This window comes from Mixophyes fleayi, chromosome 2, assembly GCF_038048845.1.
Source record: "Mixophyes fleayi isolate aMixFle1 chromosome 2, aMixFle1.hap1, whole genome shotgun sequence".
In the NCBI taxonomy this organism is placed as follows: Eukaryota; Metazoa; Chordata; class Amphibia; order Anura; family Limnodynastidae; genus Mixophyes; species Mixophyes fleayi.
Genome location: NC_134403.1, coordinates 9,860,414 through 9,984,592, shown reverse-complemented (window position 1 = coordinate 9,984,592; position 124,179 = coordinate 9,860,414). Strand labels below are relative to the sequence as shown.

Genomic DNA, 124,179 nt, shown 5'->3' with positions numbered 1-124,179 from the left:
ATCCACTTTCAAATGTTTTTCTTATTGTATGAACATGTTGTAGGGGGTATTAACCGTTATGTATAAGATATACATTGTGTACAATGACATTTACTTGAGAAAGTGGATTGTGTAATCAGATAGCAGAGTAAGGTTTACTGATCTCTCGTTTTGTTGCAGAAGTGATTGCAAATTTAGTTCTGTGTAATTGTTTCTCCCCCCCCCCCCCCCTCATATTGTTGATAGTTCCCTTATGCCAAGAACTGACAGTTAGATTAATGTACTAAGGTAAAGCTAAATATCAGTCTAGTGATGGTGCTGTTGGGATCAGAGTGTATATGTATATGGTAATCTATAGGCACAAGGAGAGTGGTGAAGGAAACCAACTTAATACATTCTTGAGTGGTTAATCTTAGCATGCAGTGCTGTATAAATTAATTGAATACATTGTTTTACGTGTCTACAAAGACTTAAGAGGTTGTCCACTTTCTGACCATTTTCATTCATTGGTTTGTACATGATGTCACTTTTACTAGATACATTAATTTATCTCTTTTGCCTCCATCGATGTTTTATATAAAAGCTCTTCTATGATCTTGTCAGAGTTGTTTATAATTGTTGTCATTCAATAGGACACATATAAGCCCTGCTCTGTGTATGTCATTCAGTGGTGTCCACAGATCTGTATTGTACCCAAGCACAGCAGTATTAAATGAAGCCTGAATGATATTAAGACATTGGTATTTAGTAGAAGTTTCTGTTCAACATGTAGAAAACAGTATATTAGTCATGAAGGTGAGAAAACTACAACAATCATTTCCGTTCACCACAAATAGTTAATAGTGGGCCGCAAGCTTTACAGCAGTACAATGAAGCAGCCACTATGGGCTGAAGGACATGACAATTATTACGTAGATGTTGGCTACTGTATTTTCTTTTTGTGAAGCTTCAGTTTCTAATTTTGAAAAGTAACCTCCATTGGGGACCCCTGAAGAAATATAACCTCCACATAGGAGGACGTGAAGTGCAGACCAGGCTGCGGTTGTATCATTCAGCCACCAATGTAATTACGTTTCAAGGTCCTAGAGCCAGTGGTTGCAGCTGTGCTAGGCTGACGTTACTTAATTAAACATGAGACTGGCCAGGAGAGGTGAGGGAAATTACTGTAACATTTTGTACAAAATGAGTTTTGCAGAGGTGTGATGTTCCCGCGATACAATCTTATAATTTAGCTTTTTGCTTCACACTTCTCTGCTTTATTCTAATCTGACTAGAGCTGGGATGATAATTGTGCTGCTTGGTTAGGATGGAGCTGGGTGCAGATAAGGCCACATTCCATCTTTATAATGTGCTACATCTTGCAGCTAAATACAGAATAATGCAAATATTTCTCAGACCAGTCTAGGAAATTAAGCCTGTGTCCACTGGACATACATCTGTCACCAGCACTTAGTGCTCACTGTAACTGTCTGGTGTGGATAAGAAATGCATATATTGGATGAATCAAATCTTGTTAAATTACTTACATACAGTGTAAACATTAAAAAAATCAGATAAAACACAAAAGAATCAACACTGTCTAAAAATTATTTCTGAATTAATATATCATAACAGTAGATAAATAGAAATCTGTGAACCAATAAAATACATAGGGGCATATTCAATTGTCCGTGATACTTGCAAAAGTAACACAGCGTTATAATTATTACCGTTATTATGGTAATTCTAAGCCGGCTCCCTGAGCTACAAGCTTAAAGGTACCGTTATAACGCTAATTCCGCGCACTATTACTGTAATAGCGGTAATAGGGCGCACGCCGCGTTACTTATCCGAGTAACGCGGACCATTGAATTGCCCCATATAGTTTAAATACATATCTTAAAAATCATATCATTACATATAGAAAAAAGTGAGATTTGTTGTGGTTCCACAATTCTTCAGAGGAGGAAGATGATGCTTGAGGAGAAGTTTGAGAAATTCTGCATATTCTCCATGTTTGGTTACGGGTTGAAGCAGTCATCATGGGGGATATAGAAGATTCTGGGGTGCTATTTGTACTGCTATAATGTAGTTCCTTGCATTACGGTAGTACTGGACAAATCTTTATACCTCTAGATACAACAAGATGCTGTATAGCAAAACGGTCACTACTAGACCTTCAGAGAGACCGGACCATTATACACTTGTTCAAATTATCTTCCACAACCTGTCTCGGTTCAATACATCGATATTTATTTGCGGTAATTTTACCAAAAATGATGTTTTCTTTGCCTTCCTATTTCATATTCAAAATATTTTAAAAGTCAAATTCACAAACGTTGCTAAAATAATTTTCCGAGCGCCAATTGTACTGGAAAAAAAATATCATTCATTAATGTAGTTTAAGGACTTATCTACTGAACATGGTACTGACAGGTGTTGGAGCTAAATCTGAAGGTAAATTAATCACATGTATTGTTTATGATGATTTTAAGATTGGCTCTAATGTAGACTTGTATAAAGCCTGAAAATGTTTCTTTAAGAAATGACGTTATTAGATAAAAATAAAAAATGCTTTTAACAGCCATACTTGTGATCTTGGACGTTGATGGGTTCTAATGTCGCATTTGTGTAAAGAAACTATAATTTCAGTCCTCTCCACAAGGCTACAATGTCTGCGGCCATTGTTTCTGGTATGACTGCTGACGCCATCTCTTCGCTCTGTATAGAATGAGGCTGAAAGATGAATAAATGAAGAAAACACGAATTGTATAACAGATGTAGGTATAACGTGGATCATTAGTGTGTGTGCGGCTGTTGTATACTATTATATACCAATTCAGAGTACAGAAACACCAACACAATACATATTTAAAACACATCTCTATAGCAACCCAGGTAGTTCTGGTATTATCATATGGTGACAGGTATAACAGTATTATGTCAGAGTCAGAATACATTATGCTTTATTAGTTGAGATGTAATCTTAATATGTTTTATACTCCGGGAAATAATGTATTGTGTATAAATTACTATGTAAATAATAGTTTCCTATTCTTCAGGCTTTCAAAGTCAGTATCTATTAGGAAATACTGAAGATTCAAACAAATACTATAACTTAATTCCAAAAATATGATGTGTATTGTAGTGATTTGTGTGTGATGAACTTTCATGTACCATCCTAGCCATATGACTGATTGGGAGGGGAGTGGGGGGGGGGGGGGGGGGGTCCAGTCTGGCTTTTGAGGAAGCTTTCCTATGTCTGCTGATTTATGAGTTATGTCTGAAAGGAGGACACTGTGTTCTGGGATGCTTCAAAAGTTTTCTGAGAGGCCAGTAGGTGGAGACAAAGAGCTAAGAAACACTTATGGTAGAGTGACTGGAACAGGATGATATTCTAGCTGCTGGTTTCTATAACTAGAACATATTTCTCACAGCTGTACAAACAGGGAGAATAATTTAAACATATAGCAGTACTGTAACAGTAAAAGTCTGCGAGAGAACCCTGTGCGTTATAGTTTACTATCTAATCCAAGAAGATTGCAGTAAAAGGAATTTTAGTCTATAATGTTAAGTGTTGAAGAGAGATTCTCGGCAGTGTATTTAGTTCCTCATCGGGTCCCAGGGGTTATTGATCACCTGTGTTTACTGACCATCCCTCAGGATCTAACCTTCAGCAAGATAAAGGTGGTGTACCTGCATCCATTGGCTTTAACACTTTATCACTCACATTGGGGGAATTATCACACGTTTTAGCATTCCTGCTCTGCAACCACACAGCCTGGGGTTTGGGTGTATCATAAGCCTGGTCATTCTATCATTGTTAAATTGTCTAATAGTGTCTGTCAAGCTTTAATTCTGCAACAGATTATTTAACCAAATCAGTATAGTAACATTTTATGGTAACGTAGGAATCACGTTGGATAATAATGGAGAAACTGAAGCAGCTCTCACCAAGCCGCTATTAAATATGATTTGTTTAGCTTCACCGGATGCAAAGGATCGGAGAAGTCCTAATAGTTCAATAAAATGATCACACTCTATCAGTACTTATCAGTGTAACCTATTATATTGTAATTGGTTAAATAAACATAGCATTTTTCACAGGAATTCTGCTTGTCATTTGTAAATTGCAAGAAGTAAATTAACAGAATAGCATTTTAAAGAGAGAGAAGAAAGCTCACAATAAATAACATATGATATGACAACTGTTATTTTTTAACTCGTCAAGTAAATGAGACAAAAGTAGATAGCCGCTCTTTAATACAAACATAAATATACATTATTCACTACTGATCAAAATTAAAAGGGGGATAGAGGGGGTACAATAATTTTCTCTGCGCGGTGGGAATTCCCCCTCTTCTCAATAAGGGGCCCCCATAGTAGTTATTGCCTGATGGGCACTGGACAATAATACCCTACACTACAGGAACTGTTAAGTCCGGAGGGGGACAGGTTGGTTATAATGTCCACATCTACTCTATACTGGATTCAATAAACTCAGGTGTACCCCAATTTGAGGTTAGGTTGTCCAGTTTTCAAAATGGTATGCCTTGTTTTTCTACCTAAATTGTTCCTACACTTTTCATGTGTTTGGCTCAACACAATGCAAACTATGTTCCTACGCATATTCAGTCACAAGTGGCTCGAATCGCTGATGGAATACTGAGGAATTCGCTTTATCCTGTGGAGCGCTTCTCTACTTCTGCTGTTATAATCTATAGGTGGGACCGATTAAGGTGTTACTTCCTCTACACTGCTAATTCAGCCTCTAGTCAACCTGGGCTGTCTACCGTCATTTGAAGAGATTCCTAACATTACGTCCCCAATCACAGTGGCCAACTCTCAGGTTACTCCAGGTTGGGTTTGCTATAGGGGGTGGGGTTAAACTAAAGAGATTAGTCCATACTATTAAATACAACAAGCGCTGGAAGATGCAGGGGCTCTTTCTAATCATGCTGCTGTGGATGTAGGGAAACAAGCATGCCACCTCTCCTAGTGACCTTGTGTATTGGGCTTGGGGTTCATAAGATTCGTGCCCAATACACAACTAAGCGCAAAATAAAAATTCATGACCAGCTCCCTAATTGCAAAACATCTTTTTTTTTTTTTTTTTAATATTCTAGTATTCTTTTGCTTCTTACCATCTTCTGCCTACATGAGAAGCGGTGATGAAAGTATTTAAATTTTTCCCACCACTGATTGGTTGAAGCTTACAAAAAATCAGAGGTGAATGCACCAATATAGATCAAATATCCACACAGAACAGAAACACAAAAATCTAGTTTGAAAGAAATACTGATATAAGAATACACTCTGTATTTTATCCAAGTCTTGTGGGTGGCAGCCTAGAATAAATTAATGCCATACACAACAGAAAAAGTAAAACCGTACAGTCATGGGCAAAAGTTTTGAGAATGACACAAATATTATTTTTCACAAAGTCTGCAGCTTCACTTTTTATGCTGGTAATTTGCATATACTCCAGAAGGTCATGAAGAAGGATCAGATGAATTGCAATTAATTTAAAAGTCCCTCTTTGCCATGACAATGAACTTTATCCCAAAAAAAAGATTTCCACTGCATTTCAGTCATGTCACAAAAGGACCAGCTGACATCAGGTCAGTGATTCTCTCGTTAACACAGGTGAGAGTGTTAACGAGGACAAGGTTGGAGAGCACTTTGTCATGCTGATTGTGTTAGAATAACAGACTGGAAGCTTTAAAAGGAGGTGGTGCTTGAAATCATTGTTTTTCCTCTGTTAACCATGGTTACCTGCAAGGAAACACGAGCAGTCATCATTGCTTTGCACAAAAAAGGTCTTCACAGGCAAGGATATTGCTGCTAGTAAGATTGCACCTAAATCAACCATTTATCGGATCATCAAGAAGTTCAAGGAGAGTGGTTCAATAGTTGTGAAGAAGGCTTCAGGGCGCCTAAGAACGTCCAGCAAGCGCCAGGACCGTCTCCTAAAGTTGGTTCCGCTGCCAGATTGGGCACCACCAGTACAGAGCTTGCTCAGGAATGGCAGCAGGCAGGTGTAAGTGCATCTGCACGCACAGTAAGGTGAAGACTTTTGGAGGATGACCTGGTGTCAAGAAGGCCAGCAAAGAATCCACTTCTCTCCAGGACAAACATCAGGGACAGACTGATATTCTGCAAAAGGTACAGGGATTGGACTACTGAGGACTGGGGTAAAGTCATTTTCTCTGATGAATCTCATTGCAGATTGGCACATCTGGAAAAATGCTTTTCCGGAAAAGAAAAGGTGAGAGTTACCATCAGTCCTGTGTCATGCCAATAGTAAAGCATCCTGAGACCATTCATGTGTGGGGTTGCTTCTCGGCCAAGGGAGTGGGCTCACTCACAATTTTGCCTAAGAACACAGCCATGAATAAAGAATGGTACCAAAACATCCTCCAAGAGCAACTTCTCCCAACCATCCAAGAACAGTTTGGTGACAAACAATGCCTCTTCCAGCATGATGGAGCAACTTGCCATAAGGCAAAAGTGATAACTAAGTGGCTCAGGGATCAAAATATCGAAATTTTGTGTCCATGGCCAGGAAACTCCCAAGACCTTAATCCCAATGAGAACTTGTGGACAATCAAAAACCCACAAATTCTGACAAACTCAAGCATTGATTAGGCAAGAATGGGCGGCCATCAGTCAGTATGAGGCCCAGAAGTTGATTGACAGCATGCCAGGGCAAATTGCAGAGGTCTTCAAAAAGAAGGGACATTGCAAATATTTACTCTTTGCCTTAACTTAATGTAATTCTCAATAAAAGCCTTTGACACTTATGAAATGCTTGTAATTTTACTTCATTATACCATAGCAACATCTGACAAAAAGGTCTAAAAACACTGAAGCAGCAAACTTTGTGAAAACCAATACTTGTCTTTCTCAAAACGTTTGACCATGACTGTACGAACTTCTCTTATGAAGTACAGATTAAATCCTTTCTATAGCTCTGTATTTGTACTATGTATGGTGTTTTATTTTTCATAAAGCGAGTTCTCTTCTGCACATTTGACATGAAATTATTGAATTTACAATCCAGTCTTTTATCAATCCCCTAATAACATGAACGATCGCCTTAATGTTCTCAATAGTTCACATTTTATGGCATATTGATTAGTAGTATTATTTCCGTATGGTTAACTGTTTATTCACAGCAAATCCACTAAACTGAACTTTTATTGTTTAACTCTTCGGTCTTTTGTTATGTAGCGCCTCTCTACCCAATAGGACTCGCACTTTACATTGCTGCTAAGGTGGAGGCAGCCAGCTTGAGCGCGCTTCAGCTGCTATTCTATCAAATCATTCATGCAGTCCTTGCCCCATGGAGCTTACAGTTTAAATTCCCTACCACACGCGCATATATGGGCACATTATTGTCAGCCAATCAACCTGCCAGTATGTTTTTGGACTGTGTAAGAGGAATCCCCCCCACACACACAGGAAGAACATACAAATTCCAAACAGATAGCGCTCTGGTAGGAGTCAAACCCATGACCCAGGAGCCGTGAGGAGACAATGCTAACTACTCAGAGCCATTTGATCTGCCATCGAGTATGATTCATTCAAAAGGGTCAACGTTCCCAGCTTCCTTCCCTTTGCAGACCACACACTTTTCAGATGGGTCATTATCGGCTCTGCATGTACTTTGTATTCACCTCTGCTAGAACCTGACATACTCAAAGCCCACATATGTGTGACTATATGAAGACCTGGAAATCATAGAAATTTATATTTCATTATCTGATCTCTCCCCATGTGCATCCATTTTATCATGTCATGTCTGAAACTTACATCTACAAGACTACTTTAGCTTAAGGTAAACATTTTGCATGGTCCATTGATGTCAATGACAGTCAATAGATGTGAACAGAATACTGTGTCTTCACAATGAAAAGGGGCTTTAATTAGACGGGGTGGAGAGGCTGACTAGTATTTAATACAGCAAAAAAAAGCAGGGCATTATAATTCCCCTGGTTGAGATTGCACTGAATTACCTATGTACTTTCACACCTGTATTCCTACATCTAGATAACAGCGTTAATGACAGTGATTGAATAATCATGTCTTTGCTCCTGTAAGTGGAGGTACAAAGTGGCTAATATGCAGTGCAAATTCAGCTTTGGCTCCACTATGCGCTTCAAATTGGCCAAACGCCCCTCTATAGATGTATGGAGCAAAATGGCGGAGTTGGGCAAGAAGCAGCTCAATAAGCTCCTGCACCTCAGCAGAAATCAGTACATAATATATTTAGCTGGCATTCCTAAGGTAAGTTTGTACGAGTGCTTGGGCTACTCTGAACAATGTGAATTAAGAACCAGCACACCGCTGCAAGTTTGTTTAACCTGATGTTTCGGGAGCCTATGGGGGGAATTCAGTTGTCCTTGGAATACCTACGAAAGGGTCGTGGGAGCACTTCGCAGTGACGTAACACCTGAGATGTTGGGTCACCATAGTACCCGGAAATGTGCGGGTTCCCCACTTAGTGGGTTATACAGGGTGGGTGTTATACCAGTTTATGTAGCGTAACTTGCATGAAAACGCTCTGCTCGTGCCCACGGGTGCCTACACAGACTTGCGGGATTCTGGCAGTTATGGCCACCTGTTCCTGGATATGTGTCCTAACCCATGGCTGAGTACAGTAAAGACGTATTTACACTAATACCGCTAATGCAGGCCTGCCGAAACACGTATGGGGACAGGTGCAAATACATGCTGATGGCTTATCGTAAACCAGGTACAGATGCTGCTGAAGCAGATGCGGACCATGCTTTTATTTTTTATTTTTTAAAGATTAATTTACACCCAATTTGCCATCAGCCCCTTAATCAACTTATAACAAGTTTAAGAGGCTTCTATAAATAAACCTAGTGATTAGACAATTGTGCCCACATTTGCTAAAATGACACGTGACTTTTTTTTTTAAGTCCACCTCTAATTGCCAGGGTGATAATTAATAAACAATTGTAATAATTAAAACCATGTTGTTTCCATTTAGACATTCAAACCCACCAAGGAAGCCTGTGACCAGTGGCAGAACCTGTACACAGCACAACCACTTCTACATTTACCTATTTATTTTTACTTCTTTATTTTCATCAATTTGTTTTATATTATTGTGACTGGATCATTTAGAAATAATGTATAAGATTATATCTAATAGTGGCGCAGTGCACCTACTGTATTGATTTAATAGTAGTATGCCATTTTGGAGGAACGTTGGTACTATAACTTTTCTAAAGATTGGGAATCCCATGCAATTAAGCCTTTTCATCTGAGAGTGACCAATACACCTGTTTAGCCTGAATGCACAACAGGGGTTCTTCATCCTTTGTATCCTGTGTGTTAAAGATATCTGGAAACTATCTGAATAATTGAACAGCAAGTAATTTAGGAGTTCACAGATTGATGTAAATTTTGTTAAAATAAAATTGCGTTAAATCCAATTTTATCGAATATATTGCATCCAGATGCTAAACATTGAGGGTCTGATTTATTAAGAATGTAAATTCTGGTGTGCCATATTTCACGTAAAATCCCATGGCCAGAACCGGTCCATACTCAAGTGAATGCAGCAACATCCAATTAATCTTCAAGTGCAAAGGACCCTTACAACAGCATACGATTTCATGGGAGGAATGAGGAGGGGACTGGGCTTATGCACGTAGTCAATATACAGTAAGGTCATGCCAAGCTGGAGCGCATGCAGCAGTGTTCGATTCAAGCTTTGGACACCTCTAAAGTTCGTATTTTTCAGCCGTATTACTTACACCAGTTACAGGGCAGGTGTAAGTGCCGATTGCTAGGGATGATAGCTGTGTATGCGTGCTAGAACATATGTTTGTAAGGAGGAGCAACTGTAAAAATGTATTTTATGTATAGTATACATTAATAACATCCTAATAAACATATTTCATGGAGGGGAACTATATTATTAACAAAAAATTAATTGATGTTAATTAAATAATTTTTTTTTCTGTGCGTTGCATGTGTTGGGCGTATCCTCCAGAGTATTATGTCTGTCAGAGCACAGTCCGCCTAGACCCGTATTCACAGATGTATCTTCAGATCTGCCGGATGTGTGAATGCCCAATGTACGTCCGTCTTTAAAAAAAACTCACAATGCGTTTGTTTTGCGCGCCTTAATGACTCAGGCCCTGAATGTGATGTCTCAGACTTGGTGGTGCCAGATAAACTGTACTTAGACTTATAATGAGGCTGGTTGGAAGAGTAAGCTCACCTGGTCAGTTTATAACTGGTGGTACTAATTAGAATAAAGGACAGGGTGTCCTGTAACAATTATATCTATTTCTTATTCACAAAATTCCATCTAATCGCTATGTAACTAATTAGCACATTTGGTTATTTCCTTTTATTATTCAGTTGTATCTTTCTCTTTTCTCTGATACTATGTTCAATTATTCCTTTCTCATTGTTATATTCTTCTATTCATTATCTACACTGTGGAATAACTACCATATCGAAGATTACTATATTTAACACGTTTCTTTATTTCCCTTTTAATTATTCTCATTACCTCTTTCTCTTTCATTACTTTATTTTTAACCAGTTATTATTATACGCTTGTATTCACTATCCAGCTGCTAAATAACTATTTGTTACCGCAAGTCTATTTGTCCCACCTAACCCATTTAAATTCACTATATTTACTGATATAACTTCTTGCATTATCATTCATCACCTTTTACGTTATTTCCATGTATTACTATACTATTACATTTATATAGTTATATTATTAGTTATTACATTAACCATCCAGATCCTGTCTGCATCTATCTCTACTGGGGTTGCGGATATCAGTATTGTCATAAACTTGTGGAACAAGATGGAGAGGTCTTCACCTATAGCAGCCGCCTTTCCCGTAGAGCTTGACGCGCTCACAGGTCTTACACTCAGAGTAGTACAAGTTTATGAAACGTACCATAGCACTGAGTAGTGGGAGATGGAAGAAGCGTAGTCAGGAAACAGGCCGAGGTCTCAGGTCCAAAGCAGATACCGTGGTTAGGAACAGGCTGGCAGCAAACAAGGAGAGTCCAGAAACATCAGAGGTCAGGGCAACAAGCAAATAATCAAAGTCCAGAAAGAGCCAAGGGTCAAACACGGGTAATGCAATAGCAGTAGATACAGAGCACAGGAGCTGGTCAGGAACCAGGAACTGCAAACTATAACCGGCAGGGAGGCTAAGCCCTCCCTGCTTTTTATAGACAGATGACCCAATCAAAACAAAGCCCCCACACATACACAAATCAGCCCAGCAGGCTATTAATGAATTGGCCCCCATTGCACACGCACCCGGCTGTCAGATTAGCCGCGCCACGGCGGTGAAAGATAGAAGCGTCCCGACTGTTGCCCTGGTGATATTCGGGACGTGTGGGGGCGTAAGTGACGTACCGGTCATCATGGTGACAGCCGGGACGACAAAGGCAGACAGGAGCGAGCCACAGCGGGCAGTAGTGGAGCCGCGGCTCGTGACAACTGGAAGTGTTTGTCACACCAGTCTGGCATCCAAATCTAGGAGCTCTTATGGAACAATTTGGTGGAGGACTCAAAGCATGTACCACACGCTACAGCTGAGGCCATAGGTGAATATTTTACATGTGTTATTTCCATTCCCATAATAGTTCATGAATAGAAAGACCCAAATATGAGAAAATACACAAAAACACTGACACAAAGAACCAGGAAGTGCTGGGGAAATAATAATCATGATAATAAATAAAACACTTCACCATAAAAATAGATACAAGTCCGGACCCTATATCGTGAACAAAAGCAAAATGTGTAAGTGACAAAACATATCTATAAAAGCTACCTCAAAAATAAGAAAAAAACTAATCTGGGTTACCATAGAAGTAAATGGTCACATATATAATTAGAGGCTTGTAATGTCATTGAGATCAATATAAAATAAACCAGATAGTAGCAATTGTAATGTGGTAATAAACAAATATCACATTTATATTGATTACAATCAACAAATGTCATAAAACAGCAACTCGGTCATCTCTCTGCAAACCGGGAATCAACAATTTCCGCTTCATTTCATCAGTTGAGATCATAATGAATTGTTTATATAGCCCCGATCGTATTACACAGAGCTATACAGATAATGCGTAATGATTCTCATCAGTCCCTGTCACATTGGAGCTTACAGTCACACACACACACACACACACACACACACACACACACACACAGGTCCATTTTAGTAAGCAGACAGCCTACCCAATGTTTTTTGGAGTGTGTATGTAAGCTGGAGCACCCAGAGGGAACCCACGCGAACAAGGGGAGAACATATGAACACACAGATATTATTATTATTATCTTTGACTTATAAGGCACCACAAAGGGTCCGCAGTGCCGTACATTATATATACAGAAAACAGAACCAAGACACAACATGATACAGAAAGAACAAAATATATACAAACACAGGTGATAGGGTAACGCAAATCAGATTATATCTGGGACAGATAGTGAAAGGGATGGTAGAAATCAGCGAGTAGTAGGCCGAAGCTTAAGAAAACAGGGCTAGGGAAGCAGGCCAATAGGTACATGGGGGGATGGAATAGTAGAAGGAACACACAAGGAAAGAGGGCCCTGCTCCTGAGAGCTTACATCCTAAAGGGAAGGGGGAGACACAAATAGGGTGGTACTAACTTGGGGAGAGAGCCAGGACAAGGAAGTTAGGAGGAGGACTGATAGACTTGAATAAAGAAATAAGTCTTAAGGGCGCGCTTGAAGCCTTTGAGAGTAGATGCTAACCTGATGGAACGTGAAAGGTCGTTCCACAGCTGGGGAGCAGCCCGGGCAAAGTCCTGAAGACGAGAGTGAGAGGAGGTGATCAGTGAAGTAGTGAGGCGGCGGTCACAGGCAGAGCGCAGGGTAGAGCGGGTAGGAGTGTATCTGTACACCTAGGTTACCAATGACACTAATGATAAAATACAGAAAGTAATTGTGTTTATTGTGGTGGTTATTGTGGTGGTAGTGGGGGTGTAAAATAAAGAAAAAATATAAATTAGCACTTGTTTGAAAGATATGTAGAAACTCCATCGCGGACACAAGTGTACAGAAGACTAATTCTAATAGTCACAGGGAACATATTACTATAGAGCTACCCAGGAAGAATTAGTGTCAGATGAATTTACACATTATTTAGGGTTTCACTTAACCTACCGTTACTGACCACTCCAACTGGTGCCGCTTGGTCGCCAGACACTCAACACCTGTAAGCGCCAACTACCACTGTGGCTCTCCCAGTTGTAGCAGAGGAGTCGCTGCCACCACAAGGCTTTCACTGACAGCTGGAGCTGCAGCTCCTCTTTGCCGGCAATTCTGGCTGGATTTCAAGTTTAAATGATGCTTCACAGCAATTGCGTTCATAACATAAAGTAAAATATTTTTGTATATATCTGCTACTCATTCAGACCTGGACACACTTTCAAATCTGAATACGGCATACATACTCTTGCATTCAACTTTTTCAATCGCAAGTTACGCTTATGCTTGCGTTCCACTCTGAATCAAACGCCCAGAGCATTCATCTTGAGTAATTTCAACACAGTGATCATCATCATCATCATTTATTTATATAGCACCAGCAAATTCCGTAGCGCTTTGCAATTGGGAACAAACATTAATAAAACAATTGTGGGTAATACATACAGACAGAGATGTAAGAGAACCCTGCTACAAGCTTACAATCTATACAGTGATAAAACATATTATGCATAAGATGAAGTCCGAGAAAAAAAGGGAGTATTATATAAATACAATAGTATTTAATAACCTTTTATAGTATTCTCTGATTCCATCATTGAGATAATAAACCCCATTAACCCTGACACAAACACACAGGACACATCTTGTGGCATTTGGCCAGTTAAGAGAATGAAGTTGTCAAGATAATGGCCATCACTTGTCATATCCTACGGGAAGTACGTCAAAAGCTATGCTGAACACAGGTGTAAACCACAAGCATGGCAGGGGCTACAAGTCTGAGCACCCAAAGCCTTTCCTTTGTTGTTCACTTTAAAGTTTGGTTGTCTGGACACAGGGTGTGGCTTCTGTGTGGCGGGGCTGCTCTTTCTCAAATTGAAGACGACTGCGCTGAGTGAAGCACTGCTTTGTTTTTATAGCCCCCCCTATCTTGTGGGGTACACCCAGTCCCAGTTGGGAATCCTCTGTCTCCAGAGTAGAAGCGTTGCTCCTACGGAAGCCGACATTTTGCTGTGCAGCAGAGATTATCTTCCGGGCAAACACTGAGCAGCCGCATATTGAGTTCCACCCAATGAGCTCAGGAACAAGAGCTTTGCAGTGGTAAGTTCTGACCTATCTGATAGTTGTAGCTACCTGTCATTGTGCCCAAAATAGTTACAGAGGGAAAGAACCTACTTGTCATTATACTTGTATAATAGTTATAAGGGAAAAGCACTCAACTTTTATTATACCTTGTTGATTGCTATAGTGGATAGTACCTACCTGTCATTTTACCTGATGCACAGTTAAAGAGGAAATTGCCAAAATGCCATTGTACCTGAAAACATCTAACATTAAATTCACATTATCAAAATCCCTAACACTTCTGGGTGTGTAGGTTGCCCCCCGCCATTCACTTAATTATCCATACTAGCACTTCTACTTTCCCACTTTGGGCACTGGTTCCATGCACTGTGATTGGCCTGATTCTTCAGAGGGCATTAATCCATAAGCTGAATGTTTGGCAATTTAAATTAGGTCTAACTTCAGAATCTGCCAACTCGATTTCATCATGTCTAGTATGTCCCTTAGCCAGATGGTGACTACGTGGTTAAGGGGCTCCTGGTGTAAATAATAGGATTTTGCTACATGACTAACTTAACAAATTTCAATGATGCCTCATTGTTGAGTATAAGGCTGAAATAATCAAATGGGGATTACTGTACAATAAATCCTTTTGTGTCCCCCAGGGCTACTATCAGCTGGTAGTATAATGGGGGGAGAAAGGAAACTAAAGTGTATTAGAACACGTCAAACCCAAACTGTACCCTGAAGGGCCCCTTGTGCCCTGTATGGTAGCCTGATATATGGGCAGGTGGAAGAGCCGGCGCGCCCCAATCGATAAAAACTTGTTAGATTAATAACATGGATTTCAGACACTATTCTGTAGTCATAATACCAAAGCAAATTAGCAGTCCAGGACCTCCAATGTTGTGGACAGAAAGATGGCCGTGGACATATAACTCCCCTACAAGAGACACCCACAAGCACACACCAATCACAGCACAGGCCCTACCTATACACAAAGCCTATAAATATACACATGCACCAAATACTGAACTCACAGCAATCTAATTCCCCTCTTATCCACTGCCCACCGTCTCATGTTACTTTATGTAGCTCTTTCCCATCCGCATCCCATTCTTCTCACTTGCCAGGGAGTCCTGTGGATTTTCCTAATCAGTCTGGGATCTCTCGAGGTTCACCAATCACAACCATTAGTGGCTAATCGGCAACTCTGAACAGCCTGTAGTGCTCAGATACAGCTCATATTGTGTGTTTGAAGACCACTGTGAGATTGTCTGGATAGGTGGTCTGTGCAAATAGTGCGTGCGGAAATAGAAGTGTGTATGGGCTCTGTGCAGAAGGATCTTTCATTGTGTAAATGGTGCTGACAATAGGCTGCAATATTCCATCACTCAAACATAAAAGAACATTCAAGGACTGGGACACTTTTGCTATTATTTGTATGAAACGTTTAAATATAAGCTCTGACAAAGACAAGACATCTTTCACTGTATCAACATTTAATTATCTGATATAAATTTACCATCTTACACAATGTTTAGTTTTAAAAGTAGCTTAAAATGAAGTTAAAGATATTCTATTGGTATTAAGAGGATGATAGCTGTATTCAGAGACATCTAGTTCTCTCCCAGCACATGAGCACAATGTAGGTTAGGACATGAGGAACGGCCTGTAGATCAACCTCTCAATGTTAGATGGAGATACTATTCTCAATGGTCCTCGGGTCCAAGTATGGATATGGGAAACTCATGCTTTCATTCCGTTTTGTTATGAACCTTGAAATCTCAGCCAACTCGTCTTTAAAATCCTTAATAAATTTCTGTGGGTCCTTCTCTGTAAAACGTACATCCGGGTAATACCCTAAATACCTCTGTAAAGGAATGGGGGGAAATAGTAACTGACATATTTGATATAAGAGTAAGAACCAGCCTTATTCACCATCGTACTACACTGTGTTTCATGTTCAAGGGTTGATGGGTTTAGTTGTATCTATAAACCATGGGCAATTCAGTGATCACATGGTTTAGATATACCACACAAAGAACATGGCTCCATATATTACCGCAGTACACATACTGGCACCCAGTACTCACTGTGTCCTTAGTCTCCTTGCTAAGTATCCACAATATGATCATAGTCGTAGTGGTAGTGTTCACGTCTGGTAATGCATCTAGGATACTCTGAAATGTGGTCCCCCCTTTAGTTGTGGGGGGAGGCCTCTTCATTGATGTTGGACCATTGGGCATCCAGTAGTAGAAGTCAAACTGCAGTGGAAACAGATTACTCCAAATTAATTCTGGAAAAACAGAATTTATATTCAAATGTAAAGGTCAGTGTCAGATCGGTGAAATAGGGGAGCACCAAACCGCATGTCAATTAATACCTCCAGGGCTGACATTTGGGCAGGAGTTGAAGATTACCCTAGATGCCTCATTTACTGCAACATTTTTTTCAGTTTCCCAAACAACAATACAAATCAAACACTGCAGTGATTGTTCCGCAGAAGTTTCACTCAGTAATTTCCCTCTACACTTCTATTCAGCCAAAACAATCAAAAACGGATCAGATGAAATGGAGAGTAGTTGTGTGCACCCCCTTTCCTGGGGGTCACCTTTCATTCTCTTTTTAAAAGCCTCCTCCGTTATCAGAAGTACCTGATAATCAGAAGGATATAGGGCCCCATGTAGTGTTCCTATTGACACAAATTCAGTAGTACCAACAATAGCAGCATTTGGTCAAAAAAGAAGAAATGTATTTACTCCTGTCACTAGTGTAGACAAACTGCATTTGAGGACTCACACTACAGATATACCCTATGAAGGCCAACGGTGAGTCCCACTTGTCCTCAGTATTGCATGAGGGAAAAAATACATTCTGTGCCCCATTGGGAGAAGCAGCATAGATGTCATCACGTACATGCGCAATGACATCACAGGGTTTTTAGCCCACCCCACCCCACTACACTACAGAAATTAAAAAAATTCCAAGGATGGGACGAGGCTCTTAAAGGCTCTTGGTGCTCTTGATTTCTCCCGTTCTGGCTCCTACAGGAACACAGATATCCTCATTTAAAAGAGGATAGTCCTCTCTTTCAAACAATAGTCTCCCTCAAAGGTTTATTGTCTGTGATCACTTATGATCAGACCATATATCCACTCCACTACAGAAAATATCAAATAGCCGAGGGTTGCGGTGAGGCTCTAAAATAGCCTTAATTTTCCCCATCCTGGTTCCTATAACAGCAGGGGTGCAGTTGTTTTCTGTGATTAAACTAGAGAAGAGCCAATACTTACAAAAGTACGTATAGAAAAAAAAATAGTGGTACTGTTGTCTCCTGTAGATCTTCAGCTATTTATCAAGGTATTAACACCTCTGTTATGTACACATTTCTAAACTTTATTTGTCAGATGTATGTAAAACATGATCTTTTCCGCTACTGCGCTACCTTCTGGAAACATAAATCACCCCTAAATTATTGCTGTTGGATGTCTGGTTTCTTTAATAGTGTGTCTTGTTGGCCTAACCATATAATAACGACACGTCCTGGGCCTCATTTACAGTTGGGAGTACGTTCATTTTTGTGTCGTAAAAATATCCGCATTTCCATACTACGCTTGCATGTTAAAATGTGTCTCTATCTAAATTTCTATCTTGAATTGTGGCCTCTGGCAGCACAGACTATAGGAAACATCCCATCCTGCTGGCATCCCTCGTCTTATTTGGATAATGTGGATATAACTGTGTTTCCTTTAGGTTTACAGATGTTTGTTATTGTTTGGGATTGTGGCTATTCAAGAACTGTATCCAAATGGGATTTATCTGGACTTGTACCACCTCGGTTCTTAAGTGGAGCCAGGTGGATTATATCGCAATGCTGTGGAATTACAAAATCGTGACTCTGCACACTCTCTATAGAGACAGATGCGATGTGCTTTGGTGTGATTAATCATCATGGTGGGAGCATACACACTCTTGCAATATCTGAACAAACGGTCGTGAATTGTGTGATCTGCACGATAATTGCATAGAGGTGTATCCACAATAACGCCTTCAACAACCAATGTATCACTTGGCACAGAAGACAAAGACAACAGCCGTAACCTGGAAAACAAACCTTACGTTCCTGTCCCAGCAACAGGCACTAATTTGTCAAATCACGTTATTGAATTATGTGCAACTAATGGCAGCACAGTAAACTCACCTATCACACTAAAAATTTGCTTCATCCTGTGTTGTCATTTCATGGAAAACTTCGCTACTTCCAGATACAACAACTACTGTGAGTTGAGATGAAGGAGGGAAAACTGATACCAAACTGAAGCCAGAAACAGGCTCAAAACTTAGATCTGCAACTGGCAACTCGGAGGCCGTGGTGTTACATCAACTACCCGTTAAAACAACTGTTAGGACTGTTATGGATTCTCTTGCTGGTGATATCTCTGCGAATGCAAAAGTCCCTTCTCAATCTAAACTTTCTGCCAGAACTGGACACTTTGGGGGAGTTTAAACATTTATTTTTGTTTGGTTTATTGGTCATCTCCTTCCTTCTCTTTTCCTATTTCTATCCTTCTCCTCTTTTTCTATCTCCTTTATCTTTATCTCTCTTCCATTCAGTCTCACCTCTTCCTTTAATTCTCTCCTTTTCCAGAGAGGTAGGAGGGGTTATGTCAATAAGGGAGGGGCTTTATTTGGGATGTACCTACGTTTCATTTTTATGTTTTCTAAAAATATATGATATCCTTTCAATGGAACGTATATATATATATATATATATATATATATATATATATATATATATATATATATATATATATATTTGTATATATACATAAATATATATATATATATATTTGTATATATGTAACATAGCACATCATGCTTAACAATGAGCACATTTCCTTAGCCAGCAATTGTTTGTCATTGTCCTATCTAGCAAATGTCTGCCATTCTCCAACCTGGAAAATGTCCACTATTCTCCTACCTTTCATATCTAATTTATTTTTCCAGTACAGCAAACCTCTGTTTTTCTCCTACCCAGCAAATGTCTGTTATTGTTCTACGCAACAAGTGATCATCATGCTCCTGCTCAGGAAATATCCGCCATTCTCCAACACAGCAAGTGTCCGTCATCCTCCTACCTGGCAAATGTCCGTCACTGTCATACCAGACAAATGTCAGTCATTGTCCTACGGAACAAGGAATCATCATTCTACAACATATCAAATGTGTGTCTTTCTCCTGTACATTAAAGGCCTGAGTCATTAAGGAACAGATCTCGGTATTTTGTGCGTATCGTACACAAATCCCTTCTGCGCATGCTCACAACAAGGACTCTCGGCCACCAGCCAACCAAGATCCTCTATTTTTCTAAGCACTACGGGCACTTACTACGGGCTACAATTTTGGGGTGGGAACATGAAGGTAAAGGGGTGCCGTGCCGTAGTCAATTCACAATGAGGGCGTTCCTGCGCAGTGATGTCCAAGTCAGGGTCAGATGAACCTAGGTAACAGCGTGGTTCTCTGCATATAGTCTGCACCTGCTCTGGGTCTAATTTATCTCCCTGCGGACAACCGCCAACATACACAACAGTACACCGGCTCGGCATGTGATCTTGATGCATGCTCCCCGATCACCTGCATACTCTCTGCTAATTAAACACAGCTATAATAAGTCCAATTAGCGCATGCACTGTATGCTGCCATTTCATATGCATTTGATATTATCTGCATTCTTTTGTGTACAACGCTCCGAGAGCTACAAGCAGTTAACAAGGTTTGTTTGGTTTGTAAATGTGTCTCATGCTGATACCACTAGGACTCTTCCCACAGCCCTGAATGGTGGGTGAGGGGGGGTAACATTGATTTTATTATGTCCAGCAGTGGGTTAAAAGATGATGGGGGAACAGACAGGGGCGAACCGACTATTAGTGCCAGGCCTAGTGGCAAAGCTAGCCAATTATAGTAACAAGAAGGACCTATTCAGTGCCAGGGCAATGGGCATGCTGACACTTTGGGATTCACCAGTGTCAGCATTTTCTGATACACAAAGACCAGTGGTGCCTTATAGGTGAACAAAGTAGCATAAAAAAGGGGGACAGATATTTTAATGTACATTACAACCAACACTGTATTGTTTGGTAAATAACAAACAAGGGTAGTCAGTAGGAAAGGTAGTTGAAGGAACGCTTGAGAGCTGCACTACGATGTTCCTGTGGCATTCAAATGCATAGCGTTCGCTGCCATAAGAAAAGCATTAAAGTACCTTGCGGATGAATCTTGTAGTCATATAGGTGTATGTGCACCGCATGGCAATGTGCACGTGCCGTAATGTTACTCCCGTAGTCATTAGACAGCGTATGTGACATTCTGTGTCTTGTTGAGTGTGCAGTGGGCAGATCCTTGCGGTTTAGAATGCGCTGCGCTTAGTATGAGTATTAATGGCTTAAATGTGCGGCATCCTCCTAACCAGCCAATGTCCATCATTGTTCTACTCCACAAATAATTATCATTCTATTCTTCAGGAAATGCCCTTTAATTCCTCACACAGCAATTGTCCATCATTCTCCTACGCAGCAAATATCTGCCATTCTATTACACGGCAAATGTCTTTCATTCTCTTACTGAGAAAATGACTGCTATTCTCCCACTAGTGTTGTTATTATAATTATCCCTTATATAGTGCCACCATATTTCCAAAAACATACTAGTAGGTTAATTGTGTGCTATCATATTGACTCTAGTCAGTCTCTGTCTGTCTGTGTGTGTATGTTAGGGGATTTAGACTGTAAGCTCCAATGGGGCAGGGACTGTTGTGAATGAGTTCTCTGTACAGCGCTGCGGAATCAGTGGTGCTATATAAATAGCTGATGATGATATTTTGAAGCGTTATATATTGGGGGATCAATAGAAATAAATAAGGCCAGGATAATCCAAACCAAGGGTTAAGATTAGGGTTAGTATTAGAGTTAGGGTTAAGATTACGGTTAGTGTTAACATTAGGATAAGGCGCCCAATCCTGCCATTGCGGCTTTAAAACCAGAAAACTCAGCGTCGCCATTGTATGTGACGTACATTTCAACTGCCGGCATTTTGTGTAGTGACAATTGATAGGACCCGTGTCGGAAATGTTTTGTGTCTGTTTGATGGTAAATCTATATTTTTTTTTAATGTCGGCCTCATAGTCTTCGTTATATATATGTCGCAATAGTCAGTGTCAGAATAATCTCAATTGGAAAAACGTACCCAACTCGTAATTTCCCTACACAACAAATATCCGCCTTTGTCCTATCTCATCATTACTGCAGGGATATCACCAATCATTTCCAGCCATATATTAAAGATAAATACTATACTAATACTGTTCTCTGATACAGTAATATGTTACATATAAAGGATAATAATAATGTCGGAAACACTGAATAGTGATAAATGTGTAAGGTAAACGCAGGTTCTCTTTGTTTCCCGTGATGCTGGTCTCACCTGACCGCTATTGACGGCTGCGTGCTGCGCGGAACACGTGAAGATCACCATAGTCAGGTACTTGATCAGAGAAGCGATTGTCTCCAGGGAGGAAGGGATTCCTGGCACAAGGAAAAGGACCGTGTTAAATCTCCATCAACACCCTCATTGGATCTTTGGTGACTATGTGAAAACTTACAGGGGAACTACTGCTTTATGAAAGAGCACCACAAGTACCAGGCCAGAATTTAACACTAGGCATGTATCTATACGTACAAATGTCTGAAAGGCGGCACCTCTCTCTCAGTCTGTTGTTCCATGCAAGCCCTCCTCAGCAACGCAAACGCGGATAATACAGAGCATTCACCTGTCGCTCACTAAGGGCTAGATTTACTAAGCTGCGGGTTTGAAAAAGTGGAGATGTTGCCTTTAGCAACCAATCAGATTCTAGCTGTCATTTTGTAGAAGGTACTAAATAAATGAAAGCTAGAATCTGATTGGTTGCTATAGGCAACATCCCTACTTTTTCAAACCCGCAGCTTAGTAAATCTAGCCCCTAGTCTCATTTACTAACATTAGATACAACAGTACAGTTGCACTGAGCCACAGCAATTAGCTTCTAAAGTTATACAATGGAAACAAGGGTCTGGTTGGCTGCTGTGTTATATCACCATTCCAGCAGGTTGTGTGCTGTAGATCTTCATGTTTAAAAAACCACTTTATTCTCACATCACTGGGTGTATTGTGCCACATACTGTCATTTACTTACAATATTACACTTTTGTGTTTCATTTCTGTGTCTTTTTCTGTGTACTTGTAGCACGAATTTGGAGAAGAAGAACCGCACACCATCATTTTGGACATCTAATGGATTCTTTATATATTTTAGATCAAAAAGAGAATTTCTGACGATTAAACTTTGGACTTTGTAATTATCTATGTATGTATCTGTCTGCATATACATTGGTTATTTTGACACTTTTGGTCAATGGTCTTGGATGTATAAATAGTAGAAGCGGCATTATTTAAACAATTTTTGTTTATTACAGTCTTGTCATTTGTATTCCCCATTGATCAGTCAGTGCAGAGCGACCAATCCAACAGGAGCTTTTACGGGACATGTCACGTGAAGAGCAACCCCTGATTTCCGCCAGATTGAATATAACTAGATGAAGATAACTGAACACTGGTAATCTGCCCTTTCAGGAGCCTTTTTGTCATAGCAGCTGTCCACCAAGCCTATTTAAGGCACATTCGGGTGTGGCTCACAAGCCAGCCCTTGCTAGATGTAAACCCCTATACCTGGAAGGTGAGTGCATCTGATTTTAACTGCATTTTAATGGTGTTTAAAGCATATAGGTCAGTGTAGGATCTGCAGATATTGAGGTTCCCTTGACGTTGGGATGCAGGCTTAAATGTTTAGATCAAAATATCAACTAATACCTCATATTTTCATTTTGCTAGACACACACAGATATGCAGTGTAAGGGATAAGCACTGACAACTGTCTTTTTGTTTTGTATACATACATGGGCATTTATATTGCCACGCAGCTGGTACCACATGCAATATAGAATATACTGAGCGCAAGGTTATTGCCAAGCAGCTGGTACCATATATAATGTGGGAAATACCGAGCGCAGGCTTGTTTTTTTTTGGGGGTTTTTTCAGGAGCTGTACACCTTTAGATAAATTTAGCTTATTTATTTTACTTGCATTGTAATTATCTTTCCAGAATCCTTTGATGATTTTAAGCAAGGCCTTTATGCCATCCAGACAGACATGTGTCCTCTCATTGTTCTTGTATGTGACACATATCTGCTCTGCAAGATAGATACAACTGTCTCTCTGTCAGAAGACAACAACAACTCTACCTATGTTGCTGCATATCGGGAATTTGAGTGTTGTTGCTTTTATGCTCGAGATTAGATGATACCTGAGGATTTATGCTCCAGGAATCCTTCTTTAAAGATTTCGGCCACCCAGGCCTGAAGTTCCCGGTCCGTACAAACCATTTCATCATTATCATAATAGTAGTGAACAATGCTGGACACAAAGCTGGATGTAGAAGAAAATCAGAGTTAGAGGTATAGTACTGAAGAGTAAATCTAGATGCTTAGTTTGGTAATTCCATTCATGCTGTCATCTAAAATTTTGGGAAGGGTCTTATATCTGAAAATAACTTCATTAAGTATTCTTCTGATATGTTGTGCCTTATGCATTGCTTATTTGTTGGTTTTATTCTAGGCATTTGTAGAGGGATTGTGCAACATAGGGTATTAATTGAGTAGTTAGATTTATACAGGAGCTGAACAACTGTGCTACAAGAGGACAAAGTCCAACAGTGAGTTCCTGTTATCTTCCATCTCTCTAACATGCTTCATAACACTGACAATGTTTTAATGTTATTTTTTTTATCTCATGTTCAACCCATTATTGCTCTTTGCCTCACACCCTCTCAGTTATTCACTTTTGCACACTTTAGTGAATGTTATGTATCAACAATTTTTCCTTCTGTCATCCCATAATAACAATTTACAAATGCTCCTGTACTGCCTCTATCTTATCATTCTACTCTCTTCCCTCTCATACTGCATATATTCTTCTCTAACTAGCCCTCCATTCACACATTACTCTTCCCTCTACTTACCTCCACCTCCTCTCTATCTCCATCAGCTCAACTCTACCTGTCCATTCATTACTTACCCACACTACTCCCTTTCTTCCCTGCCTACAACTCTGAAACGCTCTGTCCCTGCACCCTCCTTACTCACCAGCCTACACAAGTTGAAATATCCCTTACACCTACATATCACCGTCCCTGGTCCTCTTTCTCACCCATCTCCTACACCTGGCTGTTGAAGACATCTCCCTCAACCCAAGCCCCACACAGTGCCTACTATCCACTCACACTCATTCCTCCACTTCAGAATGTCCCACCTTGAATGTACCTCCAGTCCTTCCAACCTCATTCACATTCTTTTGCTTCCTTCCCTCTCCTTTTCCTGTGCACTGTCAACAACAAGCTCACATCCATCTATAACCTATTCCTTACTTATTCCCTCAGCCTCTTTGCCATTTCCGAAACATTTCTCTCTCCCTCTGACAATGTATTCTCTACAGCTCTCTCCTATGGGGTTCTCTTACACTAATTGACCCAATAGTCATCAAGGTGGTGGAGCAGGCTTCCTACTCTCCCCTGGCTGCACCTTAAAAGTCATTCTCCTAGATCCCTCCCTCTTCTTCTCCTCCTTTAAATTTCAGATCATCCATCTCTTCTTACCAATCCAACTTCCTGTCACAGTCATCTATCTCACCACCCCCCACAGGTCCAGTGTCCCTATTCTTTAAAAACTTTACAGGCTGGCTTTTTCACTTCCAATCCACTTACCTACCAACTCTCATTCTTGGGGACCTCAATAGCCTTATCGACACTGCCGCCTGCAAACTCCTCTTACTTAATTTCTTTATTCGGGTGCATTTGTTGGGCTTGAGTCATCAAGGTACGTAAATGCCGATCTTGTGCGTATAAGACGCAAATTTCATCTGCGCAGGCCCAGAACTGGACCATACGCAACTAAACACAGCAACGTTCAATTCATCTTCATACGCAAAGGACTCTTACTACAGCCTAAGATTTCTAGGAAGGAACAGAGTGGGGACTGGGCGTTTGCCCGTAGTCAATGTACAGTAAGGGCATGCCAAGCTCGAGCGCATGCAGCCACATCTGAATCAAGCTTTGGACATCTCAAAGGTACTTGTTTTACTGCCGTATCTCTTGCTCTAGCTACAAGGCTAGTCTAAGGGGTGTATTTACTAAGCGGCAGTTCCGTCGAACCACCCCTTCTTGGCGCTTTGCTTTTTCTGTGCTTTCTTTTGCGAATTTGTATTACACATTTGCATTGGACTTATCCTGCGGTGTCCTGTGTAGCAGAGCAGAGCAGACCTACATTCATCAGCGCACGTATCTACAGATGCATTGCTTGTTGAATTCAGGAGTACACAAAACCAATTTACTTGCGTTTTAAAAATAAACGCACTTTGCGCTCAGTAGGCGTGCCTTGATGAAGCAGGTACGTTGTGTTTAGAACAGGTTTGTGACATTCCATTGTTATTACATTTAAATTGTTAAGTTCTAAAATATAACTAAATATGTCAACCAAATCTGCATATTGTCTCAGTGCTAACAGCCCTCAACTCAAAGGGGCTGATGCAGAGTTGGTGGCAAAATGGGCGTAACTTACTCCAAAAAAGCGTATGCAAAAATTGCAACTGGTTTATGACAAGTCATCAGCATCAGTTAGTATTTGCACCAGTGTTGTAGCAGGTGCAAAAGATCCACCTCCTAACAGCTGTATACACTTGTTTCTGCAGGTCTGCATGAGCCGCATTAGCGTGAACACACCAATACTGTACTTGGGCTGTGTTTGCACACCCATTTCCTTCACTGTTTCGTCTCTCCACTAGTTGGAACATGTAAGTGCCAGAGTTTGTGCAAAGTTTGTATTGGCGCATATGCACGTGTTCTCTTTGTGAGCATGCACAGTGCTATTGTGCACCTTTTAGGCTATGCAAACTGGAGTAAATTAGATCAAATGCACAAAATGGTCCAGAAGCAATGAAAATTTGGGGAAATGCTATATTTTCCACCAGTGGTGGAAGTGGAAGTTTAGAATTGGCGGTATTAAAAATGTATTGGAAATGTAGGTAAATGGAATGTGATAGTGTTACAATGACGGCAGAAGTGGCAGTATAACATTCCATCGTATACACCAACACTTCCACCACTGCTTTCCACTATTAAAAAATGAAAAAGAAAAAACAAATTGAATAAAATCTGTAATTCTCACAAACGGGGAGTAAAATGTACTAGATCTTCTGTTATAGAATCCCCTTTACTTTTTACACTAAATGGCCGACCATCGGTGTACTTACATTTTCTCTATGGCAAATACATACATTCTATAGAACATCATATATTTTGAATTGCCCCAAAATGAGATTTTTTTAACCCCTATTGTAACATTACACCCTCTTCTGCCCAGAATACCCTATCACCTTTGAATATCTCTCCGATTAGAATTGTCAATTATAGCCATCAACTTTAGTGTCATACCAGGACCTTCCTTCCATCACTGATACCATCATACGCACCTCTCGACAGCTGTCCATATCTTCATCCCATCATCCCTGTACAAGTAATTGGGAATAGTCTCCATTCCGCGAGTCTTGATATCATCAGGGAGACAGAGGTTGTTGTAAGTCATCTCCTCCATTGCTTTTTTCATCAATGCAATAATTCCTTCACTTCCAGTGGCAAAAATCTGGTCAAAACATAGTGAATGTATTTAAGATGTGGAAACTTACGGCTTCATAGACTGGGCTTCATTTATGACATACAATATAACACAAGTGCAGCCCAAAATGCCCTTTTGTGGTGCACCCGGATTTGTGTAAGTTCATCTAGATTTCCACCAGCGCTTATGGGTTTGCGATCAAGACGGTGGCTTAGTGGTTAACACTTCTGCCTGACAGCACTGGGGTCATGGGTTTGATTCATGACCATGGCCTTATCTGTGTGGAGGTTGTATGTTCTCCCCATGTTTGCGTTGGTTTCTTCCAGGCGTTCTGGTTTCCTCCCACAATCTAAAAACATACAGGTTAATTCATCATCATCATCATCATTATCATCAACATTTATTTATATAGTACCAGCAAATTCCGTAGCGCTTTACAATTGGGAACAAACATTAATAAAACAATACTGGGTAATACATACAGACAGAGAGGTAAGAGATCCCTGCTCGCAAGCTTACAATCTATGGGACAATGGGAGTTTGAAACACAAGGGCATGTGCTACATCATATTGCACATTGGACCAGCTAGAATGCAAAGGTAAGAAGTATTGAGTGGGCTGTGTTATTAGTCATACAGCAATGTTGGTCAGAGGGTTGTTGTCTTGTGTTAGCTGTGTAGAGAGTTGTTGTCTTGTGTTAGCTGTGTAGAGGATGGTAATAGGGTAACCTAGGGAGATTAAGATGGTGGTTGAGGAATATCATAAGCTTGCCTGAAGAGGTGGGTTTTCAGAGAATGCTTGAAGGTTTGAAGACTAGAGGAAAGTCTTACTGTGCGAGGGAGGGAATCCTAGAAAGTGGGTGAAGCCCGAAAAAAGTCCTGTAACCGGTAATGGGAGGATGTGATTAGAGTGGTAGAGAGATGCAGTTCTTGTGCAGAATGGAGCTGTCGAGTTGGGAGATATTTTGAGACAAGTGAGGAGATGTATGTTAGTGCAATTTTGTTGACGGCCTTGTATGGTAGAAGAATTTTATTTTGGATTTGTTGAAATACAGGCAACCAATGTAGAGACTGACAGAGTGGCTCAGCAGAGGAAGAACATTTTGCAAGGAAAATCAATCTAGCCACTGTGTGCAAAATAGATTGTAGGGGTTCAAGTCTGACTTTGGGAAGACCAGTAAGGAGGGAATTGCAATAGTCGATGCGGGAGATGATGAGTGCATGAATTAAGGTTTTTGCAGTGTCTTGTGTGAGATGTGCATATTCTGGAAATGTTCATTAAATGTATGTAACATGATTTAGATATAGAGTTGATGTGGGGAGTAAACTATAGTTGTGAGTCAAGGATTACACCTAGGCAGTGAGCTTGCGGGTTGGGATTTATGGTCATGTTTTCAACAGAAATAGAAATGTCAGGCAGAAAGCTTCTGTTTTTGGGTGGCAATATTATTAATTCAGTTTTTGAAAGATTGAGATAGAGTTGGCGAGAAGACATCCAAGATGAAATGGCAGAAAGACAGTCAGTAACGAGAGACAACACAGATGGTGAAAGATCAGGAGAGGATAGATAGATTTGTATATCATCCGCATAGAGATGATACATAAATCCAAGGGAGCTTATTAGTTTTCCAAAATAAGTGGTGTAGATAGAGAATAGCAGAGTACCTAGGACTGAGCCTTGTGGTACTCCAACTGCTAGAGGAAGCGGAGCAGAGGTGGATCCAGAGAAATTAACACTGAAAGAGCAATTAGATAAGTAGGATGAGAACCAGGATAGGACAGTGCCTTCAAGACCTAGGGATTGTAGCGTTTGTATGAGGAAAGAGTGGTCAACAGTGTCAACATTGTCAAATGCAGCAGAGAGATCCAGGAGAATTAGAAGAGAGTAATGGCCTTCATGTTTTGCTGTGATCAAATCATTGACAACCTTGGTCAGCGCAGTCTCTGTGGAGTGTTGAGAGCGAAAGCCTGACTGAAGAGAATCCAGGTTGTTTCCTGTAAGAAAGTGTGTGAGGCGAGTGTAGGCAATTCTCTCGAGAAGCTTGGAGGGGCATGGGAGCTGAGAGATGGGGCGGTAATTTGAGAGAGTTTGGATCAGTCTTTTGGTTTTTTTTTAAAATGGGAGTAATCACTGCATGCTTGAATAGTGATGGAAAAATACCAGTAGAAAGAGATAGATTACAGATTTTAGTTAGAGGGGGAATGAGCACAGGAGACAGGACCTACTAATTTGTGAGGAAATGGGATCAAAAGGACAGAAGGTAGAGTATGAATATGAGAAGAGAGAAGACATTTCCTCTTCATTTGTGGGATCAAATGAAGAGAGAGTGTGAGAGGGTGCTACAAAGGAATTGAGCTGGTTGCTTGTCGAGGGAGATGATACCATTTCAAGTCTGTCCTTGAAATAGGAAGCAAGATCCTGGGCACTGATGGTAGTCTGAGGATTTGGGGTGGGAGGATTGAGAAGAGATTTAAATGTTATTAAAGACGTTTGGGGTTTGAAGCCTGATCATAGATGAGAGATTGGAAGTATGTTTGTTTTGCAGTGTCCAGACTATTGCTATAGGAGTGGTAGATACCAGTGTATGTGATGAAATCATTAGAGGTACAAGATTTATGCCAGTGATGTTCTGCTTTACGAGAAAGTTTTTGTAGAGTTTGTGTTACTTTAGTGTGCCATGGTTGGCAACGAAGTCTACGCGGAGTATGTAGTGTCGCTGGAGCCACTTGATCAAGGGCAGTTGCTAGGGTTTGGTGAAAATGGGGTACTGCCCGATCAGGGGAGGAGAATGTAGAAATTGGGGAGAGAAGGTGTTGAAGAGAGGTGGAAACTGTTGAAGATCAATAGAGTTGATATTCCTGTGGTTGTGAGGAGGTTTGGAAGAGTTTGACACTGGGAAGGGTAAAGAACTGGGGGTGAGCGAGTAGCTAATAAGGTGATGATCCGAGAGGAGAAAAGGAGTGTTAAGGAAATCAGAAAGAGAGCATAGTCTAGAGAAAACAAGATCAAGACAGTGGTCATCCTGATGAGTGTCTGCTATCAAATTGACCCTAGTCTATGTGTGTGTTAGGGAATTTAAACTGTAAGCTCTATTGGGGCAGGGACTGATGTGAGTGCGTTTTCTGTACAGCGCTGTGGAATTAGTGGCGCTATATAAATAAATGATGATGAAGAAGATGGCAGCATTTGAAGAAGGAGTATTTGGGTGTGAAAGGACATTCCGTCCTGATTATGGTGCACTTAGTTTTGAGGAGCAGTGCAAAAATAAGATTTCATTTTGCAGGGTGATGCTATTGAAAATGATATCAAGGGCTGGAGAGAGCGCACTTTGTTGGTTGAGATCAGCTCCTGACTTTTAATGAGAAACATTTTCCTCTACACAAGATAACATAAAATGACATTCTAAGGTTTAAATAGAGCCAGAGGACCATCAAGTCCAACCTTTCATAAATCCTAATTGCAGTGACCCAGAAGGCAAAACAAAAGCTCCAATGTGACAAATTTAGCCTGATTGGGTTAAAAAAAATATTTCTTAACCCCAAAGATGGCAATTGGAAAAATCCCCTGGATCAATGACCCACATTATATCCTATACTAATTGTAGCTACAGATAATATTTTTACATTTTATGAAGTTGCCATCAGCATCACAAGTGATCAGAAATTCATCAACTTAATCACTCTTCCTATGCTCATAGTGAAACCATCTTTCTTCCATTCACAATTTATGACCCCTTGTTCCTGTATGGTTTTTAGCACAGCCAAGCTACAATAGAGAAGGGTGGGCTCCATTTATAAGGCCTATTTCAGGTATTCCAACCAGCTAGAAAGTTGCTGATAATAAGGAGATGCACCTGCAAGGTGCTAATAAAAAGCTGCAAGGCAGCTCAATCAGTCTCTCATTACCTGGGGAGGCGGTCAGATGCTTTCTGAGACACACTACAATGTATGACCAGTAGGTGCTGTTATTTTGTGTGTATGTGGGACACAAGGTCCTTCAATTGAGAGAGGGTGTTCCTGTTGTTAAATATGATTTTTTTGTTAAGGCCTCATAAGGCCTTTGTTCAGTCATTTTATTGTAACTTGCATAGAAATATTATTTGCTAAAAGAGATTATTCATTTTTCTGCTGATTTGCAGTCTTACAAAATGTGTAATAAATGTATCAAGATATGAAACAATAAGTAGCTTCAAATCCAGCTGGTAGTATGGGAGCTGTGCCCTTGATGTTGCACATAGCACACCTCCAGCTCCCCTTGAGATAAAAACAATAGGCTCATCTGTCCTTAGAAGGGGAAAAAAAAAAAAACACCTCAAGAATATGTGAGAAAGTTAATCAGTAGCTCTTCTCATAAACTAATGGTATAAACTATTGTATGCATATGACGTAGGATTCATTTATTCAGTAGGCTATAAAAACTTGTATCTTTGTATCAATAAATTAGAGAATATTCCTTGTATACAGAACTTGGTCTGTTTCAATTCTCTCCAGCTGATTGAAGCGCTTCCAGATATACTTGACACCACAGGCAAACTTGGGTCAGAATTTTAGATCTAACACTGTGTACTAGTTAGAAGCCAGACAGGCTAGGATTTTGTTTTATGTTTTGTTTATTTTCGATGCTAGTAAATGAATCTAGCTGAGGCTAGTAAAACCAAGACACTGGACTAAGATTTATCTGGATGGAGCGTGTGAAGTGTAGCCATCCAACCCCAGGAGATGGTACTCTGCCTTATATATATATATATATATATATATATCTGTATCATATAGGATAACCTAGCATTTACTATGATGAAGTAGTTTCATTATGTAATAAGTCCCAAGCTGCTACTCCAATGTTAAACCCTTAACTAGCAGAGGACACAACTGTAGGGTTAGACCAAACACAAACATGTTGTATACTTTGTTGACTGCCCAGTCGTGTGTCTCATCCATCCTTCTATACCCACTGCATCATAATTCCATCATCATTCTAGTCCACCCTTTTACTATACATTTCATTTATCTACTGATACTTATCACTTTCCTATCTTTCATGTGTTGCACATGGCACAGTTAGCATTTGATAAAATACTATCTTGAAGGATTTTGCTTTAAGTTTGCAGCTTAATTCTGAGACATCATTTTTGAGGACTACCTCTACCTTTATCATTGGTACCGATATGTACCATGGCCACTATATCTTCTCAATCCCCTAGCAACAGTCTATCAATCCGATCAAGGGTATGCTGAACTAGACACCCGGGAGTCAGGAAAATGTTCGGCATTCAGAGTTGCGTTGAGTTCGTAATATGATCTGTCCCCCTAATATGATCTATCCTTCTAATATTATCTGTCCTCCTAATTGTATCCGTCCTTCTAATATCATCTGTCCTCCTAATATGATCTACCTCCTACAATTGTCTGTCCTAATAACTGATTCCCCTATCACCAGCTCCCTTCTGCCGTTCACTCCTGTTCCCATCACCATAGCGCTTGGCATTAAGTATTTGCTTATAGGTATACATTTTTGCTTGTAAGAAAGGTTTTGACATCATCTTAGGAATGGAATTTAGTTATGCTCTTGGTTAGGTTAAATTCCATTTAAACTGATGTAATGAGTTCCCAGTAAGGACATTTAGGTTAATATTTACATACAGTAGTATTACGTTACTTCCACAAGTAGCATAAACAGGTAAGACAGCAAGGGTAGCAATGGCTTCCAGTTAAGTTTCCAGCATTGTGAGATCTAGATTTTCATATAAAATATATAATTTAGTTATATTATCCTATTATTTCATTGTATCCTCTTCATGTTTCTATGTGTCTACAAACTTTCAAGCGTTCTTTGAAAACCCACTTCTTCAGACAGGCTTATAACATTCCTCAACCATCCTCTTAACCTCACTACATTACCCTATTACCACCCGTTACACAATTTCACACAAGAAAACTACGCCCTGACCAACATCGTTGTGTGACTGGATCATTTAGCTTATGAGTCACTTTTACCTTTGCAGCCTGGCTGGGCCGAAATGCAAAATGTAGACTTAGCCTCATGTGTCAAACTCCCATTATCCCATAGATTGTAAGCTTGCGAGCAGGGCCTTCTCACCTCTCTGTCTGTTTTACCCAGTTTGTTTATTAGTTTACTGTGTTTGTCCCCAATTGTAAAGCGCTAAGGAATATGTTGGCACTATATAAATAAATAATGATGATGATGTGCACATTGGCAATATTAAACAGACACCTGGGGGTAAATGTATCAATGTCCGGATTCTTCAACTCCGGCGAGATCGGCGTCTTCAGCGCTTAAATTTAAAGTGGCGCTGCCTTGTAAAAGGAAGTTTCCCTTTACAAGGCAGCGCCGCTTTAAATTTAAGCGCTGAAGACGCCGATCTCGCCGGAGTTGAAGAATCCGGACATTGATTCATTTACCCCCTGATTAGAGTTATGATCTGTTTTATATAGCGGAAGCTACTCCTCTACTGGAATAGAGATTGTTCAGTAATTGTCTCACTTGATTAAAGATGCCTTTAGGACCAAGAAGTTCAGATCTGCTGATGGTATTGATCTGCAGCGTGAAGCGAAGATGTGGGACAAGCATCTGTATAAATAAAAGATAGATAACTCTTCTTCCACTGAAGGTTTCCTTTAGAGATACAGTATATGGCACATTGAAAGCAATACAACGCTTAACATTCCCTAACGATAAAACCAAGTGATTGGGTACAAACTGTACTTTAAGGTTCAATGTTCTGAGGAAGGATATCAGTTTAAAGCAGAAGCCTAGTCAATAGAAAAGAGGCTCTATTTGCACACAGTCTAGGAGACTTCCAGTTTTACGGTACACACTTTGTTACACAAACACTTCTGAAGATGACAGTTTACCTTGTTGCATGGAACAGACATAACATTATGGACATGGATAGTTTGCTATAGAAATTCCCCAGTCGAAGCAATCAGCTGCAGGGCCGTCTTTCCCACTGGGCACAATGGGCATGTGCCCAGGGGCCCCACTGGCAAGGGGGCCCCATAGACAGGGCTCTTTCTTGGTATTAAGGAGTGCTTTGCTCCGTCTCCTATCGTGTTTCCATGGCAACCGCTAGTTTGCTGGTGGTCTACGAGGAAACAGGAAGTGGGGCAGAACTCCAATGTTCGATTTGCGCTACTGCGCATGCCCAGACCCCCGAAACTGGAAGTTCGGCTTTGCGCCGTTACTTCCATCAAAACAGTAGGGGCTCCAGTGGACTGCTTGACCCGGGGGCCCATAATGTTGGTAAGATGGCCCTGATCACCTGCAGTATTTGTGGAAGCGTCAATATGCAGAGAGATAACCATATGTAAGGCAAGAATCGCTCATACTTATAGACAACAAGTTGCTCTATGGAAATAATTTCTTACATCTTACCTTGTAAACCGGGGTGACACATGGGCAGTTGTCTGGTGGTTGCAATGTTAAATACCTCAGCAATGAAATGGGTTTGAAGAAGGTGATAGATTGCCTGGTGAACAAGGAATTCAGAATTGCGTACCCAGATCTTAGCCAGGGTCCAGTCCCACTCAGAGTCACTGGGAAGGAAAATGGGAGTCTGTTCCCCTGGCGTTTGGTCCAGCTGCAACATGAGGAGAAACATCATATTAGTAGTAGCTAATAAGAAAGATTAAGAAATGAGAATGATTTTAAAGCCTCTCCAAACTATGGATAACATCAACTTAATGCATCTTCTGAATTACAAACAAATCAATGGACAGACAACTTGGCAACAATTGGATGGCCACAAGGGGTACTGTGGTTTGCCAGAGACTGGAGAAATCCACTTCAGCCGCTCATCACCAGTGACTTAATGTCAGGCGCCGTCCTGCTGTCTCTTCAGGACGGCCGTCTGCATCTCCTCCTTACGCGTCTGGTTGCCTGGCAAGAGTGGGAAGAATAGGAGGAGGGGTAGCAATGTATGTAAACAAAAGCATAAAGACTACTTTGATGCAAAGTAATAAAGAAAAAATTGAGGCCCTTTAGGTGACCATAGAAACGGAGGACAAGGCTATTCTTCGTACTGGGGTGATCTATAGACCACCCAGTCAGGAAGAAGAGCTGGACAGGAACTTATTGCAGGACATCAATAAAATGACATTAAAAGGAGAGGTAATAATCATGGGAGACTTTAATCTACCGGATGTGAACTGGGAGGAGTCTTTTGCAAGTTCCACTAGAAGTAGGGAGGGACATTTGGAATTCTTTGCAGAGAGCATTCCTCAAACAAATGGTGAGGGAGCCCATTCGCAAAGACGCTATATTAGACTTAAATGGTAACAGAATATCCGATGTAAATATGGGTGCGAACCTAAGATCCAGTGGTCATCATGCAGTATGGTTTAGTATGAAGACAGAGACCGAATCATACTACACAAAAAGAAAGGTGTTTTTAGGAAGGCTGACTTTTTAGAGATTGGAAAATGTATAAGTGGCGCTTTGGCTGAGTAGAAGAACTTGAAAGCAGTGCAGGAGAGGTGGGAAAAATTAAAAAGTGCAATATTTAAAGCAACAGACCTTTGTATCAAAAGGGTTCAGAAAAGTACAAGGAAAAGTGTGGTTTACAAAAGAAGTAGCAAGTGAAAGACAAAAAATAGCCTATAGGAAATATAAGCAAACTCAGAATAATGAAGACAATGAGGTGTATCATGTTATACAGAAGGAGGCTAAGAAGGTAATCAGATGTGCAGAGGCACAAGCTGAAGAGAAGATGGCCCAGTCAGTAGGTAAAGAGGGCAAAACTTTTTTTAGTTATATAAGTGAAAGGAGAAAAACAAAAGGTGGAATAATAAGACTAAAGACAGAGAGTGAGGGTCTTGTTGAGGGAGACAACGTAATAGCAGATCATCTTAATAATTATTTTTGCTCAGTGTTCACTAGAGAAAGAGAGGAGAAGGGACCACAGTTAAGTTGCAAATATACTCATAAAAATCGAGGTAGATACAAGTACATTTACAGAGGAGAAGGTCCTAACAGATCTCTCAAAACTGAAAGTGGATAAATCAATGGGGCCAGATGGGATACATCCAAGGATACTAAAAGAGCTTAAAGGGGGGTGCTGGTAACACCATTAACATAATTATTTAATCAGTCACTAGATATAGGAGTGAGTGGAAAAGGGCAAATGTAGTCACACTGCACAAAAGTGGAAGGAAGGAAGAGGCAACTACAGACCAGTGAGCCTTACTCAGTAGTTGGGAAGATGATGGAAACACTCTTAAAAGAAAGAGTTGTACATTATCTCAAATCCAGTAACTTACAGGATTCCAAACAGCAGGATTTACTGGGGGGAGATCATGTCAAACAAATCTTATTGACTTTTATACTGGGTGACTAAAGTAATAGATCAAGGGGGGCCGTAGATGTAGCTTACCGAGATCTTAGTAAGGCTCTGACACTGTCTCACATTTCAGATAAATAAACTTGAAAAGTTGGGATTGGATTCCCAGATGGTTGAGTTCATAAGACCTTGATTGCAGGAGAGAAAGCAGAGAGTTATAGTAAATGGAGACATTCACAGGAGGGAAAGATTACCAGTAAAGTACCCCAAGGATCTGTACTTGAGCTGGTGCTTTTTAATTTCTTTATTGGAGACATTGCAAATGGTATTGAAGGCAAAGTATGCCTTTTTGCAGGTGACACAAAGATATTGTCATGGTTGGCCTATGGGAAATTGATCCCTATGCTCTGCTGGACATGGCTTAGCCCACCCACAGGCGCGGAGTCTAACAGGCAGGTGGTTTTCACCAGGAACCCCCGCAAGGAGGTATGGATTTAGCGGCACCAAACCTGCAGGTCGCGGTCCTGTGAGTGGGTGAATTGGATCCACCATATGGACCAAAGTAGTTGCTAATCTAGCGATGAGAGAACTGGAGCTGTCGCGATGAAGTACACTGGAGATGGTAGTAGCAGTGCTGGAGCAGCAATAGTTCAACACAGCAGGAGACTGAGGGCAAACTGGAACACAGGCAAACCACAAGGAGAACAGGAACCAGAACCACAGGCTACAGGAAGTGAGCTTGAATAACAGGCATCAGACAGGTGAATCCAGGAGGTTTAAATAGTGCTCCAGAAGTGCTTAGCCAATGAAAAAGAGGGAGGAGGTCCTGAAGTGCAATAGGCTGCACCTGCACAGATCTGAATATAGCTGAATGAATGAATGAAGTTAGTCTGATGCTGGAACATGGCAGTTTCCAGATAAATGAAATGCGGGTAACGGGACAGGAACTACTTGCGGGACCGAAGCATTACAGATATGCAACAGGGTAGACACATCTTGAGGGTAAAACAAATGATGATCTAGGTAGACTAGAGGAATGGTCAAGAGAGTGGCAACTACAGTTTGATGCCAAAAAAATGCAAAATCATACACTTGGGGCTCAAAAACCCAAAGGCTAATGTTAGACTGACGGTCTGTTCACAAACTTACAGAACTAGTTGGCGAAGGTCTTCACCTTTAGCAGCCGCCTTTCCCATAGAGCTTTATATGCTCACCGATACTCAGATGCCCCAAGAACTTATCTCCAGACATAGTGTAAGTTTGTAATACAGAAATGTAGCTGCAGGCCAGGAGACTGATTAGATGGCAGCGGATGGTCAGACGTAAGCCGAGGTCAGAGGTCATTAGCAAAGCAGAATGGTCAGATAACACGCCAAAGGTCAGGGTCACAGGCAACATAGCGGCATCCAAGGTACAGGCCAAAGGATCAGGGTCACAGGCAAGCAGGCAGAGTCCAAGATTCAAGCAGGGGTCACAACAGTAGGTCCAAATGCAAACGGACAGAGTATCCACAGGGCAAAAAGAACCAGGACACAAGCAGGTTAGCAACAGGATAATCCACGCTATAACCGGCAGAGAGGCTAAGCGTTCCCTGCCTTATATACTGATACTAGCCAATCAGGGCTTAGCCCTGTAATCATCATCAGGCACTAGGTAATTAAACAGGTACCTTAATTAATCAGCCCACAGGATGTGAAAGTTTTAGCACATGCACCCGGCTGCACTACTTGCCGGGGCGTGGCGTTTAGAACACTCGGCGTCCGGGCCGAGAAACAGGAAGTGACGTTCCGGTCGTCATGTAGACGGCCGGGACGCCACCAGTTGGAGGAAGCGAGTCGAGGCGGTGCCCGCGGCCACTGTGGCTCCTGACAGTACCCCCCAAGGGATTAAAGGACCCCAACATTCTGGCTTCCTAGGAAACTGATTAAAAAATTTCTGGAGGCATCTTCGGGGTACCCAGGACCGTTCTTCCAAACCACGATTCTTCCATTGAGCCAGAAAATGGACCTGACCTTGAACTCTCTTAGAGTCAAGAATTTTCTAAACAACAAATTTCCGGTCACCATCCAGATCCGGTGCCCGAGTACCTGAAGGCCGAAGATGCTGAGACTGGCTTGGGTATAACACTGGCTTGAGAAGAGAGCAGTGAAAGGTGTTAGGAATCCGTAAGGAGCCAGGGATTTTTAACCTGAGGGCTACAGGTTTGACTTGTTTAATGATCGTGAACGGTCCAATGACCTTAGGCTCAAGTTTCCTGCAGGGCTGTCTGAGCTTGATGTTGCGTGTTAAAAGCCAAACTCTCTGCCCTACTTTGAAAGAACAGGTTGTACAGTGGCGATCAGAATTTTTTTTAGAGAAAAATGAGGCCCGTCTTAAAGAGGACTGAACTTTCCTCCAGATAACTTTGAGATCTGTAGCTGTAGAACGTATCTCCGGAATACCCGCGGACCTAAGTGAATATAAAGAATTGGAACTGGGGTGGAACCCAAAATTACAGTAGAATGGAGAAGTATGAGTAGACGAATGACATGAATTATTGTAAGCAAATTCTGCCCAGGGTTACAGAGAGGACCAGTTGTTGTGGAATTCTGTGGTGTATAACCGTAGGAACTGCTCCAGGGATTGGTTAACCCTCTCAGTTTGACCATTAGATTGTGGGTGGTATGCGGATGAAAGGCTGATTTTGATTCCAAGAAGGGTACAGAAAGATTTCCAGAACCGCGCAACAAAGTGAGAGCCAAAAACAGAGACAATATCAACCGGAAGCCCATGGAGTCGAAATATATGTTGGACAAAGAGAATAGCCAGATCTCTTGCCCTGGGAAATCTGGTTAACGGTATGAAATGGGACATTTTGCTGAACCGGTCTACAACCACCCATATGGTGTTATGTCCTGCAGAGGATGGGAGATCCATGATGAAGTCCATAGATAAGTGTGTCCAAGGTTTCTAAGGAATGGATAATGGAACAAGCTAGCCTGAAGGACAGTTCCTGGGGACCTTATTCCTTGCACAACTTTCACAGGAGAGGACAAAGTCCCTGACATCTGCAGATAATGAGGGCCACCACAAGGCATGGCAAGGAATTTCCAATGTTTTATAGATTCCAGGATGCCCGGGAGTCTTGCTGTCATGTGCCTCAGAAAAGGTTGCTTTCCTTAAGTGGACCAGAACGAACAGACGATTCTCCGGAGTGTTAGCAGGAGCTATCCTTTGGAACCTATGGAGAGTCATTACCAAGTCCTGAGGTAGTCCAGCATGGATAATAGACAAAGGAATGATAGGTAGAGGTTCAGCAACTGGAACGTGATGTGACATGAAGTTCCTAGATAGGGCATCCGCCTGGATGTTTTTAGAACCGGTCTGTAGGAAATTATGAAGTTGAACCGGGTAAAGAAGAGTGCCCAGCGGGCCTGTCTGGGATTCAACCTTTTGGCTGACTGGATATACTATAGGTTCTTGTGATTACATGCATGGCTCCTTCTAGCCAGTGACGCCATTCTTCAAAGGCCCACTTAATGGCCAACAGCTCCTTGTTACCTACATCGTAGTTAGCTTCTGCAGTAGAGAATTTACGAGAGAAATATGCACATAGATGAAAACAGTGAGTATGAGGGTCCGTCTGAGAAAGGATGGCACCAGCTCCAAAGTCAGAGGCTTCAACCTCTAGTACAATGGGTTTATTTGAAATGGGGTATTTTTGGTGAAGATGGTGGCAGTTTTTAGTTGGTCAAATAGCACAGAGATGAGGGGAAGAGGATAGGTAATCTTAACCGTGATTTGATTGAGACCTCGGTAGTCGATGCAGGGCCGCAATCCACCATCTTTTTTCAAAACAAAGAAGTATCCGGCTCCCACTACGGATTTAGATGGCCTGATAAACCCTTTTCCCAGATTTTCCTCTATGTATTCCGGCATGGCCTTGGTCTCGGGACCAGAGAGAGAATACAACCGTTCTTTGGGTGGTTTAGAACCAGGAATCAGGTCAATGGCACAATCGAAGTCACGATGTGGAAGTAGAGAGTCAGCTGCTATTTTGCAGAACACATCCTGGAACTCATGATATTGCGGAGGGAGCTGCTCAGGTACCAGTTGCAAGATCCGGAGGGGCAAGGTCAGGCAGGACCGTGAACAGTAAGGGCTCCATTGAATAATTTCTCCTTTAGCCCTATCTACTACAGGGTTGTGGAGAGAGAGCCAGGGATGCCCCAAAATTAAACGGACAAACAGGCAAACAATTAGGAAGAATAACAGGGCTTCCAAGTGGAGATCACCCACGGTTAGCTGCAGTGTAGGGGTCTCACAAAGAATTTTTCCACCAGGCAATAGACTCAATAGACTACCATCCTGACCACAAACAGTAATAGTGGAATTAAGCTTAATAGAAGGAATTTCAGCAGTGGGAGCAAACCCGATGTCCAGGAAGTTGCCGGCAGCATCAGTGTCAATAAAGGCCAAGATGGCCACAGAACAGACCTTGTGAGAGATCTGTGCAGGAATCAAGACAGCATTTTTTAGGGATATGATTTGCAGACCCAGGTGAACTTCCCCCTCGTTCCCTAGGCATGTACTTTTCCCGATTTGTTGGGACAAGAACGGGAGAAGTGGCCCTTGATGCCACAGTAGAGGCCGAGGCCTTGAGACCGTCTTCTGTCCTTTTCTTCAGAAGAGAGACGGTATGACCCTAATTGCATGGGCTCTCCCATGTCTGTAGGTGCAGAAACAAAAGCAGAAGAGAAAGATGGTGCCTCTTTTTCCATCTTCCTCTCCTTGTGTCTCCTGTCGATCTTGATGATGAGCTGCATGAGGGTCTCCAGGGATTTTGGAGAAGGATACTGTACCAGAGCGTCCTTGATCTGTTCTGACAGCCCTAAGTGAAACTGACTTCGTAATGCCAGATCGTTCCATTCGATGTCAGACCACCATCTTCTGAATTCGGCACAGTATTCCTCAGCAGAGTGCCGGCCTTGTTTCAAAACCCTCAGCCGAGGCCACCTGATCCGAGTCATCGTAGAGCAGACCCAATGCATCGAAGAAAGCATCTACAGACTGCATGATAGGACTAGTTTGAGCCAGACTAAAGGTCCAAGACTGGGGGTCCCCCTGGAGAAGGGGGATGATGATCCCGACCCTCTGTTGTTCCATGCCGGAAGACCAAGGTCTCAGACGGAAATAGAGCTTACAGCTCTCCTTGAACTTCCGGAACAAGGCTCTATTCCCAGAAAACCAGTCCAGCAAATTTAACTTGGGTTCTCCCACAGGAGCCAAGGTGGCTTGTGAAGTCCTAGAAGCTGTTAGGAACCCCTCCAGTCAGCACGTCAAAACCCGGAGTCTGCTCTGAAGTCCGGTGTTCACTGGAGCCTCTAGTGGTGGGGACAGACTTGGCCGCAGACAACAGAGGGTCGAGAGATGAGTGCTAACTGGGGAGAACCCAGTGATGGAGGGTAGAAGCAATGGCAGAGTGAAATCCAGGCAGGGGTCGAGGGCCGGGAGCAGACAAAGAAATTCCAAGCACAATCCGAGGTCAGGGGTAACAGGCAATACAACAGGGTCCAAAAACAAGCCAAGGGTCATACACGGGAGATCAGGTCAGAGCAAAACAATCAAGGAGCAGAAACAGGAACAGGGAGCCTAGCTACACTGGGAGCTATAACTGGCAGTGAGGTCCTGTCCTCACTGCCTTAAATAGTGAGGAACACCAATAGCAGCAGAGTGCCAGCGAGACTCCTCCCTGACTCCTATAACCCCTATGTAAGGCCATAATGTCCTGTACAAAGGACATAAGGATGCACACTATAAGTGCAGCTAAATACAACAGGTGCCATACAAAAATGTACAAAAGAGTTACTTACCTCTGTGCACATGCGCCCGTAGTAGGAGCGCTGGCCGGGCGCTGCAGCAGAGGAGACAGAGCGTCCCGGTTGTTGCCCAGGCAACCGGGCCACAGAGACCGGAAGTGATGTCCCGGTCGTCATTGAGATGGCCGGGACGCCCGGGAGACCGGAAGTGAGCCGCGGCGGCCCGTCGGGGAGCCGCAGCTCGTAACAGAAGCTTCCTCTTAAACAGACAGATGATGTGAAAATCCCTGAACCATCTACGACAGAGTCTGAATTTGGCCAGACAGAACCTGGGCTGGAGACGGGTTGGTTCTGGTGTCATCCATCCCGAGGATTTCCTCCTGGAAATTTATTTAGGCCGGTTATAATGTTAGGCTGACAGTCTGTTCACAAACTTACAGAACTAGTTGGCGGAGGTCTTCACCTTTAGCAGCCGCCTTTCCCATAGAGCTTTATACCCTCACTGATTCTCAGATGCCCCCAGGACTTAACTCCAGACGTAGTGTAAGTTTGTAATACAGAACCGTAGCTGCAGGCCAGGAGATTGAATAGATGGCAGCGGATGGTCAGACGTAAGCCGAGGTCAGAGGCCACTAGCAAAGCAGAATGGTCAGATAATATGCAAAAGGTCAGGGTCACAGGCAACACAGCGGGGTCCAAGGTACAGGCCAAAGGATAAGGGTCACAGGCAAGCAGTCCAAGATTCAAGCAGGGGTCACAACAGTAGTTCCAAAGGCAAACGGACAGAGTATCCACAGGGCAAACAGAACCAGGACAAAAGCAGGTCAGCAACAGGATAATCCACGCTTTAACTGGCAGGGAGGCTAAGCCCTCCCTGCCTTATATACTGATACTAGCCAATCAAGGCTTAGCCTTGTAATCATCATCAGGCACCAGGTAATTAAACAGGTACCTTAATTAATCAGCCCACAGGCTGTGGAAGTTTTAGCGCATGCGCCCGGGCTGAGAACAGGAAGTGACATCATGGAGACGGCCGGGACGCCAGCAGTGGGAGGAAGTGAGTCGCGGCGGTGCCCGTGGCCGCCGGGGCTCCTGACAGCTAAATATAGTATTAATGGCACTATAATGGAATCTACTGAGGAGGAAAGGGATCTAGGAGTTACTATTTCAGGTGACGTAAAGGCAGGTAAGCAATGTAACAAAGCAATGAGGAAGGCAAGTCAGATGCTTGGTTGCACAGGGAGAGGATTCAGTAGCAGAAAGAAAGAAGTAATAATGCCACTGTATAGGTCTTTGGTACGGCCTCATCTAGAATACTGTGTTCAGTTCTGGAGGCCGTATCTCCAGAAGGATATAAATACATTAGAGACTGTACAAAGAAGGGCAACTACAAAGTGGTGCATGGCCTACAGCACAAAACTTAACTGGTAAGCCTAAAAGATCTTAATATGTATAGTTTGGGACAGAGATGGGAAAGGGGGGACATGATTGAAACTTTCAAATATATAAAGGGTTTGAACAAGGTACAGGAGGAAAACATTCAAAGGAAGTATTAGAACACGAGGACATGCACTGACACTGGGGGGAAGTAGGTTTAAAAATACTTCACAGAAAGGGTAGTGGATAAGTGGAATAGCTTCCCATCAGAGGTGGAAGAGGTTAGTACAGTAGAGCAGTTTAAACATGCTTTGGATAGACACGAAGGAGAATGCAAAGTCAAGTCCGAGTACACTAAGGAGAAAACAAACTCAAGTCTGGGTACATTAATGATAAACCAAAGTGATGTCCGAACATAGCAAGGAGAAACCAAAGTCATGGCTGGGTACATTAAGGAGAAACCGAAGTCAAGTCCGGGTACACTAAGGAGGAACCAAAGTCATGGCTGAGTACATTAAGGAGAAACCAAAGTGATGTCCGAGTACATTAATGATAAACCAAAGTCATGGCCGGGTATATTAAGGAGAAACCAAAGTCATGTCCAAGTACAGTAAGGAGAAACCAAAGTTATGGCCGGGTACATTAAGGAGAAACTAAAGTCATGTCCGAGTACAGTAAGGAGAAACCAAAGTCATGGCCGGGTACATTAAGCAGAAACCAATGTGATGTCCGAGTACATTAATGATAAACCAAAGTGATGTCCTAGTACAGTAAGGAGAAATCAAAATCATGTCCGAGTACAGTAAGAAGGAACCAAAGTCATGTCTGAGTACAGTAAGGCGAAGCCAAAATGATGTCTGAGTACAGCAAGGAGGAACCAAAGTCATGGCCGGGGACTTTAAGGAGAAACCAAAGTCATGTTCAAGTACAGTAAGGAGGAACCAAAGTCATGTCCGAGTACATTAAATGATAAACCAAAGTAATGTCCGAGTACAGTTAAGAGAAACCAAAGCCATGGCTGGGTACATTAAGGAGAAACCAAAGTCCTGTCCGAGTACAGTAAGGAGGAACCAAAGTCATGTCAGAGTACATTAAGAAGAAACCAAAGTCATGGCCGGGTACATTAAAAAGAATTTGGAATGACCAACTTTCTTCTCCTGCCACTTATAATTTTTTCATTTTTATGACTATTTTGATGACATACACCCCCTAGTCTTTGGAGGTACCTCTGCAAATTAGGAAAGGCTCATTGTGGAAAAATTAAAATCCAACATTAAAGTCCAAATTGCTACAACTTTAGAATTTCATCTACATTTTTTCCTACAATAATGCTTGGATTGGCCTAAATTTTGTTACACTGGGCAAAGTGCACGTTCTAATAATATTACCTGAAATGTGTCATTAAAAGACCTGATCGCCATCACCTCAAAGCTGGTGCAAAATTCAAGTGTTTTTGCAGAGAGAAAATAATGGTGCACTATTCCACATAGCAAGGAATTAAATCTTGTTTATACACTACTCCTTAATACTAGGCACATCAATGTGCCTGCTCCAACCTCAGGCACGTATTCCATCGGGGAACCTGTACTATCATTGGTCACTGTCCACCTCCGTCTGTGTCCTATTGTCTCTAGGTCAATGCACTGTCAGCTACTTCCTAGTGGGGTAACCTGTGGGTGTCTGCCATGAAAACCCATTACTGCTTGTGGGGGTCCCTGGAGAAAACTGGATTTTTATTTGATACATTGGGCCTGAATCATCAAGGAACGTAAATGCCGATACCTGACGTATTTTGTGCAAGATCGCACCGTGCATGCCCAGAATCGATACATACACCAGTGAACACAGCAATGTCCACTTCATCTTCATTCACAAAGTTCCCTTGCTACAGCCAATGATTTCAAGGTGAGATTGTGGAGGGGACCGGGGCATATGCACGTAGTCAATGTAAGTAAGGGGGTGCCCAGGGGTAGGCTGGCAAATTTTAGCCTGGAGGGCGAGACTTGACTCAACAGCCTATTAGGAACATGCAGGTAGCCCAGTCACCCAGCCCAATGTAGCCCACTATAGGACCGGCCTGGGGGGCACATCGGGTACGTGTTTTTCTGTCGGGTCACTTGCCCCAGTAACAGGTCTAGTGCTGAGTACTAGTGATGACGGCTGTGTATGCAGCTAGAACATGTGTTTGAAATCAGGAGCAAGTGTTAAAATGCATATTATGTACAGTAGACATTCATAACATCATAATAAATTAATTTTATGGGGGGATGATTTTTTTTAAAAAAAAAACACTTTTTTTTATTTTTTATGTTTTGTCTTTAATAACTATATTATTAACAGGTGACATTCATTTAATTTTTTTTCTGTGCATTCTTTTGTGACTTGATATTCCACATATGTATTGGACATATCCTGCAGTGTCCTGTCTGTTAGAGAAGAGCGGACCTAGATCCATACTCATCGACAGATGTATGCCTGATGCACGTGCATTTTTTTAAAAAACACACATTACATTCATTTTGCGCTCCTTGATGAATGAGGCTCATGGTGTTTGCAGTTTTTGTTTTTACAAGTACAGTTTTTATCACAAAATATTCAGCAATATAATTTTTATTCCAAAAAATGTAAAATGTATTTAATCTTCTCTATGTTGTGTAGTTTTATTTTCACATAATATATTGGTCAGGGGGTCTCAAAGGGACTGTTTTATGATTCTGTTATTCGGTTTCTTTGGCGATGGACATTTCTGTGTACATGTTGTATGTTAGCTGGTTATCTATGTTATATATGTTAGGTGTCCTAGTTATCGTACTTTTGAAATGTACCCAAGTTTTAACTACTTGATCTATTTTTTCACTTGAGTTAAAAATACAAAGCTGTCCTGAAAAATATATATATACATTTGGGGCCACATTTAGCGTTACAGGCAAATCCAGCTAAATGGTGCAAATTTGCTCCTGTAAAAACCATGTAAGGGGTACAAATGCATTTTTTTGCATGCAAGGAGAACACTGGCTGATTTTGCATGTAGCTCACACATGCTAAACAGCTGTATTTTTATTTTTTACACTGTGATTTACATTTCACCTTGGATGAGCCCCCTCTTAAGTCTGAATCTTTTAAATTTGTCTAGCCCCCTCTGGTTTTGCCAATATGTGTAATTACACCCTCTTGCTGGATTGTCTCCCAATTCTTAATCAGGCCCTCAGTGAGTAAACAGAACCATGTTGACATGATTAAGCTCTAAACAGTGGCCACTTCATGGGGTCTGGAGGTAAAGGGGGCCCTGTAGTACCCGGTCCCTCTCCTGAGGTCTCCAGGAGGAGCAAAGCAGGGGCCTCTCTTGATTTTGACTTTCCTGTGCATACACCAGATCCTTGCATGCTCAGCAAAGTGAGGGCCCCTTCTGGTTTGGACCAGTGCGTGTTCAGAATAATCCCCCACTCTGCTTTTCTAAGAGCATTGGAAAGGCCTCAGAGTCTGGAGCTGAATCGATGGGTCTTCTGCCCATTTTGTTATGGGGCAGACAATGCAGTGCCCCCCTTCCCCCCGGGTCCAAACTAATTTATATCAAAATCTTGAAAAATGGCCAGGCCACCTGAGGTACAGTGAACGTAAAATGGACTATGCCTTATTGTCTGTTTGTTGTTTCCTTTCCTCTGTACCATCCAGGGCTCCTGAGGGTGATGAGCAGAACATGCTGAAAAGCATGAAACTATGTCAGTAATCACTACTTTTCTTTCATGGAATCAACAATAAATACAGGTTGTTGTATACATTTGCAGTACAGAATTTACTGTTACCTGGATAGCGATGGGGACTAGAGTGTCCTGAAGATTTTTCCACAGAAGACACATAGGGGCAACAATGTATTGTTGCTTCTGATTGATAGAGTTGTTTGAAGGGATCCCCTGTAGAATTTTGTAATCTACCAGGAAGATGTTGCCATTCTGTAAGGTCCAAGAATCAGTTTATGGAATACAAGTATTTGGATACCAAAGTCTTAATTTCAGAACTATCTATTACTAAAGTCATACTAACTATTACTATACTATACTAACTATTCATTAAAGCGCAGCACAAGTTTCATTTTTATACTTACTCCAGTAAGTCATTCCTTTCCCAAAACATAGAGACACTTTTAATACTAATTTTCCCTGTCCTACACAATTACGCTATCTCTGGATCAGACCATGCCCCCACCTGCAGTTCTTTCTGGAGATCAGTGGACGACCCCAGAGAGGAAACCACCATCTTATCACAAACTGGGAAGTTGTCAGGGATTTTGTAGCATTTCCTGATCATCATCGGATTTATTCCATTCAGATGCTGGTAACCAAAGAAACTGTCCTCCTTCCATATCTTGGCCACTTTGTCTAAGAAAACAAGAACATACAGAATGTTATTTAAATATAAGTCACAATGGGGGATCTACAGATATTACAGGTATGGGGGCATATTGACTAAACTGCAAGTTTGAAAAAGTGGAGATATTGCCTATAGCAACCAAACATTTATTTAGTACATTCTACAAAATGACAGATAGAATCTGATTGGTTCTTGTAGGCAACATCTTTCAAAACTGCAGTTTAGTAAATATACCCCATGGTGTTATACGTCTACAGAAGGACATGAGGTGAATTATGACATAAATACAGGACTTAAACTAGCTTGCAAGACATGATCACAGCTTTCTGGGCAGAGAATACAGATGTGTGGAGTATACATTAGTCAATTCAGTGTCACTCGCCTCTATGATTAGACACTTTCTAGATCATAACATAGTGTCAGAATATTTATGGATATATGGATTTATATCTTGGGAAACAGAGAATCCAACACACCTGCAATATCTGTCCTTCTGAAACAAAACACCGTCTTGATATCTTCTAGATTGGTCCAGGATTTGGTGCATAACTTGAGTCCTTTAAGATGTACTTCAAGTGATCTATAAAAAGTAGACATTTATGGTTTCATGGGATTGCCCACATTGAGTTTCAACAGACATCTTGAAAATGGTTGATGTCACAGGTACATTTAATTCCAAAAACAGATGCTGGAAACATGAAGGAAAGAGACCCTCAAAATGCCCAGCTGATCCTAAGAGCGAGGGACCCACAAGAGGAAGTCAACTAATGTCAAGTCGTAACCGCTGGAAACTAAATGTAGACTCTCAGACTAGAAACAGGTTAGTAGATACATACGTAGAGACAAGGTTGAAGCCAATGTTGGTCTTTTTTTGGGCGGAGTATTGATCATTGTAATGCAAATCCTCAACTTTTTCTACATCAATGCAGTGAGGGATTCCATCAGCGTAAGTTTTCCATCTGCAGAACATAAACATAAATTGTTATAGACTTAGATGCAAAGCAAGTAGAAGGTGTAAATTTGCATTACAGGGGTCTAATGCAGTTTTTGTCAGTTATACACATCAGTCAGTTACACACATCAGTCAGTTATACACATCAGTCAGTTACATACATCAGTCAGTAATACACATCAGTCAGTTACACACATCAGTCAGTAATACACATCAGTCAGTTACACACATCAGTCACATACACACATCAGTCAGTTACACACATCAGTCAGTTACACACATCAGTCAGTTACACACATCAGTCAGTTACACACATCAGTCAGTTACATACATCAGTCAGCTATACACATCAGTCAGCTATACACATCAGTCAGTTACACACATCAGTCAGGTATACACATCAATACAAAAGTGGAAGCTGCTCAAATCAATTTATAGGCCATAACAGGTGCTTGAAAGGGTGAGGTTATCCTGCAAGGAACATACACACAACATTTTTTCCCCCAGCACACTGCTATAGCCAGCAACAGATCTGCCATTTCTACTGTAGATAAAAATGCAAAAGTCTTTGTTGCACACATTTGCAAATGTATGTTTAAGCCATCCGCCACGCCAAGGTATACACATCAGTCAGTTACACACATCAGTCAGGTACACACATCAGTCAGTTATACACATCAGTCAGTTACACACATCAGTCAGTTACACACATCAGTCAGTTACATACATCAGTTAGTTACATACATCAGTCAGTTACACACATCAGTCAGTTACACACATCAGTCAGTTACATACATCAGACAGTTACACACATCAGTCAGTTACATACATCAGTCAGTTACACACATCAGTCAGTTACATACATCAGTCAGTTACACACATCAGTCAGTTATATACATCAGTCAGTTACATACATCAGTCAGTTACATATATCAGGCAGTTACACACATCAGTCAGTTACACACATCAGACAGTTATACACATCAGTCAGTTACACACATCAGACAGTTACACACATCAGTCAGTTACACACATCAGTCAGGTATACACATCAGTCAGTTATACACATCAGTCAGTTACATATATCAGGCAGTTACATACATCAGTCAGTTACACACATCAGTCAGTTACATACATCAGTCAGTTACACACATCAGTCAGTTATATACATCAGTCAGTTACATACATCAGTCAGTTACATATATCAGGCAGTTACATACATCAGTCAGTTACACACATCAGACAGTTACATACATCAGTCAGTTACATACATCAGACAGTTACACACATCAGTCAGTTATACACATCAGTCAGTTACATACATCAGTCAGTTACATACATCAGTCAGTTACATATATCAGGCAGTTATACACATCAGTCGGTTACACCGAATAAGGTCCTTTATACCTAAAGAAATGTCGTAATCTGGGCTGGGCAATAAACACATGGGTGACTGGCTGTCTAGGATACCCAGGTGTCTCTGAATAAGCAATAAAAAGCAAAGTGACAAATGCAGGTCTCTGAAGCATACATCAACATACATTAACCTCTTTACTTTAACACAATGATATGCAAGAAAACATTTTTGGAAATGATCATTGTGACGATACCAGGTTTAATGTAACCCTCTGTGCCATACAGCTGGCCTACCCGGTACCTATCCAAGATTCAAAATCACCCAGGCAAATATCCAAAATATAATAAACAGGTTTATTTAACAAAATAGTAGCACTAAACAGAAATAACCATATTTAAATAGTAGCCTGCAACAAATATTACTACAGTCTGCTACAGACAACTTACAGGGTATAATGAAAACACTTCACCAGTTTTCTAGTCATTTAGGGAGTACCATCTATCCAAACTTCTCCAGGCTACCAGCAAGGTCCTTAGTCACTGTCACTCTGCTTTTGGCAGACACACAGCTCGCCAAAACTCAGAGAGGTCGATCAGGACAAAGTCAGTACTCCAAGGATCGATTGTCTCTTTTCTGTCAGGGGCAGAGACTGAGGCCTCAACGCCAACCTGACATCAGCTATCACTTGGCAGTGAATGTCATTTTGCTGTCCTGTGGAGCTTCTTTTTAAAGCCATAAATGACCTTCTCAGGAGGTTCAGGACCTGCCTGATTGGTCCTTTTCTGTAACAAAACCAGAGAAAAATAAGCCCGCGCTCGGTATGTCCCACATTATATATGGTACCAGCTGCGTGGCAATATAAATGCCCATATATGTATACAAAACGGAAAGAAAGTTGTCAGCGCTTATCCTTTAAACTGCATATCTGTGTGTGTCTAGCAAAATGAAAACATGAGGTATTAGTTCATATTTTGATCAAAAGACTTAAGCCTGCATCCCACGTCAAGGGTACCTCATTATATGCAGGTCCTACACTGACCTATATGCTTTAAACACTATTAAAATGCAGTTAAAATCAGATGCACTCACCTCCCAGGTATAGGGGTTTAACTTTCTTTCTGTTTTGTATACATATATGGGCATTTATATTGCCACGCAGCTGGTACCACATACAATATGGGATATACCGAGCGCGGGCTTGTTGCCAAGCAGCTGGTACCATATATAATGTGGGACATACCGAGCGCGGGCTTATTTTTCTCTGATTTTGTTCAAAATATTGCCTTTTTGTCATAGCAACTGTCCATCAAGCCTATTTAAGGCACATTTGGGTGTGGCTCACGAGCCAGCCTTTGCTAGATGTAAACCCCTATACCTGGGAGGTGAGTGCATCTGATTTTTAACTGCATTTTAATAGTGTTTAAAGCATATAGGTCAGTGTAGGACCTGCATATAATGAGGTACCCTTGACGTGGGATGCAGGCTTAAGTCTTTTGATCAAAATATGAACTAATACCTCATGCTTTCATTTTGCTAGATACACACAGATATGCAGTTTAAAGAATAAGCGCTGACAACTTTCTTTCTGTTTTGTATACATATATGGGCATTTATATTGCCATGCAGCTGGTACCACATACAATATGGGATATACCGAGCGCGGGCTTGTTGCCAAGCAGCTGGTACCATATATAATGTGGGACATACCGAGCGCGGGCTTATTTTTCTTTGGTTTTGTTTCAAAATATTGCCTTTTTGTCATAGCAGCTGTCCATCAAGCCTATTTAAGGCACATTTTGGTGTGGCTCACAAGCCAGCCCTTGCTAGATGCAAACCCCTATACCTGGGAGGTGAGTGCATCTGATTTTAACTGCATTTTAATAGTGTTTAAAGCATATAGGTCAGTGTAGGACCTGCATATAATGAGGTACCCTTGACGTGGGATGCAGGCTTAAGTCTTTTGATCAAAATATGAACTAATACCTCATGCTTTCATTTTGCTAGATACACACAGATATGCAGTTTAAAGAATAAGCGCTGACAACTTTCTTTCTGTTTTGGTCCTTTTCTGTATTTACCTTTTCACAGGTAAACAAACAGACAAAGAGATACCAGATGAGCCACTCTTAATATGATTAAGGACAGGTATTGTTCTGTAGCTATACAGCAGAGGTTTTTTTAAACAGGAGAGCTCACAATCCAGACAGATTCCATTTAGTCATGCTCAGGCTCACTTCCCCGAGAACAGAACACACCCAAACTTACCAAATCCGAGTACCGAGCCGGCTCGGTACTTCTGCGCGACCTCGGAATTGAAAACAAGGTAAAACATCATTATTACGTCGTCGGATCTCGTGAGTTTTGGCTTCTATAAGTACCACCCTCTATTGTGATCCAGCGCCATTTCACAGAGGGACACAGAAGGGGTAGCACAGTTCTTGGCAGTCTCTAGTGCAGTTGGGCAGCGTCATAGGTAGAAAAGAAAGAGGAGGGGTAGCAGTGTTCTTCAAAGTCTCCAGTGACATTCAGGAGAGCTCCATTGCTCCATTTCTAATTGTCATTGCTGAAATAGAAATAATAGGGCTGGCAGGCTTGGGGATATATTTACTAAACTGCGGGTTTGATAAAGTGGAGATGTTGCCTATAGCAACCAATCAGATTCTAGGGCCTGATTCATTAAGGACCTTAACTTGAGAAACTTCTTATTTCAGTCTCCTGGACAAAACCATGTTACAATGCAAGGGGTGCAAATGAGTGTTCTGTTTTGCACATAAGTTAAATACTGACTGTTTTTTCATGTAGCACACAAATACTTGATAGCTTATTTGTACACTGTAATTTAAAGTGGATATTTGTGTGCTATATGATAAAACAGTCAGTATTTAACTTATGTGCAAAACAGAATACTAATTTGCACCCCTTGCACTGTAACATGGTTTTGTCCAGGAGACTGAAATAAGAAGTTTCTCAAGTTAAGATCCTTAATGAATCAGGCCCCTAGTTATCATTTATTTAGTACATTCTACAGAATGATAGCTAGAATTTGTTTGGTTGCTATAGCCAACATCTCCACTTTTTCAGACCCGCAGTTTAGTAAATATACCCTTTGGTCTTCTAAATCTGCAGTCACATTTTACTATGTTATATAGGTAACACACAAAGAGGAGAGCTCCATTGCTCTATTGCTAATTGTCATTGCTGAAATAGAAATAATATGGTTGGCAGTGTTCTTCAAAACCTGCAGTTTTGCCATATGTCATACAGAACAGGGGGGTGGCAGTGTCTTTGTCACTCTCCAGTCTTCAGTCACATTGTTCTTGTCACCCTCCAGTCTCAGTCATGATGATACTAATCCCTCTACCTCATATGCTAAAGCCTATGTTCAAGTGCATAGTGGTTTTAAGTCAGGGAAACAAAAATGTAAATAAAAAGCTTGTACATTTTTAAAGAAAAAAAACACCTCTCTAATAAAGGTGAAAGTTTACTGTAGAAAAACATAAAATTGTCAACATGCCATTACCAAGCATATCAGCATCAGCTTGCTCCCTTCACACAGCTAGATCTCAGAACCTGCAATCTACACTGTCATCATATTCACCCTCATCAGTGTGTACATCATCCTCAAACAATACTAAGTCATCCCTGCTGGAATCCACCATCACAGAAGTCTGTGTACTTTGATGTAACTGCTGGTAATGGCTTTCATCATGGAATTTGTAGTTTATTTTATGGAAGAGCTGTCATGATTTTTGGGCAACTCTTTTAGACCAGACCAAATGTCAAAATGTTCTGCACACTCATCTGCATCACCACTAGGTGTCTTGGGAAAGCTAAGTTTTTTCCTAGCAGCAATTTTCAGAGAAAGTGACATCATTGTGTCATCTACCACTTGAGCTGTCAGCTTGCTGACCAGGAGCTCATTGCATCTCTTGAGATCTGGGTCAGTTGGAAAGAAAGAGAAGACATAGCTCTTAAACCTAGGATCAAGCACAGTTGCCAAAATGTAATGATCCGATTTCAAGATGTTGATAACTCTTGGATCCTGGTGAAGAAAATAAAGTATTTAATCTACAAATCCAACATAATTAGCGGAATTGCTTTGTTTAATTTCCTCCTTCAATTTCTCTTGCTGCTTTTCAAAAAGTCTATTTAGGGGAATCACTTGACTCAAGCTAACAGTGTCTGCACTCTCTTCACAGGTGACTACTTCGAGTGGTTTAAGCAACTTGCACAACATGGAAAGTATTCTCATATTGTATTCTTCTTGCAGCTGCTGCATTCTCCTACATGCTGTTGCAGAATCCTGAAAATTACCCTAAATATTTCGGCACACAGACAGCATCTCATGCATGTCATTGTCATTTTTAAAAAGTTCTGTCCCACCAAGTTGATTGTGTGAGCAAAACAGGGAATGTGATGGAATTTCTCCATCTGTAATGCTCTAACAATATTGGTGGCGTTATCGGAAATCACATATCCTCAGGAGAGTCCAAGCAGGATAAGCTATGTTGCAATGACATTCCTTAGTTTTTCAAACAGGTTGTCAGCGGTATTACCTCTGACCTGTACCTTGTCTCGTCTCTGATAACCACCTCTCATTCCCGCCTTCAAGATTTCTCCCGTGCTGCTCCCCACTTATGGAATTCCCTACCACGCTCAATCAGACTTTCCCACAGCCTTCAAATCTTTAGATGCTCTTTGAAAACCCATCTCTTTTTTAGAGGGGACCTTATCCTCGATAACACTATTCACATTAATGCACCCTCACAACTATCCCAATCTCCACTCTGAGCCACACTCGCTCCTCTTGTTTCAGCTGTGCCCTCTTCCCTTTAGAATGTAAGCTCTCTAATGAGCAGGGTCCTCCATACCCTCTGTTTTCATGTCTCTGTTAATTTTGTCTGCCCTGTCTGTTCTTGTTTTACGTATGTCCATTATTATGTATGTCTTTGTCTTCCCTACTGTACGGCGCTGTGGAGCACTGTGGTGCCTTACAAATCTACAATAATAATAATAATATGCCTCTTAGTGAAGCAGATGATACACAGAGTAGCCTGCCTCAGAAAAATGTGACATTCTTGGGTACATGCTGCTGCTGTCCCTGCTGGTGACGGCGAATCACCAACCCAGTGGGCTGTCATAATCATCTAATTTTTAGTTTGCCCAGTTCCATTTGTCCACATATCTGTGGTTAAGTGTACAGTGGGCAGAATGGCATTTTGTAGCCCAATAATTACGTTTTTACGAACCCTCTGGTAGAGGTGAGGAATAGCTTTTCTAGTAAAATGGTGTCATGATGGAATTTGGTAACGGGGACAGAAGACCTCAAGTAACTGTCTAAAACCAGCTGCATTAATAGTGGATATTGGACGCAGATTTAATACTAGCATAGTCGCCATGGCGTCTGTGATTCGCTTTGCGACTGGGTGACAGCTTTCATACTTGCTTCCTCTTGCAAAGAAATGTTTAACTACTAGTAGTTGTAAACTACTAGTAGTCTGCTTCTGAGTTGAAGATCCACCCCCAGCAGCAGCAGCAGCAGTGGGCCTAACACTCAAGGATTCTTATAAGGAGTCCTGGATAGAGGAGGAGTCATCTTGCCTTAGAAACTTGGATGCAGGACTAACTCCGATCACTTTTGAGGATATTGATGATGAAAGTGTTGGGGATGTAGATTGTAGATGCTGGGATCTAGCTGAGCGAAGGGGGATAGCTGACACTGGACTGCTTGTTATTATTTTTTACCATTAGTTTCTGATTATCACAAAAGCTTGCCATGAACTCGCTTCAAATGGCGTAAAATGGATGAGGTTCATAAATGGTTAAGGTACCTACCTCTACTGACTGTGCCTTTACAGTGCTACAAATGGCTAGACAACTGTTGTCAGGATTGTGTAAAAATAATTCCACACATAAGCGGTGGATTTTTTGGTCTTATGCCCAGGCATGACAATGGCCTTCTTCTTATCACTTGCAATAACTGCTTCCACTGGTGCCTTAAGCCCACTGTTAGCTTGTTTTGTGGGGGCCCAAACAAACCAAGCACTTCAGCTACAAAAGTGGCACTGCTTGTCGCTGGAGTGCTTGCTTTGTTAAACTGTACATCTCCTTTTCAATATCTTACATAATGGTGGGTGGGAGGGCTCAAGGTCAATTCCATATTGCACCACTTTTCTTTTCTGCCACTGCTTTGTGGCAATGTTTCCTAGATGTGCTATGAACTGCCGTGTGTTTGTGTCATTGCTCTGTCTCCTAGCATTCAGCCAGGTCGCTGCAGTCTTTGTTTAAAAGTGTATGAATATAATATTGTGACCTGTGCGGTGGTCAAAATTGACTGCAAATGACTTGAAATTAGTGTTACTAGTAATGTAAGAAAAAAGCTAGGGATTTTAGAAAAAATAGGGATCCAAAACCAAAACATGTAAGAGCATTTTTGCCAAAACCAATACATGAAGTTAATCTAGATCCAAATTCAAAACCAGAACACGGGGGTCAGTGAACACCTCTAATTACATTTGAATACACAATGCAGTCCTCTGTAATTAAACATAGAGCTCTGTTTGCGGACCTTTTCGCTAGCTTAATACATGAGACCTGCTGGTGTGATGTACATTCATACAGGACTGGTGGACAATAATCCTTTTTGCCTAGGCTGAAACAATGGTTTAGTCTGCAAGATAAGAAAAACATGCTGGCAGACATTTTAACTGCTATCAAATAGAATATATACAAGTTTAAATATGACTGACAAATATGGGGAACCAGAGGGCTAGATAAAGTATATGTTTTTATAGTTCACAGTTTGTGAGAAACGAGGGGCAGATGGTTGAGGTGATATTAATACCTTGTTTCACCACAATCATGACCACATCTTATATATAAAAATCGTTGGTCTATTTGTTTGTTTGTCCCGTTATGCATTCGACACCCCTGCACTGATTGGGATGAAACCAATGTGAGGTGGTCCAGTTCGATCCTGGCCAGCTTTTAGGGGGGTTATGGTCCTGGTTGGAACCTCCTGTTGCTTTTAGTTGGGAAGAGCGTTGACCCAGGGAGCCTGTTCTGGCCTTTCCACTGGATGGATTTTGATGAAAACTTCACAGAGGGGTGGCAATTGGTCTGGGATGCCTAATGGAGTGGTTGGGGTCCCGGTTGGACCTCCTGTTGGTGGACACTGGTCGGAACTTTGACACAGGGAGCCTGTTCTAGGCCTTCCACTGGATGGATTTGGATGACATCTTAGCTGCTATTTATTTTTAAAATGTTGCCAGTTACATCCAACTCCTTGATTACTTAATAACTTGAAGAGTTAAACCCCGCCGCTAGTTAATACAATATTTTCCTGATTATACTGATTAGGCTATAATTATGACAGCAAAACATATGCAGTAATATAGTCCACACAATAATAGACTACATTTTATAGTCACTACTACAACCACTATGTAGCCATTAATGCATCTATTGCATGGTATTTATGAACAGGGGCTGGATGGCAGACTTTTGTCCTGGGGGAAGCACACAGTACTGGCCCATATGTACCGAACCATCTTTAAAGGGTGGTTTTCGGTACAGTACATATTTATAAATATAAAAAAGTGGCTATTTTAATGTTGCCTAACACAACGATACTTTATTATTATATTATAAAATCACATGTAAAAAGAGCAACACATAACAGATATGTCTGTCCCATCATCACACTACTGCCCCTTTCATCACACTGTGCTCCTCCATCACACTACTGCCCCTTCATTACACTGTGCCCCTTCATCACACTGCTGGCCCTTTCATCACACTGTGCCCCTTCATCACACTGCTGCCCCTTCATCACACTGTTTCCCTTTATCACACTGCTGCCCCTTCATCACACTGTTTCCCTTTATCACACTGCTGCCCCTTCATCACACTGTTTCCCTTCATCACACTGCTGCCCCTTCATCACACTAATCTGAACATCCCCTAATCTGTCCTATTTCAAACAAACAGTAAAAACCCACCTTTTCCTAAAAGCCTTCCAGTCACCTGCCTAACCACCCACCTGTCGGCTACCTCTCCCTCTCTTCCCTTCTCCCCCCCCCCCTCCTCGACTCTGTCTCCGTTTCAACCGTTTCTCCGTCTCACCCTTGTGTCTCTGTCTGTCTTCCCCTCCCTTTAGATTGTACGCTCCTTTGAGCAGGGCTTTCTTGCCTCCTGTTTCCACCACTTTTAACTTCGCTCTCCAGCTACTTAGCTCACCTCCTCTCGGACCTTCTGCCCTCCGACTCCTCTCGCTTCTCCCTGTTCCTCTCTGTGGCTCTTAACCTGTCATCCGCGTCCACCCTTTTGGGCTCCAGTTATCAGCCTGTACTGATTATCCCTCGCCATTTCTCTCTAGCTGAGCTTTGAGCTCCCAGAGTAATAGTGCTTACTGTTACTTGCACTGTGCTGTTTCCCCTTGTACTGAGCCATTGTTTGTCCTTGTACTGCGCTACGGATACTTTGTGGCGTCCTATAAATAAAAATTAATAATAATAATAATCACACTGTGCCCCTCATCACACTGCTGCCCCTTCATCACACTGTGCCCCTCATCACACTGAGCCCCTCATCACACTGTGCCCCTCATCACACTGTGCTCCTCATCACACTGTGCTCCTCATCACACTGTGCCCCTCATCACACTGTGCTCCTCATCACACTGTAATTGTGCTGATTTACTGGAAGGCAAAACAAAACCACCAGTGTGACCGTTCCCAATTTAGCCTGAAAGGGTGGGAAATTGCTTTCTGGTCCCAAATCTGACAGTCAAATACATTCCTTGGATGAGTGACTTTTCTCATTTCTTATAATTGCTAGAGATACCATTTCTTGTAAGTAAGGTTCCAATCCATTTTCACATTCTGTGAATTTTTCATCACCGTCTAATGTGGTAGGAATTCTACAATTTAACCACTTTTACAGTAAGCAGATGAGCTTAACCCCAATAACCCCAGTATTGTGCACAAAATTCTTCTTTGTGTATATGCTGATTTTTATATATTGTTTGTTTCTGAGCACCGGACAATATTTTTCTTTTATTTGCACTTGCACATTGGTCTTATTTGTCCTTGGCTGCCATCTCAAATTATTTCATTCACTTGTACACATTTCATTAATTTAAAGAAGCGCCTTTTTCTCTTTCACTATTTTTTAGTTTGTTTTTCTGGGAGTTGACCGCTCCCTCCAGGTGCTGCAGGCTTTATACGATGGAGATTCAGGGGAGGCTTTAAATGGCACACTTTGAATATAAATTTGTATCTCTAGCTTAGGGACTCACCTACCAGAGATGCCTTGACGCTGGAAACTGAGCTTAACCCCAATATAGCTGTATTGTGCATAAAATTGTCCTTTATGTATATGCTGACACAGTGATTTTTATATCTTGTTTGTTTCTGAGCGCCTGACAACATTTTTCTTTTATTTTCACTTACAGTAAGAAACTCTTCCTACACTTATCTTTCTACCATTCCCAAGTGATGGCCCTTTGCCGTCTGTACAAGTACAAGTTTGTCCTCTTTATGGTCCTTGGTAATTAGGGCACCTCTAAGGTGCATTTTTTCCCAAACTAAAATAAAAACTTGATTGTCTAATCTCTCGAACCCTCCATTCCCTTTATGAGTGAAGTTTTACCACCTTTATATGCCCTTCTTACAGGGTGGTGCCAAAATCTATAGCCCATACTGTAAGGAGAGGCAAGTTTCAGCAATGTAAATACATAAATAATATGTTTATTTTTGCATGTGCATTGACTATTTTGCCAAGTGCCTACTGCACCCTATATAATGGCCAGCACTGAAGATGTGCAAAGTCCAACTTAAAATTTATACTCCCAACCCATAAGGTGGACACATACCTATAAGTCAGAGGGGCTGGCCGGGGAGCAGGGGGGCACCTGCCGGCTGGGCTGGTCCCATACTGGGCTACCTTGGGCTGGGCCACTGGTCTACCTGCATTTTATGTCTTTCCTACTAGGCTGCGGAGCCAAATCTTGGCCCTTCGGACTAAACTTTGCCAACCAGCCCTTGGTTGGGGACTTTCATACATGAACATTAGTCACTCACTTCCGAGTTTCCCTCTTGTTCTCCAATTCTGTTTTCTGTTGCTGGTTTATGGCGGGGTGAATACTCCTGTTTGATATGATCCCTGAAAGAAGAAACAGGTTATACTACAACTTTCGACAGATTGCACTGAGATTCTGGATTGCACCAACATGGGAACCTGGCAAATTATCTGCAACATGAATTAACCAAGGAATGTATTTTTTATATTTACCCACAACCTTCAGGCAATATAGATGTGTGTGTCACCAAGTAAGAGAGTAGGATTCTTACTTTAGAAGGAATTACTTGTGAAATACAATGTTCACTAGTAAAATCATCCAACATACAGGATAAGGTTATTAGAAAGGCACAAAATGTTTAAATTATTTTCTATGGGCTGTCTGTTATCTGTGTATCATATTATATATCAAAAAGACAGACATATTGACCCTCTCACATTCCGTATAGAGGAATATGAACAATGCCATTGGTTAGCCAGCTCTCAGTTCTATTGTGTGCAGTACTTGGGCCAACCTCCAGGGGGAGACTGCTACTCCTGTACACTGCAAAAGGAGGCTGAGGTGAGAGGGGAAAAGAATATTGGGGTGTTTATGGAGAAATGAGGTTACATATTAGGAGAAGAGTTCCTGCCTACACCTTGGACCTACAATAAAACCCACAATACCCACTTAAGTATTATTATTCAAATGAGCAGTGATGTATTTATATTATTAGAGTCTGTAGGTGCACAGCCTTTGCTACCATAGGTTCTGCTTCACAGAGAATAAAATTTAGCTTTAAAAAATTATATTACAGAGGAGTTTGAACTTCTGGGGGTAAATGTTTCAAGCTGAGAGTTTTCTGGCGGGTTTGAAAAGTGGAGATGTTGCCTATAGCAATCAATCAGATTCTAGCTTTCATTTTGTAGAATGTACTAAATAAATGATAGCTAGAATCTGATTGGTTTTTTAAACCCGCCGGAAAACTCTCAGCTTTATAAATTTCCCCCTGATGTCCTTTGGCGCAGGTCTACTGAGCCGAACGTTAAACACTCCCCTGCTCTGGAGGCATAATGTACCACCCACGTAGGATATTTCATGGGATGAGGTAACAGACTTGCATGAGTAGAATATCATTATACAGCATCTCACCTTTCCCCTCCGGGACTTCCACAGTCATTAGGCCAGACAACCACTGATAGAATGGGAACTGGTAGAAGTGACCACTGGGGCAGATCACATTGATGTACTCACAGTACCAGGCCTCTTCCCTGATAATAAACTTAGGTTCTTTGTACAGTCGAACAAATAGGAGCTCCCCAAGATCCTCTGCGGTGCTTATTTCAAGGTATTTTACCTGGAAAAACGGTGAAACGAGCCTAAGACACTGTTATGCAACAACAATGGACTTCTACTAAGAGCAGACACTTCACGTTATCATTATGAGTTATCTAAAAGACCCTGGTGAAGATGGTTACTCAGTCAGGGTCATGTGCTCAGAGATTGGGCTTCTACAATAAGACATTCAAGTGAGGATGGGGTTTTTTTCCTGTTTGATTTTTAGAACCGAAACTACCAAAAGGAAACTGCTCTAGGACTTCTAAAGAATAAAGGACGCACGTGCTAAAGTGATAAAGAATAATTCCAAACTGTTGAATAAAATCTTTTCACATTAGCGGCAAACCCAGTGTGCTGGAGATTCCAATACAATAGTAACTGTCAGAGTGGCACATCATAGTGAATTAGAAACCAAATGATTCCCAACACTTGTTCCGCAACAATTTAGGATATACAGTATATAGTATATAGTCATTTCTATTTTCATTTACCCTACTTTACTCATTCATTCTGCTTATTTGTGCTTGCTCTGCCTACTGTGACAGGCTCCATCTGCCATTGCGTGTTGCATTGGCCAGATCTACCACTGATGTGGCTCCGGCGATCAGTGTGCTAACCCCATCATGTTGTGTGTTGGCTCCACCTACCATCAATTTTGTCCTTCCTGCTTGAGTCTACTTGAAGGATATTTTCCAGGGCAACTTCAAGTTCCCAGTCTGCCCTGATGATTGTGTGACAATGGGAGGGTTTGGACAATGCACAATGTCTGTCAAGAGTTCCTGCTCTCTCTTGTATGGCTGTCAAAAGCATGCTCTCTGTACTTTATGGAGATAATTAGGATGCTTTCTGTATTGCATATCAGTTACTAGCATGTTGTCCGTCTAGTATAGCGCTTGCTAGGATGCTCTCTGTATTGTATGGCAGTCTCTAGGACGTTCTCTATATTGTATGGCTGTCATTAGAATGCTGTCTCTATGGTATATTGGTCACTAGGTGGCACTCAGTATTGTATGGTGATTACTAGAATAATCTATGTATTGTATAATGACTGCTAATGTTCTCTCTATTGTATATTGGTCAATAGGATGTTCTCTGTACTGTATGGTGGTCACTAAAATGCTCTCTGTATTGTATGGTTATTACAAGGATGCTCTCTATATTGTATAGTGGTTTCTAAGATGCTGTTTGTATTGTAATTGTATGTCAGTCACTAGAATGTTCTTTAGAGCCTAATAAGTACATGTTTAAAGGATCACTAGAAGACATGTATCTGATACTCATTCCTGAAATAAGATATCCAATCATATTACAGAGGAGAGATGTACTACTGACCACTGATCATTCTCTTCACCAAGATAGCAGGGCTTCTTCATCTCATATTGACCAAGTCTCCTAAATATCCATAAGTCTATGCCAAGTAAGGATCTCTGTTGTATTGTGATCACTTTGATGTTCTCTGTATTGTATGGCAGTCACTAGGATGCTATCTGGATTTTACGGCAGTCACTGGAATGCTCTCTGTATTGTATGGTAGTCCCAAGGATGTTCTCTATATTGTACGGCGGTCACTAGAATGTTGTCTAGTATATTACTGGGCTCTCTGGAGCTAGCATCATTTTGCTGTGTATGCTCCTTGGGGGCGGTCCATTCGGTACATGAGGTTTTTTGCTAATATTTTTTTCATGTAAACTTTTAGATTACAATAATCCTAAAGATGAAGAGATAAAGAAGATTTTAGCTAAGTATTTATTGGTTGACATTTTTATTTTATTGGGGACCACTTTTACCGGACACTATTGTGTAGTTATACAACTGCTAGCATGCGATAACAGTCATGGAGTCAGAGTACCAGGACTGTCCCAGTGCTTTTGAACGTTGGGTCGGTAATAGTGATGGGTCACAATCATTATTTTGGGCCCCCAGAAGACTGAACCCGTTGCTGAACAGGCTGTAAGGTGAGGGGGAACTTTTTAAAACATTCTGTGGCCGGGTCCCTGCACTTACCAGCCGCTGCACATGTGCGAGGGCCATCTTTAAATGTACTCCAGCACCGGGAGGCTTAACACCCGTCGCCGGATGGGTTAAAGCACCGGCGCTAGGCGCTGCATGAATAAAGTACTGGTTTCAATCATTTATTTAAATTAAAATGTATTTTAAAAGTGTGCACTGCAGCACTGGAAAGGGAATACCCAGCACTGCAGCATGGAATGGATTAAAGGTTTTTTCAATAAATAAATAAAAAAATGTAAATGTGTAGGCGTTGCAGCGCCAGTAATGAACTGGCGTACAGTGCTGAAAGGGTTAACTCCCGGTGCTAGGAAGTTTGCTGTGTTAATGTTTAAATGTAAAATGTATATAAACTGAATGTGTATGTGTGTAAAGTAATAAAACGGCACTTACCTGTCCTTGGTGGTCCAGAGGGGGCTGCAGGAGTAACCCTGGATCCTTCACCGCCCGGTAGCCAGCTTCAGTGGCTAAGCCGCATGCTGGAGCTCAAAGAGCTCAGCTAGCGGCAGGGCAGGCGCTGCTTCCCTGGGGCCTGACCTCTCTTCCTCTGGTACTATTTCTGGCCAGGGGGAGAGCCAGACTCCGATACAGGGTCCCTGGAGATAGGTTTAGCTGGGAGATTTAAAAGATAAATCTCTCGCCCCCAGACAGACAGACACCAGGGGAGGAGAGTGGGCTGAGCCCCCCTCTCCCTGGCAGCTCGTGGATAGGGGGTAACTACACTCCTCCCTGCCACTAGCTTCAATGTTAAAAGGTATTTTAACATTGAAAAAACATTGAAGGGCTGATTCACGTGCAGGCTGCATGAATCAGTCCAGATTGGTTAAAGGGGCAGGAGGCTGGATTACCTCCTGCCAAGCTAGTGTGCAAATCTGTATAAAAAGAGCCCTGTGTTACACTGAAATATATTATTCCATCTGTACCTTTCTGGATGCAACTAGTTCCTTCAACTAGTGAATGTAACTGTCCTTTTCAGGACTTCCTGAGCTAATAAACATCAACTGCTTAAGGAACCTGCTTTGATGCCTACTTACCTGCTATAATTCCTGTGACCTACAGATTAGACAAATCTAATCCGTTATCCGGCTGTTCTGAAGTTGGGACCCAGTGTCCAGTGCCAACGCTCTGCCCGCTACCTTGCAGCTCTGACCAGTGTGATAGGCCAGAGGGAACCATCCACAGCACCCTGATCTGTAGGCAAGAGGTCAGGGGTACCAGTCCAGGTGCCCAGCAAGGGGGTACACTAGCAGCGAGAGTTACCCAGAAGGATGCGGTTGTAGGTGCCGCAAAGGAGTCTAGTGGTGGCAGCAGCATAAACCCCTCCTACTGTGGATACAGGGCACATTTGGGATAGAGAAAAGGGGACGGTGGCAAGGCAAACCCAACTGGTTCCCAGCAGCTCAACAGACAGGGTGGCATAGGCGGTCCATCATGTCACACACTCAATTATTATTTATGTAAAAACACTTTAATTTGACAAGTAACTCACGTGCTTTAGGGGCCACAGCTCAGATACAATTTGAGATTTCAGCCCCCAAACCACAATTTGAAATATCCTGCCCTAAATCTCCCAGGCTTAGTGGAGCCAGAGCAGAGAGGGAGCCGAACTCCACCTCACCCTGAGAGGGCGTGAACAGGGGCAAGAAAGCCCCCGGCCACCAAAATCAGTGTAAAAAGTAAATTGCTTGAGCCCAACTGATCAACTGATCAATGATAAATTAGAGCCGAGTAAAGGGAGGGGTTTATCCACGACCAGCATGTTGTATATCTTTAATAACCATAAAAGAAGGGCTAGTAGCCCAAAAAGTGTATAACATTTGCACTACTCTTAAGAGTTAGTGGGCCTGATGCATGAAGGAAAGTAAAACAAAAAAATAAGTAACTTTGCACCTTGGTAAAAACAATGTTGCATTGGAGTGGAGGCAAATTTAAAATGTAATGGCAGATTTATAGTTGGGGAAGAGCATCTTCTAGATCAACTTTAAATTTGAGTGTACAAATTAAGCTATCAAGTATTTGTGTGATACATGAAAAAAGCAGCCAGTATTTATGTCATGTGCAAAATAATAAACTAATTTGCACCCCTTGCATTGTAACATGGTTTTGTCCAGGAAAAAACTGGATTGTGCCCAATGTGCGTTTGTTTCAGAACGCACCTAATTCCGGTCTGCGCACAACCGAATTCAACAAGGGCCTAATCTGGAGATACGTCTGGTGATGAATACGGGTCTAGGTCCGCTCTGCTCTACTAGAGATGACACTGTAGGATGCATCCAATACATATGGGGAATATGAAGTCCCAGCAGAACGCACAGAAAAAAAAGTCAATTAATGTCACCTGTTAATAATAAAGGTATTAACGACAGAACAGTTAAAAAAATATATATTTTTTATTAGCTTTTTTTCCCCATGAAATACATTTATTAGAAATGTTCTTAATGTCTACTGAACATAAAATACATTTTTACAGTTTCTCCTGTTTGCAGACACATGTTATAGCATGGTAACGAGACTGTTATCACTAGTACCCAGGACTTAGACTAGCCCAGTAGCTGGAGCAAAAGATACTTCTGAAAACAAGTATGTGAGAGACACCCAAAGCTTGCTTCGGTTGTGGCTGCATGCGCTCACTATTGATACTCCCTTACTGTAAATTGACTACAGCCGGCCAAACCGTAGTGACTGTAAGTTTATCAGAGTCTGTCAATTGGTCGTTTACAGAATTCTTGGCAGTATCCTGTAGCTCTAAACAAAACACTCTTCACCGCACCAAGCTTAACCCCAAATAGAATCAATTAAGAAATCTTCTTATTTCATCTTGGGGAGGTGCTCCTACACAGTATGGACATATCTTCAAAAAAAGGGGGGAAAAATTGGGGAAGGAATAAGGAAAATGTGTATAAAGGGCACTCTTTTACTAAACGTAATAGAATAAGTTACAGTTAAGATTTATATCTTTATTACATGAATTCAATTAGCGAAATATTAAAAACACTTGGTGAATGAATATACTGACCAATAACACTGGGTGAACATTCTGTTAAGAAGTAGTAATACTACTGTGCTGTCTCACTATATTTATACTAACATAAATTTTAACACATTAGTATAAAAATGTTATCACGTTCACTATATACATCTGTTGTTCATAATATGAATAGACATAGAGGTCCCATTGAATATGAAATCAAAACCTTGGTCCTGGTATGTTAGTGTATGTTGACAATAGGACACTATGTATATTATCCTACTACTCTATGTACATCCTTTCAGAGCCTGTGTATTGGCTCCTGGTAGTGAATCGCTAGTTAACCCAATAGGCTGAATGGTTCAACTGTTACAGTATAATGATATATATATATTTTCACCTCCATTGACTTCTATCCAATGTTATATATTTGACTAGATGCCAGGAATCACCTAACAAATAGTATTCATATAACTGCAATTCATCTGCTTATGGATGTACACTGATATAAAAAATATCTAATAGCGTGAGATGCTTGTGTTATTATGAGCTCCCTCAGACAGACTAAAGTAATGTCAAGCCTGAACCCTATAGGTTAATATAATAGAGTGCTAAGGTAACCTCAAAACATAACATTAGACTGTTATCATCACATAAGCCGCTCGAGATTCATCCAGTATTGTGATATTAGGTGTGCCTCATTGGCTATATCCCTTTCTCCTTCAGCTATGCTGCTATTGAATTTACTCTAATGAGCCCATAGGCAGCTGTGCTGGTAACTCGTTGCGGCGTGGGTTACTACCCACTATAATCATCTCTCCCAAATTATCCGAGAGGAGTGTTTATGTGGGGCTCAATATTGAATATTTATTTAGTATAATTGTGTTATCTGTTGTAAGGCTCAGTACTCGCTCAGGGTTATAAGTATCAGATAGCGTGAGATACTGTTTGATATTCTAGACTCTCTCATTCAGATTTAGATGATATATAGCGTGTCCCCTTATGTCCCTTTCTCCTTCAATTAAGCTGCTATAAGGTTTGCTATAATAAGCCCATTGATAGCTATACTGGAGACTCGTTACGGCTTTGGTTATTTCACATTATAGTCATCTCTCCCACGCTGTCTGAGTGGAGTGTTATGCAGAACTCAGTGTCTCTTTGTTATAGTGGTGTTGTCTGATATAACACTCAAATCTTGCTCAAGGTTTAAAAGACCTCCTAATGGAGTCTATCCCATTCTATGGGCTAATCCATTCAGGAGTATTCTTAACTCTATGGCAAGCCCATTCAACACCTGCATAGAGTATTATCTAGCTATCGTGGCTATCTATTCAATCAGTCTCACTGAGTCTGTCTAAGATACTATGCTGCATAACCCTGCTAATATCAATGAGGGAGAGCTAGTTGTAGGCTTATAACAGATTGTGATTAGAACGTGTAAAAACAGTGAGCTCAGCTAAACGCCAACGCGCGTTTCGCTAAGAGCTTTATCAAGGCAACCCGATGTAGGGCAGCAATAGGCTATTTAAGCGTGTGACCACGCCCCTGAATGACGTTACATCTGTTCCCAATCGATGCTCCGTTCGCACTCGAGCCAATCAGAGATGGTTCCTCCTATCATGTGATCCAGCTCAGGAACAAACCCCTGAACTGGCCTTATTCTAAACAGAGTAACTATAGTATCCATCTAACAGTAAACTGGTATCATTCATCTCTTATAATACCTACACATCTATTCGTAATAAGTATAACATGTAGCACAATACGTATACTGTCTTTATTTGTCTATTGAAATGTAAATAAAGAACCTAAAGTCTCTAGGGTAAGTATTATAAGCCATATATTTAATACATTAATCATAGTGATCTCTTCAAGTACATGTATATAGGTATAAGGATCCCTGGGTATGTAGAATGAATAGGTGTCACATTAGAGCTTTAATTCATCTTTCTAACAGGTAAGTATAAGTGTGTCAACTAACTCCAACAAACGCTACTAATTATCAAAGTGAATATGTGTCACGGACGGCTAAAAAGTACATAGAGAAATATATAGTGATTAACTACAAAGGGAGCCAACATGATATTGTCCCTAGGCCTGAAAGTGAGCATATATACATAAGTTGCTCTAGAGTAATGTTGATTAATTACATAACTAGAAATAAACCACTTAAATGGTGTGAGCTGTATGAGGTATTATATTAAATATACCATATAAAAGTGAAAATATAAAAGATATTTATTCTATAAAAGTGATAAATCCTAAACCAACAATAACCAAAAGAAAAACAAAACAAAAAGTGAAAATTCAGATCTAGCCAAATAGCTACATAGGCTAGTAATAATAACCACTATGTCTATTATAAAAAAAATAATAAACCATGGTTATCAACACTCGAAATATTTGTGACTAGTATGTTGTAACATAGTGAAAATAATCCTTAATCTCCCTATATTTAACCTATTATTCTATTATTGTAAGTACCTCAAAACTCTGATCTTTTTGATGCTATACCCTTTCCACTCCTCCTCTGGGACTAGCCCTACTAGGAGCCTACATTGTGTTACCGCATTAAATAACAAAAAATGGCCATTCACCTATATACAATAGGATCAACTAGGGTTTAAGTTGTTAGCCCTTAATATATTCATATCTGAACTTGTTGTCTAATAATATATGTGAAGTTATAGTATTGTATGCTTAGAAATCGGTTACTATCTCAGTCGTGTGTTATTACCGATTTATTGTATACTGAGTAATCAGTTAGGTAAAGCCCCTATAAATATTTTTGTCAATTTTGTATAATGGTAAGAGACTTTTATATAGGTTGAAATACCTGTAACATATCGTTTACATTGTTAGGTTAAATTTATATAGGTCAATTAGGTAAAGACCATGTAATTACTATTGTCATTAAGGCCGTGGGGGATTAGACTCCCCATGAGAAATATTTTCTTAGTCTCATGTTTGAGGAGCTCTGTATGTATGTCTCCTCCTCTGAGACCTAGATTAACCTGTTCCATAGCGAAAACTGTCAAGAATCTCGGATCACTATTATGAAATTTGTAGAAGTGTCTAGCTACTGTGGATAATGGCCTCATGTTGGTCTTATCCTTGCCTGCATTCCTAATGTTACCAACATGTTCAAGGATCCTCCTTTTAAATGGCCTACTGGTCATCCCTATATACCGTAATTTGCATGTACAAACTAAACAGTATATTACATTGCATGTATTGCAATTTAATTTATGTTAGTATAAATATAGTGAGACAGCACAGTAGTATTACTACTTCTTAACAGAATGTTCACCCAGTGTTATTGGTCAGTATATTCATTCACCAAGTGTTTTTAATATTTCGCTAATTGAATTCATGTAATAAAGATATAAATCTTAACTGTAACTTATTCTATTACGTTTAGTAAAGGAGTGCCCTTTATACACATTTTCCTTATCCCTTCCCCCATCTTTCCCCCCTTTTTTTGAAGACAGTATCCTGTAGTAACACTTGTTTTAACACTTCTATTAACGCTTGTACTAACACTTGCATTAACGCTTGTATTTACACTTGCAATAACACTTATATTAACGCTTGTGTGAAGGTACCGGGTTTTCTGGCCCAATTCTATCCACTTCACACTTTCTGGCCACCCAGGGGCGCCTTACTATGCCAGGGAAGCCTACCCCAGTACCTTATTAGGTTCATATAGTCACTCTGGCAAATGCAGTTAGAAAGAAAAACAATATATTTATTGTAATAAAAACAATCACTACAATATTATATACAAACAGTAAATAAATGCCAGGCAGGTTCACCACATTATCTGTCCCTTACACCACTAGCATAAGGAGTTACAGTCACCTGTCCTGACTTGATGACCCATGGATCTGCCGATATATTCCACTGTAATCTAAAAACCAGCCCCCCTGCAGCTTCCAGCCATCAATTCTCAGAATGAATAACACCCCCCCCCCTAAAGTGGCTTCTTATATCTAGGGTCCAATTCCCAAAGTGTCCATTATCGGAATATTTGGCCTTGCTTTTTGGTCTCCTAATTGATAACGGAAGTAAGATCCATGCAAAAGGATTTTCATGATATATCCCTATTTTTGATTCACACATATATCTATATATTTTTTCCTTATACAAATCATGCATGTATTCGCTTTCTGGATTTCTATTTTGTTTCTCTAATACTCTCACTGTATACCCTATGGAGTGATATCCCCAAGTATATACATTGTACTTACCATCGTTGACATTGTACAAATAGCATAGGAACCGGTTCTATTGTGCAATAGCCTAAGGATTGGTTGTATTCGTGCTTATTTATATGCATGATAAATGAAAAAATAGGATTTGGCGAATCTAGCCGAGCCATGTATGTCTCTATTTAGTGATATCTTTCACAGTTATGTGATTTTATATTATATGTTATATGTTATATAGGAATAAATTTGTATTACATTTGTATCATTGACTTATTCTATCCCACCTTAAGGGAACAAGTAATACCATAATTATAGGTTTATCCAGCGCTTGACACTTTTGTATATTTCTGGTTTTAAAACGGTCTGGTGAACCGTGGTTCAAGCTGCAGGATCACCTATAATATACATTGTATTTAGAATTTTAATCAAGTACTGTGAGCGCCGGGGAGGTCCCAGAAGGAACCATACATTCAGCATTTGTGACAGCCTAATAATTATAATTCATATTTTTCGGCTGTGTTTCAACTCTCATCCACGTTTATAGTTCTTAACTGTCAATAAATTACTATTCATAAAGTACATGGTTCTCAACCATCACTTTGTAATGGGCGGAACCCATCCCAAAATTTGCGCAAGCATTTCTAAATAGATGATATGAATAGTAGTCTTGAGTCATACGTGACATGACATAGAGATTCGAGGACCAGAGATTTACTCAGTGATTATCACTTGCACATGTAGAGGGACCAATAATGTAGAGGGACCAATGATTGTTATTTATTGTTAGTTGTTAGTGCTTTTTCAATATCCACATAAATATTTCTAACTATTGTCCAATTATTATTTACGTAACATATAGTTCTCAGTCATCATTTTGTATTATACGCAGTCTATCCTGGAGATTACATAGACATCACCGATTAGATAATATGAATGAAGATCCCACCTCCCATCTCCGTCTCCCCTCTCTGTCTTGCCTTACACTGGCTCCCCTTCCCCTACAGGATCCTTTTCAAACTTCTCACCACCACTTACAAAGCTCTCTCCCAGTCTACTGCCCTCTATATCTCTAACCTTCTCACCATTCACACCCCTGCCCGCTCCCTGCGCTCGGCCAATGACCGTCGCCTCTCCTCCACTCTGATCACCTCTTCCCACTCCAGAATCCAAGACTTCTCCCGAGCTGCTCCCCTCCACTGGAACGACCTCCCTCGCTCCATCCGTCTCTCACCCAGTCTGTGCTCCTTCAAACGGGCACTTAAAACTCACCTGTTCCTCAAAGCATACAAACCATCCACTTAACACTTACCTTGTTGCTCCTTCGCTAACCTCCTTCTCTCGTTCTCCCCTCTCTCCACCAGCCCCGCCTTTCTCTCCCTTACTTTGATGGCTCCCTCTTGTGCCTGTTTGTCCACCCTCCCTTAGGATGTGAGCTCGTATGAGCAGGGCCCCTCTCCCCTCCTGTCTCCCTACCTACTCTTCTGCTCCATCTTCGCCCATATGTCTGCCCGGAGTTCTGAAGTATTGGTACTTTGTGTTTATTGCTCTGTACTATGTCATCCTGTATGTTCTCCTGTTTGTATTATGTTCGGCGCTGTGGAAACCTTGTAGTGCCTAACAAATAAATGATAATAATAATAATCCCAGGTTACTGTTATCTTTCGTATGTAGATATGTAGACATAGTATGTGGATATAGATCTTATAGTTTTTGCCCTTATGACCCTTATAGTCTGGGTGTATTGATATGATTGAAGTGCATACGGGATCATCACATATAATTCATGCTATGTTGTCCCGTCATTTAGTAATCTAAATATATTATAATCTAATATGGGCAACATCAGTCATAGATGTCTAAATATTATATGTAGCAAATTCCAAAGCTGACTCTCAAATTAAACGCACAGACATGCAGATACCTTGTTGTTGATTTGTTAATACTTCTCCAGTTACCACCCGGCTCTTGTCCCCATAAATATTTATAACTGTTATCCGATTGTTATTCATAGAACATACAGTTCTCAATCATCATTTGGTGACCTAGTTATCCTTGGTTAGCTAATACGGATGGAGATCCCGAGTTTCTATTGACTTTCGTATACAAACATGAGTCTCGTAATTTTTTGCCCTTATAACATTTATAATTTGAGTGTATTAGTATAGTTAAAGTGCATACGGGATCGTCACATATAGTTCCTGCTGGAATATCCCATTATTTGTTAGTCTAGAGATATAATGATCCAGTATGAGCAGCGTTGATCATAGATGTTTAAATGTTTTAATGTGTGTAGCAGTTTTAAAATGACTCTCAACTACGCGCACAGACATACGATTTATCAATCCTGATAAAGCTGCAGCATTCTAAAGATTATCACAAACGCTGCACATGAAGATTCCTCAAAGGCTAATATGCAATCAAATTCTATAATGTCTCCTGATGTTATAAACTAGACTAGAGCGGATATTCATGCGGGAAGGCTATTAAGCATTTTCATTGTGAATTTTCGAAATATAGTTTTTATTAGTATCAAAATATATCCAAATATAATCTGTCCTCACAGTTTATATAAAATAAATAGCTTGGTTAAGTAACCTCCAGGTATAATGATTTTACTGCAGCTTAGTATGAGAGAAACTCCCTAGCGAACTTGGCACACAGACTCCTTCTAAAACCTGATGTACGTTTCGCTAATTGCTTCTACTTGGAGGCAACCCGTGTGTTATTCGGGCTGATTATTTAAATGTCTGTCCACCAATGAATACTATTAGATGTGATTGACATGGATTACACCCAATGGGTTGAAATTTCTATGTAATTAACGCAGACTTCCACTGTTAAAAGATATCACTTGATATTTTTCATAAAGATCCCAGATCAACGACCGTAGGGGACATATAAAAGAAATTCATGAAATTTAACACAATGTATTCCATAGGTAAGTATTGTATACACGTTTCAAATACTATAACCAATATCTCTTATGTCTCATATATATGGACATTTCTGTATTATTCTGTCAAGGGTCAAATTGACAGCAGAAAGAGAAAACAATAGAATTTCAAAATGAATTCGGTTTGATATCATATATCTGATGCGACATTTAATAAATTATCTTGGAAATTAATAAATAAATTTCAGGATGAATATATTGTGACAAAATATTTTTATGTATTTGCAATATCTTAGCATGTTATGTGCATGTGTATAATTAAATATATATCTGAAATTTGTGACAGGAGGTCCCAAAATGAAAAATACTCCTAATAGTTCATCAACTGTCAAAAAGTGATGTGAGATAATGGTAAATGTAAAGATGTTGTAATAACTTCCTCTATACTAATAAAAATGTTATTGTCTTTTCGACATGATGGTGTGTGTTTATTCCATTAGAAAGTGACATAAATATACACAAAGTGGGTGAAAAAAGGAGAGAGAAAAAAATGGGAGAAACCTAATAAAATAAAGTGAACAAAACATAAATGTGAGAGGATGTCACAATGACAATGTGTGAAAAGTGAAAATAAAATACATATTTACAAGTGATTAACAGTAAGTACATTGACAAAACCACTGGAGGAATATATAGAAAAATAAAATGTGACTCGAAATAAAGTAGTGTCTAATGCAGTGGTTCCCAAACTTTTTCAGTTCGCGGCTCCCTTAGAGTCTCCATAATTTTTTCAAGGAACCCCTCCAAAATGTTTATATATTTTTTTCAATTATATTTCTGTCATAGGATAATTTACAGCTAACTCACACTGTGCCCTCCTTCATCTCCACATACTCTGTGCCCTCCTTCATCTCCACACACTCTATGGCCCCTTCATCCACACACTCTGTGCCCCCTGCATCCACACACTCTGTGCCCCCTGCATCCACACACTCTGTGCCCCCTTCATAAACACACGCTGTGCCCCCTGCATCCACACACTCTGTGCCCCCTTCATAAACACACTCTGTGCCCCCTTCATAAACACACTCTGTGCCCCCTTCATAAATACACTTTGTGCACCCTTCATCCACACACTCTGTGCTCCCTTCATCCACACACTCTGTGCTCCCTTCATCCACACACTCTGTGCTCCCTTCATCCACACACTCTGTGCCCCTGCATCCACACACTCTGTGCCCCTGCATCCACACACTCTGTGCCCCCTTCATAAACACACTCTGTGCCCCCTGCATCCACACACTCAGTGCCCCTCTGCATCCACACACTCTGTGCCCCTCTGCATCCACACACTCTGTGCCCCCTTCATAAACACACTCTGTGCCCCCTTCATAAACACACTCTGTGCCCCCTTCATAAATACACTTTGTGCACCCTTCATCCACACACTCTGTGCTCCCTTCATCCACACACTCTGTGCTCCCTTCATCCACACACTCTGTGCTCCCTTCATCCACACACTCTGTGCCCCTGCATCCACACACTCTGTGCCCCCTTCATAAACACACTCTGTGCCCCCTGCATCCACACACTCAGTGCCCCTCTGCATCCACACACTCTGTGCCCCTCTGCATCCACACACTCTGTGCCCCCTTCATAAACACACTCTGTGCCCCCTTCATAAATACACTTTGTGCACCCTTCATCCACACACTTTGTGCACCCTTCATCCACACACTCTGTGCTCCCTTCATCCACACACTCTGTGCTCCCTTCATCCACACACTCTGTGCTCCCTTCATCCACACACTCTGTGCTCCCTTCATCCACACACTCTGTGCCCCTGCATCCACACACTCTGTGCCCTTGCATCCACACACTCTGTGCCCCCTTCATAAACACACTCTGTGCCCCCTTCATCCACACACTCTGTGCCCCCTTCATCCACACACTCTGTGCCCCCTGCATCCACACACTCTGTGCCCCGGCATCCACACACTCTGTGCTCCCTGCATTCACATACTCTGTGCCCCCTTCATACACACACTCTGTGCCCCCTTCATACACACACTCTGTGCCCTCTGCATCCACTCCCTCTGCCCCCTATTCTCCCTCTGCCCCTTCTGCATCCTCCCTCTGCCCCCTCTGCATCCTTGCTCTGCCCCTTCCTTCATTCTTTTTCCCCTCCATTGCTGTTTCCTATTACCATTCCCCTCCGTTACCATACTTGACCATCTTTCTTCTATTTCTTCTGTCTTACCAATTCGGCGGTGCCTGGGACCCAGCATCCTCGTTCCTGCCGCTTGTCACTGAATGTCGGGCATGATGATGTCACGCCCGACATTCAGCGAGTAGGGAGGAGGATTCTGGGTCCCGGGCGCCACCGGATTGGTAAGTTTTTTTTCTTCTCCTCCTGGCCATGGCACCCCTGTGACAGTGCCGTGGCACCCCTGGGAGCACACACTTTGGGAACCAAGGGTCTAATGTATACATAATATATACACATGCTAAAGATAGAGCTGTACTGTATACATCTTTTTTGGTAAAGGAGAACAATTGTTGATGTACAAACCTTGAAAATTAAATTTTTTTAAAAAAATTCACAGATTCTTAATGTTACAGGTGAAGTGATCCAATATTGAATATATGGAGATGCATGTTAATTTAATTTCTGTTTTTAATTTTTTTTTTATTTTTTTATATATTTTTTGTTTTTTATTTTTTATGAAAATATTGATAACACATACTTCATGATTCTATTTTTATTTCTATTTCTGTTACTCTCTAGGTATTTGAAGGAAAATTGGGATTCAAATTAAATGGCCTAAGAGGCTACATATATTTAGTTTATAAAAATGCTGTATAATTGATGTTTTCATTTAGACCTATAGGGTACAATGCGTCCAGGAGAAAGATATATCTACTTTTATCCTTTAACATCTTCTGAAAGAGATTGCCACCTGGATTTCCTAAATTTGTTCTCATAATTCCAAAGATATTCACTCCTATCGGATTGGCATCATGTTGTTTCAAGAAATGTCTTGCTACGGAGGTTAAAGCTCTCAAGTTTTCCGTGAGTAAAAGAGAGTACTTCTATTTTTGTATTTGGCTGTTTTATATGCTGAGTGTACGGCTATAGCCTCTTTCCATTAATCTATGTGTTAGTTCTTCAGCTCTTTTTTCAAAGGTAACGTCATCTGAACAGTTTATGCATGCTCTAAGAAACTCACCTTTTGGTAGAGCTTTGATTGTGTATTGTAAATTAAAACTTTGACTATGGAGAAGACTGTTCGTTGCTGCATCCTTACGATACAGATCAGTTTCTATTTTTTTATTAAAATGGATAAATCCAAGAAATGTATTGAATTTTTGCTCGACTCATAAGTTAATTTGAGATTAAACGTGTTTCTGTTTAAGAGATAAATAGATTCTTCCAATAATGCTGTGGGCCCATCCCACAATATGAGAATGTCATCTATATAGCGGATCCACAACCACATACATACATTTCGTAAACTTGACATTTTTATCGTTGAAGACCCAAAGATCTTCCCACCAACCCAAATAAAGGTTTGCGTATGTCGGGGCACAAGTTGTGCCCATCGCTGTGCCTCTTAGTTGCATATAAAATTGATTATTGAATATGAAATAATTGTTTCTCAGAACAAAGTTTAATAGTTCCACAATAAAATGATTCATCTCATTATCGTAATTAGTCTTTAATTAGTATTAGTATAATTAGTATTCAACTGCCTCCACACCAGTATCATGTGGAATACTGGTGTGGCGCGACTCCACATCACATGTTACCAACAAGGTCTCTGTGTTTGTTGCAATATCTTCAAGTTTCTTTAGTACATCTGCAGTATCTTGCACAATTGACGGTAACGCTGTAACATAATTTAACATATTTGTCCAGCTAGAATGCAAAGGTTAAAAATTATTTAGTGGGCTCTGTGTTCAGTCACACAACTATGTTGGTCAAAGGGCTGTTGTCTTGTGTTAGTTGTGTAGAGGGTGGTAATAGGGTAACCAAGGGAGATTAAGAGGGTGGTTGAGGAATAATTTAAGCTTTTCTGAAGAGGTGGGTTTTCAGAGAACTCTTGAAGGTTTGAAGACTAGAGGAAAGTTTTATTGTGCAAGGGAGTGAATTGTACAAGATAAGTGCAGCACGACAAAAGTCCTGTAACCGGGAATGAGAGGATGTGATGAGAGTGGAAGAGAGACGCAGATCTTGTGCAGAATGAAGGTGTCGAGTCAGGAGATATTTGAAACAACTGAGCAGATATATGTCGGTGCAATTTTGTTGAAGGTCTTGTATGTTAGTAGAATAATTTTATATTGGATTCGGTAATAAACAGGTAACCAATGTAGAGACTGACAGAGTGGTTCAACAGAGGAAGAATGATTAGCAAGGAAAATCAATCTAGCCGCTGCATTTAAAATAGATTGTAGGGGCTGGAGTCTAGTTTCCTGTGAAGACCAGTAAGGAGGGAATTGCAATAGACGATGCCGGAGATGATGAGTGCATGAATTAAAGTTTTTGCAATGTCTTGTGTGAGATTTGTACGTATTCTGGATTTTTTTTTTAGATGTATGCAGTATGATGTAAATATAGAGTTAATGTGGTGAACAAAGGATAGTTGTGAGTCAGGGATTACACCTAGGCAGGGAGTTTGCGGGTGGGGTTTATGGTAATGTTGTCAACAGAAATATAAATGTCAGGCAGGAAGCTTCTGTTGGTGGGTGGAATTATTATTAATTCTGTTTTTGAAAGATTGAGTTTGAGTTGGTGAGAAGACATCCAAGACGAAATGGCAGAAAGACAGTCAGTAACACAAGACAAAACAGATGATGAGAGATCAGGAGAGGAAATCCGAAGGAGCTTATTAGTTTTCCAAGAGAAGTGGTGCAGATAGAGAACAGCAGAGGACCTAGGACTGAGCCTTGTGGTACTCCAACTGGTATACGAAACAAAGGATAGCAGAGGGGCCAATGAATAACAGCTTCACTGCAATATTAACAATATACATATTTACAATGAGATACAATGTTCCCTTACCCACATGTAATTGGACACAGCAGTTGTACTCTGTTGAGCTGGGGAACAAAAGCAAGGGCTATAAAAAGTACTTGTTATTATCCACATTTTGGGAGAAACGAGGGACAGGCTGGTTAAGGTGTTTTCAAACTAATTTTGTTACAGCTTGTATTAATGCTTATGTGACAGGATGGACCGCCTATGCCACCCTGTCTGTTGTGTTGCTGGGGATCGGCTTGGCTTGCCTCACCACCACTCCCTTTCTTTCTCCTAAATGTGCCCTCTAACCGCAGTAGGAGGGGCTTTTGCTGCTGTCACCACTAGGCTCCTTAGCGGCACCTAGAACTGCGTCCTTCTGGGCAACTCTCGCTGCTAAGGTACCCCCTTGCTGGGCATCTGGCTGGTACACCTGATTTCTTGCCTTTAGATCAGGATTGCTGTGGATGGTTCCCCCGGCCTAACACACTGTCCAGAGCTGCAGGTAGCTGGCAAAGTGTTGGTACTAGACGCTGTGTCCAACCTCAGAACAGCCGGATAACAGATTAGATTGGTCTAATCTGTGGTCAAAGGAATTACAGCAGGTAAGTAGGTGTCAAGGCAAGTTCCTTAAGCAGTGATGTTTATTAGCTCAGAAAGTCCTAAAAAGGACCGTTACATACACTAGTTTCAGATACTATTGATAACCAGAAAGGTACAGATGGTATAATGATTCATGGTCAAGCAGTGCTCATTTTTATACAGTTTTGGACACAGCCTGGCTTTTCCAACCAGCCCCCAAGAAATCTAAAATATTTAATTCAAAGATTAACATCAGGATGTGAGATGTTCTTTAAACTTAGACTTCAAATGCAATTTATACTTCACAAAATGTACACTAATCTGTGATTTCCCACATCACGTGCTGTTTACATTGTTCAGACAGGTTCTAGGAGAAAAGGCCACTCAGGAAAGAAAGGTAGCGCCCGCCTGCAGTGTTTTCAGGCTAAACTAGTGTTGGTCACTTCACATGAAAGAGGTCTAATTAGCCTTAGTGAGAATCTCCCCTAGAAACGTTACAAAACCAAATCGTGACATACTGTCTCAGAAGTTACAAATCAAATTTCCTCCAACGTTTGCCCATTGTATCAGAAATCAGTCACATTGCTGATACAGAAAAATTACACAGTATCAAAAATCTATACATTTGCAATTATATAAATTGGTGCCTGCGCCACTAATTGAAATACATTTCTATAGTAAATTATTTCTACGTGATCCAGCAACAGCTTATATTAACACATGCATTAACGCTTGTATCTACGCTTGTATTAATACTTGTATTGATGCTTGTATTAACATTTTCATTAAAGCTTGTATTAACACTTGCATTAATGCTAATATATACATTTGCATTAGCGCTTGCATTAACGGTTATATTAACACTTGTATTTACGCTTACATTAATGTTTGCATTAATACTTGTATTAACACTTGTATCAACTCTTATATTAACACTTTTATTAACACTTGCACTAACGCTTATATTAACCATTGTATTAACGCTAATATATACACTTGCATTAGCGGTTATATTAACACTTGTATTTACGCTTACATTAATACTTGTATTAACACTTGTATTAAAGCTTGTATTTACAGGACTACAGGGCTAGTCTAAGTCCTGGGTACTAGTGATAACGGTCTTGTATGCACTGGTCAGTGTGTTAGGCCAGGGGGAACCATCCACAGCAACCCTGATCTGAAGGGCAGAGATCAGGTGTGCCAGCCCAGATGTGCCAGCGAGGGGGTACCCTAGCAGCGAGAGTTACCCAGAAGGACACAGTTCTAGGTGCCGCTAAGGAGCCTAGTGGTGGCAGCAGCAAAACAACCCCTCCTGCAGTTAGAGGGCGCATTTGGGAGAAAGAAAGGTGACGGCGGCAAGGCCAGCCCAGCCGGTCCCCAGCAACACACAGACAGGGTGGCATAGGAGGTCCCAGTAATCAACTAACAGCAGATCTGAAGATACATCTGTTGTTGAATACGGGTCTAGGTCCGCTCTGCTCTAACAGACAACACACTGCAGGGTACGTCCTATACATATGTGGAATATGAAGTCCCAGCAGAACGCACAGAAAAAAAAGTATTCATTTAATGTAATAATATAGTCATTAATGACAAAAAAATAATAATTCCCCCACCCCCATTTATCAGGATGTTATCAATGTCTGCTGTACATAAAATACATTGTTACAGTTGCTCCTGATTACAAACACATGTTCTAGCTGCATACACAGCCGTCATCACTAGTAATCAGATCTTACACCTGACCTGTAGCTGGTGCAAGTGATATGCCTGAAAAACACGTACCTGAGAGATGTCCAAATCTTGAGTTGGATGCGGCTGCGTGCACTGAACTTGGCACGTCCTTACTGTATAAACATCTACTACTTCCAACCATACAACACCAGCCATAAAATGTTATTATAATCTTACAATGTGAAGACACTTACTGTTCCAGGTATCCACAGACGGGACAGTTGATGTTTAGCACTTTCTCTATCGACCCCCACAAGAACAACGGAGATTATATCAATAGTCCCAGCACACAGGTCAGTCCCGGTTGCTATTTTAAGTTTGTAGAGTTTCATGTCTACAGTGATTCAGTCTTGTCCGATCAGAAGCACAAGAAAGCACTATATAAATATCAGGTGCACTTTGCTGGGTGTAACTTGGCTCAATCGAACAACACAGTCTGTAATTATAATGTACGTGTTTAAATTAGCAAAGAATGCTGCAAGTATAATTAAATATTTCTGTGTCTCTGTAGCCCCTTGTATTTCATTGCTATACATTGTGAAATATTAACACAATATCTGAAATTGTCTAGGAACATAACAAACATATAATGCTGTTTATTATACTGTAACCAGCAGAGTGATTGCAGCATTTAGGGAGAGATTTGCCTATTATGTTACAGCTACGTCTGAGGAATTTTAGAAATATCTGTATTGTCTGGCTGAAGTCTGCAGGAGAAGTTATAGCTGTAAGTTTATCAGAGTCTGTCAATCATCCATTTGCAGAATTCTTGGCAGCGTCTTGTATTAATACTTGCTTTAACACTTGCATTAACGTTTGTCTTTACGCTTGCATTAATGCTTGTATTACCACTTGTTGCATGTTAAAATCTCTGATTAATGCACCTCCTGATGTACTTTGCCATGTATATTGTGTACCCCAAAACCTTATTTAGGGTTAGCTAGAGTCATAAATGAAATTAATTAAAGGCTATTATCATAGAAATTAATAACAGAATTAAATTTTTTGATTCACTTTAGTTTCTGAAAATGGAAAAGGGTTAGTTTCAAAACCAAGGTGATTCTGAAGACTTCACAAAATTAAATTTCCCCATCTCCATGTTCAGTAATGTTCAGCTACAGTACTTTGATATGAGGACATGGTTTTTCCTAGGGAAGAGAGGGTGTAAGTCGCCCGCAGACCATTAGTTTGATCCTTTTGGAGGTCTAGTTAAATTGATTTTTGATTGATCCATCTTCCTGGCCCAGCTGCAGCGGTGGTGTGATTTTATTGTGCATGGCACAGGTTTAAGCATAAGATAAAGCTGGGCCATATAATGGGTAAGATTGATTGGGCCTCTTAGGAACAAGAGGTAACTGCTGTTTCATTTTGGCTGCTGCAGTGTTGTTGTCAGCCTGGATGTGATCACATGATCTCCTCTCACCTGCAGCTCAATCTGACACCTGCCCTGATTGGCTACTACTGCTTTAAATAGCTGTTAGTTTCACTGAGCCATTGCTGGTTACAGCCTTCACACAGTGGTGTCTCTGTGCGCTTGTTCCTGAGAATATTCTGCTCCTGTCTGATACCGGGTTGTGACCCCAGCCTGTGACCTGACCACCCCTGATCACTGCTTGGTTACAGCTTTTGCTTTTGACCCCGACTACGTATATCACTGCCTGGATCCTTTGCCTGTTGTTTGACTCTGCCTATTATCTGTGAGACCACCACCCAGCCGCAGGATCATTGTGCCCACGATCTGCTCCATCAGACGCACCTGTGTCAGCAGTGTTTCACCATCCAGATTGACAGCTTGATCTTGCCCCGGCACCTTCCCTTGCTCTGTGTTGCTCCCCAGCTCCATTCTCTACTCTACACTGCCAAACTGTTATACTGGTGGAGTTTGGTACTACATCCTATTGCAACTCCGTATATTCTGGTCCAAGTGCATCCTGAATCCCTGTCGCCATAAAGGTGAAGCTCTCATCAACACCAGGTTTTGATAACTTAACTCATAGGGTGACTCGTGGCCTTATTACCGGCCCGCATACTTGGGATTTACTCCCATGGATACTACTCCTCAATCCCCAGCACCAGTGCTGGCTATTCAATTGCAAGCTCTATATCTAAGGTTTCAAAATATTTCAGCCAGATTGTCTGTTAATGAGCAAGTCTCCGGGACTACCCCTCCTCAGGAAGTTGAGATTCAAGAACCCAAGCGTCATCTTCCAGTTAGATTTTCTGGCAACCAATAATATTTTCACTTTAGAGAAAGTTGTAACTTATATTTCAAGCTATGTCCTCGGTCTTCTGGTTCGGAACAGCAGCGAGTGGGTATTGTTATTTCCCTGTTGCAAGGAGATCCACAAACCTGGGCATTTGGATTGTGCCCTGACAGTCCGGAATTGTTATCTGTAGATTCCATTTTTTAAGCCTTGGGTCTCCTGTATGACAATCCTGACAAAGTCGCTACTGCAGAGTCTACACTTAGATCTTTGAAACAGGGACGTCGTTCTGCGGAAGAATACTGTACTGAATTTTGCAGATGGGCCTCAGCTTGTGATTGGAATAATCCGGCTCTCTGCAGTCAGTTTCGTTTGGGTCTCTCTGAACTAATAAAGGACATACTGATGCAATATCCAGCTCCTGATTTTCTGGAATCCTTTATGTGTTTGACAATCCGCATTGATCGGCGGATAAATGAAAGAATACTGGAAAAGGAATGACATCTGCAGAACTTTTTCTCTATTTCTGACTCAGCTAAGACAGGGGATACAAGGAAAGTTCATCTAAGTGTTTACCTTTCACAGAACAAAAATTCCCTCCAGTTACCTGCCCAGATTTCCCTGGTCTCTGGGAATATTGATATCTTAGCTTATGTGGACAGCGGAGCACCTGGAAATTTTCTTGATATATCTCTGGCACAGAGGTTTGCTGTTCCCACCTACCTATTAGAAGTTCCAGTACCTGTTTGTGAATTGGATGGACACCTACTTATAGGTGGAAGCGTGCTAGAGAATGCCACTTCTCTTACTCTAACAGTGAGATCACTTCATAAAGAATCCCTGTCATTCTATCTTATTCATTCACCCACGTGTTCTATGGTTGTGGGATACCCATGGCTTACCAAGCACAATCCAGTCCTTGATTAGTCCACAGGAGAAGTGGTGGCATAGTGGAAAATTTCCAGGGGATAGCCTTAGCAACACCTGTTAAGATTGCTACTGCTTTGATCAAATCCGGTCTCACACTACCGCTGCAATATAAGGATTCTGCAGATTCTCTATAACCACATCGCCCGTATGACTGCGCTTTGGATATTCAGCCCAGTTGTACATTTCCTATGACTCATTTATATTCTCTTTCTGTGGAAGACACCAAGGCCATGGAAGACTGTATTTCAGTGAACCTGAAGAAAGGGTTCATTAGACCTTCTCCATCACCCTGTCAGATTTTTCTTTGTCACAAAGAAAGATGGAGATTTAAGCCTTTGCATTGATTACAGAGGTCTGAATCAGATCACCATTAAAAACAAATATCCTTTGCCATTGATTTCCCAGTTGTTTGAGCAGTTAACAGGTGCTTCTGTATTTTCAAAGATAAATTTAAGTGAAGCATATAATTTGATATGCATTCGGAAGGGCAATTAATAGAAGATCACTTTTTCATTCCGGACATTACGAGTATTGTGTTACGCCGTTCAGTCTTTCGAATGCACCAGCCATTTTCCAGAACTTGATCAATGATGTACTATGTGATTATCTGAGTAAATATGTCATAGTGTATCTGGATGACATCTTGATCTACTCTACATCTTTGTCTTAACACCGTGAACAAGTCCGTTTGATATTGCAGAAAAGAGAATCACTTATATGCCAAACTGGAGAAGTGTGAGTTTGAAGTCTTCACATTGGTATTTTTGGGGTATTTCATTTCTGTCAACAGGTTTACGATGGATCCAGCTAAAGTCCTAGCCATCATGAATTGGAGTCTTCCCAGTAACCTAAAAGCCATTCAAAGGTTTCTCGTGTTTGTAAATCATTATTATTACATACGATTTATTCTCAATTTTTCAGCTATTCACTAAGAAAGGTGCTTATCCAGCTGTATGGCCATCAGAAGCTATTGAATCATATAAGACTCTCAAAAAGGCCTTTTTGTTTGCTTCCATCCTTAACCATCCAAATACAGAGCTGCCTTTCATATTTGAAGTGGATGCTTTGGATGTTGGTTATAGGGGCAATTCTGTCACAAGTATCTGGGGTCTGATGGGAAGGTACACCCCAGTGCATTCTTTACCAAGAAATTCTCAGCGGTAGAGATTGATTATGATGTGGGAATTTGAAAATGGGCCAATGAAATGGGCATTTGAAAAATGGAGACATTGGTTGAAAGGCGCTAAGCATACCATTAAGTTAGACACAGATCACAAAAATCTCCAATACATTGAGACAGCCAAGAGGTTGAATCCCAGACAGACGTGCTGGGTTCTTTTCTTCTCTCAATTTAGTTTAGTGATCACATATTGATCTGGGACAGTCCGTGTTGTCTGAGGCAAAATATCTGAACATCGAGGCATCACTAAGACTATTAAATTTGGTTGCCTTCCGTGAAGAAAGAGGTAAGAGACTTTCTTCAGTCCTGGGAAATTTGTTCCTGGATGAAAATACTCAGAGATTCAGCCATGGAACAGATGATCCCTTTACCCAGTGTTCCATGGACCCACATTTCAATGAATATTATTATGGATTTGCCTTTGTCTAAATGGTGTAATTGAATCTGGGAGATAGTCAATCGCTTTAGTAAGATGGATCACTTTATTTCATTACCAAAGCTACCTTCTGCTAAGTCTTTGGCTCCATTGTTCATTCAACACATTTTCAGATTACATGGAATACCCACCTTATATTGTCTCAGACAGAGGTGCTCAATTTGTGGCCCAATTCTGGAAATCATTTTGTGCCTTGCTAGACATTCAACTGAGCTTTTCATCAGCCTATCACTGGCAAACTAATGTACAGACGGAAAGGGTTAACCAGTCTTTAGAAGAATATCTCTGAGTTACATGACAACTGGGTGGAATACCTTCCATGGGTGGAATTAGCCTACATTAATTCACAATATTCTTCCTCTGGTTATGCTCCTTTCTTCTGAATTTATGGTAGATATATCCCAAGTCTGTTCCATTTTCTGACATCATATGAGGTCAAACACATTGGCTCGTTCTCTGAAGAGAATATGGAAAAGAATAAACTTTTCATTGAAGCAATCTGCGTCTCTACCAAGTTGTTTCAAGATCGGTTCAGACATCCTTGTTCAAGGAAAGGGACAGGGTTTGGCTTTCCACTAAGAATATCAAACTCTGTCTGCCTTCTTTTAAGTTCGGACCCAGATACATTGGTCCATTTAAAATCATTAAAAAAAATTATCTAGTGGCTTTTCAGTTGGAACTGCCCAATTCATTAAGGATATCCCAAATGTTCCATGCATCCTTATTGAAGCTGGCTCATATATCACAGAGATTTCCCAGGAAACAGCCTGGTAAACCTGCTCCAGTGATAGTGGATGGTCAACATTTATTTGTATAGTGCCAGCAAAATCCGTAGCGCTTCACAATCAGAGAAAGATGTACCTTCTCTCCAGAGGGATTGAATACACTGGAGGATTGGTCAGCCAAATGGAAGATGAAATTTAAGATAGATAAATGTAAGGTAATGCACTTAAATTATATGGGATTAATTTAGGAGATTCTATAATGGAAAAGGATTTGGGAGTGCTCGTAGACAGTAGACTTGGCAATAGTGCTCAGTGTCAAGCAGCAGCTGCAAAGGCAACCAAAGTATTGGTATGCATAAAAAGGGGCATAGCTGCAAGCGAATAAGGTGTAATTTTGCCACTGTGTAAATCGTTGGTAAGACCTCATCTTGAATATGCATTACAGTTCTGGACACCACTCTATAAAAAAGACATTTTAACACTTGAAAGGGTTCAGAGAAGGGTGACAAAATTGACAAAGGGTATGGAGTCATTAAGTTATGAGGAAAGGTTAGCCAGTGTAGGCATGTTGACTTTAGAAAAGAGGCGTCTAAGAGGGGATATGATTACCATGTACAAATACATTAAGGGTCAATACAGAGAACTTTTATGGGAACTTTTTCCCCAAGGACTGTACAAAGGACATGCAGTCACCCCTAAGGTTAAAGGAGAGGAAGGTTCACAACCAGCAAAGGAAGGGGTTCTTTACAGTAAGGGCAGTCAAGATATGGATTTCACTGCCAGGGAAGGTTGTGATGACAGATTCAGTAGATATGTTTAAGAAAGGGTTAGACAAATTTTTAGCGGAAAAGTGTATCCAGGGATACGACCGTTAATTAAAATGAAGGATAGTAGTGGATCCAGGAAGAAATAGAACTGTAATATTGGGTCTGGGGGGATTTTCCCGATTGAAACAGATTGGCGGTTGCTTCATCTGGATCAATTTCAAATATAAGTGAGGGATCGTAGGAGATCCAAATAATCTGAACTTGATGGACTGGTGTCTTTTTTTCAACCTCATCAACTATGTTACAATTGGGAACAAACACAGTAAAAAAACAATTCTGGGTAAAACAGACAGAGAGGTGAGAGGGCCCTGCTCACAAGCATACCGTCTATAGGACAATGAGAGTCTGATACATGAGGTCAGGTTCCACACATTGCATATTGGTCCAGCTATAACGTAGAATTAAAGAGTGTCTAGTGGGCCATCTGGTCCAGTCACACAGCAATGTAGGTCAGGGGCTCAGAGGGTTGTAGAGGGTTTTCCAAACAATCGGCAGTTATGATTAAGGGAACAGACATTGAATTCTCACCTCCATGAAAACTCTGCAATAGCTGCTGCATATACTGATCAGACACTTTCAGATGCTCTCACCAGGTGGCTGACAGCCTTATTTATGTAGTCACAAAGAATAAACAAAGCATCAGGTGCAAGTAGCTATGGGGGACTTTTGGGGGACGTAAAGTGATTCCAATATACAAGAGAACATTTATATATCAAACTACAATACAGACCTGATTTAATAATCACATATTAAATAAATGTTGACAGCAGCTGAGTGATATAACCCCTTTTTGCTGGCTGGTCTGTGTTACAAACCATGTTTCCTAGCAAGCCTGCAAGTCGGTGTGCACTGTGCTATTTTCCTGTCGTTTCCTCGCAGCCTCGGGACACTGCACTTGAAGGAATAGATACTTATAAGCATTATAATGTGTCATCTAAGCTGTGTACATACTTCAGCCGAATCTGACCAATGCACTATAAACATAACCTCTCACTAACAGGATGAAAGTGATACACAGCTGACTCTGGACCTAAGTACATAACTAGCGCTTCTCAGATTGTGAAGGAAAACTATAAATAATAATAGAGGAGCTGTCACAGAAATTAATAACAATAACTGTGTGTGGCCAGCATTAGAGGGAAACGGTCATAGCAATGACCAGGAACGTAATTACCGAATGGTACATGGTGTGCTCTGACCTCAATTGTGTTGTGTTATTGAGAAAAATCACCTTCTTCTACTGATTATGTATAAAGACCTTTGTATCCAAACTAGTCATTATAATAATCTTTAATATGGGTTTGGTAGGCTGTTAAATAAAATGTGTAGTTTGTAAATCCACGAAAAATGCTGGTACACAAAGGGCCTGATTCAGAAGAATGTTCAGGAAGTCAATGTCCCCAACTGCGGCCATTCAGACCTGCGGCTTTTGTCACTTAAGACAACTACACCAGAAGAGGCGAGATGGGAGACTGACACAACGTTCCCCCAATTCATCCAATGTAGCTAATTCTTCCCATGAGCAATGTTCTGTCAACTCTGGTACTGCTATAAAATACAGTGAAGATTTACTTTCCAAACGTGTTATCCCTGTTGGTACTTTGTACATGGGGTCTGGAGTGTCCCAATCTGGGTCTATCGCCCATGGGACGTCATTGAACTCTTGATCTTCATGGATCACTACCTCAGTCTTATGTTTCTGCACTTTCAGTTGTTTCTTATTGAAAATTATTGTAGAAGGGAGCGGGGGTATCACAGGGGCAGTCTTCATTCGCTAAAAAGGAGTTTGATCTCCTATTATCCTTTAGTTAATTTTTTGCACTGCCTCTCTTATCACTCTATCCCATCCCCTCAATGTATGATGTGGTGACATTTTCCTAATTTGCTCTTACAACAGACCATTCATTCTGTCTATGAGCCCGGCAGCCTGAGGATAGTATGGCATATGATACACCCAATGTACTCCCTCCTTCTTGGCCTGACTAATGAAGACACACATACTGAGCGCAATGTGCGCTTGTCTCAGAACGCACGTAGCTCGGGTCTGCTCGCGCCACAATTTAACAAGAAGCGAATCTGAAGATACATGTGGTGATGAATCCGGGTGTAGGTCTGCTGTGCTCTACTACATAGGACACTGTAGGATACGTACAATGCCTTTGTGGAATATAAATTCTCAAAAGAACGCACAGAAAAAAAGTATTGAATTACTGTCAATTAATATTAGTATAGGCATTAAAGACAAAGCATTAAAAAACATGTAAAAAGTGTTTTTTTTATTTTATTTATTTTTCATTAAATACATCTATTAGAATGTTCTTAATGTCTACTGTACATAAAATACATTTTTACAGTTGCTCCTGATTGCAAACACATGTAATAGCATGTATACAGAGTCGTCATCATCAGCAAACGGCACTTAGACTAGTCCTGTACCTGGAGCAAGAGACGGCAGAAAAACAAGTACTTTTGAGATGCGCAGAGCTTCAGTCGCATGCTGCTATGTTTGAGTTTGGCACGCCCTTATTGAACATACACTACTGGCAAACGCCACTTCCCTGCGCTGTTCCCTCCCTGAAATCGTAGACTGTAGTAAGTGTCCTTTGCATTCGAAGGTTAATTTAATCTGGCTGCGTTCTGTGGCGTACGGTTCAGTTCTGGGGATGCGCAGAACGATTTTGCGGATGATACGCACAAAATCGCTGTTTGCGTCCCTCGATGAACCAGGCCCTTCATGTGCATATGAATAATTTTGTCTTGATGAAGTTTGGTAAATGTTGTGAATTTTTAGCACTTAAGAAAGCCACTCATGTGATGATACAGTCATTGGTTGGATCCCATAACTGTCAGATTTGTTACCCTCTTGGTGGAATTCTAGATTGCATGGACCTGGTCACTCTAGAGTCAGCCCAAATCGCCACATCGCCAACCCGGGGCACTGTCCAATGTGAGCGACAGTTGTCACCAAAGAACCCTGAAACAGAGTATTGGTCTTTGTATCAGGGAACCCTGAGGTCACAGCCGACAGTCTCACTGGGTAGCAGCTGAGATATAGAAAAGTAGACATTGACAGACCGACGTCAAAACACTTGTGAAAGTTCACGGACGGGCCATATATAGGGTCATAAATGGATAATGAAGCCTAGCTTAGGGTCACAAGTAAACAAAGTGGCCAAAAACAAGCTAGGTTCATCATCATCATCATCATCATTTATTTATATAGCGCCACTAATTCCGCAGAGCTGTACAGCGGACTCGCTCACCCATTGGGGATTACAGTCTAAATTCCCTAACACACACACATACACAGACAGACTAGGGTCAGTTTGTTAGCAGACAATTAACCTATGTTTTTGGAGTGTGGGAGGAAACCAGAGCACCCGGAGGAAACCCACGCACAGGGCCACCGAGAGAGGGGGTGCGGGTACTAATTACCCGGGCCTGGGCATGTCAGGGGCCCCGGCCCGGGCCCTTGCGCTGCTGATTTTTTATTTTTTTTTTCAAAACATTTTTTTTTCTTTTTTTTCTTTTTGGCGGCTGGGGAGGGCTCAGTCGTTGGTGGAGGGAGCAGGCTAGTTTAAAAAAAAAAAACATACTCACCTGATAGCGGAGCCGGCCTCCCTCCTCTCTGCTGCTCTGTGCTCCATTCGGACTGTCTGAATGCCGGGTGTGATGCCATCATGTCACGCCCAGCATTCAGTCAGTCTGGAGCAATGGAGCACAGAGCAGCAGAGAAGACCAAGAAAGGAGAAAAGGTAAGTGAAGGGAGGAAAATGAGGGGGGGCACAGAGGGGTTAAAAACGGGGGGGGGGGGGCAGCATGACAGAGGGGTTAAAAAATGAGGAGGGGCACGGAGGGGTTAAAAATGGGGGGGGGGCAGCATGACTAAGGGGTTAAAAAATTAGAGGAGCACAAAGGGGTTAAAAACGGGGGGGCAGCATGACAGAGGGGTTAAAAAATGGGGGGCACAGAGGGGTTAAAAACGGGGGGCAGCATGACAGAGGAGTTAAAAACGGGGGGCAGCATGACAGAGGGGTTAAAAAATGAGGGGAGCACAGAGGGGTTAAAAAACGGGGGGGGGGGGTGGGCAGCATGACAGAGGGGTTAAAAAATGAGGGGGGCACAGAGGGGTTAAAAATGGGGAGGGGGGCAGCGTGACAGAGGGGTTAAAAAATGAGGGGGGGCACAGAGGTGTTACAAAACGGGGCAGCATGGCATAGTGGGGTTAAAAAACAGGGGTCAGCATGGCACAGTGGGGTTAAAAAATGGTGGGCAGCATGGCACAGTGGGGTTAAAAAGGGGGGAGGCATGGCACAGTGGGATTGAAAAAGGGGGGGTGCAGCATAGTATAGTGTGATTAAGGGGAGCCAGATGAAGGGGGCAAAAACAGCATGAAGGGCGCAGTGTGATCATAAGGCATGGCGATGATGAAGGGGCACATTATTGTAATATTGGTGCTGGAGGAAGGCCTAATTATTAATCGTGGATGGTATTGATTTAACGCCAGGGTTGTTTGGAATTATCTAAATGTAGCTATTTTTTTTCCAAATAGGGCCCCCAGCATTCCAGGATCCAGACAAGCTGCAACTAAAGAAACATGCAGCAACAGGTGGTGAAAGGGAGAAGAACAGGTAGGAGAGAGCAGGACAGTATGTGAAATGTTGTGATTCTAGTAGGGACAATGTTAATTTTTGGGGAGTGTTGTGCCCAATTTAAGGTGGAGGCCAAGACTGAACTCTTTGGGGGGTGCGAGCTGCGAGCTGAAATTCAGCGAGTAATTACCGTATTAACGGTAATATTTTTCGAACGCGGGATTTTGACCCGTCTCGCTAACAATTGAATACCCCCCTTTGTGTACACACTGCATACTACACTCTATACTACACTTTGGTGCTAGATGTCCTGAATGTCAGGAGTGCTTGGACATATGTGACGTTCGGGCGAATTGAGAGCCTAGTGATTTTGATGTGTTAGCCACGCCCCAATGGCGCAATTGCCATGCCCCCAAATGCATGACCACATCCCGAAAAAATTTGCCCCGTCCTAAGGCAGCGCAATTTTTTTTACCATACTCGACTATGAGGGGGGCCCAATGAATTTGTTGTACCGGGGCCCTGAATTCCTCTTGGCAGCCCTGTCCACGCAAACACGGGGAGAACATACAAACTCCTCACAGATAAGGCCTTGGTTGGGAATTGAACTCATGACCCCAGTGCTGTAAGGCAGAAGTGCTAACCACTTTGCCACCGTGCTGCCTTAGGTTCACGGTCATTATCAGATTAATAAGAAGTTCAAACAACTGTAGGACAAAAGGCTGTAGGCCAGGTTTTGGATTAAGGGCAGAGCAGATTAAATATAGACCTGATTGTTGTCACCAGCACGTACACAACACATGCACACACACGTCATGTGGCATGTCTAACTGGGAGCAAAAGACGTACCTATTCGGGCAAATACACCTATTGCGCATGTGCAAGAAGCATGTTGAGAAGGAGCAGAGTGTATCACATTGTTTTCCTGTCTAGACTATTAATCTGTCAACTTCACTCTTCCGTTGTGCCCAGAAGCTGATGTTAGTGCGCCGATAACTCCATAGGAGTCTCTTCTAGGACCAAACAAAAGTAAATACTGCAGAGAGGTGTAAAACTATTAAGTAGCTCAGAACCAACAATTTCCCAGCAGATCCTGTTGCTAGGTTGAGCAGTGTGTAGCCGGAGTGTGCCCACACATGGGATGTACATAGACATATTGTTGGAGCATTAGAATGCAGATACTAACTGCTACTTATTTATCTACTAACCTTGATTTTGACAAGTGAGGCCTTAAGCCAAACGCACGTAAACGCATCTGTTTGTCACAAGTTAGGCACTTACCTACTTAGGGGCTAAGTCTGCTGACATTCTCTAGCCTATAGTATACAAGGGGAAGGGGCCCAGCATGGCCCATATAATTCCCACCGTGCTATCGCTGATTGACTGCATGTCACTACCCCCTTCAAAGCACCCTGGCTCTTGGTCCCTTTTTGTGGGGGCTCTCTTCGACCTGCTTTGTGTGGACTCGTCCTTGTGAACCCAGAGGGGGAGTAGTCATGATGATGCCAGATTTAGCATTGGCCAATCGTAAAGCACGATGTCCTGGGACCAGTGGTTAGTGCCTGTGGCCATACACTGTTTGGTTTTGCTATTAGTCGTTAGCTTGCAGTTGCTCTCGCCGCCACCATATCTTCATTAATTAATAAACAGTGCCCTGTTTTTTTGCCAGAAAAAAAAGTTGTCAGTGACATTATTTATATATAAAGTTTAGGGGTCTACGCATCAATAAGATCGCTGCACATCGCAGTGATGTATATTTATGCACCGCTAAGATGCACCATGCCGGTACTACTCTGGGAGCCCCGGCGAAGTGAACCCTCTCCTGTGAACTTTTTTTCCTATTTACCGGCAGCTTAGAGCTGAAGTAAGCCAGAGAGGCTTCAGCAGAATCCCATAGGAAAGGATAGGTAACGCCATCCTAAGGTGGCGTTACCTGTCTGCGCAATACAACGCTTATCAAAGCTTCATGAGTTGCTGAACATCGCAGTCCCCATAGTAATCTATGGGGACTGTGATGCTGCACGGTGTTTGTCTAAACAGAGGCGATTTCTGTGAAATCTCCTCCGTTGGGCATGTAATACATAGCAAACATACTTAAAAGATGCTGAAACAGCAGTTTAAGTGTCAAATATGCTTGATCCCTTAGAGTGTAAGGCTAATGGTAGGAAAAGTTTGGTGCAATGAAGAGTGGAATCAACAGTATGCAGTTTATCTCTTGTTTTGTTGTCCTTAGACCACACAGATATTTGTAATTCAAACTTTATTATAACTATTTTTATTTAGTCTTGTTCAATTTTTCAATTATTTTTCAATTATAAAATATCACAATAATAAATAAATATCACAATAATAAATGGAATTTGAAAAGAACGAGATGGTACTTCTATGGTCATTAAGATCTTTCTCTTAAGTAGATAGAGCCAAGGGCACACCAGGAGGTCCTCTAGAACCAGGGCACACCAGGAGGTCCTCTAGAACCAGGGCACACCAGGAGGTCCTCTAGAACCAGGGCACACCAGGAGGTCCTCTAGAACCAGGGCACACCAGGAGGTTCTCTAGAACCAGGGCACACCAGGAGGTCCTCTAGAACCAGGGTACACCAGGAGGTCCTCTAGAACCAGGGCACACCAGGAGGTCCTCTAGAACCAGGGCACACCAGGAGGTCCTCTAGAACCAGGGCACACCAGGAGGTCCTCTAGAACCAGGGCACACCAGGAGGTCCTCTAGAACCAGGGCACACCAGGAGGTTCTCTAGAACCAGGGCACACCAGGAGGTCCTCTAGAACCAGGGTACACCAGGAGGTCCTCTAGAACCAGGGCACACCAGGAGGTCCTCTAGAACCAGGGCACACCAGGAGGTCCTCTAGAACCAGGGCACACCAGGAGGTCCTCTAGAACCAGGGCACACCAGGAGGTTCTCTAGAACCAGGGCACACCAGGAGGTCCTCTAGAACCAGGGTACACCAGGAGGTCCTCTAGAACCAGGGTACACCAGGAGGTCCTCTAGAACCAGGGCACACCAGGAGGTCCTCTAGAACCAGGGTACACCAGGAGGTCCTCTAGAACCAGGGTACACCAGGAGGTTCTCTAGAACCAGGGCACACCAGGCAGTAAACACGCAATTTCTCTGCCTACAAGGGGAAAGGCTTATAGAACAATGGTGCCCCCTAATGGCATGTATGGAAAGGAAGGCAACAAATGTGGTAGAAGAGCTTATAATTTTGAGAAATATATTGTTTTCATCAATGTATTCTTTACTCTGCTGATCTCTACTGAAGTTCACAATGCACCGAAGACAGAAGAAGTATAAGAAGGGTATGGACCATTTATACGTAATGACTTTGGTGCACTAACTTAATACGATATCGGGTATAGTGTATTACTTACATGTGTTTTTATGCTCTGGACGCAGTTGTAAATAGTCCACAATGGGATGATGTTTTATGAGATGGGAAGAGAGGAGGGTAGATTTAATTGAACTAAGTCACAGAGAACTAGAATAGGCTATCGAGAAGACAAGAAGAGCTAAACATAGAGATAAACATAATGGACAAAGTATATCTGAGCATTCATCCATAGTCCATTGCTCTGACTAGGTCTCATGCTGAGTGGAAGTTATGCCAGTTTGGTATGCACTTATCCAAACTTTGCATATTTAGGGGCAGAACAAGGGAGGGAGGGGTGGGCCAAAGTAGGCCGTGCACATGCATATCAGGCTAAGGCAGAGCAACCAGCATGGAGACACATAATATGCCTCTCAGGAGCCGAATCTTCTGCACCTGCTAGAGGTTAAGTACAAATACATGATGATGATGATGATGGTTGACAGGACTAGCTAGGCGCTTCTGATTGCGAATTCCTCTCTGACGCTCATAGGTGCTTTCTGCATTGCTCATTAACATATTATAGAATTTGGTAGGCTTATTTTACAAATATATTATTTTTTGCTACTTTAATTCGTACAAGAAAAACAGTATTATATCCAACTGTTCTTGACTTGGTTGTGTGTATGTGGTTGTATGTATGTCTGACACAAGCCTGACATAAAGCTGGTGCTATATGCTACAGGTACAGAACTGGACAGATCTTGAGATGTCTTGAACTCAGCATATGGACATAAATATTATTATAATTATTATCGTAGATTTGTAAGGCGCCACAGTGCTCCGCAGCGCCGTACAATAGGGACAACAGGACATACATAAAACCAGGAAATATAAAAAACAAAGGCATACATAATACCAGGACATATATAAAACTAAAACAAGGACATATATAAAACAAGGACATACAAGGCAGACAAAATAAATGCAGATGAAAACAAAGGGTATAGAGAACCCTGTTCATTAGAGAGCTTACTTTCTAAGTGGAAGAGGACTGAAAAAGAAGAGCGAGTGTGGCTTAGAGTGGAGATTGGGACAGCTGTGAGGGTATATTAGTGTAAATAGTATCATCAGGCATAAGGTAAGCTTTAAAAAAAGACATGGATTTTTAGAGAACGTCTAAAGATTTGAAGGCTGTAGGAAAGCCTAATTGGGCGTGGTGGGGAATCCCGTAAGTGGGGAGCAGCACAGGACAAGTCCAGAAACGAGACAAGGCGCATGTCAGAGGTAGATCTAAGAAGGCAGGAGGGAGAGAATTTTGATATAAGATTTCAGATGTATGAGAGGGGTGGTGTTGTTGAGGGCTTTGTAAGGGTAAGTAATTTGAATTGGATTCTGGAGAACAAAGGGAGCCAGTGTAGGGATTTACAAAGTGTTGCAACAAATGTAGAGCGATGAGAGAGGAAGATCAGTCTTGAAGCAACATTTAGGATGGATTGAAGTGTCGATATACGGGTGTCGGGAATGCCAGATAGCAGGAGGTTGCAATAGTCAATCGGATGATGATGAGAGAATGGATAAGGGTTTTGGTAGCATGTTGAGTAAGAAGAGAGCGTATTCTGGCAATGTTTTTAAGGTGTAGTCAACAGGACTGGAAGAGAGTCTGAATGTGAGGAATAAAGCAGAGGGTGGAGTCAAGTGTGACACCGGGACAGCGGGCTTGGGTTACTGAGGAAATTGTTGTGTTATTAACAATAAGGGATATTTGAGAGGAGATAGTGATTCTGGCAGGAAAGAAGATAATAAACTCTGTTTTGGACATGTTGCACTTTAGGTAGCGTTGAGTTGGGACATCCATGTGGAGATAGCTGAAAGACAGTTGGTTACACAAAATAGTACAGAAGGGGAGAGGTCAAGGGAAGAGATATAGATTTGGGTGTCATCAGCGTAGAGGTGGTACTGGAGGCAGAATTAGTGCCCCAAGAGAAGAGGTGTACAATGAGAAAAAATAAAGGGTGAAGAAAATAGCCTTATGGGTCCTCAACAGATAGTGGGAGTGGAGAGGAGGATGTACCAGAAGTAGAAACACTAAAGGAGCGGTTCGATAGGAAGGAAGTGAGCCAGAAAAGAACTGTGTCATGATGGCCAATGGAGAGAAGGGTGTGTAAGTGAAGAGGGTGATCGACAGTGTCAAAAGCATCAGAGGTATTAATATGTGTGTATATACATGTATATATATATATATATATATATATATATATATATATATATATGTATATAAGTTAACCCGTGCATGATACTCATGCATTCTAGTCAAATCAAGATACTTAAGGTCTTAAAAAGGTTCTTGTCATGCATTTGGGCCTAGCCCAGGCCTCCTCATGGGAAGAGCATTACTTCCCGACGCAAGCGCCCTTTTTAATGTGTGTTCATGAGGTAAAATTACCTCACGAAAATGAGTTTGACCCCTCAACTCGTAAATTTAGCCTTTACTACCCCCTCCCATGGGGGGAAGGGGGGATGATGGAAGTTAACTGACTTGACTATTCTAATTTTTTTGTCAAATAATGTCAGTATACCAAATTTCAGGTCAATTGGATGAGCCCTTTCTGAGAAAATAGTTTTTTCCACACACACACACACACACACACACACACACACACTAACGCATGCCTCTACACATGTGTGTTCATGAGGTAAAATTACCTCACGAAAATGAGTTTGAGCCCTACCAAATTTCAGCCCTTTTTGAATTTTTTTTCCCACACACACTAAGAATTTAGTAGGTCAGTGTATAACTCTGCCCAGCAGGTGGCGCTGCAACTTGGATTTTTTTTTCCACACACACACACAGACACCACTAAGCATTTATATATTAGATATATATATATACACACACACACACACATACACACACACTGTTTTAGCAACTTCTTTTTTGTGCATAAATTACGTCCACAATGAGTCCAACTCAGCATCAGGCTATATGGCCCTACCTCTGTGTTTTTGACTGTGAACTTCACCCTGTTGTTATCATGCAGAACACTTTTAAGGAGTGAAGTTCTACAAGTCTAATATTTGTCCCTCTGGACCATGCTCTCATTCATCATCATCAGACCTGTCCGGTGGTTCCTCCTCCCACAGACTTATCTCAAACTCCAGTCGTTTAACCCTCTGACACATTTTCACAGCGCTGGACTCCAGTTCGGCCAGGAGCCGGGCCAGCTTGGTCTGCAAAGAGTCTAGATTCACCTCCAGCCTCCTCAGCTTGTACTCCAGCTCCTGCTGTTGGACCACCAGCTCGGCCGCCAGTCTCTCATCCAGTTTGTTCATCTTCAGTAAAATTTCACGCCCTTTGTCCTCCAGAATAGTTTTGGCATCAGGATATTCGGTCAAGGCGTCCTTCAGGTCCTCCTTCGAAAGGCAAAACAGGTCAGAGTAGCCGATGCTTCTAATGTTTGCCGTTCTACGGTTGCCGGAGGTGTTACCTAAATGGTGAATAAAAGTTATGAAATATTGTTAGAAATATTCATGTTTTTCTGTTATATAAATATTTTAGATGTTCAAGTATAGAGCAAGTTCAAAGAAAGTATATCACTCTTACAGGGGCAGTTTATTTTCACTTTGATGTACAGATCCAGTAATACATATGACCACTACGGAGAAAATAAATTAATAATATAAAAGGAACCAGGCATATTGATTGACATGACTAAAACATCATCCACAGACACAATGGAACCATGAAATATTGCAGAACACTCACATGGCGTCAGTCACATAATGTATCTATCTCTCAGACAATGACGCATGGTTGTTTTATGGAACACAAAGATCATTATATGTCCGAATGGATGATCCCTTCTGCTCCATCTGTAGGAACTGTGCAAATACTATCCATGACTTGTTTTATTATAAGAACAACTACATAGAAATGACAGAATATTAGAGGGTAATTTCACTTAGAATTGAGAACGTGTTGCAAAATCATTATGGGTCCAAGATGTCCAGCCATCTAACCACTGTGTTGTCCATGATCTGCGTTATTCTACATGTTGGCACTGTATAAGGACTGTAGCAAGAGCGATGCAGAGCAGCCAACTGCTATTTGCACTGGGTATATGTAAATGTACTGTCGCCAAAGTGGAGCACCACATTTCATACAGAAGAGAAGGTAATTAGAATACTTCAGAGAAAACTGAGAGAGAGTTGTCTACAGAAAACAAGGGGGTAAAGGGCTGCAGAGGATGGAGAGGGGGGGCTGGCTGCAAAGTAGAAGGGGCTAGTGAGAACTGGGGGGAGGTGGCTGGAGAGAAGAGGGGGGAAGAGTGGCTGCAGAGAACAGGGGGAGAAGGGACTGGAGAGAACAGGGGGGAGAAAGTGGCTGCAGAAAACAGGGGGGAGAAGTGACTGCAGAGAACAGGGGAGAGAAGGGACTGGAGAGAACAGGGGGGAGAAAGTGGCTGCAGAAAACAGGGGGGAGAAGGAACTGGAGAGAACAGGGGGATGGAAGTGGCTGCAAAGAACAGGGGGAGAAGGGACTGGAGAGAACAGGGGGGAGGAAGTGGCTGCAAAGAACAGGGGAGAGAAGGGACTGGAGAGAACAGGGGGGAGGAAGTGGCTGCAGAGAACAGGGGGAGAAGGGACTGGAGAGAACAGGTGGGAGGAAGTGGCTGCAAAGAACAGGGGGAGAAGGGACGGGAGAGAACAGGTGGGAGGAAGTGGCTGCAGAGAAAAGGGGGGAGAAGGGACTGGAGAGAACAGGGGGAAGGAAGTGGCTGCAGAGAACAGGTGGGAGGAAGTGACTGCAGAGAACAGGGGGAGAAGGGACTGGAGAGAACAGGGGGGAGGAAGTGACTGCAGAGAACAGGGGGAGAAGGGACTGGAGAGAACAGGGGGGAGGAAGTGGCTGCAAAGAACAGGGGGGAGAAGGGACTGGAGAGAACAGGGGGGAGAAGGGACTGGAGAGAACAGGGGGGAGAAAGTGGCTGCAGAAAACAGGGGGGAGAAGGAACTGGAGAGAACAGGGGGATGGAAGTGGCTGCAGAGAACAGGGGGAGAAGGGACTGGAGAGAACAGGGGGGAGGAAGTGGCTGCAGAGAACAGGGGGAGAAGGGACTGGAGAGAACAGGGGGGAGGAAGTGGCTGCAAAGAACAGGGGGGAGAAGGGACTGGAGAGAACAGGGGGGAGAAGGGACTGGAGAGAACAGGGGGGAGAAAGTGGCTGCAGAAAACAGGGGGGAGAAGGAACTGGAGAGAACAGGGGGATGGAAGTGGCTGCAGAGAACAGGGGGAGAAGGGACTGGAGAGAACAGGTGGGAGGAAGTGGCTGCAAAGAACAGGGGGAGAAGGGACTGGAGAGAACAGGTGGGAGGAAGTGGCTGCAGAGAACAGAGGGGAGAAGGGACTGGAGAGAACAGGTGGGAGGAAGTGGCTGCAGAGAACAGGGGGGAGAAGGGACTGGAGAGAACAGGGGGAAGGACGTGGCTGCAAAGAACAACAGCGAACATGGGACTACATAGAACAGGGGGGAGAAGGTAATAAAATATAATTATAAAAAATAAATCAGTATCTACTAATTTGATTTTGGGGCTGGTGGTGGAAATTGGCCTTTTTATTAAATGGGAATGCTAACACTACGCAGTATATTAGGCTTTTCATAATACAGCAGCCGCTCTGCTGGGAGCATCCTAATCCTGACGCATATCCCTGTCTGCGCTCCGAGCACTTCCCCACACACTACCATGGAGATCGCAGCTGCTCACTGTTCATCAGATTCATTCCCTTTATGAATCTGAATCCATCAACACAGGACATACATGGAAACAAGAGCACAGGTAATGGTGGAAATGTCTGATTTTCAGAAGTGGCCGCCATGTCTGAATTATCCGATGGAGTCCTGCAGCATTATAGGGACAAACAAACTGCATGCAGCATTGTGCCTGTGGCTGTCATTATACCGCTGCAGCAATCCTTCAGTTGTGTTCCCATATTCCTCTAAATAGAGGGGCAGACATTTCAACCTGATCAGTCACTGTACACTTAGCTGGACAATTAAAGGTGGTCTCCTGCAGAAGGAAGGAAGATGTAACAAATGACCTTTTATTTTTTTTCTTTCATACCTTGTAGCTGTTTAGAATATTTGGGTGCAGTAATAAATGGTAAAATATCTCTGACATGAAAACAAAAATCTCCATTTACCTTTGATGTTTATGATACTGATCTCGCCAAAGTAATTTCCTTCCCCAAGTACGGCAAACTGCGTCACCCCATCATCTGCAACAACAGCCAGTTTCCCGTCTTTGATAATGTACATCTCCCGCCCAATGTCGCCCTTTTTGCAGACAAATTCTCCAGGACTGTAGACCTGTGGCTTCAGTTTCAGCACAAGTTCCTCCAGTAAGCCCTTCTCACAGTTTTGGAAGATCTGCACTTTGCTTAGAGTAGACATGTGGACACTGACGGCCACCTCCACCCTCAGCTTCTCAGGCAAATGCTGCAAAATCTGTTTCTCGTTGGTCAACTTCTTGTTGATCCTGAGGTGCTGGTGCCAGGCAATGACTTCCTTCTTCAAATTCTTGTTCACCTTGTACATCTTGAGATACAGCTTGACTTGGTCATAGTTTGGGTAGAAAGCCTCGTCTGCACTATTTATATTAGAAATAACCGAACTGATGCTCCCCATGATTGTGGCAAATCCAAGAACAGCAATGAGAAAGTCCACCACCATGAACAGGTACTCTTCCTCTTGCATGGGTGAAGGAATGTCCCCCACAGTGGTAAGGATCAGGGTGGAGAAGTAAAAGCTGTATAGATATTGACGCGCCAGACGTCCAAACTCGGGGTCGGAAATGTTGGGGTAGACCCACACATCTTTGCCAAACCCAATATAATTGGACAGTGCAAAATAGACACAGCTGTTCCAGTGGATGACCACAAAGAGGTAGGCCATTAACTTGCAGATACGGAAAGAATTGGGATATGAGATACGTGTCTCTGTGCGATCAAAGGCCTCAAAAAGTCGATGGACTCGCAGAAAACGATTGATTCGTACACTAGGGGTGTGGATGCCAAATTTGAAGTAGAGGAAGTCAGTTGGCAATATAGAAAGAAGATCCCAACGGAACTTTGAGGAGAACACGTACTTCCTGCCGATTTGGTGTCTATCTGTGACCAGGATTCCTTCTTGCAAGAACCCTAAAGAAAGGTTACATATATTCATGCTGTTTATTGGGTGATGTAACTATTAATATTAGTAACAAAATAATATGACTGCAGTTATCTTTACTACAATTCACAATCTAAGGAAACTCCATGTTCATATATTGTGTATCTTACAACTGTTACAATTGTATGCAACCATAATTTATAAAAATAATTTTCATTGCATGTTGAAAATATTAAAACAACATGGAATAATATCAGAGATATTATTTTATTAGGACAGATGTTGTTCTCCCAGACTAGACAACCTCTACTGGATTTGTTCAGTGTGACCTGTATCAGACTGGGGTATGCAATAAATGCAGAACAAGGATCCACTGTGGAGTTATAATATGCACCGACCTTTTATATGTATGCAACTACGCCTATTTGTTTGCTTAATAGATTTCAAGGTACTCGCTCACTTCATGGTCTATGGAACCATCCCTGTAAAAAGGTTTGTGGGTCTACCTAGAGCAGGGTTGTCCAACCTGCGGGCCGCGGGCCGCATGCGGCCCAGCATGCCTGTAAATGTGGCTCAGCAGGAGTTTTGGTTGTGGCAAGGGGGCAGGGCTGTTCATGGAAAAAAAAATCCTGCAAAAAAAGAAAAAGATAAGAAAATACTTACCTTGTGGTCACGCGGTCCCTCCCTGGTCTCCTCCTCCGTGCGGCGCTCGCAGTGAATGTCGGGCGTGACGTCATCACGTCTGACATACATTGCGGAGCACAGCACATAGGAGTCACCCGCGCGAACTATCAGCAGCAGGGAAACGGAAAAAACAAGAGAAGAGGATCAGAGAACAAGCCGATTAAAAGGTAAGTTAAGGGGGTTTTGTTTTGTTTTTTTTATTATTTCAATGAACGTGACCGGTACATAAACTCACTTAGTCATGGAGCATCACGGACCTTATCTTCCTGTCTTAATGACTGCTGTATTGAAGCCCTTCATAAAATGTAACAATATCACTTGATGTTTGACAGCAACCATTAGCATGTCATTGAAGCACTGAGCAACAACAAGGAGCATTAGCAATGTTTTCTATGTTTATTTTGGATGATCAGCTATCATTAGTGCTAGTGTATTTTATGTGCGGCCCAAAACAACTTGTCGCCTTCCAATGTGGCCCAGGGAAGCTAAAAGGTTGGACACCCCTGACCTAGAGGATTAAAATGTCCAACCTACATCCAAGTTTGGACCACCCCCTTCATTAATTTAAACTTTTATGTTTTTTCTCCTAAAATACTGTTTATCTTTAAATTAATGATGAGCGTGAGAGGTGTTGTGCAAGCCAGTGCTTTCTACTGAAAAAAGTGACAGGACATCTCAAAACTGTTAAAAGAAGTGAAAACTGAATTTGCGTTGTCGGATTAAATGACCCTTATTTTATAAATGTTTCTTTGTGGCGGGTCCCTTGGCAGCGTGATGCCACTTGGTGGGTGGGGCTTCATAATGTGACTGCACCACCCATATTTCTCTGAGGACCACATAATCAAGCCCCACCCACCTCATATCACCCCCCAGAAGTAAGGTAGTAATAGTATGCTTTATTGGTTACTCCATGGCTGAATATAATGTATAGTAACCAAGTGGGCTTTATTCCACTGCACTACTCAAGTTGAATGATTTGCATACATAATTGCATACAAATAGCTTTTGATCTTTTTAGTGTTTTTTGTGCGTTCAGTTGAAAATCACAAAATGCAAAGATGCGAAAGATATAAACAGATTCAAACACTTCTTAACGCACAAGAGGAAACCAGATGGAGAGACAGAAAGATAACATAGGAGGAAAATTTAACAGAAATATGTAAGGGCCACAGAATAGTCATATGGAAATAAAATAAAACACACATAAGGATATTGTCAGGACTCAATAAATGTATACAAAAAATAGAACAAAACAAAACATAAAACAGGTCTTTGAGTGTATGTATGTATGTCTGTATATATACATGTATGTCTTCCTGTATGTATGTCTATATGTATGTATATATGTCTGTATGTATATATGTTAGTATATACAGATGTATGGAGGGATGGTTGGGTATATCTCTAAACCAACATATGTCATTGCCATTTGTCTCACCTAAATATGCTCCAACTGTATGTATAGACCATATATGTATTTATGTAATGTATGTACTCATCAGTCAGATCATGAGAACAGCCACGCCCCAGGGTCTGTAAGGACAGCCACGTCACGTACCCGTATGGAAGCTGGCGATGATATCCATGATGTACAAGATGTCACACATGTAGTCCATGCTGAGCCAGACGTTGAGATACTTGTACTGGACCTCTGTAAAGCAGGACCTGTGGAGAGAGAGCGTTCGGTACAGATGGTTGAACATCTCATGCTCTTGGGTGAAGACCACGTTCATGTCTATCCAATGGTTTTACCTGAGTCCAGGATATTCGGTGTTTAGATAAAGCCTTGGGGCAGTGAAAGCTGGGGACTACCTGTAATTTCTTTGTGGTCCTAAAATAAAATGGGACCCTAGGTATGTTCATAGCCGCCAAGTGGAATTTGGGGCCCTGGTACAGCAACTTTTTAGGCCTTCCTCCATAGGTGATAAGGAGAGGAAAAACTGCTTATTGTTCATGTTTCTTTACACTGTACAATGACCCTTCCAACATGTTAAAATGTTAATACTGTAAATCACAGAACTAGGTCACAGTTTAATTAGAATAAATTGGTGGTGGAGAAAGTAAAACGTTAGCCAGCTAAAACAACTAAATACTCAACCAAATGAGTAGATGACCGAATGGCCCTGAATCCACTAGACCAAGGACATCAACCCTTACTGAATGGCCGGTGCTAAATCTGGTGTCAGCGTTACCACACCCCCTGTAGACTCACAATGACGTGCCCACACAAAGCAGGTAAAGGGATTCACCAAACAAAAGAACCAAGAGCCACTTACTTTGAAGGAGGCAGTTACCTGTGGCCAATCAGCGATAGCGCCGTATAGTAGTCGCTAATCGCAATGCTTTCCTGCCAATGATGTGGTCCTTTAATGTACACACTGCAAAAGACCTAAGCAAAACCCCCTACTCTCCAGTAAATCTGTTTATGAACAGTCACAAAACTTTCTTCAGTGAGATGAACCTCATCTTGTACCATAATTAAGGGACGTTTATTATGAATACCTCCCAGCGTCCTAACGACAGTGGCCATTGGCCCTAATTATTTAATTTAGTTGGTTTTTTTTTGAAGACTCCACATACTCGGGCACGAATAGCACCTCCTCACCTGGAAGGTGAACCCAATCATGCCTGAATAAATTATATGGTCCACTGCAATCAAGGGGTGTGCAAATACCGCTCCCCCAGAGCTCCTTAACTGAAATGCAGTGGGCCTATTCAGTGTGCAGAAGTCGTCTCATGCTGGAGTCTCTAAACCTCCCAGTCAGCAGATCAAGTTTGAAGGAGCCAACAGGGAACCTGAATTGGAGAACCCAAAAAGGGAGCTATAGATTACCAGTGGTACTCATTGCAGTGACTTATAAAACTCTGACAACATTTAGCGCGCTGTCTGTACAATGTTTTTTGAGAACACATTGTACAGACGCTGCCTCCTTGCATTGCCCCCTTAACAGCAGGATGATTAATGTCGCCCTTAAAAATTATGTCCATCGGTGGTGCCGGAATGTTGATGGCTCACAATTGTTGCTGGTCATCTTTTCAAACAATCGCCCTTATCACTATGTCAGGAATGACAGCTTCATCCTTACCACGTCACTCTAAATGTTGTTAAAGTTTGGTTAGTTGCTTTATAGTACCCAACCCATAGATTACGCTCACTGACTTTTAAAGTTAATGAAAAATCTGAGTCTACATATAGTCTATAGAATAGTCTCAGCCTCGTAGACTAGGATATAGTGGCACATACCTATAGTACAATTCAGGATAGGAAAATCCGGGGAAGGATAATGAAACTCCGCACAGAAAACCTATTGTTTTAGGAGTAATGAATGATAAATGCTCCCTGTAAAAATATACCACATCCATTAATGTTGTATTCATATGGAGCAGAGGCTGCTACCTCGGAGAATTCAACAGTACATATTCAAAGAAACAAAAGAAAGAAAGGAGGTCTCTGCTAGTAGGTGCACTCCTTCATTTATATCTAATTATTACATTGTTTATTCAAGATAAAATCAGATTCCTTTATTGTAACATTTAAAAACAAAATAAGTGGAAACATATAACCATTGTGCTGGCAAAGTATTAAAAATTATAGAATAAGAAGTGAAAGAATAGAAAGCAGAGTGATTAAACATGTGTGCAAAATAAACACATAATGGGAAGGCTCTTGGGGTACTATGTGTGTATTATTTATATTTTTATTATTTAGAGTCTCCAAAACTGCAAGACCTGCTACTATATAGTATTCTGATAGCAGTAAGGGTCCATATAGTGATTATCTACTTGGGTCAGAACCTCCCAATTCCATATATGACATGTAATATAATCTCACAGTGACATGCATCCAGGGGCGAATTGGGAACTTAAAGTGGCCCTGGAAAAAATTATTGAAGTGGCCTCATGTCGGCGGGACCAAAATAACTGTAGGTGGGGCCAACACAAAAGTAGGCGGGATTTAGAACTACAGGAATTTGGTTGTAGTAACATTTAGGAAAACCTAGATGTGCTGACTTTACACACAGTGGGTCATCTCTAAAGCCATGCAGGGCAAATGTATAGTATACTATAGGCAGCCCCCTCTTAGTATAGTATAGTATAGGTAGCCCCCCAATAGTATAGTATAGTATAGGTAGCCCCCCTTAGTATAGTATAGGCAGCCCCCCTTAGTATTGTATAGGCAGCCACCCTTAGTATAGTATAGGTAGCCCCCCAATAGTATAGTATAGTATAGGTTGCCCCCCTTAGTATAGTATAGTATAGGTTGCCCCCCTTAGTATAGTATAGGCAGCCCCCCTTAGTATAGTATAGGCAGCCCCCCTTAGTATAGTATAGGTAGCCCCCCTTAGTATAGTATAGGCAGCTCCCCTTAGAATAGTATAGGCAGCCACCCCTTAGTATACTATAGGTAGCCCCCCTTAGTATAGTATAGGTAACCCACCTTAGTATAGTATAGGCAGCCACCCCTTAGTATAGTATAGGCAGCCACCCCTTAGTATAGCATAGTATAGGTATTCCCCCTTAGTATAGTATAGGACCCCCCCTTAGTATAGTATAGTATAGGTAGCCCCCCAATAGTATAGTATAGTATAGGTTGCCCCCCTTAGTATAGTATAGGTAGTCCCCCTTAGTATAGTATAGGACCCCCCCTTAGTATAGTATAGTATAGGTAGTCCCCCTTAGTATAGTATAGGCAGCCCCCCTTAGTATAGTATAGGTTGCCCCCCTTAGTATAGTATAGGTAGCTCCCCTTAGTATAGTATAGGACCCCCCCCTTAGTATAGTATAGTATAGGTAGTCCCCCTTAGTATAGTATAGGCAGCCCCCCTTAGTATAGTATAGGCAGCCCCCCTTAGTATAGTATAGGCAGCCCCCCTTAGTATAGTATAGGTAGTCCCCCTTAGTATAGTATAGGTAGTCCCCCTTAGTATAGTATAGGTAGTCCCCCTTAGTATAGTATAGGCAGCCCCCCTTAGTATAGTATAGGCAGCCCCCCTTAGTATAGTATAGGTAGCCCCCCTTAGTATAGTATAGGACCCCCCCTTAGTATAGTATAGGTAGTCCCCCTTAGTATAGTATAGGCAGCCCCCCTTAGTATAGTATAGGCAGCCCCCCTTAGTATAGTATAGGTAGTCCCCCTTAGTATAGTATAGGACCCCCCCTTAGTATAGTATAGGTAGTCCCCCTTAGTATAGTATAGGTAGTCCCCCTTAGTATAGTATAGTATAGGTAGTCCCCCTTAGTATAGTATAGGTAGTCCCCCTTAGTATAGTATAGGAAACCCCCCTTAGTATAGTATAGTATAGGCAGCCCCCCTTAGTATAGTATAGTATAGGTAGTCCCCCTTAGTATAGTATAGGACCCCCCCTTAGTATAGTATAGTATAGGTAGTCCCCCTTAGTATAGTATAGGACCCCCCCTTAGTATAGTATAGTATAGGTAGTCCCCCTTAGTATAGTATAGGACCCCCCTTAGTATAGTATAGTATAGGTAGCCCCCCTTAGTATAGTATAGGACCCCCCTTAGTATAGTATAGTATAGGTAGTCCCCCTTAGTATAGTATAGGACCCCCCCTTAGTATAGTATAGTATAGGTAGTCCCCCTTAGTATAGTATAGGACCCCCCTTAGTATAGTATAGTATAGGTAGCCCCCCTTAGTATAGTATAGGACCCCCCTTAGTATAGTATAGTATACTAAGCCCCCCTCACTTACCTTCAGTTGCTCTGAGCAGCGTCTCTTCTCACATCAGGCAGACAGGAAGTGAAGTCAGACTTCGTGTCTGTCGAACAGCACCGTGGGAGCCTAATTGGCTGCCTGTTGCTCCACACTGAACACCAATGTTTTAGATTGCTTTCCTGTACGTGCCTCCCCCCGCCGCATCCAAACGCGCCCCCGGGAAAATCTGAGGTGGCCTCCAGGTGGCCTCGTTAGGCCATCTGCCTACCGGGAAACTTCCCTGTAAGGTCTATGGCCAATCCGCCCCTGCATGCATCTCCAGGGTTTACACCCCCCCCCCCTCATAAATTAAGGATAATGTTTCAATTTCCCAAATGATATCAGTTGCCTTCACAATTTTTATCTTAGCTATATCATGGTAGATCTATCATACATATCCAAATTAGACTGTATTATTATTATTATTATTATCGTTTATTTGTAGGGCGCCACAAGGTTTCCGCAGTGCCGTACACGGTACAAACAGTAGACTATACAGGGTAAAACAGTACAGAACAATAAACACAAAGTACCAATACTTCAGAAACTCCAGGCAGGCAAATACAGTAGAGACAGAGCAGAAAAACATGTAAGGAGACAGGAGGGAAGAGGGGCCCTGCTCATACGAGCTTACATCCTAAGGGAGGGTAAACAAAATCAGGCACAAGAGGGAGCCAGTGAAGCAAAGGGGAGAGAAAAAAGGGGCCAGAGGAGAAACAGAAGAGATGAGAGGTTAGGTGGATGGTTGGTAGGCCTTAAGGAACAGGTGAGTTTTAAGTGCCCGCTTTAAGGAGCACAGATTGGATGAGAGACGGATGGAGCGAGGGAGGTCGTTCCAGTGAAGGGGGGCAGCGCGGGAGAAGTCTTGCTGGTATTCAGCATACCATATGATTTGGAATTAATTGTATATTCCTTGTTAGTACGGATCCTATTAAAATTGATCTCACGTCAATATTGTTGAATCCTTTTCAGATTAGACTTAGCCCTTTCATAATAGATCTATCATATGATGCTATGGGGCATATTTAACAAATAATGATAGTGCACTATCTTGCACTTACCATTATAAAAACGTCCCTCTGTGTCCTCTGCATATTCAAGAAGGGTATCGTGGATATCTGCTGCTTTGCATTCCTTTTCGTTTTTGGGAGCAGTCACCATTCTACACTATGGTGACTGCTCCCAACCGCAATCTCACAAGTTCCGAAAAAAAGTTTTTTTCGGTAACTTGTCTTGATAATGTACTCCAGCTGAAGCTGGCGTACATTATCATAATTGTCAGATTTCAGTGCTGTCAGCTCTGCTCCGAAGAGCAGAGCTGGACAGCGCATGTGTGGAGGGATCACATGATCCCTCCCTGTCACTCAGCGCTCTCCACCGCTCTCTCTGCAACTATAGTTGCAGAGACAGAGCAGGGATGTTTTTTTGCGCAACCTAGGCACCTGCTTAGGGCCTAGCGGCTCTCGGGGGGCCCAGCTGGGGGGGACAAGAGATATGCAGAGACAGAGCGAGATATTTGTCGAACTGCACATGCGCAATAGCTTTAAGAAGAGAAATGAAGAGGACGAGGAGGAGATCCGGAGACAGCGCATTCCGAAGAGGCGTGGTATGATTTTTTTTATCACAGAAACAGCAGATTATTGGAACTGCTCTTTCTGTGCAGGGTTGTACATAAATTTGAGAAATAGTTCAATCCTTATCATTGCGATAAGGATTGAAAACTATTTTTCACTTTATGTGAATATTGATAAATGTGCCCCTTTGTGTGGCTGTGTGCTTTGCTAGGAGAGCTGATATCCAGCCCATATAAGTGAGTGTGTGACAGCCTCAACCGAGTTTGTGGACCCAAGTCCGAGCCTATAAGTCTGCACTGTCCTATCAAGACCTCTCATGTGTGGTATAGAGAAAATGCAGTGTGTACCTCATACTCAACGGAGTCACCTGTCATCGGTCCCGCGTTCAGGGGGTCCCCTTGCTCCCGTATGGCAAAACGAGATGGTGCAAAATGATGAGCGGGGGTGAGAAGGCCTAGAACTTCCAGGAAAATGAAAGGGCACTGGAAGCACTGAGTGGTTAACGCTGAGGCACCTCCCGCCTGGAGGCTGCTTGGTGACTGGTGTTGAATATGTCTGCCAGCGGGTGGCCTGCTAACTTGTCCCCCACATGTGGCTGAACCAGCCCAGGCCATGTGAGGGGATAGATGTCTCCTACAACAGCCATGAACCAGCCGAATTGTGCCCTCGCTCCTCTGCAGTTAAGCAATGAAGCTGCCAGCTCCAGAGCACATAACCTGCACCTGAGCGCTGTGGTTCAGTGGCAGCCGCCACGACTCCATCATAAACTCCAGCAGAGAAAGAGGAGGAAGGTTAGTGGTGAAGAGGGACAAGTGGAAGATGAAAGGGGAGATGGAAGAGGGTGCAGGGTAAGAATAAAAGTGGGTTGTGAGGGGCACAGGGGAAAAGTGGATGGGGGTGGCAGATGGTAGAAGACATAGAAGACAGTGGGGGGATAGATATGATAAGAGGGGTAACGGGAGAAAGGGGAAGGGCAGAGATGCTGTTGCAGACAGAGGACGGGCAAAGATGCTGGCACAGATAGGGGAAGGGCAGAGAGGGTGGAACAGGAAGAAAAGAGCCTGGCCCCGGTACTTTGTACCCATCCCCTCTACTCCTGCTGTCCCTTTGTAGGATAGCAGTTTTGGAGCCCCTTCCACCGTTCTGCCGCCATATTACACAGGCTGCCCGGCCCTCTGTATAGAACCGGCATCCCTGTTCACAAGACCCCAGACACAATGCACAGAGCCTTCTCCCATTCTCCAAGCTTATTTAGAATTCTGCTGATGAAGTCCCGGGTCTAAATTTATCAAGCTGCATGTTTTAAAAAGTGGAGATGTTGCTTATAGTAACCAATCAGATTCTAGGGCCTGATTCATTAAGTTAAATACTGACTGTTTTTTCATGTAGCACACAAATATCAACTTTAAATTTCAGTGTACAAATAAGCTATCAAGTATTTGTGTGCTACATGAAAAAACAGTCAGTATTTAACTTATGTGCAAAACAGAATACTAATTTGCACCCCTTGCATTGTAACATGGTTTTGTCCAGGAGACTGAAATAAGAAGTTTCTCAAGTTAAGATCCTTAATGAATCAGGCCCCTAGTTATCATTTATTTAGAGCATTCTACAAAATGACAGCTAGAATATGATTGGTTGCTATTATCAATATCTCCACTTTTTCAAACATGCAGCTTGACAAATCGACCCCCCCCCCCCTCCCCCCTCCTGTGTTTGCCTGAAGAAGAGGAAGCAGAAACCAGTAGCTCTGGCAGCAGCAGCGATCACCCAGGACCTCCATGTGACAGGCTCATAATCACAGTGCCCATCACATGGAGGTTTCTGGAGGAACAACAACAACACTGCCAGATGTCCACTGGGCTTTGCTACCTTTTCATTAATCAGGTGAACTGCAGCAGATCCTTCCTAGCAAGTACACCCTAGGCAGGTGCCTATGTTGCCTCACTGACAGGGATGAGCAAAGTGTTTATAACATTTCAACTAAATATTCATTATTCATTTAGCTACAGATTGTTAAATATTTTATTAGCAGAATGAGTCTTTGTGCGATCTCAGTCCTAACTCAACCTCTACCATGCAGCAGAATGAGTTCATAGACTGTACCTCAGAATATACCAGTGTGGTATGGGTTCTCAGCCTGAAGTCAATGCGGAGATATTGGAAATACTTGCACCTCTGTGAAGCAGCCTGTTTAGCCATAAAATCGATTTGTGTGAAGTCACTGTGATTTTACTTGAAACCAGTTACTGAATATTTTTACTGACCGCTTTATACAGATTTCCTTGCAGCTACAACTTCTCACTGGCTTTGTTACATATACAGCATTTGTCTTCTAAACTGTTCAAATTGTATCTCTGCACAATTCTTACTTTATCAGCAATGTTGTGGAAAGGTTTCTGTCCCTGAAAATATATACGCCCTTTTTTTATCCAAGATGCTAACAAAACTCTTTTCAATTCTCCTATCATCGCCCGCCTTGACCACTACAATCCCCTCCTATCTGACATGTCCCTCATCCATCTATCCCTGCTTCTAGCCATCTTAAATGCTGATCTTCCTCTCTCACTGCTCCACATCTCCTGCACCACTTTGATAATACCTACACTGGCTCCCTGTGTCCTCCAGAATCCAATTCAAATTACTCACCATTATCTAAAAAAGTCCTCAACAACACCACCCCTTCATACATCTCAAATCTCATATCAAAATACTCTCCCTCCCACCCTCTTAGATCTACCTCCGACCTGCGCCTTCTCTCGTCTCTGGTAACCACCTCTCACACCCGCCTAAGACTTCTCCCGTGCTACTCCCAGGGGCAGACCTAGAGGTATATTTACTAAACTGTAGGTTTGAGAAAGTGGAGGTGTTGCCTATAGCAACCAATCAGATTCTAGTTGTCATTTATTTAGTATATTCCTCAAAATAACAGAGGAAATCTGACTGGTTGCTACAGTCAACATCTCCACTCTTTCAAACCCGCAGTTTAGTAAATATACCCCCTAGACTTTCTTTTCTAGGGGTTTTGCATAGAACTCCCCTCCTTCACTCTGATTGGCTGGTCCCGGTTGGCCCTGCCCTCTTTTCCCCGATGATCGGACCTCTCCGACACAATTTAATGGGATGAAGTTTACTGCTGGGGGAGAGGCGGTTGCCCCGATTACCCCCCTCTGGATTGGCCAGTGACTATTTCCCACTTATGGAATACCCTACCATATCCAATCAGGCCTTTCCACAGCCTTCAAATCCGTAGACACTCTCTGAAAACCCATCTCTTTTTTTTATAGCTTACCTTATCCCCGATGATACTACTATGCACCCACACAACTGTCCCAATCTCCACTCTGAGCCATACTCGCTCCTCTTGTTCCAGCTGTGTCCTCTTCCACTTAGAATGTAAACACTCTAATGAGCAGGGTCCGTCATACCCTTTGTTTTCATGTCTGCATTAATTTTGTCTGCCTTGTATGTCCCTGTTTTATGTATGTCCTGTTTTACATGCTGTCTGGTACTGCAGAGCACTGTGGCAGCTTACAAATAAACAATAATATATAATAATATTCTTACCATGTTATCACTTTAAAACAGAGTGTGCTTGAGTGACCCCATATTACCTGCAGATGATGATGACCCAATTGTAGGTAACAGGAATAACCATGATGTTTAACCAGGTATAATACCAGCCTCCAGCAGGGTCCAGGATCCAGGCACGTCTCTGAGTGCTATGGAAAATAATATATGGAAAAAACATCATCTGCAACCTATAGTACCACACAGGAAAATACTGTAAGAAAAACCACATTGAAAATGCCCTCGAACTCTACTCTCAGATCATCTACCTCTAGTTTCAGATCATCTACCTCTAGTCCCAGGTCCTCTACCTTTAGTCCCAGGTCCTCTACCTCTAGTCCCAGGTCCTCTACCTCTAGTCCAAGATACTCTACCTCTACTCTCAGATCATCTTTCTCTAGTCTCATGTCCTCCCTCTAGTCTCAGATCATCTACCGCTAGTCTCAGATCATCTATCTCTAGTCTCATGTCCTCCCTTTAGTCTCAGATCATCTATCTCTAGTCTCAGATCATTTATATCTAGTCTCAGATCATTTATCTCTAGACTCAGATCATTTATCTCTAGTCTCAGGTCCTCTATGTCTCTTGTCTCATGCCCTCTACCCCTAGTCTCAGATCATCTATCTCTAGTCTCAGATCATCTACCGCTAGTCTCAGATCATCTATCTCTAGTCTCAGATCATCTATCTCTAGTCTCAGATCATTTATCTCTACTCTCAGATCATCTTTCTCTAGTCTCATGTCCTCCCTCTAGTCTCAGATCATCTATCTCTAGTCTCAGATCATCTACCGCTAGTCTCAGATCATCTATCTCTAGTCTCAGATCATCTACCGCTAGTCTCAGCTCATCTATCTCTAGTCTCAGATCATCTATCTCTAGTCTCAGATCATCTATCTCTAGTCCCAGATCATTTATCTCTACTCTCAGATCATCTTTCTCTAGTCTCATGTCCTCCCTCCCTTCTCAGATCATCTACCGCTAGTCTCAGATCATCTATCTCTAGTCTCAGATCATCTACCGCTAGTCTCAGATCATCTATCTCTAGTCTCAGATCATCTACCGCTAATCTCAGATCATTTATCTCTAGTCTCAGATCATCTACCGCTAGTCTCAGATCATCTATCTCTAGTCTCAGATCATCTACCGCTAGTCTCAGATCATTTATCTCTAGTCTCAGGTCCTCTATGTCTTTTGTCTCATGCCCTCTACCCCTAGTCTCAGATCATCTACCGCTAGTCTCAGATCATCTACCGCTAGTCTCAGATCATTTATCTCTAGTCTCAGGTCCTCTATGTCTCTTGTCTCATGCCCTCTACCCCTAGTCTCAGATCATCTACCTCTAGTCTCATGTCCTCCCACTAGTCTCAGATCATCTATCTCTAGTCTCAGGTCCTATATGTCTCTAGTCTCATGCCCTCTACCTCTTTAGTCTCAGATCATCTATCTCTAGTCTCATGCACTATGTCTAATCTCATCCACTCTATCTCTAGTCTCAGGTCCTCTACCCCTAGTCTAAAATCATCTATGCTTAGTCTCAGGTCCTCTATCTCTAGTCTCAAGTCCTCTATCTCGTTTCTTTCCCTCTGTCTCTAGTATCATGCATTACGGGCCTGAATCATTAAGAATTGTAAATGCTGATACATGCCATATTTTGCATAAAATATCACTGCACATGCTCAGAACCGGACCATACACCAGTGAACACAGCAACGTCCAAATCACCTTCGCACGCAAAGGACCCTTACGACAGCCTAAGATTTCAGGGGTGGAACGTGGAGGGGACTGGGCATATGCACATAGTCAATGTACACTAAGAACATGCCAAGTTTGAGCGCACGCATCAGTGCCCGATTCAAGCACTGGGCATTTCAAAGGTACGTGTTTTTCAGTGGTCTCACTAACACCAGCTACAGGTTGGGTATAAGTGCCGATTACTAGTGATGACAGTTTTGTATACATACTATAACATGTGTTTGCAATCAGGACCAACTGTAAAAAATGCATTTTATGTACAGTAGACATTCATAACATCCTAATAAATGTATTTTATGGATGGAAAAATGCTGGGGGGAAAACAGGTGATGTTAATTGAATAACTGGGATTTTTTCTGTGTGTTCTTTTGTGACTTTATATTCCACATATGTATTGGACGTATCCTGCAGTGTATTTTCTATTACAGCAGAGCACACCTAGACCCATATTCATCACCAGATGTATTTTCACATCTGCTCCTTGTTGAATACAAATGTGCGTAAGTCCCATTTACGAGTGTTTAAAAAAAAAACGTACAAGTTCGGTTTGTATCCCTTGATGAATGAGGCCCTATGGCTATTCACAGGTCTTTTATCGTTATGCTCAGAACCTGTGTCTCTAGTCTCTGAGCCTGCGTCTCTAGCCTCGGATCTTGTATCTCTAGTCTCGGATCTGGTGTCTCTAGTCTCAGATCTTGTATCTCTAGTCTCGGATCTTGTGTCTCTAGTCTTGGATCCTGCGTCTCTACTCTCGGATCCTGCGTCGCTAATCTCGTATCTTGTGTCTCTAGTCTCAGATCCTGTGTCTCCAGTCTCAGGCTCTTTGTCTTTAGTCTCAGGTACTCTATCTCTTGTCTTGGGCCTCTATCACTAGTCTCAGGTCCACTATCTTGTCTTCAGTCTGACACATTTCTCATCTCTACCATACCTGGGGTTTTCTGTTGTTTCCATGGGTTTGGTCCAGGCTTTGATCTCTTCTTTTTCCATCTTGTCCTCTTCCTTCATTCTCTCCCCACGATTGGACATCATCTGAGCTAAGGTATTCATTGCAACGAGGGTGCCGAGGCTCACACTATAAACACTACCGAACTATTTACTGAAAATTACAAATCCTGGCTGCACAGTGCTGTGCGGATGACAGTAAACCTTAGTAACGGAGCCGTGCTGCAGACCTGCTGGACCCCTGGGACATTAACCACACACCTGAGCCCGGAAGTGTGGTGTTAACCAGCCATAACTCCAGCTAATGAGTAGCAGATCTGCCTCACCTGCTCATTTCCATAATACGGTTACACAGATGAGGACAAAGAATTGAATTGTGGAAGCACGATTCATTTCTGTGAAGAGGTGACAATAATAACTTTATCTAGATTAAAAAATAAATAAAACACAAACCACAAACCACAGGATTAATAATAAAACAGATATTTATTTTTATTCAAATCAACTCTCTAGAACCTACCATTCTAATAGTGATCACCCATGGCAGGATTCTGTGCACTGTAGGGATCTGTTACTGGTAACAGGTTCCTAAATATTTGCAATTGGAAGCCCTTGCAGAATCCCACACAATTTAGTGATATGTCGCCTGGTGTAAGATCCCGAACATTGTAGTGATTACTCACCAGTATATACAATTTATCTGTGATCTGTCACCTGTAGCCAGATCCTACACTGTTTAGTGATCGTCAGGTCTAGCTAGATCCCACACTGTTCAGTGATCGGTCAGCTTTAGCCAGATCTCATCAATCCTTGCTGTCAGAGATGCCTCATATTCCAGATTCAAGAAGAAGTATCCACTAGATTTCCAACGTTAGATTTCAGGTCCTTTATTTTAAGTTCTCAGGGAAATTCACAGGTGTGTTGCTCCTGTATGAATCATGAAAGGTGCACAGAGGGTGCAATATGTACGGTGTGTATGGATGTCAGGACTGCATCTAAAATCAAACCCGCTTTCAGCCCCGAGGGATAATGATACTAGGTAAAATGAGAGCAGGGCCTGATTAAGGGTTCAAGCAGCCGTAGGCTAATACAAAGCTTGTGGCCCCTCATCTTTCTTGCCCTTGTCTCTCTTACTCGCTTATCTTTAAACACATGCCCGAAGATGACTCTTTGTCTTCAGCTTTTACCATGGGAATACGTCAATATTAAAACCTAACTACATTTTTCTTTCATGTTTTCTTTTTACTGTGGAGAACAACTATTCTGTAACAAATGGATATTAGCTAATACAAAACAAAAATACTTTATAATTAAAAAAAAATTGTTTCTCAGCCTTTTGGTGAAGATCAGGTGTAGATGCCCATGTACGCAGTGGGGCTTAAAGGCCCCACTGTAGGCAAAGGGCCGTCATCTGGGCCTCTGGCCAAGAGGCCGGTGGTGTTTGGAGCCTGAGGTGCTGATGTGCCCCAGGTTAGGGCATTATCGGGGGTCCCTGAAAATTCTCTGGTTACAGGTCTGCACCCTCAGTGCGGACAGAGTATGGCACGAGCACCTAGCACTTTTAACCTTACGGCACCACATTTTATTTCTTGGTCTTGGCTTTTTGGGTGGACCAGAAAATGCTTTATAACCAAAGGCCATTAAGCTAGGGCCTTCAGCGCTTATTTATGGACACTAGCATTGAGCACCTTTTTCCTGTTTGTCGTTGTGGGCCATGTTTTTCGAGGAGTTTGGGTATAGGTCCTTATGGGCCACCTCTCTCCAAGTCATCGGAGGTTCCCTCCTTCCCCTAGGTAAAGCTTCGGCCTACCTAGAAGAGAAAGTGTAATGCCCGAGCCTTGCAGCGGAGGTGACCCCTTGCTTTCTAAGGGGCCTTTTGGCTCCAGAGGTAGTCACAGACTGCCCTGGGTGGTTTGGATCATGCACTTGGGGCTTCAATAAAAAAAACCTCTGCTGGGGACTGTGACAGGGTCCACCTGACAGCTAGGACTGCAGTGTACCGTGCTGACCGTTGACACAGAGCGCAGGACAGCCAGGGAACGGATTAGAGTGTTATCTCTTATGTGTTGGTCACAGGGTAAAGCAGACAATATTCGTCAGGTAGGATCCTGTAAGCAGAGAGCACCGAGTCCGAGCATCATTTATATCTCAGCATAGTCATCAGACACAATACACGCAATGAAATCTGTGACACGCTGCTAGCGTATCTCGTTGCTGGTGTACCTGGGCTGGTAACTACGGACCTCTTACTATGGATCCGGGGTGCTGTGAATGGATCCCCCCTGGCCTATCACACTGACCAGGGCTGCTGAGTAGCAGGCAGAGCAGCGGTACTGGAAACGCTTGGGTCCAAACCTTAGAGACAGCCGGAGAACGGATTAGAGTTAGGGTCTAATCTGTAGATCACAGGAATACAGCGATATTGAAGATGTTTCCAAGCAGGTCTTTGAAGCAAGATGTTTATTTGCTCTCACACACTGGTGGAAGATACCAGTGTGATCAGGTCAGATGAGTATCAGAAGAACACTTACAATGCTCACACAGCTCATCTTTTATACAGTTCAGAAATAATCTATTTTTAGAATCAGGATGTAACCCGGCTTAGCAAAACGTAAATTTACATGCATTGCAAAGCTGACGATATTTACATTTATCTGTGAAATTCTAGAAACGCTGAGATGTCCTACACCTGCTTTTCAGAAGCAGAGAATCCAGGAGCCAGTCTTAATTAAAAGTTCCTGCCTTCAATGTTGGACCTTCACACATCAAAAGATCTAATTAACATGTGGCCTTTCATCAGACCGTTCGGAATACATATTCACACAGAACCACAAAACCAAAAACAAGCTAGTTTCCCACATCACAATACACAAGAGGCTTGGTAAACACAGGTTCATTGCATCAGATAAATACATCAGAAATAGGCATATCCTATAGCAAGGTTAAACAGAAAAACAAACTTTTCTACCCTGGTCTCAGAGATAACGATTTCCTATCTCACAATAAGTGCACGTGCAATTACATAAATAAGTGCCCTGCGCTATAAATACATTTTTACCAAAAGTTATTTAATAGTGATCAAGTCACAGTAATTCATTATATCTGCTTGTTACACTGCACTTCAGGAAAGCAAATACAAGTGCAGACGTCACAAATATATGGGGGTTCTCACACCAATAGACGGTCTCACTTGAATTAAGTGGGAATTTGCAATAAATAGTTCACTGTGTATGCTCCTCGTTCTACACAATACCTTACATAACAATAACCAACTTATAAAAAATAAAGACACGGAGACTTGAGTAACGTGGCACTAACAATATTTTATTATAACCTAACTAGAACCTGGTGGCGGAGAAAGGGCACTGAAGATCAGCTCCAGCGATACCCAACCAATCGTGGACATGGCAATATAGCCTTAAGTCCACCCACTTCACTCATAACCCCACTGCTTGGCCGGCCCTAACCTGGCATCAGAGTAAACTGCACTCACCTCACTACTCACTCCCCCTCCCTCAATGAGCCGGGCGAAGCCCCTCCCCACGGAAGGGACAAGAGTAACCAAATGCCTTGTAAGGGGACACATACCTGTGACCAATCACGATAGAGCCGTATATATCAGCCGCTGATCGCAGTGCCTTCCTCCCCCACCAAAATGTAATCCTACTTAAACCGGCTATATGCCAAACATCACTAAACTCTAAGCTTACTTAAAAATGGCGTGGGTGGGCGGGATTTTGCAAGTCGAGTGACTAAGATCAGGAAATGCATCACCTCTACAAAGCCACAAGGCCGTCCCCTCAGTATCATTGGCCAGCTCTAAACCGCCATGTTAACTCTTTCAGGTAAGTGCAACTACGAACCAACACTGTCACTATTTAATTTCGTTCGTCTAAAAGGGGACTCTCTTGTACTACACCATTCAGAGCGATCACAGTGGTTTAATAACTCTGTCTCCCTGCATCTGTCAAACATCATCAAGTATAATCTATATGGACATAAACTGCACTCTTTAATTCCACAAGGCGGCAGATAAGAATGTTGGTGGGATGTTAACAAGCCCATAGGCATAGAATAGCTAACACATGTCTATAGGATTTATTCAGCTAAATTCACACAATGATGCAAGAAGTGTACATCATCATGTCCTATATGGAACATCAGTACAGGTAGTATATAAGATCAGGGGTGTTGAGAGGGGGGCAGGTACAAGTTCCGGGGTCCAGGTCACTGTACTACTTCTAGATACCAACGTTTGGCTCAGGGGCTGCCCTCCATTAGACCATCAGGAATGGGGTCACCCCAGTGGGAACTGGAGTGGCGGCAAATACCTCACTGGAGGAGCCCGATCCCCACTGGACCACCAGGGCAAGGCAAAATACATTTATCTCATTAAATACATGTTTAAAGTAAACATACTTACATTAAAATAACATTTGTACATACATTTTACACACTCAGCTCACAGCACCAGGATTTAACCTGTTGGTGAGGCAGCACCGGACATTAACCCTTTCAGTGCAGTAGCCATTACCCGTGTATGAAAGGGATCCAGCCATAGAGCACATGGCTGAGATACTGAAACTAAATACAGTAATTATAGTGATAATAATTAGTATAATAAAAGGCATATGGTCTGAGCAGAGGTAACAGATAATAATTAGTATATGGTCTGAGCAGAGGAAACAGATAATAATTAGTATATGGTCTGAGCAGAGGAAACAGATAATAATTAGTATATGGTCTGAGCAGAGGAAACAGATAATAATTAGTATATGGTCTGAGCAGAGGTAACAGATAATAATTAGTATATGGTCAGGTCAGAGGTAACAGAAAATAATTAGTATATGGTCTGAGTAGAGGTAACAGATAATAATTAGTATATGGTCTGAGTAGAGGTAACAGATAATAATTAGTATATGGTCTGAGTAGAGGTAACAGATAATAATTAGTATATGGTCTGAGTAGAGGAAACAGATAATAATTAGTATATGGTCTGAGTAGAGGTAACAGATAATAATTAGTATATGGGCAGGTCAGAGGTAACAGATAATAATTAGTATATGGTCTGAGTAGAGGAAACAGATAATAATTAGTATATGGTCTGAGTAGAGGTAACAGATAATAATTAGTATATGGTCTGAGTAGAGGAAACAGATAATAATTAGTATATGGTCTGAGTAGAGGTAACAGATAATAATTAGTATATGGTCTGAGTAGAGGTAACAGATAATAATTAGTATATGGGCAGGTCAGAGGTAACAGATAACAATTAGTATATGGTCTGAGTAGAGGAAACAGATAATAATTAGTATATGGTCTGAGTAGAGGTAACAGATAATAATTAGTATATGGTCTGAGTAGAGGTAACAGATAATAATTAGTATATGGGCAGGTCAGAGGTAACAGATAATAATTAATATATGGTCAGGTCAGAGGTAACAGATAATAATTAGTATATGGTCTGAGTAGAGGTAACAGATAATAATTAGTATATGGTCAGGTCAGAGAAAACAGATAATAATTAGTATATGGTCAGGTCAGAGGTAACAGATAATAATTAATATATGGTCAGGTCACAGGTAACAGATAATAATTAGTATATGGTTAGGTCAGAGGTAACAGATAATAATTAGTATATGGTTAGGTCAGAGGTAACAGATAATAATTAGTATATGGACAGGTCAGAGGTAACATATAATAATTAGTATATGGTCAGGTCAGAGGTAACAGATAATAATTAGTATACGGTTAGGTCAGAGGTAACAGATAATAATTAGTATATGGTCAGGTCAGAGGTAACATATAATAATTAGTATATGGTCAGGTAAGAGGTAACAGATAATAATTAGTATATGGTCAAGTCAGAGGTAACAGATAATAATTAGTATAAGGGCAGGTCAGAGGTAACAGATAATAATTGATATATGGTTAGGTCAGAGGTAACAGATAATAATTAGTATATGGACAGGTCAGAGGTAACAGATAATAATTAGTATATGGTCAGGTCACAGGTAACAGATAATAATTAGTATAAGGGCAGGTCAGAGGTAACAGATAATAATTAATATATGGTCAGGTCAGAGGTAACAGATAATAATTAGTATACGGTTAGGTCAGAGGTAACAGATAATAATTAATATATGGTCAGGTCAGAGGTAACAGATAATAATTAATATATGGTCAGGTCAGAGGTAACAGATAATAATTAATATATGGTCAGGTCAGAGGTAACAGATAATAATTAGTATATGGAAAGGTCAGAGGTAACAGATAATAATTCGTATATGGTCAGTCAGAGGAAACAGATAATAATTAGTATATGGTCTGAGTAGAGGAAACAGATAATAATTAGTATATGGTCTGAGTAGAGGAAACAGATAATAATTAGTATATGGTCAGGTCAGAGGTAACATATAATAATTAGTATATGGTCAGGTCAGAGGTAACAGATAATAATTAGTATATGGTCAGGTCAGAGGTAACAGATAATAATTAATATATGGTCAGGTCAGAGGTAACAGATAATAATTAGTATATGGGCAGGTCAGAGGTAACAGATAATAATTAGTATACGGTTAGGTCAGAGGTAACAGATAATAATTAGTATATGGTCAGGTCAGAGGAAACAGATAATAATTAGTATATGGTCTGAGTAGAGGTAACAGATAATAATTAGTATACGGTTAGGTCAGAGGTAACATATAATAATTAGTATATGGTCAGGTCAGAGGTAACAGATAATAATTAGTATATGGTCAGGTCAGAGGTAACAGATAATAATTAATATATGGTCAGGTCAGAGGTAACAGATAATAATTAGTATATGGGCAGGTCAGAGGTAACAGATAATAATTAGTATATGGTCTGAGTAGAGGTAACAGATAATAATTAGTATATGGGCAGGTCAGAGGTAACAGATAATAATTAGTATATGGTCTGAGTAGAGGTAACAGATAATAATTAGTATACGGTTAGGTCAGAGGTAACATATAATAATTAGTATATGGTCATCAGAGGAAACAGATAATAATAAGTATATGGTCAGGTCAGAGGAAACAGATAATAATTAGTATATGGACAGGTCACAGGTAACAGAAAATAATTAGTATAAGGTCAGGTCAGAGGTAACAGATAATAATTAGTATATGGTCAGGTCAGAGGTAACAGATAATAATTAGTATATGGTCAGGTCAGAGGTAACAGATAATAATTAGTATAAGGTCAGGTCAGAGGTAACAGATAATAATAAGTATATGGACAGGTCAAAGGTAACAGATAATAATTAGTATAAGGTCAGGTCAGAGGTAACAGATAATAATTAGTATATGGTCAGGTCAGAGGTAACAGATAATAATTAGTATATGGTCAGTCAGAGGTAACAGATAATAATTAGTATATGGTCAGACAGAGGTAACAGATAATAATTAGTATATGGTCAGGTCAGAGGTAACAGATAATAATTAGTATATGGTCTGAGCAGAGGTAACAGATAATAATTAGTATATGGACAGGTCAGAGGTAACAGATAATAATTAGTATATGGTCAGGTCAGAG

The 124,179-nt window shown here is 41.7% G+C and overlaps 3 protein-coding genes across 3 annotated transcripts in view; 1 reads left to right on the top strand and 2 right to left on the bottom strand.

The window, feature by feature from the left end:
- The window catches only part of LOC142140675 (uncharacterized), an 8,107-nt gene extending 4,995 nt beyond the window's left edge, over positions 1-3,112 (top strand). Inside the window, exon 1 of the mRNA XM_075198445.1 lies at positions 1-3,112. This exon is cut by the window's left edge and continues 4,995 nt beyond it. The gene's annotated coding sequence lies outside the window, so the exon portion shown is untranslated.
- Positions 3,113-13,974: 10,862 nt separating this feature from the next.
- On the bottom strand, positions 13,975-81,352 carry LOC142140674 (polyunsaturated fatty acid lipoxygenase ALOX15B-like). Its single transcript, XM_075198444.1, has 14 exons — positions 81,196-81,352; positions 61,401-61,605; positions 60,271-60,352; positions 48,716-48,838; positions 48,356-48,459; positions 47,715-47,887; positions 47,315-47,461; positions 34,443-34,638; positions 33,543-33,652; positions 26,899-27,068; positions 23,681-23,802; positions 21,766-21,866; positions 16,380-16,550; positions 13,975-16,156 (listed from the first exon to the last, which is right to left on the bottom strand). The coding sequence occupies exons 1-14, from the start codon at positions 81,331-81,333 to the stop codon at positions 15,977-15,979; spliced, it is 2,022 nt and encodes a 673-aa protein (XP_075054545.1). The 5' UTR covers positions 81,334-81,352; the 3' UTR covers positions 13,975-15,976.
- Positions 81,353-98,317: 16,965 nt separating this feature from the next.
- Positions 98,318-116,727, bottom strand: CNGA4 (cyclic nucleotide gated channel subunit alpha 4). Its single transcript, XM_075197626.1, has 5 exons — positions 116,609-116,727; positions 113,972-114,079; positions 104,629-104,735; positions 101,420-102,415; positions 98,318-98,706 (listed from the first exon to the last, which is right to left on the bottom strand). Exons 1-5 carry the CDS (start codon positions 116,725-116,727, stop codon positions 98,318-98,320), a joined length of 1,719 nt encoding a protein of 572 aa, XP_075053727.1.
- Between the last annotated feature and the right edge of the window lie 7,452 nt (positions 116,728-124,179).

Excerpts from the sequence above, each read along its gene's own strand:
- LOC142140674 (XM_075198444.1), bottom strand. The coding sequence starts at position 81,333 with ATGAAACTCTACAAACTTAAAATAGCAACCGGGACTGACCTGTGTGCT. Across the intron at positions 61,606-81,195 it reads GTCTGTGGATACCTGGAACA|GTAAAATACCTTGAAATAAG; the intron begins GTAAGTGTCTTC and ends CCGTTTTTCCAG. Across the intron at positions 16,157-16,379 it reads GCAAGGAGACTAAGGACACA|AGGTATTTAGGGTATTACCC; the intron begins GTGAGTACTGGG and ends ATTCCTTTACAG.
- CNGA4 (XM_075197626.1), bottom strand. The coding sequence starts at position 116,727 with ATGAATACCTTAGCTCAGATGATGTCCAATCGTGGGGAGAGAATGAAG. Across the intron at positions 104,736-113,971 it reads TGGGTCATCATCATCTGCAG|GTCCTGCTTTACAGAGGTCC; the intron begins GTAATATGGGGT and ends CTCTCTCCACAG. Across the intron at positions 102,416-104,628 it reads CATCGCCAGCTTCCATACGG|GGTTCTTGCAAGAAGGAATC; the intron begins GTACGTGACGTG and ends ACCTTTCTTTAG.